General features: G+C 38.9%; 3 protein-coding genes across 11 annotated transcripts in view; 2 read left to right on the top strand and 1 right to left on the bottom strand.

The window, feature by feature from the left end:
• Positions 1-31683: 31683 nt before the first annotated feature.
• Positions 31684-88494, top strand: LOC127438634 (complement factor H-like). Of its 6 annotated transcripts, none has more exons than XM_051694338.1 (8): positions 31698-31871; positions 41878-42057; positions 42880-42985; positions 43082-43158; positions 44342-44533; positions 48245-48436; positions 55750-55935; positions 88208-88494. In XM_051694338.1, exons 1-8 carry the CDS (start codon positions 31802-31804, stop codon positions 88399-88401), a joined length of 1197 nt encoding a protein of 398 aa, XP_051550298.1. In that variant the 5' UTR covers positions 31698-31801; the 3' UTR covers positions 88402-88494. The 6 variants fall into 6 exon arrangements, with proteins under 6 accessions (XP_051550299.1, XP_051550301.1, XP_051550303.1 ...); XM_051694340.1 differs by lacking the exon at positions 88208-88494 and adding an exon at positions 56130-57476 and having other exon boundaries at positions 31704-31871; positions 48359-48436; XM_051694337.1 differs by lacking the exon at positions 88208-88494 and adding an exon at positions 56130-57476 and having other exon boundaries at positions 31706-31871.
• Positions 88495-94073: 5579 nt separating this feature from the next.
• On the bottom strand, positions 94074-123540 carry LOC127439049 (abnormal spindle-like microcephaly-associated protein homolog). 4 transcript variants are annotated; one of them, XM_051695073.1, is made up of 31 exons: positions 123181-123540; positions 122695-122838; positions 118950-120441; positions 118719-118787; positions 118075-118176; positions 117843-117989; positions 117473-117709; positions 116891-116958; positions 116668-116809; positions 116436-116566; positions 115723-115898; positions 114881-115026; positions 114680-114765; positions 113542-113751; positions 113191-113395; positions 112890-113032; positions 112547-112675; positions 112265-112459; positions 110347-111314; positions 105591-108594; positions 105324-105473; positions 104779-104945; positions 104515-104674; positions 103312-103521; positions 101798-101947; positions 98716-98907; positions 97924-98116; positions 96899-97053; positions 96608-96784; positions 96043-96212; positions 94074-94367 (listed from the first exon to the last, which is right to left on the bottom strand). In XM_051695073.1, the coding sequence occupies exons 1-31, from the start codon at positions 123469-123471 to the stop codon at positions 94265-94267; spliced, it is 9912 nt and encodes a 3303-aa protein (XP_051551033.1). In that variant the 5' UTR covers positions 123472-123540; the 3' UTR covers positions 94074-94264. The 4 variants fall into 4 exon arrangements, with proteins under 4 accessions (XP_051551033.1, XP_051551031.1, XP_051551032.1 ...); XM_051695071.1 differs by having other exon boundaries at positions 109471-111314; XM_051695072.1 differs by having other exon boundaries at positions 105591-108333; positions 109210-111314.
• Positions 123541-126781: 3241 nt separating this feature from the next.
• LOC127439322 (protein crumbs homolog 1-like) overlaps positions 126782-144179 on the top strand; it is a gene marked incomplete at its 5' end in the record, with an annotated part of 36529 nt that continues 19131 nt past the window's right edge. The window contains 7 exons of the mRNA XM_051695599.1: positions 126782-126860; positions 133846-134442; positions 137558-137753; positions 138551-138690; positions 138797-138979; positions 142698-143627; positions 143763-144179. The exon at positions 143763-144179 is cut by the window's right edge and continues 134 nt beyond it. Of these exons, the coding sequence (XP_051551559.1) occupies positions 126782-126860; positions 133846-134442; positions 137558-137753; positions 138551-138690; positions 138797-138979; positions 142698-143627; positions 143763-144179 (2542 nt within the window). The remainder of the gene's footprint in view (positions 126861-133845; positions 134443-137557; positions 137754-138550; positions 138691-138796; positions 138980-142697; positions 143628-143762) is intronic.

Genomic DNA, 144179 nt, shown 5'->3' on the forward strand with positions numbered 1-144179 from the left:
GTGACATTCTGTTATAACCTACAGTTGAATATGAATCCCACAAGAAAAAAAATAAATGTGTTTTGTCCTGCTCACTCATGTTTTCTTTAAAAATGGTACATATATTACCAATTCTCCAAGGGTATGCAAAATTTTGAGCACAACTGTGCCCATCTGGCACCAACAATCATCCATGCGATTATATAATCAGCCAATCATGTGGCAGAAGTGCAGTGCATAAAATCATGCAGATATGGATCAGGAGCTTCAGTTAATGTTCACATTGAACATCAGAATGAAGAAAAAATGTGATCTCAGTGATTTGGAGCGTGGCCTGATTGTTGGTGCCAGATGGGCTGGTTTGAGTATTTCTGTAACTGCTGATCTCCTGGGATTTCCACACGCAACTGTCTCTAGAATTTACTCAGAATGGTGCCAAAAATAAAAAACATCCAGTGAGGGGCAGTGTCCCATCCTGTGGATGGAAATGCCTTGTTAATGAGAGAGGTCAACAGAGAATGGTCAGACTGGTTCAAACTCACAAAGTCTACAGTAACTCAGATAACCAATCTGTACAATTGCGGTAAGAAGAATATCATCTCAGAATAGCATTCTGAATAGTGGGTTGGGGCTGTTTTGGCAGCACGAGGGGGACCTACACAATATTAGGCAGGTGGTTTTAATGTTGAGGCTGAGTGGTGTGCTATTGAAGCAATAAAATAAATCTTCTACTTGTGTCAACAATGCTTCAGAATAATGCTTGACGTTCATTGGTGACAAGTTGGTTTTACAGACTTAAAGCGTTTTAAGGGCTGAAAGAATGGATTATTGAGACATGTTCAAAGCCGCTTTAAAGTAACAGTTCACCCAAAAATTATTATTCTCTCATCATTTACTCACCTTCATGCTGTCCCAGATGTGTATGACTTTCTTTGTTCTGCAAAAAACAAATTTTAGATATTTTGATGAGATGAGAGAGTTTTTGTCCATACAATGTAAGTCAATGGAGTCCAACAATTTCACAAAAGCACAAAGCTGATCCATACAACTTGAGTGGTTTAATCCATGTCATCTGAAGTGATATATAATCAGTTTTGTGTGAGAAATGGACCAAAATGTAACTCCTTTTTCACTACAAATTTTGAGATCTGCAGTGTGTTTCACTCACAATCAGAAATAAACCAAAGAGACAAAGAAAGTAACACATTATTAAATATTCTATCATACTCTCTCCACCAGGGCTTCAATTTTAGAGAGAGAAAAAAAAGAAGAAAAACAAAATTAATGGTTGGCTTGGGGTAAAAAATAGACCTTCTGATTTGATGTAGTTGAAAAATTCCTTAAATATTCCTGAAAAAATCTTAAATATTTTAAAATATGTTGTGTGAATTTATCTTTAAATCAGGTTGTGAAATTCAGGTTTTTAATATTGAAGTGGCCTATTTCAGGTCATAAAATAAATTCAGGTTGAAATTGTCACCCGAGACATCTGGAAATAGAAGGAAGAGCAAACAAATATAGATGTAATCCAACAATGGGTGCTTTGCTTTTCTTTGCTTTGCTCTCTGTTTCTGCCATATGATTTAGTAGTATGGTAGTATGCTATTCCGAACATTTTTCATTTTTAAAATTGTGCATCTTTGTTTGCATTCCTTGCATCTTAGCTCCTCCCTGCTAGGACAGGAGGAAAGGGGACAAGGATGAGATGTGGAGATGGAGGAAAATGTGTTGACAAAAATGTAATATTCTTCCTTGCTCAAGTGTCTCTTCAAAGCGATGTCTTTGCACAGCTATATTATCTCACTGAGCTTAAGGGATTTGCCGTTATGTTGTTGGTGCTTGACTAATCAAGACATTGCATTTACATTTAGTCATTTAGCAGATGCTTTTATAAAAGACATTTATAAAAGATCTTAGTAAAGCAAAATGCAGTGGTAAAGTATGCCAAATGTATCTTATTTAAACCACAAAGTTTAACAGTGAGGTAAAACTGTTGTGCAAATGTAAAAGGGGAGCAGAATTAATTTGTGCATTAGTATGTTTTGACGAAAAAGACTTTTGCATAGCATGCAACTGTGTTCGGACCTGTCCCAAATGGCACTTTCAGTCTTTGTGGGCCACCACCTTTTTGACACACAAATCTGAATTGACTATCGGGTAGAGGTCCGCTGTGGCACATCAAAGGCAAATAGCAACTTCAAAGGGCATGCTCATGAGCATCATTCTGAAACCTTCAAAAATAACAAATGGGACACTCTATGATCTCTTGGATTTCATGGAAATGCATATGCGATAGCCATTGCAAGTTTTTGGGACAGGGCCTTTCCTTGCTCCTGGTTCCTCTGGAAGCTTCCTCTGCTCTTGGTCCTCACCTCCTCGCAGCCAATTAAAGAATTGATTTGTTCTTTATAATGGCAGATTGATTTCCAGATAATGGACTGGAGACAGAGGAGTGAGGAAACAAGGAAGTATCAGTTTCTGAGAAACACCCCATCTCTTGGTCAATCACAAGGCAACATATTTGATTTCATCAAACAAGCCCCATGCCATATACAGTAGTTCACACTTTTCACTATTTATCTGAAGCTAACTTGCATATTTGCCATTGTCTCAGCCACTTTAGTTTTCAAATGTGACTCGTTGATGGGTTATTTCTGAAATTCTCAAAAATTTTAAATTTAAGATTACAGTTGCAATCGAAATTATTCAACCCCCCTGACCAGCAATACATTCTGGTGATGTGAATTAAAACACATCAACTAAAACCTCAGTAAACAGTCAAAGTAAGTTTTTAATGCACATTTGAGTGATTTTGAGAACAAAGAGTTTAGTTTACCCAAATTTTAAAATAAAAAATAACTAATCTCCACAAATGTCATGTCAAAAATATCCAACCCCCAAAGTCAGTCATTTGTGGAGCATCCTTTATCCTTAATAACAGCAAATAAATGTTTCATGTAAGTGTTCTCAGGCTTCGAACACCTCTCTATTAGAATTTTTACACATTTCTCATGAGCAAAAGCTTCCAGCTCATTGACATTCTTTGGTTTCTGTGCTGCCACTGCTTCCTTGAAATCCCAACAAAGGTTTGCAATGGGATTTTAACGATGGACTGAAAGGGCTATTTAAGGACATTCCACGACCTATCCCTGAACCAGATTTTGGACAACTTGGATGTATCCTTGGTGTTATTGTCTTGCTGGAAAGTCCAGTGGTCACCGAGCTTCAATTTACACACTGAAGGCATCACATATTTCATGCCAAAATGGAGTGATACCTGAAAGAATCCATGGTGTCAGTCACAGTCAGGTTAGCCGTTTCCTGCAGCCGCAAAAAAAGCCCATAACAGGACTGACCCACCTCCATGCTTGACTGTGGGGATGGTGTCGTTCTTGTCATCAGCTTGTCATCTTACTCCAGACGTACTGCTGACCCATGGGTCTAAAACTCATTTTCAGTTTAGTGTCATACATCAATAAAACTTTCTTCCAGGACTCCACAGGTCTTTCCTACTTCTTTCCTATTACATCTTGAATATTCAAGTCAACATTTCCCTTGGTGAAGTTTTGCTTTCTTCCACAACCCAAGAAGGTTGCTGTTGTACCATATTTAAAAAAATGTTTTTCTATTGCCTATTGGAAATTGAAGTGCCTTGGAAATGTACTTTTAGCCATGACCTTTCTTGTGTAATGAAATAATCTCCTCTATTAGCTTTTGAGACAGATTATTTTTAAATTGCATTTTTTTTTTTTTTGCAAAGAAATACATTTTTGCTTACAACGCTAAACATTTTGAAACTTAAATAAGTGCCATTGCAGATTGATGACTTAATTTTGTTTTAAAACAATTACTTGTGTAGCCTTACATATTTAAGAAACAGCTACATGCAAAAGGGGTTGAATAATTATGACATGGCTGTATTTTTAAAAAATCCTGCTATTTAGAAATCTTAGGTTATATATTCATACTATGACTTTGAATGTGTCACTCAACTGATATAGATGTCAAGTTTAAAAATTCTGGGTAATCAGAAAAGCTTACCTTTGTAAATCCTTACTGTCTTGGGGGGGTTGAATAATTTCGATTGCAACTGTATTAATAGAGTGATATTTGGCATTACACTGAAAAATTTTGTAGTTGTGGCGAAGATTTAGCATCATGCAAGAGCAAAAGTTCTCAGTCACCGATGCCAGTGTAGAAATGCTTTATTCACAGTCAGCCAGTCATGTTTAATTCCACTTTATTTAGCTGCGTAAATCTGGCAAACTTTTTTCTATTTGCAATTTTGTTTTATTATTATTATTTAGTGCAAATTTATAACATTGGACATTGCATTATATATTACACTGGAATTCGTTTTTAAAAAACGAGTTACCACAGCTGCGATGAGGCTTCTAATACATCTGCCGAGAGAGTGACAGAAGATTTGCCATCTGCTCTCTTTGATGGTCGTAATCCATCGCTCTCTGTTTTGTCCTTCATTTGAAAAGTTGTGGAAATGTAATAGTGGTGATTTCTTTTGATTTTGGAGTAAATGGATAAGCAAAAAATATATTTGCCATGGTCTCCCATTCACTGCTATCGAGATTTACTCCGCAATCCTTTACTTTAGTGATGGGAAGATCGGATCATTTTACTGATTTGAATATTTGAGTCTTGTTCAGCAAAATGAACAAATCTTTATTCAAGCCATTTCATTAATTTCGTTCATTTGAGCAGAATTAAATTAAAATATTACATTTTCAATATCCAAATCCCCCCAACACATCTACTTATGCAAACTTTGATTATAGTCCCAATAAGGAAAAATTGATAACAGAAATGATTAGTTCACCTCTGGAATCTTCTTGTCCGAGTCATACGTTCTTTTGTCACGTGACAGCAGTATGTGCATAGCGTATATGGCTGTCACGTGACAAAAGAACGAACGACTCAGACCAGATGACTCGAGAGGTGAACTAATCATTTCTGTTTCCTGTGTGAGCAATGCATAGCGTATACGGCTGTCACGTGACAAAAGAACGAACGACTCGGACCAAAAGAGTTGAAAGGTGAACTAATCATTTCTGTTTCCTGTACAGCGCCTATGCGGTTTTCACGTAACAAACGAACAGAGGTTGTGCAATGCACATGCATCACTGTCTGAGATTTACTTCTGCGTTCCAAAACCCAGAAGTGTGAAAAGGGTCAATTGATTTTGGGAAATATCACAATGTACCACAGCTTAAAATTTTAGCAGTCACAGAAATATAAATACGCACCTTCAAGTATCCTTCAAGTATCTAAAATAAAAAAAGAAACCTTAACATAACATCCTGGGAAACTAAACTAAGCAATTAAAATTTATAAAACACAGTTTTGACTTGAGTGATAAAAAGGAACACGGGCCCTTTAAAAACCGGACACATGCGATTAGCTGAGAGTGCTAGATGAGCAGACATGATGCTGGAATTGAACAGTTGAGTGGAGAAGAAAACTTTGATTATATGTTTGAAAAAGTAACTAAGTTGTTCTGAAGTGCTATAGTTTTGAAATCCTTCCATATACAGTGGCATACAAAAGTTTGGGCACCCCTGATCAAAATTTCTGTTGCTGTGAATAGCCAAGCGAGCAAAATATGGCCTGATTTCCAAAAGGCATAAAGTTAAAGATGACACATTTCTTTAATATTTTAAGCAATTTTACTTTTTTATTCCAATCTTTTACATGGTCAGTATTTATTAACACCCCCTTTGGCAAGTATCACAGCTTGTAAACGCTTTTTGTGGCCAGCTAAGAGACTTTCAGTTCTTGTTTGGAGGATTTTCACCCATTCTTCCTTGCAAAAGGCTTCTAGTTCTGTGATTCTTGGGCCGTCTTGCATGCACTGCTCTTTTGAGGTCTATCCACAGATTTTCGATGTTTAAGTCGGGGGGCTGTGAGGGCCATGGCAAAACCTTCAGCTTGTGCCTCTTGAGGTCATCCATTGTGGATATTGAGGTGTGTTTAGGATCGTTATACTGTAGTAGAAGCCATCCTCTTTTCATCTTCAGCTTTTTTACAGATGGTGTGATGTTTGCTTCCAGAATTTGCTGGTATTTAATTTAATCCATTCTTCCTTCTACCAGTGAAATGTTCCCCACACCGCTAGCTGCAACACAAGCCCAAAGCATGATCGATCCACCCCTGTGCTTAACAGTTGGAGAGGTGTTCTTTTCATGAAATTCTGCACTCTTTTGTCTCCAAACATACCTTTGCTCATTGCGGCCAAAAAGTTAGATTTTAACTTCATTAGTCCACAGGACTTGTTTCCAGAATGCATCAGACTTGTTTAGACATTCATTTGCAAACTTCTGACGCTGAATTTTGTGGCGAGGACGCAGGAAAGGTTTTCTTCTCATGACTCTTCAATGAAGGTCATATTTGTGCAGGTGTCGCTGCACAGTAGAACAGTGCACCACTACTCCAGAGTCTGCTATATCTTCCTTAAGGTCTATTGCAGTCAAACGGGGGTTTTGATTTGCCTTTCTAGCAATCCTATGAGCAGTTATCTCTGAAAGTTTTCTTGGTCTTCCACCATTCCTGTTAACTACCATTTCTTAATTACATTACGAACTGAGGAAACGGCTACCTGAAAATGCTTGGCTATCTTCTTATAGCCTTCTCCTGCTTTGTGGGCATCAATTATTTACATTTTCAGGGTGCTAGGCAGTTGCTTAGAGGAGCCCGTGGCTGCTGATTGTTGGGACAAGGTTTGAGGAGTCAGAGTATTTGTAAAGCTTTGACATTTGAATCACCTGGCCTTTCCAAATGATGATTGTGAACCAGCCATAGCCCTAACAAGCTAATTAAGGTCTGAGACCTTGGTAAAAGTTATCTGAGAGCTAAAATTTCTTGGGGTGCCCAAACTTTTGCATGGTGCTCCTTTCCATTTGTTTCCCTAATAATACACTTATCTTGCTTAAAATGTTGAAAAGAATGTTTCATCTTTAACTTTATGCCTTTTGGAGATCAATTCATCATCTACTCACTTAACTATTCATAGCAACAGAAATTTTGGTCAGGGGTGCCCAAACTTTTGCACACCACTGTACACCAGTGGGATTGACTTGGAATTTATTAATGTTTGTGAATTTGAAAGAAACGGATTTGGTAAGTACATAAAATATTTTTTTCCTTTAAAATATGTATTTTTGTTACTGTTATTGATGAAAAGTGAGTGTTTTGGTTAATTTATGTGAGGATGAGATGTGGATTAGATGTGAATGCTTATCCAGAGCCACATATGCTGTGTTAATCAACATCAACATGCGCAGCCACCATTCTGAAAAAACCCTATAGTTGTTAGAGACTGGGAGAGTATTTTATGTTTCAAGCAAATATTTCATCTGATCAATTGTGGTAAATTGTGTTGTATTGTTAATGTATTTTTGCTCTTGTGTGTATGGTACTGTTTATAAAACAGGACAGATCTTTTGAACATCTGATAATTCATTTCAGTGAGATGGCGAGCCACCCAACTAACCACTAAGGAGGATAGAAACTGTTTCATATCAGCCACCTGCAGAAAAGGCAACTTTACTTTGGTATCTTCCATACTGGTAGGACTGTAAAAAAAAAAGTTTATCCAATCAGAATTTATTACTCGATGCTTACAAGCAAAGTGTGACAGCTGTTTCACAAATCACATGCCCGAAGCCATGCTCCTTATGCCGAGTTTACACTACACGATTTTAGGCCCAATTTTCACTCTCCGACAGTTTTGTGGAGATCGCCGACAAAAGCCCGAAATAATAGGCAAATCAGAGCTCGCTCCCGTGAGCGACGAACGCAATGTATGAATTATCAAAGACGCGATCTGAGAGAAGCGCCGATGCGTTGCCAATGTCAGCGAGATATCTAGCATGTTAAATACCTGGACCTGTCTGCGATTCCAAATCGCGCAATGTGAAATGTGTTTTGACTGAATACAACTGCAGCTTTGACCTACAGCCTATGAGAGAGCGAGAAACGGGGCACGGGAAGTTTCAGTGGAAGGAGTCCTGATGTACCTGCAACAGAACATCAACTAGCATGGCTGCGGTATCAAGAAAGTCTCATTGGACCAAAGAAATGGAGGAAAAATTAGTGGAACATTGGCAGGAGCACCAGTGCCTATTTGATGTTTCCTCTGAATTGTACCACGACCGGGTGGAGAAAGAGAAGAGTTGGAGAGGAATTGCCAATTCTCTTAGACAGTCAAGTAAGCAAATAGTTCGATTTTTCAGTAGGAGGTAATTTTTCATATTGTAACCAATGAAATATATGATGCCTTTACACATTATGTAAAGGCGATTAAAAACATACACATCATATTCTGAAATGCATATGATCATGCATGTGTTTCTTCCTTGTGTAATTCTCGTATCACTTCTCACGTGTACTCAGTTGTGAAACGTAATTTGGAGTCCAGGCAGAGTCGTCGGGGATTCGTCACTAGTGAAATATTTTTTAATGTTCACCCCTGTCGCCGATCCCTCATGTAATTTGAAAACTCTACGACTTCCATGACAAGACAGACTGTTGTGTAATATGAACGGTACCATAATCCGATGTCTTTGAAAGTCATGTAGTGTGTAGGAGGCATTAGCCGAAGCAGCACGTTAGTCTGAGCTCCACCCCATCAGAATTTCTGCAGAATCCCTCAACAGTGCAAATGAATGGGCATCTAAAGTCAGATTGTCAGATTCATGAGCCAATCAGATTGATTTATTTGTTCTTGTGGGTGTGGTCTTTTGCATATGTCCCAGTCCAGGCCTTCTAGCTGGCTTTGAGTGATGCAATCACGCTTTAAGTGAAGTAATTTGAAAGCGAAGAGTGCGAGATCTTGCAGACGAGTCGACTGTCATCACTGCTGTTATTGCCGTTGAGAAAGAGATCCTTATGGATTTAAAAACCTGAGATTAATTATTGAATAATTAAACAGGAAATGAGGGCTCATTTACACTGTAAGCAAATTGATAAGTGCTTTTTGCATTGTTATAGCAACATCAGGAGTTTTATAAGTGTAAATTATGCTGCTTGAGCATTCAGTGTCAGATCAAGTTTTGAAAAGTAACCGTGTACCCTGACGAAACAAAATTTATAGCAAGCTAAATTTAATTAGCAAATATTATTAGAGAGCTTTTTCTTGGTATTAGACCTCCTTGGTTCTGGCTTTCGTGCTTGGACCTGTTTTTAAAATGTCAGTTGGTATTATTAGTTGACTGCCACGAAATGTATGATGGGCATACAGCGTCTTATTCATTGTGAAAATTTGTTTTCTTAATGGCATGAATCGCACTGAAGGCCTAGACTTAAAATGCACTAGCCGCAGCTGGCTTTGATGTGAATATTGCAACTCTTGTGCATTTTTTTTTTATTCTCTTGAATGTTGAGTTTTGGTGCTGTATTTTTTTGTTAGAACAGAAAAGGTACTTTGGAGCATTCTGAATATTACTGTCTAGTGAAAAACACAAAGTAAGGAAAAAAACCAAAGTCATATCAATTAGGCCAAAAAGCGAATAATATATAACTTTATTGCATCTGAACTAAAACAATAAATCAACTAGGCGAACCAAACTAGTTCAATTAGCATACATAGAAGAAAACCTATAGGAGAAAGAAGGGGTAAAAGGTCAAAAGGTCATCCATTTTAATTTTTTGGATTGCAATTAAAAAAAAACTTAATGTGTAATGTGACATTTAAAGTCTCTCACTTTTATCAATATAAGCCAGCAGTTCAAAACATTTGATGGTCTGTGTGTGCTTTTTTTTTTTTTTTCCAAGTTTCATTACTGCTCCTCTGAACCTAGATACTGGTGCAGCGTACCTTAATGCTAAGGTGACAAGTGTTACAACAACTTTGTTTGATGGGAGAAAACAGTATGTATTGCATCAGTGTTGGTTGTTTTTTTGTTTTTGTTTTTCTAGATGTAGATAACTAATTCTAAAAAACTGCTAACTTACTGCATGTATATATGAAAGTAACATTAATATGTTGATGATGCACAAATCAGTTTTGGAATACATGATTCCGAACCAAAGATGTCTTGTTGTTGAGCCAATATATTTGGCTTCTTAAAACACTTTTTGAAAATGGTTACTCTTCGGGCCAGTGTTGTTGAACCCCTTGCAATCTTGTTCTTGTTGACACACCTCTGTAAAAGGTTTTGGGTTGTCATCAATACAAACTAAAGCAATTTGATCCTTTGCTTTCTTACTCAATGTAAAGAGGCTACAGCAGAGCTATTACCTATGAAATGCTTGCACATGTTATAAATGGCTTCATTTTTAATTTATTTATTTATTTTACTTTTTATGCTACAGAAGTGAAATTTAAAAAGAAAACGACTTTTTTTTTTTTTTTTTTTTTTTTACTTCAGGTTGTGCAACACTAAGTTTGTCAGCACACAACCCTGAGCAAAAAATCTTACATTTCAACAAGTTTCCAGTAGCCTGACAGTCTCATCACTTTTGCTCATAAGAGAGTGCAGAAATACATATTTTGAAAAAAAATAAAAACATTTAATCACAGGTTTGTTTTATTGTCAGAATAAAGTTCCCTGAACATTAAAAGTGTATAAATTAAGAATGATAATGAAATAAAATATTCTTTAGATTCTGCAAATTTAGCAGGAGATTTAAACAAAACTTTTCATTAACTTGTTTAAATGATAAACCAAGTAATGTTCTGCTTACAGATTAAAATGAAATTCTGTGAAATATTTTCCTGCTCTTAAACATTAAGGACATGTCGAAAAAACTCTGAAAGTAAGACTGTTACTGTAAATGAACAAGACGATGCATTAAACACCAATCAATTCGGCTAGTGGGAATATTTTTTTTATTTTTTTATTTTTTTTGAATAAACAATGGTTTTTGTTTGTAATGCTTATATGCAGGGCTCGAGTTGAGGGGGGATGCGAGGGGATGGCATCCCCCTTGTTGCAAGAAATATCAAAAAGCATCCCCCTTGTAAAACCACCATCTCCTTTAGAGCAATTGTGTCATGTATTACTTAGAACTAATTATGCAAGTAAAATACTGAATTTTCTACGTTGATAAATAACAGACTTTATATAAGGGCGATTAGCCGGTCAGATTTTATTTCTATTGGTGAAATCCACCAATTAGATCTTGACACTTGTACAGTTTGGATATATTCTGGCAGGGCGACGCTTTAGTCACGCAATCTGGCAACCTTGATCGCGCGAGCTCTCTCTCCAGTGCGAAAAGACGCTGGTTGTCGGAAAACACTGTAAAACGGGTATGTCGGTGTTTAGCGATGGGTTGACTTGCCCTTTCTAGTGTTCACATGAAACTGACGCCACTGAAGGTGATGCAAGTTTGCAAACGTTTCGCACGCTTTCCAAAATGGCTAAGACAGTTCAAGAAAATATTTAGTCTTTCATTAAAAAGAAGAGAACAGAACGAAAGAGATTCCAATGATGAGTTTACAGTTTGTACATGTTTTTAATTAAAAAAGAATTCAGGGATTCGCCCATAAAACGCTTTTATGTGTAGAACAACTTTTTTACACAACTGTTTAAGCATCCTTCATAGAAACAGCCCAGACTTCCTTTACTAGATCGGTTATTGGAGTAGAAAAAATGTGTGTCTGTGACAGTGGGTGAGCAATCTAAAAAAAAACATTATGATCATAACGTGGATTCTTTTCACAAAAATCATCAGAAAATACAGAGGGTAACAGGTGCATATTATGGCCACGTGTTCTAAGGGTTAATGAAGTGATGCTCATTTTTGTCCAGATCTATTCAATTAAAAATACATTAAAAATGCAATTCACACAAACCATTTACTTGAATACACCTCTTCTATGGTGAGCATATTTTCAATTTCTGACTTTAAAGTCATATTGATATTTTTTTCTGGGGCTTAAAATAAAAAAAAAAAGTAATGTGGTGTCCAGAGACAGTAAAAAAAAAGTCAAAGTCTCATTAAAAAGTGAAATTCCTGAAAAAAGAAATGTTGGCATGACTAGTGCAGAATAATCTTTTATTTTTATTTCTTGGAGAAATAAAAACTAATAATAAATAAGCAGTGAAACAATTGTGTTTTAAAATATTTGTTGACCATAAAAAACATAAAACAGAGCGGACACCTTTAGATCCTCAAGACTGAGTGTGAAGTTTTAAAAAACATCTGATATTTATTTTGAAATAAATATTTTTATGAAAAGGCACATTTTGTTCAAGTCATGTGGTGTAACCCTGAGAAGACTTCTTGATATTTTTGACTAAGAAATTCATTTTTTTTTCTTTTTTTTTTTTTTTTTAAATGAATGATTAAATTGTTTATACTCTTATGTATTCAAGGTGCAAATAAATTATTATAATACTTTTTACTTGATAGTTCACCACATTTTAAAGTTTAAATTTGTTTTGTAGAACATGCTTTATAGGTTTATGAAAAATGTATGAAACCAAATTGGAAACAAATATGACATTTCTGAGAACGTGACACAAGAGATTTCTCACCTTAACACCTTGGACAACCATATTTGTCAATGACCCATAAGTATCAGAGGGAAAATTGGGAGGAGGGACCTTCAGAGAATAAGAACGAAATTCAATACATTCTGTACCTGAGAGCAAAACTCCACACATTGGGGCAACTAACACAGGAGAATTTTTACAGGGAGATAAGGTCCTCGTGTTATTACCCACATCGAGCTCTACATTTTTAGCCGAGTGGCAAAGGCCATTTGAGGTCGCACGGCGAGTTGGGGAAGTCGACTATGAGGTCAAACAAATGGATAGAGGCAGAGCATGGCAAATTTATCACCTGAATCTCCTAAAACCATGGAGCGAGGTGGTACCCGTGGCTTTGGCGATGGTCGTCTTAGAGAGGGCAGAGTTATGTCTGGAAGTGGAATCAAAAATCGCCCATCAAACCACCCCAGTTCCCTGTGGAGATCACCTCTCACCATCCCAAGTCAATGAGATTGCCAGGTTGCAAAAGGAGTTTTCCGACGTGTTTTCATCTCTACCCGATTGTTCAAACCTCATAGAGCACCACATTGAGATGACTCCAGGAGTGGTGGCATGTTTCCACCCCTATCGGTTCCCGGAACACAAAAAAAAAGTGGTCCGGGAAGAACTCACAGCCATGCTCGATATGGGTGTGATTGAGGAGTTCCACAGTGACTGGGCCATTTTTTTGGTACCGAAGTCTGACAGGACGGCCCGGTTTTGTGTGGACTACAGAAACGTTAACGCGGCGTCTAAAATCAACGCTTACCCAATGCCTCGCATTGAAGAACTGCTCGATCGGTTAGGTGCGACTTGCTTTTATTCGACACTGGATTTAACAGAGTTATTTGCAGATCCCCTTGACTCTCATGTCCTGAGAAAAAAACTGCGTTTTCCACTCCGTTTGGCATACACCAATTCATTACCCTTCCGTTCGGTTTGTTTGGGGCCCTGGCTACGTTTTAACGACTCATGGACAAAATTCTCCACCTGCATGCTGCATATACCAATGCCTACCTGGATGATATTATTTATAGCAATGATTGGCAGCGGCATATCCAGCATCTGATGACCGTCCTGAGATTGCTGAGATGGGCGGGACTCATAGCAAATCTGAAGAAGTGTATACAGGTGGAAGTACAGTATCTGGGTTTCCACTTGGGTCATGGACAAGTGCATCCCCAAATTGATAAAACGGCAGCTATTGTGGCTTGTCCAAGACCCAAGACCAAAAAAGGAGGTTCCTGGGGCTGGTTGGCTATTATTGTAGGTTTGTACCTAAATATTTGGATGTCACTAGCCCGCTGACTGATCTCACTAAAAAGGGAACACCAGACCCAGTCCACTGGACGGAGCTGTGCCAACAGGCATTTACACAAGTGTAAACCGCACTCTGTGGCGGGCCACTCTTGCCCTGACTTCTCTCTCCCATTATTTTTTTTTTAGATGGCACGTTGGACAGGGGTTGGGGGCTGTATTATCCCAGGTAGTGGAGGGGGAGGAGCACTCTGTGCTGTACATTAGTCGGACGCTCTAGGTGCAAGAGACAAAGTACAGCAAAATAGAAAAAGAGTGCTTGGCCATCAAATGGGCAGTCCTCACCCTTTGGTACTACCTGCTTGGGAGGGCCTTCACCCTCTGTTCGGATCACACCCCGCTCCAATGGTTCCTCCGCATGAAGGATTCTAACGCGCGGATCACTCGTTGGTATCTATCACTCCAGCCCTTTAAATTTGAGGTGGTCCACAGGCTGGGGGCGCATATGGCTGTGGCCCATTATCTCTCTCAGAAGGGGGGGGGGGATTCGGTAGCAGGCCGGATGGAGACGGGGGTGTGATCGAGTGCCGAACTGTGGAGAGTGAGGTCTGGAAAAGCTGAGTGGTTAAGGATTTACACCTGTGCTAACACCTGTTTGTGTTTCCAGTGAGCTGTGGTTGAGATAAAAGGGGAGGAGATGGTGGCAGACGAGAGAGAGAGAGCCGATCTTCAAGCTCTGTGTGTGTGTGATTTTGAGTGTTCCGCTGAAAAGCGAGATTTGTCAAATAAAGACTATTATTTTGGAACGCAGAACACCATCTCCTACTTCCTCATTCCAAGGGATTTGTTACAGTTCCCTTACCGGAAATGTCGTCATGTCTTCAGAAATCTCTCAAGTCTCTCAAAGGTAAAACTTTGAAGTCCAAGCCTTATTTTCTCTTTTAAAGAGATGTTGTTTGTAATGTCTTTCATTCATTCATAATTACCATGAAAGTGAAACAATTTTTTAAATATTTGAGTTGTTAAAAGGTTTAAAATGCACTCCAATATATTTTTATTTCTTTATTTATGCCATTTATCTGTTATAACACTGTGCGTTTGAATACCTTCAACGAAAATGAACAATAGTATCATTTATACAGCAATGGTGCCGATTAATAACAGCTGCACTTCTATGCGCGAGCTCATTAATAGTGGATCAGTACCCTTACCAGTGCCCGAGTTCGTGTTCACGATATACTGATTCACGACATGGGGAGCTGATTGAGACACAGGAAGAATCACTGGCCAGGCAGAGGGAGACAGAGCGCCCATTAGCACCTCTCAGGTTTTGTTTTTTTTCTGCAGAAAAAACATGGCATCTGGAAGGCCAAGCGCTCGTGGAAGGTGCATTTGGAGGAGAAATGTATTGCTCTTTGGAGTATGTTTGTATGACACATCTCATATGTCATACCATAACAGACCATTAAAAGAAAAAAAGTGGTCGGAGATCGCTGCCGAACTCAATGTACATTCTAAGGAACCATTTAAATATACAATAACGATAATGAGTAGCCAGGTTGTAATTAATATGTATTACTATTGCTGCAGTGATAAGGCACAGGACATTGTAAATGTTAATAGACCTGTTTTGTTTTATTGTTAGGGGTGCAAACTTCTCCCCTATCAGCTAAAGACACCTTTTCTGTGTCCAAATTGTCCCTATTGTTTGATAAAATATCTACATGTCCCTTATTAAGCTTAAACACTTTACAGAAGCTTTAAATATAGCAGAAAATCTGTAAATACAGCAAAATGATCAACTAAAATCCGTGGAAAACGTTTTTTTTTTTTTTTTTTTTTGTTGTTGTTGTTTGTTTTTTTGTTTTTTTTAATCATGTTATGTATTTTGTAACTAAAGTTGAACTGCTTAAATTCTTTCAGACTCTCAAACTTAAGTGTTTTTTCAAATGTTCCAAAGTCGATCAAGTAATTTCTGACTCTTATAGTGGGTGGGATAAATTCAAGCCTAAAAGTACTGATAGTTAATTCACCCATCGACACTTATTGTAGACTAGTTGAAAGAAGTGTCAATAGTTTGTTTTTAACAGGCACCTTCACTACAATGTAAGACATCCTATTTGACACATGCTGAAAAAGAGGCTCTTGACAAATTGTGTAAAGATAAAGACATTGTAGTCAAACCTGCAGATAAAGGAGGCAGTTTGGTTATAATGTCTCGTAACCTCTATAATCAGGAGGTCTTCCGTCAACTGGAAAACACCACGTATTATCAATTGTTACAATCTGACCTGACAGCACAATTTCAAAGAGAGGTGGATATTTTTCTTCGAGAAGCACACTCAGATATGTTAATTTCTGATAAAGAATCCGCTCTCCAAGTAGGCCTGTCTTATATATTCTACCCAAAGTGCACAAGAGTCTGGTTAATCCCCCTGGTAGACCCATAGTAGCAGGCAATAATAGTCTTACTGAGCCACTCTCTAATTTTGTCGATTTTATTGTTAGACCTTTAGTTACATCTCTTCCCAGCTATTTGAGAGACACAACAGATTTTCTATAGTGTCTCTCCACTATTAACAATGTAGAACATGATATGATACTAGCCATGATGAATGTAATGTCCTTATATATATATACCAATATTCCTCATAGTGAGGGTCTGTTGGCCCTTAAATAGTTTCTTGACCGACGGATAGATGAGGACTATCTTCCAACCAAGTTCATCATTGATATGGCCAAATTGGTACTCACCAAGAACTATTTATTTGAGAACCAATATTATTTGCAGATTGAGGGTACAGCCATGCGTGTGACCATGGCTCCAGATTATGCTAATTTATATTTGGGTTATTTGGAGGACCATCATATCTTTAAGAACAACCCTTTTGCTGAAAATATTATTTTAAGTGATATATTGACGATTGCTTTGTTATTTACAAAGACTCAGAAAATAATTTTTAAGCATTTGCCTTATACATCAATTAAGATCCTCAATTAAGTTTACACATCAGGTTAGTGCTACCAGTGTCAACTTTTTGGATTGCTGTATCTCAGTTTTGAATGGACAAATTGTATCTTCACATTATAGAAAAGACACAGATAAAAGCCTTTTACATGCTAAGAGTGCTCATCCCACCTCTCTTAATCGTGGTTTACCCTATAGTCAGTTCACTAGACTTTATCGAATCTGTTCGAGAAAAGAAGATTGAGAGTAAAGCTCAGATCTCATATGGAGATTTTAAATCACGAGGATATCCTAATGCAGTTTTTCTTTTTTTCTGCCACGGCACACTTTTTACGATTAAAAAAATTCTACAGCACACCACTATCCCACATAGGCTAACCATCGTCAATATTTTTCCTTTTCAAGAACTTTTTCTGTCCATCTTAGTAGCATGTTTACTTGTAATGTTTGAAATTCGGCTATGCAAAAATAAAAAAAAAATAAAAACAATACACATAGGTAGGCTACGCTGTGTGAGGTCACAGGTGGCAAGAGCGCTAAATGGGTAATGAAAAAACAACAATTTTTCTTCTTTTCGCATTTGTAGATTTGTTCTTGCAATGCCACAACAAATTACAGGGATTCAAACTCATGAGGGGCGAAAAAGGTAAGACAATCACTGGTCCACGAATATTTTTTCTGGGGATAATTTTTTTTAAAGAATAAGCTAAAAGCACCAATTCCAGCTATTTTAGTGATTCAAGTTTATTCAAGTTTACAATTGTGCACAATTAGCTGCAAAATAAAGAGTATTTTGGTGAGGTTTGCTTCTGTTTCACAAATTTGTTCAATTTTATAAACTGATTAGTTCAGTGACCCCTTCTGGAAGTGTCACTAGGTGGCGACAAATGAGCAGCTTATGTGCAATTAGTGAGTCATTGAATCATTCTGAGTCGTTTATGACCGAAATCTACCAAGAGACTTTATAGTGTTTAAGCATTAAAAGAACAAAGCAGATCTATAGTCTTCCTTCAGTCTGAGCATTATTTTCATCCAAAAAGACAATAATAATAGTCTAATAATATTGAGTTTCAATAACATCCTTACCTTCTCCTTTATTAAAACTTACATGGCTACAAATCTACTGACTTCAGTATAAGAATTATAAACACAAAGCAGATCTACGGTATCATTTTCCTACAGTAGCCTATTTAAACTGCTGAGCATGGCTTTCATCAGAAAATACCACAATAATAGACAAATAATAATAATTTTGAGTTTCAATAATGTTCTTTCGTCATTGTAAAGCGCATTTCACATGAGTTGAGTTGAGGCGTCAATGCTCCGTTCAACGCCAGCGTCAAGCACCGCAGAGTTGCAGAAAGCGTCACAGAGGGGCAATTTTACGAGCTTGCCACGTAAAAAAGCGGGAGGTGTGCACAATAAACATTGAAAACATGTATTTGGAAGAGAGAAAAAAAGCTTGCAGTTGTTTTGATAGCAGAAAGTAATAAAAGGACTCGTTTATATTTAGGTCTAAGCGTTTTATTGGTGAATTTAAATTAGTTCAATAACTGGGGTCTCTGATATTTGTAAACGATAAGGTAATATTTAATTAAAAGAAATTATGACACATTCAGTGTCTCTTCACAAATTTGGAGAGTTTTTAAATATTTCTTGTCGCTTAGTACTCTCAAAGACATTATTGGTGAAGCAAAAACGTGTGTGTGAAAAACACTTTGGTGTAAAGTGGTGTCACTTCATAGACTTCAATGTATTCTGCAATGCTGACGCGAGTCATGGATCCGCGAAAACGACTAAAAACGCTGTATTATCCATGCCAGGCCAGTAGTTGGCGATGTCACTTTGTAAAGAAACACTACGTGCCTGCGCACATAAGCATTCTTCCACAGAGCGGTGGATACAAACAATGAAGATAGCGATCGCTGGTCGTAGTAGTGATGCAGTAAATTTACACTTTGCTGGAAAAGCATCAATAAACTCAACACAAACACAATCCTGTAGTTTTGAATGTCTCGCGTGTTGTTTTGAAGTACTCGCACGCATGCCTATAGACTGAACACGTAATACGCGTACGCATGACGTAATTGTTTTCACAAATTCGCGTTTTTGTACGTTTACACAGAGATGATAACGGCATCGTTTTCAAAAACTTGCACTTTGAAACCCGTTTTCAAAAGTTTGCGTTTTCAGGCCCCAAAACACCGTTGTCATGTAAACAAAAATTTGGTCGAAATCGTTGTCATGTAAACGGCCCCTGAGTCTGCTAGTGTGGAGCCAGCTTAAAATGTTTTAAGTCAGAGGTCCAATAACACAAATATGTGTTTTATCAAGCAGTGGTTTTGAATGTTGGTTTCAAAAACCTAGTTCAAAACCCTAAAAAAAAATAATAATAATTTGAGAATTCCGTCCTCCCAGTAAAAAATCCCAATACCATTATATTTTAAAGCTATTCTACAATTTAGACAATTTATTCATTACAATATTTGTTGGTGAAAAGAAAAATTTCACAGACAAAAAGGTTTGTTTGTAACCTTTGCTTTTTTGCTGTTTCGTGAATTGTTTTGTTTGATTATTGTTTTATTGTTTAGTTTTGTTGAGACGTTTTTAATAAAGTTTGCTGCTTAAAGGCAGGTTCTGTTGTGACAACTTACCCCAAAAAAGGTCAATGGGTATTTATTGAAATGTATATTTTTTTCCAATATCAGCAAAATTGTTTCAATAGCTTTTGGTAGCCTAGACTTCAAGGTATGTGCCTTTATAGATAGTGGACAAAAATAAACACTCTGAGAAATATTCACAGGCTAAAAGTGTGAAAATTAGTCTCAGTCTCCACTGTATTAAAATAGATTTATTTCTTGTACACAGAAGTGACCTCTCAGGAGGAAAAACTCAGAAATGTTCAAATTTTAGTTGAAATCCAGGTATCACTCCACCATATAAATCTGGACAAATCATGGATGTGAAAATGAAAATATTTGGCCACTGTAAGACTGACACAGAATTGTTTGCATCACTTCCGGGAAAGTCAAAGAATCCTGCGAGAACCAACGTCATAAAACTCTCACACAGAAGAGCATCTCCACCTGAGAAAACACACCCTACTGATTGGGGACCATAAAACGCAAATCACACTCACATCTGCTCTTTCTCTCTCTCTCTCTCTCTCTCTCTCACCTCAGGTCACTTTAAAGACACAAAAAACTGAGTTATGACGTGTCCTGTTCTATAATGTAAAAGGTTTTCTGATCATACATGTTTGGTATCATTCAAGAGGTCCCAGTGCAACTGGTAAAACAGTTTCATTCACTTTCAGCAAAGTTAAATCACAAGTAAGATTTAAGAACTTAATAAAATACAGTATTCTATCCAGGGCATGCCTCCCAAGTCTCACACAGAGACCAGATGCTGTATGCAGATTAGGTGTATTCTTTGTAAACGTCAAACAACGTACTCAATCAAAGGTCGACTTACAACTCCTTAAATTGTAAACCAAATCCTAAATAACATCAAACACACACATCTGAAATAACAATGGAATTGTTTGGTACTTAAGGAAGGATGGCAGAGAAGCTCTGGGAATCTGTAAATCAGATCTCCCATGCTTTGTCGTTTGCATGTAGTTTTTTCTCTACCAGGTATTTCTTATTATTGATAAATGTTTGAAGGAATCTGTAAATCATATCTCCCATGCTTCGTCGTTTGCATGTAGTTTTTTCACTACCAGGTAATTGCAATTTGTATTTCTTATGTATGGTAAATGTTTGAATGGAATACAACTTTAATTATATTATTATGCTTGGTTCACTGATAGCTTTGAGTTTGATTTATTATTTTAATTGGATTGTTTGAATATATTACTATTACCTGGTAAATAAATTGTTATTATGATTCATTCTGAAGGACTGTTTTCTAGTATTTTTCTTGTTAACTACAAATCTATGGACAGAGTTGGCTTAATTAAGCTACTTCAGAAGTAACCCATTAGTCAAGTATGTAAAAGGATAAACAGTAAACCGAGAATCTATAATAGAACTTAGCCAAGTAGAATTAAAAGGGAATACTAAGGGTAGGACTGAGAATCTGTAAAACAGAACTTAATTGACTGGGGCTAAACGGTAAACCAGGAATCTATAATAGAACTTAGCCAAATAAGACTAAACGGATAAAGCCGAGAACCTATAAGGACTTAGTCTAAAACTTACTAATATCTGAAACTGATGAATTTGTAGTTAAAGGACTTGTGTCCGGCCGGCACAGGACCCAAATAACACTGAAATAACAAATGCAGTCTAGAAGAGAGAATTACTAAAATTCAGAGCATAGATACATCAACAAGGTTTTTCATAATTGGAGTCAGATGAAATAAAGAAAAGAATTAATGATAAGATTAATAAAATATGGAACTCAAGTCAAATAATCAAAGTATTATTTAATGTCGCACACGATAAGACAGAACACACAGGAGACCTTCAGCCACGCCATTGGATACCGTCCTTGGACCAATGGGTGACTTCCCCCTTACGCCACCAAACTATTGAATGCCAGTCAAATGGAACATGGGATAACCCATATCCACAATGTGGAGGTAATGACGTCAAAAAATTACCCAATCAACAAATATGCAAACAATCAGCTAAACAAAAATAGATATAATTAATTTTAGCTTCAAGTGTTTGAGGATTAATACCTTTAGTGACAGACACGTAAAGTTAAAGGGACAGTTCACCCCAAAATTAAAATTCTCTCATCATTTATTCACCCTCATGCCATCCCATTTGTGTGACTTTCTTTATTTTGCAGAACACCATTTTTTATTTTTAGAAAAAATATTTCAGCTCTGTAGGTCCATACAATGCAAACTTTTTACGCTCCAAAAAGCACACAAAGGCATCATAAAAGTAATCCATATGACACTAGTGGTAAAACCCATGTCTTCAGAAATTATATGATAGGTGTGGGTGAGAAACTGATCAATATTTAAGTCCTTTTTCATTGAAATTGTTCTCCCTGCCCAAGAGGGGGAGGTATGCATGAAGAATGTGAATTACCAAAAACACAAGAAGAAGAATGTGAAAGTGGTCTGTTTCTCACCCACACCTATCATATCGCTTCTGAAGATATTGGTTTAACCACTGGAGTCTTATGGGTTACTTTTATATTGACTTATGTGATTTTTTTGAGCTTCATCATTTTGGCACCCATTCACTTGCATTGTATGGACCAGGGGCGTTTCTAGGACTTGAGGCTTAGTGGGAGTGGGAGTGGGGTGGGGTGGGGTCATGTCACATGAACTTCAAACAAAATGTAGCAATATTATTGTGTAGCCTGCATTTAAAATTACATTCGGGGCTACAGTCAAAACATTCAGGGCTGAAGCCCCGGAAAAATGGCCTGGCGACGCCGATGGTACGGACCAAAATAGCTGAGAAATTCTTCTAAAAATCTTCATTTGTGTTCTACTGAAGAAAGAAAGTCACACACATCTGGGATGGCATGAGAGTGAGTAAATGATGAGAGAATTTTGGGGTGAACTATCCCTTTAAGATAATGACAAAAGGAATATGTTTGTCGATTATCAGCTTATAGAAGACATCTAAAACAATTAACCTGTTGTGTATTAAACTGCACAAATAGATCCCATGTATTGTATTAATTTTCATGTATTGTTGCAGATTATTTTGCTGTGCTAACTAAAAACTTTTAAAAAGTCTCTACAGCTTATGAATGAAATATACATTGTGCTCGTTTTCCACAAAAGTGACCTGTCAGGAGGAAGAACTCAATAACGTTCAGATTTTGGTTGGACATCCAGGTATCACTCCACCTTATAAATCTGGACATGTCTTAGTTTTTCAATGCACTATTGAATGCCAGTCAGATAGGATGTGGGATCATTTATATCCACAATGTGAAGGTAAAGACATAATTCACTTTCTAATGTTTTAGGATTACTATATGAATTTATTTTTGGTAGTTGACATGAAATTGACACCAGTTTTTTTAAAGAGAATTGTGCTAATTATTTTATAAGTATTTCACAAGCAGCTTTAGCAGTAGGCATGGGCAACATGTGCAGTTGCCCAGGGTGGCATCTTGCGGGTGGCGGCCTCAGGGTTGGGAGGGTTACTTTTGAAATGTATTCCACTACAGATTACAGAATACATGCTGTAAAATGTCATTTATAACATATTTCGTTAGATTACTCAAGGTCAGTAATGTATTCTAAATACTTTGGATTACTTCTTCAGCACTGGTAGATTTTTTCACTTGTTTTGACTATAAAAACTCTGCCAGTACAGTAAGACAAAATACACGTTAAAAATACATTCTCTGAAAAACCTAAATATCTTATGCAGTGTTGTTTCTAAAACAAGATAAATCAAACTGATCTTGTTTTAAGGATTTTTAGATATTTTTACAGGAAAACAATAAAAAAAAATTATCAAGAATATGATTTTTGCCCTAATATCAAAGGTTTTACTAGAAAAAAGAAATTATGATCCAACGTGAATTTTTGATAAAAAAAAAAAAAATATGATCGTGTCTGGTAACATGTACATGTAAAATGGCAAGAAATGGTATTTTAGCTTAGCGTAAAGCTGACAATTTACACAAGGTTTATTTCTATTTCTGCTGCTCCAAACTTACTTCAAACTTACTTCTCTGTCTGCTCGTATGAATGTAACACATCATAAGAAAGTGTTTCATCGCTGTTCAAATGCACTTTGGATCGCATCATTTATATGTATAAATGTTTTCCATCTGAAAGGACTAAATATTAAATGAAACAAATGACAATAAAATGCAAAGTAATCTCTTCAGTAATCTAAATACTTTTGTATGTAACTGTATTCTAATTACCAATGATTTAAATTGTAACTGTAGTGGAATACAGTTACTTATATTTTGTATTTTAAATACGTGTTACCCATTACATGTATTTCGTTACTCCCCAACATTGGCTAAGTGTGATGCACAAACCTGGATTTACCCAGAATATATAAGTGAGATAAATTTAAAATAACTTTTTATATAAATCTGAGTCGACTTACTCTACTTTTTCTGTAGTTAGGGATGTGTTGGGCATGCTGTTTGTATAATCATTTTATTGCAATATTTTATTTAAATACTATCATCTGAAAATAAATATTTTTTAGTATACAGTAAACTTATACTGAATTTTACAATGTTACATGAAGTTTCTGACACTGTTAAATGTGAAAAATGTGTACAACAACTTGAAAATGTGACATACAAATGCAATCATCCGTATGATGAAATGTCTGAAGAAACTTGAACGTGTAAAGATGAAAAATGGTATGGAACGTTTGTCTTCACAAGTGAGTCCCATTATTTTACAATCTTATATCATATTTGCTTACCCAGTGGGCAAAAGCTGGTTGGATCCAAGATGATTAAAATTCAATGTATTGTATTAAATATACTGTTTACTGAAATAAATATACACCCATCAGCCACAACATTAAAACCACCTGCCTAATATTGTGTAGGTCCCCCCTGTGGCCCCAAAACAGCGGCAACCCTACAACTATTCTTTTCACCACAATTGTACAGAGTGGTTATCTGAGTTACTGTATTCTGAGTTAAGTTCAAAACAGTCTGGCCATTCTCTGTTGACTTCTCTCATCAACAAGGCATTTCCATCCACAGAACTGCCACTCTCTGGATGTTTTTTTGTTTTTGGCACCATTCTGAGTAAATTCTAGAGACTGTTCTCCCTACACAATATTAGACAGGTGGTTTATGTGTATTTAAGCAATATCACATGAGCATGAGTGCAATATGACCCTATATTAGCACTGCTGTGATTCGGCCACAGGCCGAGTGCCATAGGTAATCACAGCAGTGCTGATTTAGGGCCATATAGCACAATTGCGAGTGTGGTATTGCTTATATACAATAGTTCAATGAACAAGTACATTTTTAAAAATGAGGAAAAACTGAGTACAGTCACATAAAAACACATTTGTGCATGGAACTACTTTCTTATGCAATGGATCAGAATCTGCCGTTGCTGGTTCAAACCAAATGATGCATCCAAGCCTCTCAAAAACATAACTTCAGAACTACTAGTATCACAACTTGGGCTATTTCTAACATGTTATTGGAGAAACAAGGATGTGTGTGTGTGAGAGAGAGAGAGAGAGAGAGAGAGAGAGAGATGGAGCATTTGCAATCACCTGTTGATGATGCTGTAGTATAGTCAGCTTTCAGAAGATAATGTCATCTTGGTGAAATTCATCCTATTACAAGGTTATCCTGGAAGAAAACCTGCTTCCTTTTGCTATGACAATGTTCCCCAACTCCGAGGATTGGTTTTTCCAGCAAGACAATGCTGAATGCCACACAGCCAGGTCATTCAAGGTGTGGATGAAGGACCACCGGATCAAGACCCTATCATGGCCAGCCCAATCTCCAGACCTGAACCCCTTTAAAAACCTTTGGAATGTGATCAAGAAGAAGATGGATCCCATGGATTGATGAAGCCATCACACAAAGCTGAGCTGCTTGAATTGTTGCGCCAGGAATCCCACCAAATATTGATTTCTGAACTCTTACTAAGTTAAAACATTAGTATTGTATATGAACTACTTTTCTTTGCATTATTCAAGGTCTGACCAGTTGTCATTTTCTGCAAATAAATGCTCTAACCTTATCTCACCTTTCAGTACTTTATAGAATAAAACAAAAATGCTCATCTTACTCAAACACATACCTATAAATAGTAAATCCAGAGATACTGATAATTTTGCAGTGGTCTCTTAATTTTTTCCAGAGCTTTATGTATGTGTGTGTATATATATATATACACACTGTATATGTAACCAAGTGGAGAAATTTCATGTCATTTAACTCTACTCATAAATTGGACATGGCCCCTTTAAGAACTGCTCATGTTGCGCATGCATGCTGGTTAGAACATGAGAGTATACAGGTACATTGTGAATACCTTGTGCTGGAAAGCTCCTGGTTTTGTTCATGGGTTGAGGATTATGTGGGTAAATATAAAATTGTACACAAAATATTGTTAAAATACATTAAATATGTATTCACAAGAGTCATATTTTAAAATGTAGTGTTTGTTTTGGGTTGTTTTGAAGGATGCATATGGATTGCATGTGTGGTGTTTGACCATGTTTGATGCACATGCAGAAACTGGGAATGTAAATTTAGTATTAATAGTATCTTATTTAATGATTTATAGCCCAGAGTGATTTCAAGTTTAGTGAATAAGTGAAATATGTGTTATATGTGAAAATATCAGTGGTATTGTTGAAAAAGTTGTGCATATCCTTAAAGCCTGGTTAAAAATGTATAAAATGCTTTGAGTGACTTAAGCATGTGTTAAATGCCCAAAATACTGCAAATATTGAAGCAAGTACTTGAATGTATAAAATGCTGAGATTGATGTAAGCATGTATTAAGGTGATGTATGCTGAAGTTAATGTTCTGTTGTATTTTATTTTGACATTAGCCTCTAACATATTTCTTTTGTTGTATTTCATAACTGCCATCATGTAATAACCCCAAAAAAGAGTTTTTGTTTCCAGTGTGGTTATTTGCAGCCCACCAGCTACATTTTTGGTTCCAAGAGAGGGGTATCTGACTGTTGGATGCCAATAGGTCAATTTTTTGTTCTTTTTGAAATATGGTATAGGTGAAGATGTGCCAGTGGGACACAGAGTGGAGGCTGTCTTCCAGTTGTCCAGTGAACAGGCGTCGGCCAGAGGTGACATGGCAAGGTGATGAGATTGTTGGATGAGAGGGAGAGTGCCTGATTCCGTTAAGTTCTGTTTGATGAGACACCTATCCAGTGGCTTTCTACAAGCAAGAAAATAAGTATATTATACAGACATTCAGCAACACATCCTTTGGTTTCAACATTATGGACTGCTAAAGAAACCTTTTGTTTTGCCCACAAGTGAACTGACACTGTTTTTTTACTGAGTTGAACTGAGATAATTTGACCATTTCAAACTGTAACAATCTGATGATGATAGTCCAGTATTACAAAACACTGATGATGAACATGGTGCAGGTAGTAGTATGCATAATGTTCAGAGACAGATTCAAGAACTCAACAGATGGCAGCTATCACCAATTTGAGTAGAGAGCCAACCAGGTCTTATGTGCAAAGAGAACGTCACATTCAACCATTTAATGGTGATTTCAGCAAAGATAGGAGACATGTTTATGAGTTTATTGAAGAAGTAGGGAGGGTGTTGCATGCTAGAAATCAGACCACAGAGGACCAGTTAGATCTTTTACTCTCCCTCCTAAAGGGTGCAGCCTTAGAAGAGGTCAGATTACGAATGGGGAATGGACCATGTGACCTCTGTGTACCTGAGAGAAGCTTTTCGAGAAAAGCTCAGTGTGTCTCAGTTATTACAAACATTCTATAGCCGTAAACAAATGGTAGGCGAGGATGTTCGTACTTACTCTCATGCTTTGTCCCAAATTCTGAGTTCTATCTTGAAACAAACATCAAATGCTATATCAAATGTGAATTTGACAGTCCGAGATCAATTCATTGAGGGAATTAGGGACACAGGCCTTAGAAGGGAGCTTTGTAAGCTTGCGAGAGACAAGCCACAGTCAACACTAATTGAAGTGCAAGACAAAGCCCTTATGTGGTCTCTAGAAGATCCTAAATCTTGTGTCACAAAATTTGTCAGCAACAGAAGTGTTGAGTCTGAGACAGCAGATGCTCAGTGCGCTGCTGTTGGTATACCCAAGAAAAATCCTGCTACTTTTGTAGCATTACAAATTGTAGCAGAACAAGGAAAAGCTATAAGAGAGCTACCACAAGCTGTCAAGAAACTTACTTTGCAGTGCACTATGTCTGAACCTATGGCTCATTGTGAACCCAAGATGCAGCCAAGGTTTACAGATGACGGGCAGCCAATATGTTTCTGGTATAATGGTGAAGGACACATAGCTAAAAGGTGTATGAAGAAAAACAAACAGACTGTCACAGAGAATGTTAAATTGTCAGTGCAGCAGGGAAAACTTGCACCCTCACTTGCTGTGAGCCAGGCAGTGCGAGGGCAGTCCATAGGCTCAGCCAATATCGATACTTGTCGTGACAGACTACTCAAGTGGCTGTGGGAAAATGTCTTGTCACTATTCTAAAGATTAGTGGAGTTATGGCCTCTTGTTTACTTGATACAGGAAGCCAAGTCAATACTATTTCTGAGAGTTTCTTCAGAGAACACCTGTCTGTGGAGGATGAAGATATGCTGTCCACAGCAGGCTGGCTGAAGATTACAACTGCCAATGGTTTAGACATACCTTACCTAGGTTATCTTGAGTTGGAGGTTGAAACCATGGGTATTACCCTACCAGAGTGTGGTTTTCTAGTAGTCAGAGACTTACAAAACTCTTCTGCTGTACCAGCCCTCATTGGCATGAACAACATTAGCAGATGTAGACAACTGGTTTATGCAGAGTTTGATACTACTCTAGGTTGTGAGTTGCAGTCTGATTGGTGGGAGGCATTTCAGCAGATGCAGAAGCAAGGCCTTGTCCGAATAGCTGGAAAAGACATGGCACACATACCTGCTTCATCAGTTACAATGGTAATGGTCAAGGGAGCAAAAAATATGTTACATGATGGTTCATGTGACTTCCTGTTAGAACCAGTGAACCCACCCTTACCTGGAGGTCTGATTATTGTTCCCTCTCTTGTGTCTTCAGAGAATCTGTGAAACTGCGAGCACGGAATGATGAGGCTCCAGCCGTAACAGAAGAGTTGATCACATTTGGTGGGGGGATGGCACCAGCAGGGGAAGGAATGTCATATGTATCACTGAGGGTGATGGGTGGTGGTATCCTTCCTCTAGATACGGGCGTAAGAGTATTATAACCCGGGCCTAATGAACTGTTGGATGTAACTGGGGCATAGGCCTGTAGTCTAGAGAATGTAGGTGTGCTAGTGAGCCTGAGTTTCCTCATTTGACCTTTCCATTTAGCATCTCTCCTCAGAAGACAGTCGATGATGGCCTTCTCCAACTTCTCAAGCAACCCATGGAAGTACTCCTCTAACCCCGCTAAGCTAGCGTCCACAGCCTCCCTGAAACCAGATTCGTGGTTTATTATACTGGCCATGGAATTTTTAAATCCCTCATCTGAGTTTACTTTTTCACTTAGGGCCAATAAATTCACCTTAATTTGCTCAACCTCAGTTTGCATAGATTGTAACACACCCACATTCATAATACAACTCTTATCATCATCAGACGTGTCATCAGTGTTATACAATGTACTAATCATTGAGACGTTATCTCTTCAGCAGGATTCCATCTTGTAAGAAACGGACCTGCAGTAAAATCCAGATTAGTACAACCTGTGTTATTAGTAACAGGAACACAGTAATCAGTATTTACAACATCACCCAGAGTGCTTGTGCCTGCAACCTCCATGTTTTCAAAGCAAAAATAAACAAACAAATACATTCAAACACAGCAACAGAAAAAGTTTGTCCCTGTACGGGCTACCACTATGTAATGATCCGCTTCACTAGCATAGCTACACGAGAAATAAGGGACTTATCTTTCCTACTGTGAATGTTAAAACGTTCAAAGAAGAAGACCAGACACAAGCAGTACAAAAAATCCAAGGTGTATTAAACATAAAATACCATCAAACAAACAGTGATCACAACAATTACCAATACCGTACACAAAGTGAGAGGGTGGGTGTGTTTGTGTGAAGCTTTCCAAAGTCCCAGTGCACAATATATACAAGGTGAGTTAGTTTTGGTTTCACCGTAATGACAGTTTATGTCCCGAGAGCACGAAATCCAACCAGAGCGGTGTTGAATTTTCCTCTCAGGTAAGTAATCCAATATGAAAGAAAACTCCACAAAAAGACGAATCGAGTCCTCTGTCCTTCAACTTGAATGCACCAAACAATAATCCTTTGAACGTAGGTAGAATCAATATCACTCGTGAATGTAAACACCCCTTGCTTCTCGCCGCTTTACCCGGCTTCTTTTATAACCTTGTTTACTTCCGCATACGGGGCTTAGTCAGTCACATGATTGCACGTGACTGAAGTCTCACGGTAAGTAACACAGGAACCAAACACCATATTAGGGCACACAGACAATGACAGGAAAAAAACAGTATAATTATCTTTACCACAAATGGACACATTTATCCGTGGTTATACTAGTTAATCCCCTTATGTGGCTTCGCTGCAGTGTGACGTTCATATTTTTAGATGTGGTGCTTTAGATTTTTTTGTTTAGATTTTTACTTTCAAATCAACCAACTACAAAAGGTACACCTGGCTTACGGCGTCGAAAGAAGATTGAAAATTGTAGTGTGATTTAACTCTGGTCGTAAATTGGACGTGGCCCCTTTAAGAACTTCTTGTGTTGCACATGCATGCTGGTTAGAGACGTGAAAACAGACACTGTGCAAGTGAGCTCCTGGTTTTGTTCATTGGTAAAGAATTCTTTGGGTAAATATCAAAATTCTACACAAAATATTGTTAAATTGCATTAAAAATGTGTTCAGAAGGGTTGTATGTTAAAACTGAGTGTTTGTTATGGTTTATTTTTGAAGGATGCATATGGATTGCATGTGTGGAGTTTAACCACGTTCTAGCACACATGTCAAGAACTGGATATGTAAATTCAGTATTAATCAAATCTTATTTGATGATTTATAGCCCAGAGTGTTTTCCAAATCATATCAGCCACAACATTAAAACCACCTGCCTAATATTGTGTAGGTCCCCCTCGTGCCACCAAAACAGCGCCAACCCGCATCTCAGAATAGCATTCTGAGATGCTATATTTCTCACCACAATTGTACAGAGTGGTTATCTGAGTTACCGTAGACTTTGTCAGTTCGAACTAGTCTGGCCATTCTCTGTTGACCTCTCTCATCAACAAGGCGTTTCCATCTGCAGAACTGCCGCTCACTGGATGTTTTTTTGTTTTTGGCACCATTTGGAGTAAATTCTAGCGACTGTTGTACATGAAAATCCCAGGAGATCAACAGTTACATAAATACTTAAACCAGCCCATCTGGCACCAACAATCATGCCACGGTCCAAATCACTGAGATCAAATAGTTCTCTCCATTCTGATGGTTGATGTGAACATTAACTGAAGCTCCTGACCTGTATCTGGGTAGCTCAGTGAGTAAAGACGCTGACTACCACCCCTAGAGTTCACGAGTTCGAATCCCAGGTCATGCTGTGTGAATCCAGCCAGGTCTCCTAAGCAACCAAATTGGCCCAGTTGTTAGGGAGGGTAGAGCCACATGGGGTAACCTCCTCGTGGTCGCTATAATGTGGTTCGCTCTCAGTGGGGCACGTGGTGAGTTGTGCGTGGATGCCACGGTGGATGGCGTGAAGCCTCCACACGCGCTGTCTCCGCGGTAGCGTGCTGAACAAGCCACGTGATAAGATGCATGGGTTGACGGTCTCTGATGCGGAGGCAATTGAGATTTGTCCTCCGCCACCCGGATTGAGGAGAGTCACTACGCCACCATGAGGACTTAGAGTGCATTGTGAATTGTGCATTCCAAATTGTGGAGAAAAAGGGGAGAAAAAAAAAAAGACCAAACATGAAAGCATGTTTGGTGAAATATCCAGGCATTTAAGGGTTAATTGTCAATGAGCAAGGACAGCCTCCAATATATGTACTATGACCTACACATTATTGAAGCTTATTACACATTTAATAAGTTAATTTGTAAAATGTTTTTGCATTACATGAAATTTAATACATCAGCTTATGTTAAACCAGTTCTTCATAATCGAATTTTGTACATTCAGTTCATTTGTTTTGGATTTTTTTAAATGTTCAAACTGGGGTTGATGACCAGGCTAATATAAGTTAAAACACATTTCAACAGTACAGCCTTTGGTCTCATGAACCACCATGTGATGAAACCTTCTTCGAGCTGTGTCGAAATTATTACCATGTGGTTTCCCCATTTTCATCTTTTACCACACATGTTTACTGTTTATCGGCAAAGAGGCGGCTTTGGTCAACCAATATTTGCAGACAAAGATTTTTCAGTGTCATCCTGTTTGACCTCAGGAAGACACTCAAAGCTTTACAATGGAGATATATGCAAGAATTTTCTTTCTTCTTTTATGTTTTATGACATATGGGTCTTCAAATGCTGCAGGTAAAAAAAAAAATGCTCTTTTAAATATGACAAAAGACATATTTTACAAAAATGTTATTCTTGATAACATCACACTTGTTTAGCAGGTTATGTTGCTGTTAACTTGCTTTACAGAAAGCAAGTATTGGCTGGTTAAACCTTATATGCATTTTAATTAAAAAAAAATAAGAAATAATTCTTTGCCATATGAACATGAAATGAAGTAAATGTGTATCAGTACATGTACAGTTGTAGTGTAAAAGAAATAATGAGTTGAAGCCTGTTACATCTTTAATACATATATAAACAATATCATAAACACTTTAATTATTGTCCTATTCACTTTGCAGAATATTAAAGTAGTATTTAATCAGTATTTTATATAGACAGCAGCTCAGGAGGGCCTGTGTCCTCATTTATAGTAATAAAGTATATTATAATTTTTATATTTTTTTTAAATCCAACTTTTTTGGCTGAAAATCTGGGTGGGATCTGTTGAGCTGCAAAGGTTGAAAAATCCTGTCTGGATCAGTTGCATCAGAGAAGACTGATATGAGGAAATTCATTTCAAAACATTTTCCTTGAGCCTAAAGTATTCATTTATCACCACAATATTTATTGAACTGCCACTGTTCCCATTACACTAATTTTAAACATCCTAAACGTATTACATCTGATGTATAAAGCTATTTATCTATAATATTATTTCACTCTCTTTAATCTCTTTTCTGAAAAGAGGCAGCTTCTAGTAACTTACTAGACTTGACAATCAAGAAAATTTTATCATAAACCATTAATATGATCAGCTCAGATTTGTACAGATGTCATTACATTACGAGGTAGCACAAGGTCCAATCAAATGTGTTTTTTGTGTCTGATCTTCCCATACAAAGACCAGTTTTTGTTTGCACACAGTATTTGCTTATCAGTTGTTCAATTTGCTGATTACATAAAATAGTATTTACATTGATGACAATGGCAACACAACAGTCCAAAGGGCCCTGAGCCCACATTTGTAAATGTTTTGCAGTTGTAGTACATGTGTAACGTAGGAAAGAGGTCACGAGAGCGGAATCTAAGTGTGTTTATTTATTATTAAAGTTTGCCAAAGTACAAAATAACGGGGTAACCTCAAGATGGCGCCGAGTATGGCTGCTGCATTGCGAGCTCCGACACAACATAGTAGTGTTTTGTTTGTTTTGTTCACAATTCATATGTTTTTTGTCTTGGATGTTGTCTGCCTTATTTTCTACGACAGACAAACACTTTTGGACATTGGTTCAGCAATTTCACACCGTAAACCGAACTTCAGATTTCTCAATGCCGACCCGCTGTTTACAAACACGCAAGCAGAGCCCTTTGTCTGGGCAGCACGGCCGTGGAAACGCAGGAGGGAAAGGGGAAAGAGAGCCGGCGTTCTCAGAGAAAGACGCCACGCAAATCGACCCCCGCTACCCACTATTCTACTGGCAAATGTTCAGTCTCTGGATAACAAGCTCTGCGAGCTGAAAGTGCGGATCTCTTTCCAACGAGATACAAGGGACTGCTGCATTATCTGCCTTACGGAAACTTGGATGTCTGCGGAGATTCCAGACTCAGCCATTGAACCCGCGGGGATCTCTGTGCACCGAGCAGACAGAGCGAAAGACCTCTCAGGTAAAAGCAGAGGAGGGGGTGTATGTTTTATGATCAACAAATCCTGGTGTGATCAGAGGAATGTACATTCTATCAAGTCTTTCTGCTCTCCCTATCTGGAATTTCTTATGTTTCTGTGTCGACCATTCTGGCTACCGAGGGAATTCACAGTGGTCATTATTACAGCTGTGTACATTCCCCCACAAGCCGACACAGACCAGGCACTCAAGGATCTGTATGGGATTATAAGTGAGCAGAAAACCGCGCACCCTGAGGCCGCGTTCACTGTGACCAGGGACTTTAATAAAGCCAGTTTAAAATCAGTCGCACCAAAATACCACCAGCACATTAGTTTCAACACACGAGGGGACCAGGTTTTGGACCATTGCTATTCCAGATACCTCCCCTGCCCATCATTCGGCAAATCGGACCACTCTTCCATTCTGCTTCTGCCCACTTACAGGCAGAAATTGAAACAGGAAGCACCCACCCTCAGAACAATCCAGTGCTGGTCGGACCAATCAGATTCCATGCTACAAGACTGTTTTGATCACACGGACTGGGAGATGTTCCGGTCCGCCTCCGATGACTACAGAGCTTTACGCTGATAGCGTAATGCGTTTCATCAAAAAATGTGTGGAGGACGTGGTTCCGACCAGAACAACACGGATCTATCCGAATCAGAAACCATGGATAAATAACAATGTTCGCGCAGCACTTAATGTGCAGACCTCCGCTTTTAATTCCAGGAACGCGGAGGAGCATAAACAAACCAGTTATGCCCTCCGAAAAACTATCAGAACCACAAAACGCCAGTACAGAAGCAAGATTGAAGGACAGTTTAACACCACCAACTCTAGAAGCATGTGGCAGGGAATTAACATCATCACGGACTTTAAAGGGAATAAAAACTCCACCATGAACACCGCTGCCTCTCTCCCGGATGAGCTAAATACTTTTTATGCTCTTTTTGAGGGAAATAACACCGCCCTCGTGGAGAGAGCTCTCACGGCTGAAGCTACAGAGGTTAGTTCACTCTCCGTCTCTGTAGCGGATGTAACCCGATCCTTCCGACGGGTGAATATCCGCAAAGCCGTGGGCCCAGACGGCATTCCGGGCCATGTCATCAGAGCGTGCGCGAACCAGCTGGCTGGTGTTTTTATGGACATTTTCAACCTTTCCCTCTCTTTGTCTGTAGTCCCCACATGCTTTAAAACATCCACCATTGTGTCTGTTCCAAAGCAATAAAAAATAACTTGCTTAAATGACTGGCATCCTGTTGCTCTGACCCCCATCATCAGCAAATGCTTTTAGAGACTAATCAGAGATTACATCTGCTCTGTGCTGCCTCTCTCTCTTGACCCGTTGCAGTTTGCTTACCGCAACAACCGCTCCACTGATGATGCCATTGCATCTACAATACACACTGCTCTCTCCCACCTGGAAACAAAAAGAACACTTATATGAGAATGCTGTTTGTAGACTACAGCTCAGCATTCAACACCATAGTGCCCTCCAAGCTAGATGAGAAACTCCGGGCTCTGGGCTTAAACAGCTCGCTGTGCAGCTGGATCCTGGACTTCCTGTCAAGCAGACGCCAGGTGGTTAGAATAGGCAGCAACATCTCATCACTGACCCTCAACACCGGAGCCCTGCAGGACTGTGTTCTCAGCCCACTACTGTATTCCTTGTACACACATGACTGTGTGGCAACACATAGCTCCAATGCCATCATTAAGTTTGCTGATGACATGACGGTGGTAGGTCTGATCACTGACAATGATGAAACAGCCTACAGAGAGGAGGTGCACACTCTGACACACTGGTGTCAGGAGCACAACCTCTCCCTTAACGTCAGTAAGACAAAGGAGCTTGTGGTGGACTTCAGAAGAAAAGACAGAGAACACAGTCCCATCACCATCAATGCAGCACCAGTGGAGAGAGTCAGCAGCTTCAAGTTCCTGGGTGTCCACATCACTGAGGAACTCACATGGTCCATCCACACTGAAGTCGTCGTGAAGAAGGCTCATCAGCACTTCTTCTTCCTGAGACGGCTGAGGAAGTTTGGAATGAACCGCCACATCCTCACACGGTTCTACACCTGCACTGTAGAGAGCATCCTGACTGGCTGCATCTCCACCTGGTACGGCAATAGCACCGCCCACAACCGCAAAGCACTGCAAAGGGTGGTGCGAACTGCCAGACATCATCGGAGGTGAGCTTCCCTCCCTCCAGGACATATATACCAGGCGGTGTGTGAAAAAAGCTCGGAGGATCAGAGACTCCAGCCACCCGAGCCATGGTCTGTTCTCACTGCTACCATCAGGCAGGCGGTATTGCAGCATCAGGACCCGCACCAGCCGACTCCATGACAGCTTCTTCCCCCCAAGCAATCAGACTTCTGAACTCTTGATCTCCCACGATCAAAATACATCAGCACTGCACTTTATTACCCTTACTCTTATATCTGACACAGGACTGTCATAAATTATATTATATCTCTCTTAGCAACTGACTATCAACCGACAGCCTGAATGTCAGTACAGTACAATACTGTACATTCTATATATACTTTTTTTAATATATTTTTATTGAATAATGTGTATCTATATAGTGCGTATTGTATACTGTACAGTGTATGTTATTATTTGTATATTGTTGAGTGTAATTATGTGTATATCAGATGTTTAAATTGTGCTGTGTTAATTTGATGTTAGTGTCTCATCACTGTCATGACTGCTATGTTGATCGGAACTGCACCCAAGAATTTCACACACCATTGCACTTATGTATATGGCTGTGTGACAGTGATTTGATTTGAACACAGGAACAAAGAAAACATCAATGACTGGAACTGGTCAATAAACAGGAGGTCAAAACTCATATACATATAACAACTGACAAAGGTTATATAGACATCAGGGCAATATATATACAGGGATAAATGAGGTAAATAACACACAGGTGAGAACAATATGGAACAGCTGGAAGTGATCAGGGCAGGGGATTATGGGAAGTGCAGTCCAGGGGGAACAGATGACAGGTCAAAACACAAGGCAAACAACAGTGAATCGTGACGACATGACACATTGTAGCGAATCATTACAGAACTCCCCCAAGTGGTTGTTAATAAACGTCAGGTTTGTCTTTGCTTTAATTTTGTTTCCCTCTGCCTTGGTAATGTCTTATATACATATACAGTATATACTGTATACAGCAGTGGTTCTCAAACCGGTCCTGGAGGCCCCTCAGCACTGCACATTTCGCATGTCGCCCTTTTCTGACACACCCAATTTAAGTCTTGGAGTCTCCACTAACGAGCTGATGAGTTGAATCAGGTGTGTTTGAGGAGACATCCAAAATGTGTACTACTGAGGGGCCTCCAGGACAGGTTTGAAAATCACTGGTATACAGTATATGTACTAGTACTACTATGTACTAGATTCTAGTAGTAATTTTTTTTAAGTAGTACTAAGTACAAGTAGTCTTTTTGTTTTCTCCCCTTTTCACAATTTGGAATGCCCAATTCCCAAAGTCCTCATGGTGGTGTAGTGACTCGCCTCAGTCTGGGTGGCAGAGGATGAATCTCAGTTGCCTCCACGTCTGAGACCGTCAATCCGTGCATCTCATCACGTGGCTTGAGCGCGTTACCGCGATACGTAGCGTGTGTGGAGGCTTCACACTATTCTCCACGGCATCCGCACACACAACTCGCCACATGCTCCACCGAGAGTGAGAACCACATTATAGTGACCAGGAGGAGGTTACCCCATGTGACTACCTTCCCTAGCAACCGGGCCAATTTGGTTGCTTAGGAGACCTGGCTGGAGTCACTCAGCACGCCCTGGATTCGAACTCGCGATTCCAGGGCTGGTAGTCAGCGTCAATACAAGTAGTCTTCTACTCAATTCTCAAATGCAATTAAAATAAAAAATACACTTGCAGAATTATTAAACCACATTTGTTTTTTATTATAAGTTGCAGTATATCATTTGTATTAATGTTATTCTTAAAAGAATAGTTCACCCAAAAATCTAAATTCTATAATTTACTCACCCTTATGCTATCCCAGATGTGTATGACTTACTTTCTTCTGCAGAACACAAATGATTTTTAGAAGAATTTTTCAGCTATTTTGGTCCATACAATGCAAGTGAATGGGTGCCAAAATTTTGAAGCTCCAAAAATTACATAAGTCAGCATTAAACTATCCATAAGACTCCAGTGGTTAAATTAATATCTTCAGAAGCGATATGATAGGTGTGGATGAAAAACAATTTTTTACTATAAATTCTCCTCCCTGCTCAGTCATTCTTCTCGTGTTTTTGGTGATTCACATTCTTCATGCATATCGCCCCCTACTGGGCAAGGAGAAGAATTTCTAGCATAAAAGTAATTAAATAGTGATCTGTTTCTCACCCACACCAATCATATTACTTCAAGATATGGATTAAACAGAGGAGGGCCGTCAGGGCCAGCAAGGCCTTCTCTGCTGGCCTAGAGATTGTCAGAATCAGAAAATTATATTTTTATAAATGTAATATACATTTCATTAATGCTATATGTATTTTACAAAGTTCCTTCCCATCAGTCTATATCTCGGAGTAGCATTGAAAATTGAAATTATGTTAATACTATTAACATCATTTCAATGCTACTCTCTCCCTCAGTTGTGCAGCGTGACTTGCGCTACTTCCAGTGCAGCTCATTTAAATTAGAGCTTTTATCCAATCAGATTTTCCACCTGTGCCATCACTGGGTGAAAAATCTACCCTGAGGGCTTCAGAATTTCAAGTGAATCCCCTCTATTGTTGAAGCAAATGGGGACGATGTCGTTGATTGTCATCTTTAACCAATCAGATTTCGAGTTTGCCATGTTGGGTGTATTCTTTGACCCGCCGGAGCCTTCTAGCTGGCCTACGTCAGCATTTTTCATGTGGCATGATTGGAGGACCATTAGCTAACTAAAACTGAAGTACAACTAGCTAGCACGTAAACTTTCTTTCGTGTGACGTTCATATTTTTAGATGTAGTGCTTTAGATTTTTTTGTTTAGATTTTTTACTTAGCCTTGTTTTTTTAAATGCACAATGGCTGAAGGAGAAGAAATGGATTTGGTGGTGGATTTACTGGCAAAGCCTTTTTCGAGAAGGACCTTTCAAGAAAAGCTGGAAATTGTGAGAAAGGGTCAACTAACCCCGCAGCTAGCAGGCCTGTCTCAGCCAGGGAAAGGATTTGTGAGGCACTTTCAATCGACCAACTACAAAAGGTACACTTGGCTTACAGTGTCGAAGGAAGATTGAAAATTGTATTGCTGGGAATGCTTGTTATTTGCAACTGACCGATATGGTGTTTGGAGCCACGCTAGGATTGCAAACCTGAATTGCCTAACCAAGGCCGCAACGAGACATCAAAAAGCACGGCAGGACACTTGCAAGCAATGGTGCTATTGAAAATGTTTGGAGACACCCAAGTGGATCGACAACTCAACAAATGCGAAGTCAAGAAAAATAGGGAAATACTGAAAAGACTGATCGATTGTGTCATCTTTCTAGGTAAACAAGAGCTCTCATTTATGGGACACGATGAAAGCAATAAGTCCACAAATAGGGGTAACTATTTCGAACTTATTTCCTTTCTGGCCGAGCACGACAAATATTTGCATTACCACCTTTCCACTAACAAAGTGTTTACTGGGACTTCAGGCAAAATACAAAATGACCTGAATAGTGCTATAGCTGAAGTGATGGGAGAGGAAATAAAAAGGGAGATCAATAAGCTCATTTTGTCGCAGTTATGGTGGACGAAACTACAGATGTGAGTACTGCAGCCCAGCTGGCACTGGTGCTCTGTTATGTGACAAACACTGGTATCAAGGAGAGGTTTGTCAGATTTGACGATGTTACGAGTGGCTAGCAGGCTGATGACATTGCTGCTCTCATTATCCGATTCCTGGAGGAACACGAATGCCTAGATAATGATGTGGCACAGTGCTTTGATGGTACTGCCATCATGGCATCTGGACTAAATGGGGTGCAGGCTAAAGTTAAGGTGAGGGCTCCTATGGCTTTATTTATATATTGCTATGCACATTAACTTAACTTAGTACTGACTCGAGGGGCATCGAAGCTTAGAGAATGTAGGATCTTTTTTGCACATCTCAGTGGCCTAGCTGCATTTTTTTTCCAGATCCCCTAAGCGCACGCAACTGCTTGACGATATCTGCCAGCGTCGTCTTCATCGTGTGGCACCAACAAGGTGGCAATATAGTTCTAGATTGGTCAGCACAGTCTTTGGGAAGAGAGTTGCCCTAATGGAACTATTTGAGCACATATTAGAACACCATGATGAGTACAACGAGGATTCTGTGCACTGTGCTGACGATTACAATGCACATCTGGATGATCGAGTTGTGTTTGTGATTTGAGTATTCAGATGTGCTTTTTGGAATACTGCAGAACAAAACACTCGATGTACAAAGCTTTCTAGCAAGAATGGACGAGTTTTGTGACACCATTGAGAGGGAGAGAGGGCAATTTGGTGAGATTTATGAATCTACTGTGCGTGAAACAGGTGCACCAAGCACACGGAGAGGCCCAGTACAGGGGGACATTCGCGCAAGGTACAACAAACTCCAGTGACATTTTGGACAACATCATTGCCCAGATACGGAACCGGTTTAAAGACATGAGAAAGTCACATTTCTCTCTCTCTCCCCCCTCGACCCTCAGCAGTTTCAGACATAATGGAAAAAATTCCCGGATGCGGCCTTATCCAGCTTAATACAGAGCCACGGAGATCTCTTCGACCTGCCCAGTATTAAAACAGAACTGACTGTAGTGTATGTCATGACTGATTTTTGAAGGAAAAAGCCCTGCTGTCCTCCTTGCTTTCCTTCAGCAGAAAGATCAACGCAGGAGCATGCATCAACTTTACGCATTGGCATGTTTGGCGGTGACCATCCCAGTATCTACGGTCTCTGTCGAGCGGACATTTTCAGCCCTAAAATGCATTAAAACGTATTCAAGAAATAAGACTGGGCAGGCTCGACTGTCAGCACTGGCCTCCATGGCAATCGAGAAGGATCTTTTATTGGAACTGAAACACACCAATGTACTGTACAACCGTGTCATTGAACTATGTATCTTTACTAGCTGGGCTGTAAAGTTGTAGGTGTGCTGTCGATAGATAGACAGATTTCATCCTGGCACTGGCCCTGTTACTAGATATTTTTTTTATTTATTTTTTTTATTATTGCTTGTTTTAGATCGTTGCTGCTGGTGTGAATGATGTTCAGATTCAGTGGCCTGTCTGTGACTTTGAGTGTGAGTGTGGCATGTGCGTTTAGGCCCAGCAGCTTGGCTGGAATCTGGGGAAACCTGTTGAATCCTGATTGTGTTATTTGTGTTTTATGGCATTTTTGCTTGCTTGGTGGTTGCATGAGTAAATGTGACTGGTTGTTGGGAGTTTGTTCTTGTTTCTTTGGTAAATTAGTGCATAATAGTGGTACATCCTTGATGGTTTGATGGTATCCTCCCACAATTAAAATTAAAATAGCGGTGGTTACGTCGAATGACAATAGCGGCTATTGAATAGCCTATAGCCCTAGCGTCATGGTGATGTTATTCAAAGGCGGTTTAATTGAGGGAGGATAGCAATGAAGACCTAGGTGTAAAATACATGCCCCGCCACTGGGATTAAAACACTGGAGTCATATGGATTACTTTTATGATCCTTTTATGTGCTTTTTGGAGCATCAGAATTTGGGCACCCATTCACTTGCATTATATGGACCCACATAGCTGAAATGTTTTTCTAAAAATCTTCAGTTGTGTTATGCAGAAGAAAGAAAATCATACACATCTAGGATGGCATGAGGGTGAGAAAATGTGAGAATTTTCATTTTTGGGTGAACTATTCCTTTAAGTATCTAGATACATCAGAAAACATCTTTTCATTAACATAATTATAATAAAAACACATACTGTAAATCATCTGGTCACAACTAAACATCATGTATACACAAAATTCTGCCCAGAGCTGACAAATATTAACTTTAAGACTTTGAGTTTCATCATGTCCCAGTATTAGCCAACTAACAGTATAGGGGGAAATTAGATCAAATCTAGCTATTTTATGTCTATGGAAATGTTGGTACTTCTACACAGAATTGTAAGTTTTTGTTTGTTTTTTTCTCCCCTTTCAACATTTCTTTACAGTTCTTTTTAAATCACACGCACATTTACTAAAAAGTAGCAGTAAATACACATGACTGATACAGAGAATCAAGTTTAGGTGAATTGTTGTGACAAAAGCAACTAAATACAGTATATGGCTTTGATGATGACATTTGCACTGACTATATGATGTACCATTGTCTTATCGTCTCACAGGTTGCACTGAGCTTCCAAAATTAGGTAATGCAGAAGTTTCTCCTGGTTTATTGAAAACCAACTACTCTTCTGGTGATAAACTAGAGTACAGCTGCAAGCATGGCTATGTCTCTCTGCGAAAAATCAGCTACATATGTGATGGTAAAAAATGGATTAAACTGCATGAGGCAGAATGTACGCGTGAGTACACTTTTCAATTATATTTTCCCCCTCACAAAAAATAAATAAATCTACAACTAAGAGCTAATTTTTACGATGGAAAGCTTTAAAAATACATAAAATATTTCAGTTACAGCCTTTTAAAATGTATTTTAATGTAATAATAGTAACTGGAACAGGAAACTCGTGCATATCATGTAATTTAATTCTACTGAATTATATGGGCCCGTTAAGACCAAACGTTTTCTAACTAGACACGGTGCAACAAATATCCTCTGATTGCCGCTGGACTGTTTCCTGGTTCCAGTCTCCATAAGCAGCAGTTCAAACTAATAGTAAAAACTAGTCAATTTTTTTTAAACTACCAAAACAAGCAACCAGATGGAGACCAACAACTATTTTAAGTGTTAGTTGGAGTAAAAATGAGATGAGACTGGAGCAGTTATTGGCTTTCATAACTCATCTTATGTAACTAACCTCAGGCCATCACTTTATGTCATATACCCACTCCTTAAACTTTGACAGGTGAGGCACTGTCAAAAGATGGTCATCACAACTCTTTAAAGAATCAGCACTATGGATCCATGTTGTTTTTGACAAGTTTTACAAGTTTAACATGCTAAACAAACATCGCACTAAAAACATACGCTGATGCGAGTGAAAACACTGGAGACCAGAAAACTAAAAAGGCTTTATGGAAAAACAATGAAAACGCACCATAGTATATGGACGGAAAACCTGTTCGGTGTAAACAGCCCCTAAGACTAACTCTGAGAATTACTAGAATTAAGAACTCTGAAATTTAATTCTAAACTATATCTTTTGTTTCTGCATTAACATTAGTCAAACGCTGTGAGCAGCCTGCAGATATTCCAAATGGCCAATACAGTATTGTGAATGGTAATAACTTTGTTTTCGGAACAACCATCAAGTATACCTGCAAAGAGGGGTAAGCGTGTAGAGTAGATTTGTAGACATTCGACAGAATTTAATGGAATAAGTACTATTACGGTAAAAATATACATTTTTTTTTTTTTTTCCCAAGCTTCCAGATGACGAGTCGGTTTGACAGCAGAACATGTCGCCTTGGCGGTTGGGATAACCATTTACCTGAATGTGAAGGTACTGGAGAGGTCAACTAAACATTTTTATATCTTCCAGCAGCCTGAAATCATCCACTTTCAACCCTTAAGAAAACAGTGACAAAATGGGGGCAGAAAAGTTACTCGAACATTCTGTGATCAGTCGGTGGTCATAGCCAATGAAATCTCAATATCATGTTATAGCTCTATGTTTGCATGTGCGTATCACAGGAACATTTTTCAGAGACATTAGAAGGACAAGACGGGCCACTCATAGGCTATACATATAACTGGGTGAAATTGTAACGCTTAATATGGCGCTGTAGTCTTGCTTAAAAGAGCCTACTCTAGAACATGTATTCTGCAGGGGATTGTTGTTTGATTTGAGCTAAAGAAAAAAAAAGCTACATTTATGACACCATTGATGTCAGATTTTATTGGGGATTTGAAATGTTATTTGAACATTGTATTGACCAACAGTTTTGGAAATGTAGGTCTTTCTACATTAAAGTATAAATGAGTTGGACTTGCAAATAGTATGCAAAGGTGGCCGTTTAAAGAGTTAGTTCGCTCAAGTTAAAACATTTTTACTCACCCTCATACCGTTTCAAACCTGTAATTACTTTCTTTCTTCTGTGGAACACAAAAGAAAACCTGATCGCTTAAAATCACGTTACTATACCTGCATTTTTGCAAAATAATTCATAGTAGTCATTGAACATAAATCACAATTTCCTTTCACTCAAACCCCAGAGTACAACAGCAGATTAACAGTTCACAAACACTTATAGTACACAATTTGTAAGCCGATACCTTTTAAGTTTTGTATAACATAATCAACTACATTTACAAGCTTGCCAAGTGAAGTTAATCACACTTTAAATTGGCTCAACTTCAAAAAGGACTGTGGTACGAATTGTGAAGTGTATGCGAGTTGACATTTGAGCCGAAAATGTCATAGAAGCACTTCAAAATGACGTGGTTGCTTCAGCAATTGTGTTTTTCATGTCACATTTGCTTTAAACCTAAATCTAACCAATAGTGTCATTAATGTTTAGGGTAGGGAGGTAGGTTGTGTTAATTTAAAACTCGATTGAACATTAACCTTGGAAACCTCATCGCACCAGAATTTCATTTTTTGGATGACACAAATTCTGAACCGTTTCAGCTGTTATGCATTTTGCACTTTGTGCACATGAAACCATGCTTTTTCCTTTCTTTAGAGGCAACATGTCTTCCAGACAAAATAGGGGACAACATCAAAGTGGAGGGACTCCCTGGTTATGGGGATTTATTCCGATTTGGACACAGGCTGAAATTTTCATGTGATGAAAAACTGCTAATTTTGAGGGGAGCAAAAGAAATTAAGTGCCAGTCAAATGGAAAATGGAGCAGTCCTTTTCCTAAGTGTGAAGGTAAGGACACATCATGTTTAAGGGGTCATTCCTGTTATGTAGTACTTTTTGAACTCTGTTACTTTTTTTAAAAGGGTATACCAGACATTTATAAATATGCTCTGGTCAAACTCGGGCTCTTAAAACTTTAAGCGATTACCTTTATTATTTATACAATTGGCAGGAGAAAAACAAGATACGCAACAGAACCTAACGTGATTGAAACAAATGTAAAGTTAGCCATTACTCGAGATATTTTTGTAACCATTATTTTTTTATTATTATTAGGTCTATAGCAGTTTCTGTGATTTTATTCAACAGGATGGAATGTTTTAGAGAGAGGCAAACAAACTTGCATCACAAAACATCACAGAATTCATCAAATCTATTGCTAAGACTAAGCTACTCATATTTGAGCTATTATTCAACCATAAATTATGTCAAAAAAAAATTGCAACATCTGCTGAAACCAAAGTATTGAAACCATTTAAAATCTTTGCTCCATGATCACTTAATTGGAATAAATTAAAACTTGTCTTTAAATTATTTATATGGAGTTTAATATTACATACAGTGGCTCCAAAAAGTTGAAAAAAAAAAAAAAAACAAGACACTTTAAGCTAATTGTTTTACTAAGAGAAGTTTGTAAGGTTTAAAATCGTCTTCTTGCACCCAATCTCCCTCTTTCACAAGCACACACACAAAAAGAGTAAAACCATGTTTTCATCTGTCAAAAAGTTGCTGACGCCGTCTTGCCTATGTCTGTACTGCCGCTATCCAAAATAGAGAAGCAATTGTGAAGATCAACCCATATATTATAAAGCAGCCAAAAGGCTATATCTGCGTTTTGACGATGAATTAGAATGACGAACTGACCAGCAGGTTTCTTTTCCTTCTAGGTGGTCTCAGACCATTGTTTTTGTCTGGATCAGAGTGCAATTGCCGTGTTCATTTATGCCTATACGAACCAAACCAAGGGAGAAAACACACAAGGTTAAGAACAAAAATGCCTCAAACGAGCCAGGTGTGAAAACATCCGTAGGAATTGATTCATGAATTAACTTTACCTTGTGAAAGTGCATGATTGTGCATTTATCCCATCAATGTCCATATGCAGCTTTCAGTGAGTAAAGAATTTGTTAAATAAAAACAGACTGTTGTGGCTTTACATTCTGATGTAATTTTATTGAAGGAGATAAATGCAGGAAAAACATTTGGTGACAGAATCTCTTAGGATTACAATCGGTGTTTGTGATTATATGCAGAAAAGCTTGACGTCTTGTTAGTTCTTCAGTAAAACAAGAAGCTAATTGGTCACTTGACAAGAACACAAGACCCCACCTTGGGGACAGAACGATTTTTTCAAGCAAGCCTGATCTGCTTTTTCAGTTTTTGAAGCCATTAACACAGCAGGGAGTCCTGATATGATCTCCTGCTGGCAGATACTAATGCGGGCTTCATCTCTCTCCATCTGGCTGTTGATTATGTAAATGAAGCTCATACCTGAAAAATCACTGGAAAATTGTGTAGCACCAGCTTAACGTCACCCCAAACCATAAACCTGGCTCAACCCCACCCCTAACCCTAATCACTTCTCAACCATATAAAATTCGTAACAGGTAGCTAAATTTACATTCCCATTTATGTATATTGTATAGATACTGAGCCCCTAACCCAACTTGAAGGGAACTGACTTTATACATCCACTAAAATCACCTTGACATCAGTTGGTTAAAAGTAATTAAAGTTCAAAAAAGGCTCAGAAAATTCAGGTTAGTTCTGAGAAAAGCTCTAGTGCAACTTGGTTTGATATTTTGTTATCTAATGTAATCACAGTCAGACTTTTTTTTTATATATATATATATATATATATATATATATATATATATATATATATAACGTTACTTAAGTGTCCAAATATTCATGGGTCCATAAAAATGTACTGCATATACTGGGCTCGAGTTGAGGGGATGCCATGCCCCTTGTTGCAAGAAATACCATCCCCTTTAGATCGATTTTGTCATGTATAACTTAGAACTAATCATGCAAGTAAAATACTTATTTTTAATGCATTTGATAAATAACATACTTTAAATAAGGGCGATTAGCTGGTCAGAATTAGATTTTGACATGTGAGGTTGCCAGATTTTAATAGGTGAAATCCCCCAATCAGATCTGGACACTTGTACAGTTTGGATATATGCTGCCAGGGCGATGCTTTAGTCCCACAATCTGGCAACCTTGAGCGCGCAAGCGCTCTCTCCACTGTGGAAAAAAAAGACACTGGTTTTCTGAAAACACTGTAAAACATGTCAGAGTTTGCGATGGGTTGATTTGTCCTTCCTAGTGTTCACATGAAACTTATGCCACAAGTTATTAAATGTTTCACACACTTTCAAATATGGTCAAGCAGTAGATTGGAGTAGAAGAAAAAAAAATGCGTGCTGCAGTGGGCGAGCGTGGATTTTCACAGAATTCATAATAGGTGCATATTATGGCCACATGTGCCAGCAGCAGAATGGGGAACAAATGTGATCTCAGTGATTTGGGGCGTGGCATGATTGTTGGTGCCAGATGGGCTGATTTGAGTATTTCTGTAACTGCTGATCTCCTGGGATTTTCACAAACAACAGTCTCTAGACTGATGCTCATTTTTGTACTGATCTATTAAATTAAAAATACATAAATGCAATTCACACAAACCATTTACTTGAATACACCTCTTCTATGATGAGTAACATTTTTCAGTTGCTGAGTTTAAAGTCATATTGATATTTATTCTGGGGCTTAAAGTAAAAAATGTGATGTGGTGTCCAGAAACAGTAAAAAAAAAACAAACAAAAAAAAAACAAATTAAGTCTCATTAAAATCTGAAATTCCTGAAAAAAGAAATGTTGGCATGACTAGTGCAGAATAAGTTTATTCTAATTTCTTTAAAAATAAATAAATATGAATTTAAAATATTCATATTTTAAAATGCTTTTGTCCACCAAATCAAAATCTTTGGGTGTAACCAACATGTAGGTAGCAATTTTGTTGTTTATGTTTACCATAAAAACTATAAAACACAGCAAAATAGTGTTGTCAGTATTTAGTTTGTGGAGATAAACATTGGTACTGAGACCATTTAGGATAGGCGGGCCACTTCTATTAAAATGAATGGGAGAAATTGGAATGCCCAGCCGTCAACGGATGTATAAAGGAAGATGCTTAAATCTGATAATTATTTTGACATGTTTATCAAAAGGCACATTTTGTTCATGTTGTGTAACCCTGATAAAAATTGATATTTTTTACTCAAAACAAAATAAGGAAATTTTGTTTGAAAAATTTAGGTAAATTAATGAATAAGTTGTTTACGCTCATGTATTCAAGGTGCAAAGAAAGTATTATAATACTTTTTACTTAATGGTTACACCACATGACAATCTAAAAGTTAGATTTTTTATTTTAGAAAATGCTATAAAAAGGTTTTTCAAAAATGTATGAAACCAAATTGGACAAAGATTACATTTCTGAGAATATGGCATATGTGTTATAAACTAGATTTTTATAAGGTTTCTCATTTTAATTTTGGGTGTAATTTGTCAATGACCCATAAGTAATAACCCCCCCTTTAAAAAAAAAATTAAAAAAAAATTAATAATAATTACAAATTGACCAATGACCCATAAATAAGTGAACTGCCTAGGTGGAGAACAATGAAGTGACCAGCATGTCTTATTTTTCTAGAGGTAACATGTACTAAAAATGCAACTGAGGACAACATCATAGTGCAGCGAATCCCTGATCAAGAGGGTTCTATTAAATATGGACACATGTTAAAATTCTCATGTCTTCATGAAGGGCTGTTTTTAAAAGGAAAGAAAAACATCACCTGCCAGGCAAATGGAGAATGGAGTGACCCATATCCTAAATGTGAAGGTAAGATCACAACAGATTTATTATAGATATATATATATATACACACACACACACTTATTTTCAATTTGTCCATTTCAGTTTAGATTTAGTTTTGTTTAGTTTTAAATTACTTTATAGGGTTTCAGTGTTTTAGTTTTTCACTATATTTGTTTTAGTTTTAATATTTTAGGGCTGTCAAAGATAATGTTTTATATTAACAACATGATCGCATGGAAACTCAATATGTTGCCACCGAATGTTCCAGTACTCAGACATGGACCCTATTCTGCTGAATTACTGACAAGTGCCTTCTCCCATCAGATATTTAAGCATCAGTTCAATGTGTTGAACTTCTCCTCTGTCTTACCAAAGCCATCCAGAAATCACTCTGGACCCCACTCACCCTGCCCACTACCTTTTTGAACTGTTGCCTTCTGGCTGACGCTTCAGAGCTCGGAGAACCAGAACAGTCAGGCACAGGAACAGTTTTTTTCCCCCAGGCTATCCATCTCATGAACAGTTAAAACTGCCCCTTTGAGCAATAATTACATCCTACCTCTTCTGCCATTACATTCCCTTGTAGTGTATATAACCGATTTTTATTTAGATTCACACACACACGCAAAAGTTTGCATACCCTGGCAGAAATTGTGAAATTTTGGCATTGATTTTGAAAATAGGACTGATCATGCAAAAAAACCCTGTCTTTTAAGGATAGTGATCATATGAAGCCATTTATCATCACATAGTTGTTTTGCTCGTTTTTAAATCATAATGGTAACAGAAATCACCCAACTGGCCCTGATCAAAAGTTTACATACCCTTGAATGTTTGGCCTTGATACAGACACACAAGGTGACACAGGTTTAAATGGCAATTAAAAGGTTGATTTCCCACACCTGTAGCTTTTTAAATTGCAATTAGTGTTGGTGTATAAATAGTCAATGTGTTTGTTAGCTCTCACTTTGATGCACTGAGCAGGCTAGATACTGAGCCATGGGGAGTAGAAAAGAACTGTCAAAAGACCTGCGTAATAAGGTAATGGAAATTTATAAAGATGGAAAAGGATCTAAAAAGATATCCAAAGCCTTGAAAATGCCAGTCAGTACTGTTCAATCACTTATTAAGAAGTGGAAAATTTGGGGGATCTCTTGATACCAAGCCAAGGTCAGGTAGACCAAGAAAGATTTCAGCCACAACTGCCAGAAGAATTGTTCAGCATACAAAGAAAAACCCACAGGTAACCTCAGGAGAAATACAGGCTGCTCTGGAAAAAGATGGTGTGGTTGTTTCAAGGAGCACGATATGACGATACTTGAACAAAAATTGGCTGCATGGTCAAGTTGCCAGAAAGAAGCCAATGCCACAAAAAAGCCTGGTTACAATATGCCTGACAACACCTTGACACGCCTCGCAGCTTCTGGCACACTGTAATTTGGAGTGACGAGACCAAAATAGAGCTTTATGGTCACAACCATAAGCACTATGTTTGGAGAGGGGTCAACAAGTATTGTGCTCCTTGAAACAACCACACCGTCTTTTTCCAGTGACAACCACATTTAAATGCAGGAGTGAATCCCCTAAATCATCGTCCCATGTGTACGAAATACAGGACTGACTCCCGCAATTGCGATGACTGACAAGTGTAGCCATAGCAGCGCTGCAGCTTCTCACACCTGTGAAATCTGAATGCCACCAGTTTAACCCGTTTTTAGTTTACTGTTTTTGAACAAAGAGATTATCCACCACAGATGTATTATCCGACAATGTTTAGTTAGCTGCCGTCGTCAGAATCGCTGTGTTTTGTTTATGCACATATACTGTAAACGGCTGTTGTTAAACTGCCTCCCATGGCTCCACCTTCCAAGTCTCCCACAGCTGTGCTCACAGCCGTCCGGAAGTGGAGAAGGGCTCCTACTCCTCTGTCACTGCCCATGCTCACGACCACGGTGGTCGTTCCCCTGGCACTGCCCGTGCTCACGGCAATGGCGACTCCTCCTCCAGCTCCTCCCGAAATGCAAACTTCTGCTCCTCCTGCGGCTCTGCCGCTCCACCTTCGGCTCTGCCTCCTGAGACTCAACTCCCCAAACCAACTGTGGCTCCGCCTCCAGTGGCTCTGCCCCCTGTCCCTGCCTTGTGGCTGCCTCCTGACCCTGTCCCTGCCCTGTGGTCACCCTTACCAATTGTAATGTCCCATGCGAAACAGTCTTGTGTCTAGTAAATTGGCTACATACCTGTCTGTTTTCATCGACCGTCCGCAGGCTCCTCGGCCTCCTAACCACCCGCCCGCTCCTCCATGGTCTCTTGATCATCTGACAGACTTTCCATGGTTCCCTGGCCATCCGCCTGAGATCTCTTCCTCAGTGTCATCCTCTTCATTTTGGGCATCAGGAGCCGCCTCTTTGGGGGGGAATTCTGTCACGAACTGTTCTGTTTCCCCTGTCTTCTAGAGACTCCTATTGAAATCACCTTCACTACATTTCCCAAGATGCACCATTATCCTCACCTGCCTTCCCTCATCATTGTGTTTAGCATCTATGCCCGTTTAGGCCGCCATGTCCTCTTAGTCTCATCGATAATAGCATTGAAGCTAAGTAGTCCCTTTTGTTCTTCAGGCCTGGTGTTATTTGTATATTCATCTTCATTAAATACTGCATTTGGGTTCATTAACTTCTCTCTCTCTCCTGGCTCTTTGTGTGACATCAATATTTTAACCTTAACAACTAAGGGTACATTTACCTGACAACGATGTACTAAAAACGGAAATGCTTTTCCTTTGCGTTTTTGAAAAGTTTCGCGTGCAGACGACAACGTTGTCAAAACAATCCTAGTTCACAAGGATCTGCGAAAACAATTAAAAATGCTGTATTATGCATGCCAGGCCAGTAGTTGGCGAGGTCACTTTGTGGTCGCCACAGAGCGGTGAATACAAACAATGAAGATGGCGAAAGCGGAGCAATTTTGTCTGGACAGGTGAGGAGTTTGCTTTATTACTAGTACTTTGCTGGAGAAACGTCAAAACTCAATCTTGAGCAGCACAAACATGGTCCTGTAGTCTGCCATTGTAGTTTTGAATGTCTCACGTGCATGCATATAGACTGAAGTCTCATGATTTTTCAATAAACTCTGCTCATTTTTTACCTCACTTCATCTCCTGCCGCCTTCTGTATTCCCCCTACTGACTCTTTGGCTGGTAGGAGAGTAAGTTAACAAGTGGTTGATGTTGACTGGTTTTGGATATCAGACAGAACTCTGATATATGGATATCTTCTAACAGAGAGAGAGGTCTTGTGTACACTGGATCTAGCATGCATTTTCACTGCCTTATGTTTTCATATTCTAAGCATATCACTGACTACTCTACATGGCATCATATCTCGGTCTATAGGCTATATACATAAGTGGTGGGTGAATGAATTGCAGGGTAAAAGGTACATCAAATAAAATTAAATAACATTTAAAATACAAATACATTTTTCCCACCTGAATCCATACATTAAGATTTTCAAATTCATATTGATAATTATACATCTCACATTGATACCCATCAATTCATCATTCTTTAGAGCACATGACATTATCATTCACAAATTCATGTTTTTGTTTGTTTACACTGAGACGATAACGGCATAGTTTTCAAAAACTTGCACTTTGAAACCCATTTTCAAAAGCTCACCATTTTGGGGCCCGAAAACGCATTGTCGTGTAAATGAACAGCCAAAATGCATAAAAGGTTTTATGTTTTTAGTTGAAAACATTGTCGTGTAAATGGCCCCTAAGAAAAACAATGTCAATATATAAATGTAACAAAAACAAACAGACTAAAGTAAGTGAAACTTGTGTTAATCATTACAACCTGGGTTGTTTTGAAATTTACTTTAGTTATTTCTACTATTTTTCAATTTTTTTTCTTTCAGTTTAGTTTTATCTAAAATTATCCCTATCTAAAGAAATAATAGTCTATACTGAGATTTCTTTCCAAGTCTCTCTGCTGACTGGTTTGGGAAAACATACAAATGAGTCACAGTAATTAGCACTTGCTGAGAAGTTCTCATGATTTGACTACAAATGATACATCCTAAAATGCTGGATAAGCCCACTAATAATATTAGGGCCATTTAACACATAGTTAATTAGCGGAAAACAGTTCTGCGTGCTGCTCATGCAGCTAAAACCCTGATGTGTCTGTGCATCTAGCAGTAGCTGATGCCAAAGATAAAATATTTGGTATTTGCTTGAGTGGGCTGCCACTTTATAGTCTACAATCATTATGAAATCTTTAAATGCCAAAGAATTTCACTGAAGAATTTCACTTTCACAAAAAGATGAAATGAGTCTTAAATTTAACAGAATTGTCCTTCAAAAGTGTCAGAAATATAGGCTAAAAACAATGTGCAGAAGTTACCAGGTGGTAAAAATAAAAACTTAAAGTGGAACCAACTAAATTCAACTCGTTACATGAAGCAGCTTCATACACAACTCAAATGCCATCAAATAATAAATTTGATAGTGTCTGCTTTGAAAATAGAAAGCAATAAAGGTGCTGTTTCAGTTTAGAGTTGCTGTCTGCTTTAGCAATAACACTTTTCACCTGACTGATTAAAAAGTTAACTTAAAGCTATTATGGACCATTTCAAGCTGAAAACAGACTACAGAAGCCTATATGTGTGGATACATTATGCCCAAAAAGACTTAATAGACTGTCACACCTGGCTCATTAAAGGGAGACGACACAGCAAAATTAACTCAAAGGATAAATGAAACCACATAATCAAATATCCGTAACCAATAATGTTAGTTAGTAATGATTCCAAAACAAATGTTCTCAAACTGGAGCATGGGTCTGGGAAACTGACTAAGCAACAGCTTAGCAGCTGCATCACTTCACAACTGCGCGTTGCTTAAATAAGGTGCCATGAAGAGATTCAGGTGCACTCAATTCACACCCCAATCAGACCTACAAACAACCAAAACCACAACAACTGGGTCATAACATAACCAATATTAAAACTTGTTCTGAAGATTTTATTTCAAAAGGTTTAGTAAACTGTCATGATGGGTGACTCAAAGTTCTTGATTTGAAGTTAATCAAGATGAAACCTTCTTGGCTGCACAAATGGCATATGCAATTTTACCAATTGTAAAGTCCCGTGCCATGCGAAACAGTCTTGTGTCTAGTAAACTGGCTACATACCCGTCTTTGTTTTCATCGTGCCAGCCACCTCGGTAATCAATGTTAAACAGTAGTCTCCATAGTAACATTTAAGCATATTGGTTGATGTAACATAGGTGTCTTGGAGAGTAAGAGAGGAGATGCAGGAGTGGAATCTTTAAATTCTTTACTTATGATCATAGAAGTTAAACAAATGCTGGTGTGGAACAAACAAAAAGGCTCAACAGTGGTAATCACTGGAGTGGAACAAACTATAAATCTAAACATCAAAACTTAGTACAACATAACACTTCAAGGACTGACAAAGAAGTGGATAAAACTAGAGGACATTTATACAAAAGGAACTAATGAGGGAATAGGATACAGGTGAGGATAATAAGAAACAGATGGAAGTGATTAGGGCAGTGAACTATTGGAAATGCAGTCCAGTGGAAAACTTCAAAATAAGAGTCCTTGAAGAAAATAAAGAAAATGTGGGAGACAGACTGTGACAGTTGACTGATGAGTATGCCTGTGCAGGTGCGTATGTGCTTGTGCGTGTTTGCTTAACATGGTGAAATAAACTCTGACTACATCTATGACTTGAGGGGGGTGCTACAGCTGCATGCAGAAAGAGATGTGTTCATTTATTTCTGTTTCATAATTATTTTTCTTCATTGTGTCACATATGCCATGGACTTGGAAAAAAATCCAGAGTCCCAAAGGCTCGAGTCCGAGTCAAGTCCGAATAAAAATGCAGCCAAGTCCGTGACAAGTCCAAACTCGAGTACCTCAACTCTACTTGCTTATGCAAGCATTACTATCACTATTACCCATATATAATGATCAGAGATGTTTCTGTTCTTTAAAAGCAACGTGTTCCAAACGTCCCAGTGGATATTTTCAAAGTGGAGGGACTCCCTCCTCCTAGAGATTTAATTAGATCTGGACAGAGTTTAAAACTTTCCTGTGCTAGACAAGGGCTGATTTCACAAGGAAACACTGAAATCACCTGCCAGTCAAATGAAAAATAGACCCCATTTTCTAAATGTGTAGGTAAGACCACGGAGGGTAAAAGCTTATAAAAGAGTGTTTTTAATTGTGTTGCAATATTTTAGTAGCGTAGTTTGCTTTGACATGCATCACTAATACCCATACTTAGGATTGGGGTTTTGAACAAGCTCCTAACCCTAAGTATTGAAATTAGGCATGTTACTCTTCCTGCACCATTTGTGCTGAGGACATAAATGATACCACAAATTGAGCGGCTAGTTGAGGAGAGCAGTGCTGTCAGCATGATTGCACAGGAAGTCAACATGTTGTTTCCGAAAGATCCATTACACTAGGATCGGGCACATTGTGCCAAAAACTGACAAGCACCATCTCCTATTAGACATTTTTGCATCGGCTCAGGTGTGTTTCAGCATGAAATCAGGAAGCAATCGTATTCACATAATCAGTGATGAGCATGATTCAGAAGTTGCATTTTTTTTCCCCTTAACATTACATTTTTACTCCACTGATGGTTAGGTTTAGGTTTGGGGTTTGGGTTGGGGGGTACAGTCTATAAAATATGCATTCCTCTTCACTGTATTACATCCTGAACAGCTGAAAACAATTGCTCTTTTTATTTGGGCTAGTAACCAACTACCTAGCAACCACCCAGGATACCTTAGCAACTGCATAGCAACACCCTTGCACCTAAAGGCAAGCTTTGCATCTATAAGCACAACTTTATTTTCTTCCTTTTTTCAAAAGAAAGTGTGCAGAACTAATTTATTACTATCTAGAAATGGCAGAAAACATCTTTAAAATCTTTCATCTCCTCTATGATTTAGGCCTATATACAGTGAAAAATCTAGCCCAGAGCAGGCAAAAAAGAAAAAAGACTTTGCTGGCTGACTTTCTTCATCTCCCAGAGTAAACCAACAACTCTAGCTATTTAATGTTTTTGCAAATGTTTCATAATCGATGCTTCAATGAAGAATGTCAAGGGCCTTTTCTTTAAGCATTTTATTAGACTTTCTTGAATTATCTCAATTTCGCATTAAAGTAATAGGTTTATTACAATGATGTATGGTTTAACAATTCAAAAGACATATTGCTAATGGACATAAAAAAGAAAGGAAAAAAAAGAAAGAAAAATCAAGAAAATTCTGAGATGTCTTTGCTTTGCCTTCAGTGAAAATTCAATGTGGGCGACCACCAAGCATGAGCCATGAGAATGCAGATACAAAAGAAATGACAAGGAATGAGTATAATTCAGGAGAGAAGGTTGAATACGTGTGCTTTGATAAATACATAATGGAGGGTGACAACAACTTCACCTGTGTGCAAGGTGAATGGAGAGGACATTTTACATGTTTAAGTAAGTACTGACACTGCTGCATATCTATCAGAGGAAATATGTGAAAGGCTTGTGGCTTTTTCACTATATTTTTTTCTTTGCAAGCTTGATGTAATCTTGTAGTTTTAAGTCATATTTCTGAACAGGTTGGGGTGACGGTCATGTAATGGATTTGCATTGTAACACTGAGAGTCACATGTTGTTTTTTGTTTCAGAGCCCTGTACAGTGACAGTAGATGAAATGGACAAAAGGAATATACAATTGAAGAAGGGTGGAAAGGAAAAAATTTTTGCACCACATGGGGATTTTATCACCTTTGTGTGTCAGTGGTTCAAATATAAAAAAGGCAACACTCCCTTTAGACAAATGTGTCAAAATGGTGTGATGCCTCTTCCTGAGTGTGAATGACAATGTGAATACATTGCTGAAGCATCTGTTGCACCATGACCAAGCAACAACAACTGTAAAGATAATCTGAAAGGAAGGTAGATAACAGATACAGGTACATGAAATATGCTGTATTATTGTGGGTAAAAACATATAAACTTTTGTCTTTTGATTCGACTTGGCTTATAGTCTGTTAATATGAACACACAAAAATGTTATAGTATTGTATGCTTGTTAATAGTGTAAGTTAGGTTATTCCATATGCCTTCCCATGCAGAAATATGTGGCCATGAACTATAATTCAAACATTTTGGAAATGGGCTTTGTACATCAAATACACTCTGATTTGGGAAAATATATGTTGTTGCATACAGTATATGTGCAAGTATGTGACTTCTTTATACATGGTCTGTGATTGATATCTAGCAAACATATTTGTAAACTTATAATGATGATTTTATTTCTGTTAACATAAATATATTTATATATTAATTTATCATATACTGTATCTTCCCATAATAGGGTGGACATGTTAAGCTTGACCACATATGACTGAGACCACAAAATCAAAGAAAACATAAATAAAACAAAATAGTTACAAACTTCAAATAACTCAAAATAATTTAGCAGAATGACTGATGTCCACCTCGAGTGTGTGTGATGTAATTTCATAACAAAACCATAACAGGTTTCTTTATTGCTTTCATAACAGGTTTCTGTATGGGTTTAACCTAAAAAGGATGTAAATGTCAAATGGATCTGAAATATTAATTTACATTGGTGGAGGGGAATCCCTCAAATTCTGAGATGGCCTTCTCATTTCAAATGTCCACCACACACCACTGCTTTGCAGGTTCTCTGCACCTTAAGTGTATGAGAGATTTGAAATGCAACATTAGTTAAAATAGTTCAAATGTGATTCTTCTCTGAAATGGATTACTATTTTATGTACGTCATTGTACAAAAAAAAAAAAAAAAAAATTGAAATTATAATGAGCATTGATTATTTTAGATTATTTATTAGATTATATAAATGTTATTGAATGATTTCTGAAATAATCTCATATTTGACTAACGCATGCAGTACAATAGTATGCCCAGTATGTTGTTGTAAGTCATTTTGCAATGAAGCCTTCTGTAATATTAAAAGTCAGCCATTTCATTGGAACATGAATCGTTTCAGTTTACTGCATTAAATATGAATCTGTAGATGACAACTTGTTGTATCCTATAACATAAGTTCAGACTGCCTATCATTGTTTATATATTGTTGCATGTTCAGAAATAGGTTAAAAATAAATGTATATTTGCTTCTTTCCTATAGAAGTGACCTGTCAGGAGAAAGAACTCAATAATGTTCAGATTTTAGTTGGACATCCAGGTACCACTCCACCGTATAAATCTGGACAAATCTTGGTTTTTCGATGCACCGATGTGAATATGAATATGTACGGTCAATGAACAATTGAATGTCAGTCAAATGGAAAATGGGATAAGCCATATCCACAATGTGAAGTTAAGACATACTACTCTAATGTATTAGTTTTATGTATTATAATACACACAAAAATCCTGAACTGGCAAATATTAACTTTCTTTGACTTGACCTTTGACTGGTTAATGTGTTTACATGCTATGCAAAATCAGCATAATAGGCAAAATTCAACCTAAGCTGTTTGTGACACTGATAAAGGAATGCCATTTAATGCATTTACATGACCACACATGTTGTCGACTTGTTAAGCATTATCGGTGTAAGACGTGCATGTAGCCGCACTCTTTGTTAAAGACCCCATGAAACTGCTTGACAAGTACAGTTTTCTTTCCTGAGCTGAAATAGGAAGGTGGGACATATTAACAACCTGGTCTCACAGAGTCATGTTACTATACCTAAATATTTACAAAATGATTTTTACGTGGCTAGTTGTACCTATCGCAGATGTTTCCTGGTAAAATAAACACTAGAGGTGCTACAACAATGGCTGTTATTCCCTTTAAATCAAATCACAAGTAAAAAGTAGGGATACACCAATGTATCGGTCACCGATATTTATCATCCAATTAATGACCAAATAAAGCCACCACCCTTTCGGTTATAAGCATGAAAATGCTGATATGAAAAACCGATGGTTTATTTACAATTAATTATCAACACACTTTGTTAAAACTCTGTGAATTCAAATGCACAATCCAGAAATAATAATATCCCAAAAATTTAGAAGGGTTGGCACTCCAAAGAACATGTAATATTTAATTTAAGTGAAACCGGACTTCCCTCAATATCACGGTGTGACCCATTTGATTTCTACTGAAAATGTTCTAGTTTTAAGCGTTGTGGAGGAAGTCAAACCTCTTGACCAGACAGCCCCAACATTATAAACAGCCCAGAGGAGGAAAAGAGAGGTTACATTTTTCAAATTACACATCACCGCTAGGCTCACCCGGATGTGTCCTACAGCCAGCGGAGCCAATTGTGGGATTTGATGTAACTCTACCCAAGCTGAGTGAGATCAGGCAAGGGGTAGAAAAAGCCAAGACAACTAAAGCCCCAGGCCTGAAAGGGATACCTTATAGGTTGTATAAGAGGTGCCCAACAGTTCTTACACTGTAATGGAGACTACTGTGAGTTTCCTGCAAGAAGCAGCGCATACCCCCGGAATGGTGAATGGTAGTGGCCATCTTTATACCCAAAGAACAGGAATCCACCAACATAAGTCAGTTTAGGAGTATTGCTCTGTAGCAAATTAGCTTCAAAAGGGAATTATTTATAATTAATTATAACTGGTTATAATTAATAATAAATATTTAGATTAGATCTTAGAATTAACTGTAGCAGAATCGATATTACAATTATCTGATCTGTCCGTCCACCGAGCATACAATATAATTATTCATCAATTCTAGGAAGATTACTTTCCTGGCCAAGGAACAATAGCCTTCCTACTTATACAGTGCTAGCAGTAGTTTAGCATGTAGCAAGGAGCAACATTCAGTGACTTTGAATTGTGAGCGGAACACAGAGACAATCAATTGTGAATATAAGGGATTTAATAAATGAAACTATAACTAACATACAAACAAACTAAGCAAAACATACATATATAGAATGAAGGAAAGTAAGGAAAGGAGAGAGAAGAGCAAAGAATGGCAGTATTTCACATCAATTAACCACAACCTAAATGAGAATCATCAGAGGCACAATTCACCTTAAAAGGGGTTCAAACTTAAACGCGCATCTAATCAGTTGTAAATGGTTACTTGCATTGGTTTGTTGCTGAATAAGAGTCTTGATGCGGTAGACGAGGTTCTCGACGATTTCTTTAGGAGTGAGTTGAAGAAGTCCACAGCAAATCCACAAAGTTATTTGAAGGTAAACACTGCCAGAAGGTTGAACTCAAGAGGAGAGTTTTGGAGTGTGTTGGTCTCAAGAAGAAGAGTTTTGAGCGATGATTAGTCTGCGTTCTGGAGTTTTAATAGTTCATTGCCGCACCCATTTTGTGGGTGGAGTGGCCAATCAGAGGCATGCATTTTGAGCGGGAGAGACATCCTTTGTCTCCGTTTATGGCCCATTCGCATTTTATTGCTGATCTGGACCGCTAGTGCAGCTTTTAATTCAAAACATAGTAAGAATTGTTCGATGCATTTCACGATCACATGGTGTACATTATTGTGTGAGAAATAAAGAGAAGATCATTTTGATACCAAGAAGGTAACCTCCAGACGATATTAAAGCAGAGATACACTCATACACTTGAATATAGGCATTTAACGTCTAACTAATACAAGTAAAGGGTTTTAACTAAGTTAATATAATAGGGGAATATACATACGACACACGCATATAGCAGATACATTTATAACTGCTTACTATGGCCTAAATAGAGAAAATGTCTTTAGGTGTGTGTGTGACGTGTATTGGAATTACTGGAGACAGACAACTGCTCTGGTGCCTGGCATGGGGGTCACCCCCCTTTCTGTGGAATGTGTTTGAAGCTTGATGGAGACACTCCAGAGGCGACCTGTTTTAGCATCCTTTTGATAGTGATAAAGACCATCTGCAATTTAGCACCCATATAAATGTAAACACGGAGGCCAGGTCAGTAATTTATATGCAAATGTCAAAAGGCTAAAAGGGTTTTTTTTAAACAAAGTGTAATTAGCCATCACTGATCTTACACAGACGTTACAGCTCTATTGAATGTGGAGGGAAAGTTTTTCTTTTCGGTGGTAGCAAGGAGGATGTCTGATTACCTCCTGAAGATTAGATACATAGACACAAGCTGCCAGAAGGTAGGCATACCTGGCTTTCCTGGATGTATGGAGCATGTGTCAGTAATATGGGAGCAGATCCAGTCTGCCAAGAGAGACAAGAAAGACCTCCATGTAGTCTGGCTGGACCTGGCAAATGCCTATGGATCGATTACACACCAGCTCGTCAGCTATGCACTGGAGTTTTTACATGTACCTGAGTGTATTAAGAGCTTGGTAGATAGTTACTAGGGGGACCTGAAAATATGTCATGCAATACAGGATTACATAACTGGATGGCAGCAACTGGAAAAAGGAATTGCGATGGGATGTTCAATCTCTCCCATCCTGTTCACAGCTGCATTCGAGATCATCCTAATTGGAGCCAGACAGTTGGCCTGAGGAATCCGTGCACCATTGGGGTGAGATTTCCAGCACTGTGCAGCTATATGGATGATGTCACAAGCATCCTCCAAACTGCTGCATGTACAAACAGGCTCTAAAAAAGTCTGGAAGAGCTTCTGCCATGGGCCAGTATGAAGATCAAGCCAGCCAAGTCATGTATCCTTTCTATTCATAAGGAGATTAGAAGTGACCAGATATATTGTTTGAGGTGGATGGTGAAAGAATCCCGGTGCTGGCAGAACAGCCCATTCAATATTTAGGGAGAGAATACACAGCAGAAACGTCAGATAAACACATGGCAGGGTTGGTTCTGAAGCAGCTGAAAGAAGGCTTGGATAAGATAGATAGTTGTCATCTCCCAGGTAAATACAAGATCTAGTGTTACCAGATTACATTGTATCATCCCCTGATGTGGCCACTAAAATGTGTGAGATCACTGCAGCGGCAGTGGCAAGAATGGACACCAAGGCCAACAGTTACACCAAGAAGTGGCTGGGCTTGCCACGTTGTTTTTCAGACATAGCATTATTTGGAAGAAATGCCTTACAACTACCATTAAAGTTCATCACCCTGGAATACAAGCAGGAGAAGATCAGGCTGTTTTTAGAACTAAGGGAATAGACTGTCCAGTCAGTCAGGGCTTGTCAAGCCCAGGACCGAACAGACCGCGTCTTGAAGACAGAAGAGGCTGTAACAGGGCAGTTTCAAGACAGAAGCAACAAGAGATTTTTAGAAGAACCCAATCAGGAATAGCAGGCCTTGGATGGGGGATGGCTCCCAAACGGTGGTCAGCAGACTCTAAAAAACAGAAGAAAGCGATGGTAGTGACAGAAGTAACTGAGAACTACCTAAGAAGGGTATATGATTCGAGCAGTCAGCCAGAAGCAGCAGCAAGGGCTCTGGACAGTATGGGAAATTGCATCTAATAGAGTTTTAGGATGGGCTGACCTGTGGAAGATACGCCAGGCCAGGCAAAAATTTCTAATAAGATCCACCTATGACACTCTTTCAAGCATTAGATTTCGTAAAATTATTCGGTACAATGGGGCTAAAGGCACCCCTTTAGGAAGTTTGCTTTTTCCATGGTCACAAAATGTATCAAGGTAAAAAAAAAAAATATATTTATTTTTATTGAATATTGATGGAGCAACATAATTTGTCTGAAAAGATATAATAACAGATGGTTTTGCCGAGCTATGTCGGAACTATGCCATGTGGAGAAGTCCCATGGTAGGTCCTACCCTACAGGGGAGGAGTTACTACAAGCATGGAGACTGGGGCAGAGGGGCCTTTGCCCAAGGAAGATGCAGTTTGCCAACAGGGAAATGAATTAGCGGAAGATATACGTCGCATGGGGTTACCTACGGGGAACCGCCACATGCAGAGCACCTACCCCAGTACAGGGCCTTAGTTAGCACATGTACTGGGCCGGCAGCGAGTCTCTCTGAACACTCGTCTGCCACAGGGCTCGGAGGAAATCAACCAGGGAACACAGTTTGTGAACACTACTGGGAGTTAACGGTGCACGTCTTCAGCTCAGGGGAGGTGAAAGGCACTATGCACAAGCGATACACCTGGCCGGCTGTCCTGGACTTAGCTGCTTGTGCGTGCCACTACACAGGATGAAACCGGTTCCACCCGGCGGTTGTAGAACCTCGCAAAGGTGTTGGGTGTTGCCCAGCCCACTGCTCTGCAAATGTCTGTTAAAGAGGTGCCCTGGTCAAGGCCAAGGAGGCTGCTACACCCCTGGTAGAATGGGCTCGTAGCCCTACCAGGGGCGGCACATCCTGGGCGTGATATGCCATAGTTATGGCGTCAATGAGCCAGTGGGCGATACTCTGCTTGGAGACAGCGCTTCCTTTCCGCTGTCCACCAAAGCAGACAAAGAGTTGCTCAGAGACCCTAAAGCTCTGCGTGCGATCCAAATAGATGCGTAAAGCGTGCACCGGACACAGCAACGTTAGGGCTTCCTGAGGCAGCGCTTGCAGGTTCACCACCTGGTCCCTAAAAGGGGTCATGGGAACCTTGGGCACGGTCGGGGTCTCAGGATCACGTGAAAGTAGCCCAGACTGAACTCCAGGCATGTTTTGCTGACAGAGAACGCTTGCAGGTCTCCTACCCTCTTGATGGAAGTGAGCGCAGTCAGGAGGGCAGTCCTCAAGGAGAGTGCCTTAAGCTCAGCTGACTGCAAAGGCTCAAAAGGGGCTCTCTATAGACTCTGAAGAACTACAGAGAGGTCCCATGAGGGAAGGAGGCACGGTCTGAAGGGATTCAGCCTCCTGGCACCTCTCAGGATCTTGATGATCAGGCCATGCTTCCCTAAGGACTTACCATCCACTGTGTCGTGGTGTGCTGCTATAGCGGCTACATACACCTTCAAGGTGGAAGTGGACAGCCGCCCTTCCAACCTCTCCTGCATGAAGGAAAGCACCGATCCAACTGCACATCTCTGGGGGTCTTCCCGTCGGGAAGAACACCACTAAGTGAACAGACACCACTTAAAGGTATACAGGCACCTCGTAGAGGGGGCCCTAGGCTGAGTGATCGTGTCTACCACCACGGGTGGTAGACTGCTTAGGTCTTCCACGTACCATCCAGGGGCCAGACATGGAGATTCCAGAGGTCTGGTCGTGTGTGACAGATGGTGCCCCGTCCCTGAGAAAGAAGGTCCTTCCTCAGGGGAATTCGTTGGGGGGGCTGTCGCAAGGAGTGTGAGTTCCGAGAACCACGTCTGGGTGGGCCAGTAGGGTGCTACTAGGATGACCTGTTCCTTGTCCTCCCTGACCTTGCACAGGGTCTGTGCAAGTAGGCTCACTAGGGGAAATGCATATTTGCGCAGTCCAGGGGGCCAGCTGTGTGCCAGCGCATCTATACCGAGAGGTGCCTCGGTCAGGGCGTACCAGAGCGGGCAGTGGGAGGATTCTTTGGAGGCAAACAGGTCTACCTGTCCGAATCGACTCCAGATCAGCTGGACCACCTGAGGGTGGAGTCTCCACTCTCCCCTGAGGGTAACCTGCCGTGACAGCACATCCGCTGCAGTGTTGAGGTCGCCTGGGATGTGAGTGGCTTGCAGCGACTTGAGGTGCTGCTGACTCCAGAGGAGGAGACAGCGGGCGAGTTGTGACATACAGCGGGAGCGCAGACCGCCTTGAGGGTTGACATATGCTACCATTGCCATGTTGTCTGTCTGAACTAACACGTGCTTGCCCTGGATCAACGGCTTGAACCTCCGCAGGGCGAGCAGAATTGCCAGCAACTCGAGGCAGTTGATGTGCCAACGCAGCCACGGGCCCATCCATAAGCCGGTGGCTGCGTGCCCGTTGCAAACAGTGCCTCAGCCTGTCTTGGAGGCATTTGTCGTGACCACGACACACCTGGAGACCTGCTCTAGGGGAACGCCTGCCTGTAGAAATGTGAGGTCGGTCCAAGGGCTGAAGAGGTGGTGACAGATTGGCGTGATGACCACACGATGTGTCCCACGGTGCCATGCCCATCTCGGGACTCAAGTCTGAAGCCAGTGCTGAAGTGGTCTCATATGCATCAACCCGAGCGGAGTGGCCACCGCTGAGGATGTCATATGCCCCAGGAGCCTCTGAAAGTATTTAAGTGGAACTGCTGTTTTCTGTTTGAATGCCTTTAAACAGGTCAGCACCGACTGTGCACGCTCGTTCGTGAGGCGCGCTGTCAACTAGACTGAGTCCAACTCCAAACCGTGAAAAGAGATGCTCTGAACTGGGAGGAACTTGCCCTTTTCCCAGTTTGCCCGAAGCCCTAGTCGACTGAGGTGCGAGAGCACCAGGTCCCTGTGTGCACACAACATATCCCGAGAGTGAGCAAGGGTTAGCCAATCGTCGAGATAGTTGAGAATGCAAATGTCCACCTCCCTTAACGGGGCAAGAGCTGCCTCTGCGACCTTCGTGAAGAAGCAAGGGGACAAGGACAGACCGAAAGGAAGGACCTTGTACTGATATGCCCGACCCTTGAATGCAAAATGCAGGAAGGGTCTGTGTCGAGGTTGAATCGAGACGTGGAAGTACGCGTCCTTCAGGTCTACCGCCGCGAACCAATCTTGATGCCAGATGCTCACCAGAATGCATTTTTGCGTCAGCATCTTGAACGGGAGTCTGTGTAAAGCCCGGTTCAGTACTCGCAGGTCCAAGATTGGCCAAAACCCACCGCCTTTTTTCGGTACAATGAAGTAGGGGCTGTAAAACCCCTTCTTCATCTCGGCCAGAGGGACAGGTTCTATCGCATCCTTCTGTAGGAGGGTAGTGATCTCATAGGATTTTTATCCTTCACCGAGGTGAAGTGGATGCCGCTGAACCTGGGCGGACACCTGGTGAACTGAATTGCGTAGCCAAGTCGGACGGTCCGGATCAGCCATCCCGACGGATTGGAAAGTGCAAGCCATGCATCCAAGCTCCGAGCGAGAGGGACCAAAGGGACAATCTCTTCGGACGTCCTGGAAGGTGGGGCCTCGCGGCGGGGCAGAGCCCGAGGTGCCACGCCATGTTGTTGCCGTGCTGAGTCTAGGGACATTGAAGCACTTACCTGGCTCCTTGTGACCACCCCCGGAACAGCCTGGGATGAGGGAGGATGAGGCCTGTCCTCGTGACCCGTGGAGACTGTCACATCGGGGGCGGATTTGTGCCACAGCTGGGCATGCAGGGGCGGGGAGACCGCCGATGGAGTGCCAACCCTGCAAGGATGAAAAGGTGGACGGTGGTCGTGATGACGGCTGTGCACACTGGTTATATGGCCCAGGGAATGAGGAAACCGCTCTTTTGCTGAACTGTTGGGTACCGCAGCCACTTGGGCATGTGGCGAAATTAAATGAAAAAGCAACAAAAGATTCTCCTCCCGGCCCTCCACCAGGGGATGGAGTGGTTTGCTTACCAGCTCCAAGGTGGGTTTCGTCGTCCCTGGGTCACCCGTCTCTGGGGCGTTTCGAAGACTTCCGTGGGTTCTAGGCGGCCGGCTGTGAGACGGGTGGCATCTGCTTCCTGCAGGGGGCTCCACGCCGGGGCCGTGCCGATGGGGCGGGCTGCGGTGGAGCCGGTCCAGTCACTGCAGAGGGATGCCCTTGGCCACGAGCAGGCAGGGTGCGGGATCTTGAGCCGCGCCGGGGCAGGATGTGCCGGATAGCCTCCGTCTGCTGCTTCACCGTCGAGAACTGCTGGGCAAAGCGCCTTATCCACCGGGGGAATCGCTGAACAGCCCCTGGCCACCCCGCCATCGAGGGTAGTGAGGGCGGGGGAGCTGAAAGACCGGGACCGGGCAGTAAAAGGTGCCTCCCACGATTTTGTCAGCTCCTCATGCACTTCCGGGAAGAAAGGGACTGGAGCAGGACGTGGCTGCTTTGAGCGGCGCCGCGAGCACAGGAACCAATCATCGAGCCACAAAGGTTCAGGGGAGAGCAGAGGTTTCCACTCTAGCCCGACGCTCGCGGCCGCCCAGGAAAGCATGTCCGTCATTTCTGCATCAGCCTGTGACTGGGCAACCATCCCCGAGGGGGTGAGCCCAGCTGAGGCTTCTGCGTCCGACAGGACGAGCCCGCTCTCCGATGCTGCGCTCGAGAGCTCATCAGCTTCGCGGGCTCCGAACAAGAGGTCGAACTCGCCTTGAGATGAGCCGGCGGACTCATCCGGAAGCCCGATCAGGGCAGACGAGCGTGCTGGGGAATGGGAGGTCCGTGGGGGGATACCCGGCGGAGGTGGTCCCATTTGGGTCCCCAAATCACCCCCAGTGCTAGCCGCACTAGCCTTATACATGTAGGTAGAAGGACCGAGGCGGGGAGCTGCTGGGGATGGCACCGCAACGTTGCCATGGTCATGTTCTCGCAGTGCGTACATGATCCATCCATGCTGTCTCCGCGTGGGTAGCGCCCAGACACGAAAGACAGCGATCGTGACCATCCGAAGTTGAGAGGTAACGACCGCAACCAAGAATAACACACAAACAGAAAAGCATCTTTAAAAAGATGCGTCTTTAAAAAGACGTTCCATGTGTGCCGCTCTTTTGGAGAAATATACTCTTTGCGCCCAGGGGTATTCTCTGCAGTGCACCAGTGCAGAGGAGGGAGAAGCCGCTGAAATGCGCCATCAGATCCAGCAGAGGTGAATGACCATTCAGCTCAGTAAACATCGACCGTTCGGCTCCGAAGAGAAAATCTGAATGAATGGTTGCATACCAGCTCCTTTTATACCCGTATGTCTGGGGGAGTGGTATGCAAATATCACTCGCCAATTTTCATTGGCCTTTTATCAAAGACCAGAGGTGTCTAGGGCTCCAAAGAGTGACCCCTAGTGTCACTACATCGACACAACGTCGAGTGAGTGACAGATAGGGAACCCTTGTATTCTCTTTGTTTATGTTTTACTTTAAAGGTATTGGGGGTCAATTTTGACCCCACACACTGTGTGATTGTACTGAAATTAGGATTTATATATATATATATATATATATATATATATATATACTGTATATATATATATATATATATATATATATATATATATATATATATATATATATATATATAATATCACTTTCTTCAATTATTTAAAAACTGTACATTTGTGCTGTTTCTTTTTTTGTTTTTTGTTTTTTGTTTTTTTTTTATTGTTTTTGTGTTTTGCCTGATTTACCTAAAAAAAATAAAATAAAAAAAACTTTTTAAGTAAAATTAAGTGAAATTACAATATATAACCAGCAGGTGGATGAAGAGGACCATTCAATTAATTTAATTTTATTAATTTTATTTATTTATCACACATTATACATTTGCACATATACAGTGAAATTCTTTTTTTTCACATATCCCAGCTAAGCTGGGGTCAGAGTGCAGGGTCAGAGTGCAAAATTGCTGAAATCCAGTCATATGTCTGGATGTGGCAAACTGATTTTTTAATTTTTTTTAATCTACCTCTTACCTAAGTAATGCATTTGGATGTATATTTAGTTGTATATTTATATGTTTTAATAATGTTTTAATATGTTTTAATAATATATTTATATATTTTTAGTTAGCCGGACAACTTTCATAATTATAGTCATTAGCTCCGCCCAACATGTGACTGGCACCAAAATTGTGCAACATCATGTCAAGACATTGTAGATACTAAATTGCAAACAAATTATTTAAAAAATCTAAATATTTTGAATGGTGTTGCCAAGGCGCTGCATTAGATTTATGGCTAAAACTGTGAAATTAGAAGTTCCTTATATTTTCTGTGTGCATTGTATGATTTTGATGTAAATTCAGCTGTATGTTTGGTAATGGGGGCTGATCACATTGATGTGGCTATTATGGGTCACGGTCATAGTGTCACCAACTGGCAGTAGGAAGTATGGCACTTTTAACAGACTTTGAAATAGCCCTCTTATGTTTACATTAATTGCTTCAAAATTCTTTAGAATAATGTCAAGATGTAAAATTGTAAAGGGATATTTGATATCTTAAACAATGTTGCCATGGCAATTCATTAAATGTTATTATTCCTTTCTTCCTATATTTGGGTGTTCTTTTGAGACAAATTTCATAAAATTTTGCACACACATCAGAGTTATTGGCCATTAGGGCTGGGCAAAAGTTTATGCATGGGCGTGTAGGGGGGACTGTGTAGTGCCCCATTAAAGTGGGCATATAAGACGGCCTCTGTAGCACCCCCATTTTCACCTACAGTCACCAAACTTGGTACATATATAGTTCTCATCAAGCCGGACATAATTATAGTCATTAGGTCTGACCAACAGGACATCACCATTTTGAATTATTTTGAATATTGTAGTCATTGAACTTTTAAATACTCCTAGGTAATTCATGAAACTGTCACCACATTTAGATAAACATTATGCCAAGACATTGAAGATGCTAAATTGCAAACAAATTTTGATATATCAAACGGTGTTGCCATGGCGATGCATTAAATTAATGGTGAAAAATGGGAAACAGGAAGTGTCTCATATCTTCTGTGTGCATTGACAAATTTAGATCAGACTTGAGTAGTATGTTTGGTCATATTGGCTAATCGCATTGATGTGGCTACTGTTGGTCACGTTTGTAGCGCCACCAACTGACAACAGGAAGTGTGACACTTTGTGTGACTTTGAAATACTCCTCTTATATTTACCCTCTCAAATGCATGCACCCACCATGCTTTGTTTTCCTAGATCCACCAGGAGGCGATGGCGCCATAGTGCTTAGGCCCGTCATCACTGCTTGCAGCTATATTTATTATTATTATTCTTTTTAAGGTTTTTGGTACTTTGGGGGTATTTAAAATGCATGAAAATTCTTGAAAGTTTGCACACATATCAGACTCGTCGGCCATTAGGGCTGGGGAAAGTTGCAGGGAGGGCGTGCTCGACTTTTTAAGGTATATCGATATATTTTCAAATGAGATATGCAATAGGATGAGACAATACTGTTTGTATCGATATAGTTTTATGTTAGGTTATATAACCCGTTTCTTCCGTAAAGCCGTGCCATGTTTGCATCTCTCTGACACTCTCTGCGCAACCCTGCCCAATCTCTCTCTGTGTCTCCAAGCCCCCACACACTCACAAGTTATCCTGCAACTTGGAGAGAGCCACAGCGCTGTCACACTGCCAAAAAAGACCTGGTTAGTAAAAAGAAAAACAATGGTTCAATTATTTGGAGGTGGTTTGGATTTAAAAGATCAGATGAGCAGCAAAACAGCTGTGCGCTGTTTGACTGGCAGGTAGCTTGTGTGTGTGTGGTGTGCTTTACATGCACATGTGCTCTGAGAACGCTCACACCTAAACAATCAAATACATTTCAAAATTCTGCCAAAATGCCCATCTTGGTGAGGTGTTCATGTAAACCCAAAGAGTGATGTCTAAAGTGAATGTAAACATTGGGTGAAAAGCTGATTTGTATCGAAATGTATGACTTGTAAGTTTAAATGTAACCTAATAGACCTGTCGCTATCTAGTGTATCCTTATTATTAATCAAACAACAATAACAAGAAAACTACTGTAATTATGAGTCAACGGAGTTGAGATCCATGTGCAGCTTTAATAATAATAAACGTAGTAATACAGACAGGCATGGGTTCAATCACCATTAACAGTAATATCCAAGGTCATCCAGAGAGGTGGTCAATAAACAGGCAAGAGGTCAGGGCAGGCGGCAGATAATCACAGGTTATATCCAGGAAATCAAGGCAGTAATAGTAGGCAGGCAGCAACGGGTAAAATCAGGGTAAACACAGGAAATGCAATAAACTCAGGGAATGCTCAGAAATGTCAGCCAGGGCAAAACAAGACTTCGCAATGAAAGAGAGTGAGTGTGAGACATAAATAGCTGAATAGACTGGAAACAGTTGAACAGGTAATCTTTGCCAGGTATGGGGATTATGGGAAATGGAGTCCAGAGGGTTAAAGTCAATCCCCAGGTGATGGAGCCCTCTGGTGGTGAGTGGGAGAAAAGGCGGGATTCATGACAAAACCACTCACTGCTCTTAGCTGGATAACAGTACTTGTATAACTCTAGTATAAAAAGTATTAAAGTATTATTCATTCAAGGAAGACCAGTAGTAGTTTGATGTCAAATTCATTCTGAATGTTTAATTGAATACTTGATACCGTTAAATGCTTTAAAAACTGTTAAAAAGCACTGTTTTCTTAATTTGTATTTTTTGTTCAATAGTGTTTTATTTATTCTTTTCTTTTGTTATTACTGACTGTTTAATACTCTTGAATAATAACTTGAGAACTTATTTTTTATAATTAACAAATTAGTTAGTGTTAGGCTATTATTTGTTGTGGTATTGAAGCTGGTATCACAAATCATCATTGAAATTTTAGTATTGTGATAAATGTATATATTGTGTATGGTAGATCTTGCTGCAATAACATGATGAAAAAGTAGATCTTATTCCATAGAAGTGTGAGCAACCCTGCTGTAAATGATGGTGATGGATGCTTTCCTTTATTTGACTACCGTGCATACATGTAACATAAAATAACCTCCCCTACACAGCGCAGTTTACATTTCTGTCCCAGAGAATCTAGTTGATTTTAGAAAACATACAACAGAAACTCTGACATGTTACTTGAGCATAACTAATACATTTTCACCTACAGTCACCAAAATTGGTACATATATAGTTCTCGTCAAGCCAGACAACTTTCATAATTATAGTCATTAGGTCCACCCAATAGAAAGTCGGCCATTTTGGATTTTTTGAATATTGCAGTCTCTGAACTTTTAAATACTCCTCCAAGGGGATTCATGTGACTGTCACCAAATTTAGGCAACCTTATGCCAAGACACTGAAGATGCTAAATTGTGACTGATTTTTGATATATCGAATGGTGTTGCCATGGCGAAGCAATAAATTAAAGGAAAAAGTGGGAAACGGAAAGTGTCCCATATTTTCTGTGTGTATTGTGTGATTTAAATCATTTTGGTGCTGTCTGATTGTTCATGGGGGCTGATCGCATTGATGTGGCTATTGTGGGTCATGGTCGTAGCTCCACCAACTGACAACAGGAAGTGTAATCCCCATCCATTAACTGGATCTATAACTCTACTCTCTCCTCTTCACCAATAGCTGGTGTGTGGTGAGCGTAGCGCACTATGGCTGCCGTCGCATAATCCAGATGGATGCTGCATACTGGTGGTGGTTGAGGAGAGTCCCCTGTTCACTGTGTAAAGTGCTTTGAGTGTAGTGTCAAAAAAGCGCTATATAAATTCATTCAAGTATGACTAACATTTTGCAGAGATGAGAGGCAATGGATCAAATCACATGCTTTGTTTAATGGAAATGAAGAAGGCAATACAATAAACATAGAGGAATACAAAGAACTAAATATACACATTTAAACATTACATTTTAACATAAGATCAAGAACCGGCCATGAGTGCATGAAACAAGAGGGTATATATATATATATATATATATATATATATATATATATATATATATATATATATATATATATATACACACACGGATGACTGGTGAGGGAACAGGGAACAGCTGAAGAAGATGGGGAACAGATGGATGTAATGAGGGCAGTGCATCATGGGAATTGTAGTATAGGGCAAACTACAGAAGACAATAACTGTGTCAAAATAAGAGTCCTTATGAACAGAGTGGTGATGATGAAGACAAAGTGGCAGCAGTGAATAAAATGATGACATGACAGATCCCCCCGCCCAAAGGGCAACTCCTGGTGCCCAAAGCAGGATGAGGAGGGCAGGATGAAGCAGATGATGAGGAAGGATCCAGGAGATGATTATGAGGCCAAGAAGGAATTGGCAGATGATCAGGTGGCCAAGGAGGAGTCTGCAGATGATCAGGAGGCCTGGGAGGTGACCACAGGGCAGGAACTCGGTCAGGAGGCCTGGGAGGCAGCCACAGAGCAGGGACAGGGTCAGGATTCCTGGGAGGTGGCTCCAGGAAGGAAATAGGATCTGGTAATTTGGTCGCTGGAGTTGGAGACTTAGGGGTCGGAGCCATAGGTGGATCCGCAGGCGGAGCAGCAGGACTTGGGATTTGGGATCCAGAGGTGGAGACAGGGGTGACTATGGAGATGGATCTGGAGACAGAGAGGGCAGAGCCGTTGGAGGCGGAGTCTCAGGATGAAGAGTGAGCGAAGTCGCAGGAAGAGCAGGAGTTTGAGAGTCAGGAGGTGGAGCTGCTGGAGGATCCAAGACTGGACACTCAGGAGGAGGAACCGGAATGGGGTCAGGCGGAGCCACAGGAGGATGGAGGATTGGGACTCAGGAGGAGGAACCAGAGGTGGAGCAGGAGGAGCCACAGAAGGATTGGGGATTTGAGATTTAGGAGGTGGAGACAGCAGCAGAGCAGGCTAAGCCGTAGGAGGTGGAGTTTCAGGAGAGGATGGAGTGTCAGGAGGCGTAGCAGATAGAACCGCTGGAGGTGGAGTTTCTGGGGATGAGGGAGGAGCTGTGGAAGACTCTGAGGGCGGAGCCGAGGGAGGCTCGATGAAGGCAGGCAGAGCCGAGGGAGGGTCAAGGGGCAGAGCCATGGAAGGCGGAGCCGTGAGAGGCGAAGCCATGGAAGGCGGAGCCGTGAGAGGTGAAGCCATGGAAGGCGGAGCCGTGAGAGACTCGAGGGGTGAAGCCATGGAAGGCTCGAAGAGAGCTGGCAGTGACTGGAAACTGACCTCCATGGTTGAGAGCACTGGCAGTGACTGGGGAGTAACCTCCGTGGTTGTGAGCATGGGCAGTGATAGGGGAACGATCTCCATGGTCATGGGTACTGGCAGTGACTGGGGAGTAACCTCTGTGGTCGTGAGCATGGGTAGTGATAGGGGAATGATCTCCGTGGTCATGGGCACTGGCAGTAACTGGGGAGTAGGAGCCCTTCTTCTCCTCTTCCGCTCCCAGACAGCCATGAGCACAGCTGTGGGAGGCTCGAAGGGCGGAGCCACAGAAGGCAGGACCGTGATAGGCTCGAGGGGTGGAGCCACGGAAGGCAGGGCCGTGATAGGCTCGAGGGGTGGAGCCACGGAAGGCAGGGCCGTGATAGGCTCGAGGGGTGGAGCCACGGAAGGCGGAGCCGTGAGAGGCTTGATGAGGGAAGGCTCCAGGGCTACTGAGGCAGGACGACCGACAAACTGGTCTCCGCTGATGGGGCTCAGAGATCACTGGAACCATAGTGGCCAAGAAGAAGAAGTGAGTGGTGGTGGTGTAGTGGGCTAAAGCACATAACTGGTAATCAGAAGGTTGCTGGTTCAATTCCCACAGCCATCACCATTGTGTCCTTGAGCAAGGCACTTAACTCCAGGTTGCTCCAGGGGGATTGTCCCTGTAATAAGTGCACTGTAAGTCGCTTTGGATAAAAGCATCTGCCAAATGCGTAAATGTAAATGTATAAATGTAGAAACAAGAGGGTATATATACACACAGATGACTGATGAGGGAACAGGGAACAGCTGAGGAAGATGGGGAACAGATGGATGTGATGAGGGCAGTGCATCATGGGAATTGTAGTATGGGGGCAAACAACAGAAAACAACAACCGTGTCAAAATAAGAGTCCTTATGAACAGAGTGGTGATGATGAAGAAGATGATGAACACAGCTTCCACAGCTATCATGATATACATCATGATGGCGCCGCGGATGGCCGCCTCGGTGTGGAGCGCTTCTATTGTTTTGTTATTTTTGTTTGTTTGTCCTGTGTTTGGTAATCTTTTTTCAGTCAGTTTTACCAGAGACGAACTGCTGAACATTCGACAGCATACACCAGTCAATATTTTGCCGGATTTTGAATATTCGGACATTTTGTTTGACATTCTAGTCGGAGGTGCGGCTGTGTTGTTTAAATGTGCTAGGAGACGCAGGCGAGGGAGACGAGCAGGCGCGCTGGTCAGGCTCTGTCGGCGCGGCTTTCGAACAATGCTACCGAGCATTCATCTAGCAAATCTCTGCTCTCTCCCTAACAAAACTGATGAACTACATCTCCTCACCCGCACAAACAAGGACTTTTCAAACTCTGCTGCCTTGTGCTTCACAGAAACTTGCCTGAGTGAAGCCATTCCGGACAGCACGTTACATATGCATCGCGGAGTTAACGGGGAAAACGAGAGGCGGTGGAACATGCTTTTATATCAATGAAAGTTGGTGTACAGATGTAACAACGTTAAAGAGGATGTGCTGTCCTAATTTGGAAACGCTCTTTATTAACTGTAAGCCTTTCTACTCGCCGCGGGAGTTTTCCTCGTTTATTCTGGTGAGTGTGTATATCGTGCCAAACACGTGTTTGAACACAGCACTGCAACAGCTGGATGATCAAATCACAGACATGGAACAACAATACCTTGACTCAGTTGTTATTATTCTCGGTGATTTTAACAAAGCAAACCTCACACGTGAACTGCCCAAATACAAACAGCACATTATATGCCCAACCAGAGACAGAAATATACTGGATCATTACTACATAACAATAAAGGATGCATATCGCTCTGTTCCTAGAGCAGCTTTGGGACTATCTGATCATTGTCTGGTTCATCTTCTTCCAACCTACAGACAGAAATTAAAATCTGCTAAGCCTATATTAAGGACTGTAAAGAGATGGACCAACAAAGCAGAGCTGGAACTACAAGCCTGCTTTGACAGCACTGATTGGAGTGTTTTTGAAGCTGCAGACACCAATCTGGATGAGCTCACAGATACTTTTACATCATATATCAGTTTTTGTGAGGATATGTGCATTCCTACTAAGACTTATTTCACATTTAACAAAGACAAACCAAGGTTTACAGCGGAATTCAGGCAGCTTCGTCAGGCCAAAGAGGATGCTTACAGAGTTGGGGATAAAGTCTTGTACAATCAGGCCAGGAACACACTGAATAAGGGAATCAGAGTGGCTAAAAGAAGATACTCTGAGAATCTGAAAAACAAGTTTTCAGCTAACGACCCTGCATCAGTGTGGAGTGGCATGAAACAACTTACGAATTACAGGACTCCTACCCTGTGGTGGACCAACAACTGGCTGACGACCTGAATGTGTTCTACTGCAGATTTGAAAGGCCCAATCTCACACCCCACACCCACTCTGACCTCCACTTCACACAAACACCATTACCTCCTGCAACCCCCCTCCTGCTACTCAACCTGCACTTAAGATCTGTGAAGATGATGTGAGCCACGTCTTTTGACAACAAAGGATAAGGAAAGCACAGGGCCCAGATGGCGTTTCACCTGCATCTCTTAGATCCTGTGCTAACCAGCTGGCCCCCATCTTCACACAGATCTTCAATAGATCACTGGAGCAGTGTGAAGTCCCATGCTGCTTCAAACGTTCCACTATCATCCCCATCCCAAAGAAACCAAAAATCACAGGACTTAATGACTACAGACCTGTCGCCCTGACGTCTGTGGTCATGAAATCATTTGAGAGACTGGTGTTGGCCCACCTGAAGAACATCACTGGACCCTTTCTAGATCCCCTTCAATTTGCTTATCGAGCAAACAGGTCTGTGGATGATGCAGTCAACATGGGATTGCATAATATCCTGCAACATATGGGCAGACCAGGGACATATGCAAGGATCCTTTTTGTGGACTTCAGTTCGGCTTTCAACACCATCGTCCCAGCTATACTCCAGAATAAATTACACCAACTCTCTGTTCCCTTGTCTATCTGTCAGTGGATTACTAGTTTTCTGACGGACAGGCAGCAGCTTGTGAGACAAGGGAAACTCACTTCCAGCACCTGTACAATCAGCATTGGTGCCCCCCAGGGATGTGTGCTCTCCCCACTACTCTTCTCCCTCTACACCAATGACTGCATCGCCAAGGACCCCTCTGTCAAGCTCCTGAAGTTTGCAGATGACACCACTGTCATCGGCCTCATCCGAGATGATGATGAGTCTGCTTACAGAAGGGAGGTTAAACAGCTGGCTGTCTGGTGCAGTCAAAACAACCTTGAGCTGAACACGCTCAAAACGGTGGAGATGATTGTGGACTTTAGGAGGAACACCCCAACACTGACCCCCTCACCATTCTGAACAGCACTGTAGCAGCAGTGGAGTCATTCAGGTTCCTGGGCACTACCATCTCACAGGACCTGAAGTGGGAGACACACATTGACTCCATTGTGAAAAAGGCCCAGCAGAGGTTGTACTTCCTTCACCAGCTGAGAAAATTCAACCTGCCACAGACGCTGCCGATACAGTTCTACTCAGCAGTCATTGAGTCTGTCCTCTGCACTTCAATAACTGTCTGGTTTGGTTCAGCTACGAAATCAGACATCAGAAGACTACAAAGGACAGTTCAGACTGCTGAGAGGATTATTGGTTGCCCCCTTCCCCCCTTCAAGAACTATACACTTCCAGAGTGAGGAAAAAGGCTGGAAAAATCACTCTGGAGCCCACTCACCCTGCCCACTACCTTTTTGAACTGTTGCCTTCTGGCCGACGCTTCAGAGCTCTGAGCACCAGAACCGTCAGGCACAGGAACAGTTTTTTCCCTCAGGCTATCCATTTCATGAACAGTTAAATTGCTCCATTGAGCAATAACGATGTGCAATACACAGTTTAGTCTTTCTTATATTTATCCAACACATCCAACCTCTTCTGCCATTTCATTCCTCTGGGAAAAAACAAAACAAAAACAACATTTGCACTGTACATAACAGATTTGTATTTACACTGTACATAACAGATTGTATTAGATTTGCACTACCCATGTGTATGTGTGTATGTGTGTATGTACTGTATGTATGTATGTGTGTGTCTGTATGTATGTGTATAATTATTTTTTATTTTTTATTATTATCTATGTCTTGCTGCTATTTTTGTATTGTTTTTGTATGGTTGTACACTGGAAGCTCCTGTCACCAAGACAAATTCCTTGTATGTGTAAGCATACTTGGCAATAAAAGCTCATTCTGAAGTGGCAGAAGTGAAGACAATGACGACATGACAGTGACACTTTGTGTGACTTTGAAATAGTGCTCTTATATTTACTCTCTCAAATTTTGTTTTCCTAGAGCCACCAGGTGGCGATGGCGGCGTAGTACTTGGGCCCGTCATCGCTGCTTGCAGTTATATTTTTTTTTTCGTAATTCTGACTTAGCTTTGAATTACGTATTCTTTGAATGGAGCCAAGAGGTCAGCGTGTGACATTGAGATCTTCTATTGGTAACACGTCCTCTTGTCATATGGATTCGCAGGACAGATTTCATCAAACTTGAACTTTCGCACACATCCAAATTCGAAATTTCTTTGTATGAGCTTGCAATTCCACTCTCCCTCATTTGGATGCGTTTGAATGGAAGTGAACGGAGTGCGAAGTGAAGTGGGACTGCCCCTTAACACCGTCCAACACCAGTTTCAGAGGGAGGCAGCATCTCATTAGTTCTAAAGCGTGTCAAGACTTGTGAGTTTGATCGGGGGTAAAGGCAAAATAGATGAAAAGTCTGGAGGAAATGCTTACATTGCACTCTGACTGGCTCCAATGCGACCATACCCAACTCTCATGCTCTCGCAGTGGGTCTTCGCAGATCCTTTTGAATGGATCAAACTGGAAGTAGATGGACTAATGGACAATTTGATGGCACATGGCAGGGCTTCTATAGTGGTGAATGGGAGAACACAGTTCATTTTATTTTTAATTATCCATTTACTCCAACAGCAAAAGAAAAAAATCCACTATTACGTTTCCACAACTTTCCACGAGAGGAAAAAAATAGAGCGTGGTGGATTACGACAGTCGGTTGAGAGAAGATGCTAAATTTATTGTCACTCCCTCAGTAGCTGTATAGAAACCCCACCACAGCTGTGGTAACTAGTATTTTTAAACTAATTCCAGGGTAATATAACATAAAGCATAATGTTATAAATTTGCACACACACACACACACAAAATACACAGCTAAATGAGTTGGAAACATGTCATCAAAGTTTGTGAAAAGGGTCCATTACAGAGTAAACAACAAACAGACTTGGTTTAAATCTGTTAAAATTAACATAAAAAAAACACACAAAAAACATAGTATTGTATGCTTGGTAATAGTGAAAGTTTAAAGGTATTTCAAATACTTTCCTAAACAGAAATCTGACATATGGCCATGATCTTATAAACTTTTATATATTTAGACATATGGGCTATGTACATATTCAAATCATATTTCTGATTTGGGAAAATACATGTTACAAATGTTTACTTTTTTATATCAGTGAAAACCATACATATTTCTGTACAGTATTTCTGTATGGGTTTAACTTGAAAAGTATGTAAACATCAAATGGACCCGAAATATGAATTTACATTAAAAAAAAAGAAAAAAGGAAGAGTCACATAGTGCCATATGGGGGTCGGATTGTGAACGGCGAGCTCTGTGCACTTTGCTAGTTTTTAATTCTTTTTGTATCATAAACCGGTGAGATTCGATACACCCTGCTACATAACTGTTCTAAGAAGTCAACATGTCAAAGAATTCAAAATCCTCAGGCTCTGGAGATATTAAAAGACACTTATGTGCTCAAGCTGATATCTCAGATAGGCCCGCAGACCAGGGACTCGGTTTGGATGGTGCAACGGGAGAAATTCAGCGGCAAATGGTGAGCATGTCTGTTATGCTGGCGAAAGTCGTAGCAGACATGGAGGATCTTGCTGTAATACGTCAATCGATTACGGCAATGGAGGCGAAATTCTCTGAGTTGGTTACAAGAATCAGGGATGTCAAGAAACAAATAGATTATCTGGAGTCATCGGAGAGGGAATTAGCTGCAAATCCACTAGCGACCAAGATAGACTTGGAACGCTTTTGGGAAAAACTGGAGGATTTGGAGAATCGTAATTGGTGAAACAATGTCTGAATTGTTGTAATTCCTGAGCATGAGGAAGGCAGAGATATGGTGAAATTCCTTCCCGAGTCTGCTCGACATAACAGGCCATAAGCTGGAAATCGAGTGAGCTCACAGATTCCCGGCTCAGAGATCGGATGAGGGAGACAGGCCCCGAACAATTCTGGCCAAATTTCTGAGATCATCCGATAAAGATCTTGTGTTACGTGAGTCGAGGCATAAAGGAAGGCTTTGTTGGAAAAACCACAGCATTTTCTTGTTTCCAGACTTTGCAAATTCGACAAGTGAGAAACGTTATCGATTCAAGGAATGCAAGAATCTCTTACATCAACGGAAGACCGTTTTTGCACTGATGTTTCTGGACACACTGAGAATAGATACTAAGGATGGCCGCAAAATATTTACATGCCCACATCAAGTGATGTCTTTCATAAAATCAATGGAATGAGGAAGTCATGATGTGTTTCTCACGTTGCCCCCAAGTGAGCTTGTCTCGCTGAACATACACCTGACTGTCTGAGGAAGCTGTGCGCCTTTCTAGTTTCTTTTTGTGCTGGTTCCGCCTAGCGGCTGGAGTTTGTTTTGTGGAATAACACTCCTTCGGGACAGTTGTGGATGAATCTGCTCGTTCTTTGTGCTTATGCCTCCTATTGGCTGGAGTTTGGTTTGTGGAGTATTTTTTGCAGGACATTGGAAGGATTAAGTCATCTGCTGCACTCATGAACAGCCGGCTCACTAAACATTTATTTGACTGTCCGAGGAAATTGAACAGCTTTTTTTTTTTGCTGGTTCTGCAAGTGGCTGGAGCTTGTTTTGTGGAGGAACACGCCTTCGATACAGTTTTGTGAGTGAATTTACACGTTCTTTGTGTTTATTTTGCCTATTGGCTGGAGTTTGTTTTATAGATTATCTTCTGTTATATAATTCTGTCTCACAAAATTTGTATAGAAGCACTGGACTTGAGAAATCCGATGGCAAAGTTGTCACGGGGGCTCTCGTACATGAACTGTTTGAGTTTAGAGGGATGGATGCTGTCGTGTGTGCACATGTTTTTTCTTTTTTCTGTTTGTTTGGTTCGGGGGGAGGTTCAGGGTTTGATTGTTGCACTAATGGAGTATGTGATCTTTATCATTTTATTTTTGACACACAATCTATTATTTCTAATGTCAAAATGTCAAATGTTAATATGAGTGGATTATTTCTTTCCACATGGAATGTGAATGGGTTGGGGCACCCCATAAAAAGAAGGAAGGTTATTTCTTTTCTTTAACATAAGAAATATGATATAGTGTTTTATTCAAGAAATGCATCTTTCCCCACAGGAAGCTGAAAAATTTGGGAAGATATGGGGTGGACATGTTTTCTTTAGTGCTGGCTCATGTAAGAGCAGGGGAGTCATTACATTGATAAGTGAACATCTACAATTCAAATGTCTCAAACAGATTAAAGATAAATTAGGAAGAGTCATTATTGTTTTAGCATAAATTCAGGGGCAAAGGTTGATTTTGGCTAATATTTACGCACATAACGCTGATGATCAGGGCTTTTTATAGATCTTGAAGGGATGTTGCAAGCCGCTGGCACTCCTCATGGTATAATTTTGGGAGGAGACTTTAATCTTTTGATGGAATCAGTCCTTGATCATAGTGAAGCAAAAGTGTGTAAGCCCCTTAAAGCAACACTGATGCTTTACAGCATGTGTAAAATTATTGGTCTTACAGATATTTGGAGACTATTGAACCCATCTGGTAGGGATTATAATTTTTTTTCATCAGTCCATAAGATTTATTCTAGAATAGTTTTTTTTTTTTAATATCTAAGTCCCTCATTTCGTGTGTTGTGGATTGCTCAATTGGAAACATCTTAGTCTCAGATCATGCCCTGGTGAGTTTAGAGGAGTTGCCATATACGGAGAAAAAGAAATCATATAGTTGGTGCTTTAATGTATCCCTTTTGCAAAATCCTGATTTCCAACAAATGTTAAAGGCTGAAATCAATGTTTATATGGAGACCAACTGGTCCTCAGTATTCTCTATGGGAGTGGCTTGGGAGGCACTTAAGGTGGTTCTTAGGGGACAAATCATACAGTATGCCTCATTCATCAAAAAATCCAAAGCACGAGAACTTGTGGAGCTGGAAGGGACTATTAAAAGTGCCAAGACAGATTGGTATTAATAATGCTTTTAAAGAATTCTATATTCATCTCTATAGTTCCACATCTTCGTTTACTGATGAGGATATTAGAAATTTTGTGGACCATTAGAACTCCCTAAACTGACGACGGAGCAAAAAAATTCCCTTGATTCTGAGATAACCTTGGAGGAGCTTAGCGAGGTAATTAAGGCCTGCTCCGGGGCCTGACGGCTTTGCTGCTGAGTTTTTTAGATCTTATGCTACAGAACTGGCTCCACATTTGTTAGAAGTTTATACGGAATCATTAAAGAATGGAAAGCTTCTGCCAACCATGACACAAGCCCAGATCAGTCTGATTCTTAAAAAAGACAAAGATCCAAGTGAGTGCAAGAGTTACCGTCCAATTTCCCTGATCCAGCTATACGTTAAAATATTGTCAAACATTCTGGCTAACCAATTAAGTAAAGTTATGACATCTCTTATATATATATAGATCAGGTGGGGTTTATTTGGGGTTGTAGCTCTTCTGATAATATTAGGTGTTTCATCAATATCATGTGGTCAATGGCGAATGATCAGACTCCGGTCACTGCCATCTCACTTGACGCCGTAAAAGGCATTTGATATGGTAAAATGGGATTATTTTTTTAAGATTATGGAAATATACGGGTTCGGGAAAACTATTATTGGATGGATTAAGTTACTTATAGACAGCCGGTAGCAGTGGTACAAACGAATGGATTAATTACTCTGGATAGGGGCACCCGGCAGGGTTGCCCTCTTTCCCAATTATTGCTCTGTCCTGCCCTGGAACCATTAGCAGCCGCGATAAGAAAGGAGAATGATTTTACAGGGGTGGTGGTGGGAGGTATGCCACATAAGTTTGTGCTTTATGCAGATGATATTTTGTTATTTGTCTCCGACCCTACTAGATCTATGCCTTGCCTCCACAGAATTATTCATTCCTTTTCTAAGTTCTCAGGATACAGAGTCAGTTGGTCTAAATCAGAAGCTTTGGCTCTGACAGCGTACTGCCTAGTAATGGCTTTCCAGCTGGGTGCCTTCCAGTGGCCCAAACAGGGAATTAAGTATATGGGCATTTTATTCCCAGCAAATTTGTCTGATTTAGTTAGAGTTAATTTTGACCCCTTAATTAAAAGGTTTTCGAGCGATGTGGGCAGGTGGGCTTCATTACATTTATCTATGATTGGGAAGGTTAATATTATTAAAATGAATTGTATTCCAAAATTTAACTACTTGTTACAATCTCTCCCTGTAGATGTCCCCCTCTCTTATTTCAAGCAATTTGATAGTATAGCAAAGTCCTTCATTTGGAATGGTAAACGTCCCAGATTACATTTTAATAAGTTACATAGGCTGACTGACAAAGGTGGGCTAGGCCTACCCAAGATTTTGTTTTATTATTATGCATTCGGTCTCAGACATTGGTCGCTTCCACCAGAGAGAGCCCCTCCCTGGTTTTGTATTGAACAGGAAGTTCTTGCTCCTATTTTGCCATTACAAAGACTTTCTATTAAACTAACCGGAGTAGTTAAATCACACCCTCGCATTTGCACGCAATATGGACAAAAGTGTCCAGAGTGTTTAATTCGGACATTTATTTAAATATTGCCTCAAGCATATGGCTGAACCCTAAATGATGTATTGAAAGGTCCCCTTTCTGCTGGTCAGAGTGGATTGTGAGGGGGGTTACTACACTCGGTGACCTATATGAGAGCGGAGTGTTTAGATCTTTTGAAAATTTGGTTCAACACTTTGAGATTCCCAGATCTCAGTTCTATAGGTATTTACAGCTGTGCCATCTGCTCTGTAATATTTTTGGGACTAGCTCACACCCCCCTAAAGCAGCAGATCTTCTGGGAGAGGTGATTACTGCTTTTGGAAAAAGTCATGAGGCATCAGTGTATTACTCCCTGATAATTCAGAGTCTGGGGGATGGAGCTTTATCTTCTATCAAGAGATTATGGGAGAAAGATTTAAACTTGGTATTGGAGGAGGACGTGTGGGCTAGGATTAAAAAAAAACATCAAGTCTGCATCTAGAGATGCAAGGGTGCGCCTTATTCATGTTAAGATATTACATAGATTCTATTGGACCCCCTCTAGGTTATATAGGCTTGGTCTTAAAGACACACCCATCTGCTGGCGATGCCAATCAGAAGAAGGAGACACAATCCATGTTTTTGGGGGTGTGCTAAGATTCAAGAATTTTGGTTGAAAGTTCAGAGTTGTATGTGTGACATTTTGAGCGCTCAAATTTGATTTTGTCCCAGACTCTGTGTTTTGGGTGATGGGGCGGTCATACATTTGGGGGATAATCACATTAAAAATCGGGTTTTGATCAGTCTTATGATCGGCAGGCAAATCATTTTAAGGGAATGGAAGTCGGATGGAGCGCCCTCTTTTTTGGAGTGGTGTGTGGAAATGGGGAGGGTAGCTGCTTTCGAGGAAGTGGTAAGTAGAAGGCTGGGGTTTGGGGATTTATTTGTTAAGAAATGGGGCAATTATTTAGTTTTTTGGGGGAACTCTCGGGGAGTGATGTGGAGAGTGTAGTTTAGTTTAATTATGTATGTTTATTATATTTTATTTTTTGTTTTCTGTTAATATATGAATCAATAAAAAATGTTGATTAAAAAAAAAAAAAGAAAACTCGAACTCTGAGATGGCCTTCACTGCTTTCCAGTTTTTTTTATTTTTCTATTAATACTGTTGTGTTGTTCTATAATGCTGTTGAATAGTTAAATGTGATTGTTTTTTAAAGTGCATATTTTCAACTATTTTATGTACATTACATAAAGTAAAATAGTCTATTTTTATGATTTAAACATTTCATCATCAAATTGAATTATTATTATATGTGATTAACAAAAGTAAATTAATAAAAAATGTAAATATTTAGTTTTTTATTTATTTTCTTAAAGATTATTACATTAAATTTGATGGAATTTTGTTATGAAATTGAAATGTGTAGATCTTAAAATTATTTTTTGTGTATTTTTATGGATAAAATTTGTTATGAGCATGTATAATTTTAGATGATTTTTTGAATGTATACATTTTATTAAATTATTTCTCTAATAATTTAAAATTTGACTTCCATCTGAAATGCATGCAGCAATACAGTAATTATGCTCATATGTTGTTGTAAGCCATTTTGCATTAAAATTTGCTGTAATATTCAAATTCAGTCATTTCATGAAATGTTGCAAGTTACTGCATTAACTATTACTCATCACAAAACTCTAACTGATTAAATTCATTTGATTGGGAATATGATGTTTACTTCAAGAAATGCAACATTGGTTTGCTTTTCAGATGTAAGTAAAATGATGCACAACTATTATTTTTATTATTGTATTGTTGAGTAATGAGTACTGTTTGGACATAAGTTATTGAACCCTTCACAAATTGTGAACCAACTGAAATTTTAACTTTTGGGTCCTGTCTTGCTTGTTGCATTTAATTTAAACATAAAAATATGTCTTCTTTGAGATTTTTACATATTTGTAAAAATGTGCACCTGTCTCTTCATTTTTAGAGACAAGACAAGCACAGAGCCCTGTTTAGTGGGGTGGAGGAAGGGGTGGGTACAGCATTATTTTAAATTCAGCTACATGGAGGCTTGAAAGACTCATGACAGTTTTTCTGAATGCTTCTTTTGGACAACAGGTAATCTTGGCCTTTTTGTTTTTTCAGGGTGCACCACAATAGTTTAATTACACTAATTGAGATTAAAACTATTGCATCAGTACATTATGTTTGAGATTTAGTGGGGAATTCAACTGATACTATTTATTAGCTTTATAAACTGTAAGTCAAAATGTTTTACAGCTAAAATGAAATACTAATTTCTAATCATTTTAAATCTTTAAGGATTGATAATCAATGTTTTTAATGTTTTATGGTATTTTGTTGGGTACAGATTACATGTAATCTGGATTACTTAATCATATTACATTAGATTACATTAAAGTTTTAAATGTGTAATTAGACTACAGTTACTTTTTATGGAGTACATGATTCATCTACTAGTGTGTAATTACCTGATTAGTTTCCTAAATTTCTGCATCTGAAAAATGTGTGATACTGTCCTACTGTCTATCACACAGAAAACAGTGAGGTCTCATTCATCATTTAACCAAATACAAATATAATTTGACTTTCAAATAGACATGGGGGGAAATAACTGAGCCATGCAATCTTTGCCTTACAAAATGTGCATTGAAAAAGACTCCGCATCAGATCTTAAGAAGCACTTGGAGGTTCTGTGTATGTTCTCTATATTTATATTAAATAAAAATTACAATCAATGCATCATGAAAACAAAATATTTGAATAATAATTATATGTGTCATCTATCCATGTGTGCACATACCAAAATCAATACTGAATATTGAAAGCTCATAATACAATTCTCAAATGCACACGACATTTGTTTTCTGTTTCTAAATTAATGAACAAATTATTCATTTAGTCTTCTATAAAAATAAAAAAAAGGAAAAACATTTAGCAAAAAAGCATTGCAGAGGTGCAGGCATTTTCAGCTTTGTTCTTTTGCAGGCCTACCATACAAACTGACTTCTGTCCATGCTTCAGGATGGCAAAGAAATCTCCTGTCATAGTTTCAAGGAATAGTTCATCCAAAAATTAAAATTCCATCATCATTTACTCACCCTTATGCCATCCCAGATGTGTATGACGTACTTTCATCTGCTGAACTCAAATTAAGATTTTTAGAAGAATATTTCAGCTCTTTTGATCCATACAATGCAAGTGAATGGGTACCAAAATTTAGAAGCTCCAAAAATCACACAAGTCAGCATAAAACTATCCATAAGACTCCAGTGGTTAAATCAATATCTTCAGAAGCGATATGATGGGTGTGGGTGAGAAACAGATCAATATTTAAGTCATTTTTCTTACTATAAATTCTCCTCGCTGCTCAGTCAATCTCCACTTTAACGTTCACTTTCACTTTGTTTTTGGTGACCCATATTCTTCATATTGCCCCCTACTGGGCAATGAGGAGAATTTCTAGCAAAACAAATATTAGACTCAAATATTGATGTTTCTCACCCACGCCTATCATATCACTTCCGAAGATATGGATTAAAACACTGGAGTCATATGGATTACTTTTATGATGCTTTTTTGTGCTTTTTGGAGCGTCAAAATTCTGGCACCCATTCACTTGCATTGTATGAACCCACAGAGCTGAAATATTCTTCTAAAAATCTTAATTTGTGTTTTGCAGAAGAAAGAAAGTCATACACAGTTGGGATGGCATGAGGGTAAGTAAATGAAGAGAGAATTTTCATTTTTGGGTGAACTATCCCTTTAAGGCCACACCTTCTCATGAAGGTATAAATGGTACATCTCGACAACATATCTAGAGACTAAATAACAACAGTTATCTTAAAAATACATGCATATTATAATTGTCTTCCTAACTTGGGTAACATAGTGTTTCCATGACCCTTTAAGCATCGTTGTTTTACTCAGTGACTGACAAAGAGAGTTGCTCTTTAATTTTACATTTACTAATGTTTAATGAAAGGAGTGTTAATTGGTGCTTAATTTTTAAAACTAATCATTGGATTTTCATTAAAACATGCAATAAGTAAACCAAAAGTAGTCAGATTAGATTACCGAAAAAACTTAAATCATAAAGATTATGTTACTGATTACAATTTGTGTCGCAAAAGAGATAAGAATCAAATAACCCATACCAGAGGAAATGATAACCTTTATATCTATGTTTTTTTTGTTTTGGTTTTTTTTTCTTAAAATACATCCACCATTCATACATAAAACATTAACACTAAAATCCTGCCCAGGACTGGCAAATATTAACTTTTAAGAACTTTGTTCGATGAGTTTCAGAGTCAGCCTTCTAGCTTGTGGAAAATGTTTCTTTTTGTATGCTTTTGGAAAAAGAGTACAACAGAGTGCAGTGGAAAAACTTGTTTAAAGCATTTCTTTAAAGTTCATTCGAATGAATTACACACAATTGCCAAAGGTAATTCTCTTTTCTTGCTGCTAATAATCATTCTGCATGAAAGCATTTGTTTCTAGACTGCAGCAGTGCAAATTGCACCATACCAGACTTTACCAAGAATCAACAAGTGCTCACTAGTGAGAGCAGTGTAAGGATTTAGTAAACCTTAAACCTAAGTATTAACTTGTCCTGCATCATTTGTGCCAAGGGCATTAATGATACCTCAAATTGTGAGGCTGGTTGAGGAGAGGTGTTCTGTGACTTATCTAGCAAATTTTTATGATGATACATGCAAAAATCTCAAGCTATATCTCAGGAACAATATATCATAGGAGACATAATAATAATAGCCTAATAATACAAAGAATTAAACAAATATAAGAGATTGGATGTCCTTGTTTTGTCTTCAGGAAAATTTCAATGTGGGCGACCACCAAGCATGAGCCATGAGAATGCAGATACAAAAGAAATGACAAAGAATGAATACAATTCAGGAGAGAATGTTGAATACATGTGCTTTGATAAATACATAATGGATGGTTACCGCTACTTCACCTGTGTGCAAGGTGAATGGAGAGGACATTTTACATGTTTAAGTAAGTACTTACATGCCGCACAATGTATAAAGATGTGTGAGGCTTTTAGACTTTTACTACATTTTATTTTTCTTTGCAATCTTGATATGATCTTGTAGTATTAAGTCATAATTTTGCACAGGTTGGGGTGACGGTCATGTAATGGATTTGCATTGTAACACTGAGAGTCACATGTTTTTTGTTTCAGAGCCCTGTACAGTGACAGTAGATGAAATGGACAAAAGGAATATACAATTGAAGAAGGGTGGAAGGGAAAGAATCTTTGTGCCACACGGGGATTATATCACCTTTGTGTGTCAGTGGTTCAAATATAAAAAAGGCAACACTCCCTTTAGACAAATGTGTCAAAATGGTGTGATGCCTCTTCCTGAGTGTGAATGACAGTGTAAATAATAAACCACTGAAGCTTCAGTTGCACTGACACCAAGCAAAACTAATGGAGCAAGTCAAAATAAAGCATTTTTCCCCAATTGACTTTGGTCTCTTTTTGGATTTCTTACTCGTAAAACTAAAGCAATGCTAAAAGAAAAATGTTAAGACAATTTAGAAGGAAGGAAAGAAAGACAGTGATCAAGACTTGATTTAGTAAATTCACATTCATAAATATTTTATGAGAGATGCAATTTTAATGTATGAAAATTATTAGCATGGTAACATGGGAAATTGACATGTTAATTCTGAATGTTTTTCCACCCAAATTCAGCCTCAATGTGCCGAATTTAGGACAAGCACATCCATTCAGTGAATTTCCATGCCTGTAAATTTCCAGCACTGTGCCTTTTATCTCCTGCTATCGTGATACCACATTTGCAAAGAAGTGAAAGAATGCTCTTTTGATCTCAGCACTGTTAGGGTTAGTATTAGGTTCTTAACTTTTTTCTGTGTTAAAAGACAGTATTCCATTAGATACTCCATAATCAGTAGGAGATTTAACAATATTTATTACCTTTGTTGACTGTCCTAAGCCATGGACTGTTATAAAGTTTTACAGCTTAAAATGAAATATTGCGAAATGCTTCTCTTCCGTTAAAGATCGTGGACCTCTGTGTCAGAAATAAGCATTTCCATTAAGGAACAATATTTGCACACCGGATTTGAATTTCAGGGGCATTTTATGCTTTTATTATCATTAAAGAGATACAACCTTTTATGTCAAACATTTACATTTAAACAGTCTGCTGACATACATTCTCAATCTGAATAATTATATGTAATAGGCTATTTTATGTCATAATTTGTAAACCTAGGCCTATAGAATTTGAAGAAATATGTCAGATATTGCAAATAAAACACAGAGGAATTCAATACGGCTGCATTATTTTTGCCCCCATAATTTGAATTACAGGGGCATTTTTGTCTCTTTTGGGGGTATTTTTGCCCCCAAACCCCCATTAATTACAGACACTAGTGAACATCTCATCAATGCTGAAGATAAGACAATTAGCCACTTTTCCACCAACTGGTCAAATAGTTTTTAGGACTGCTTTTTTCCCTGGTTTTACTCTTCTGACAAACAGCAAAGACCATGTCGCAAAAAGGAAAGTAAAGAGAAAAAGGCGAGAGGTTTACCATAATTTGCTGAGGGCTTGTATTTATCACCGGACATGAACATGCAGAAAGGTAAAAGTTTTCAGACTAGCTAAAAAGGATATTTATTGACAAAGAATTATATGAAAATAGTATATGAGAATATATTGATGTATTTTGAGTTTAAATGAGCTAGCAATCTACTTTCCTGATGAAAAAGGCATGTAGAAAAATAAATGTCGGCTACAATTAAACCATCATAATAAAATCATGAAGATACACTTAAGTCACCACATACTAAAGCCATTCTACCAGCACAGTTGAGCACGGTTGAGCACGGTTATAGCTAACCATGCTGAGAATCCCGGACTGAGAACGATTTAAAATCATACCGTTCTGAACCGTGCTCCAGTGGAAATGCTACTGTAACCGTATCATGCTCAGAACCATTCGGCCCAATGGTGGAAAAGCGGCTGATGTTGTTGTCCATTTTCCATAAAAGCCATAACATATGGGTCTAATCTAATATTTTATTCATGATGATGTGAATCTGTAGATAACAGCAGCTTATATGTTTCCCACAACACATGATAGACCCCCTATCACTGTAAAAAGTAATTATTGAAAAAAGCTAATAATAATAAAATAAAGGCAACATGACCCATTCAGATTTTTGAGTTCTCTCAATAGCTTTCCTCAGCTAACTTGAAATTGTTTGTTCACATAACGCAAAATTCTGCCATTAAACTCTTGTCAGACTACTCTCATGTTCAAGTTTTCATATATCATTTCAAGAAACTTTAATTTGTCACCATTTAATTCTTGGCTTAATCTGATCTTTAAATTGCCTCTGAATAAGAGAATATCTTGCAGACAATACATGCAATAGACGGAGATGCACCTCGGCATCAACACTTAACACACAAACTTTAATGAAATTGCATTTTATCCAGCTCATGGGGTTTTTGGAGTCACAGATACTACGAAATGTGAATTACTTTGCATCCACATGAAAACATGTTAGACCAAGAATATTTCCTCAAATGTTGTCCCAACTAGCCTAACAGAGTTGTCTGAACGAACAATTTTATAAGGAACAATGTTGCTGATTTGCAAGTTCCCAGCATGCATTGCAACATGAATAATGAATGTGGTTTGTGTTATAGGCTTATTTTTTTGCTGTTTGCTGACTTTATTTATGCTGTTATTGTTGTTTTTTGTTGCCACCGTTAGTCAAATGTTGCGTGGTGATGTAAGGAGCTAGTCTTCTTAATTAATGAGGTTTGTTGATTGTCACCATTATAGTGGTCTGTGTGTTAAAGGGTTGAGGTCTATGTCGAACAACTGTATGAACTGTCTTGCCTTGCAAGAAATACCTCTATTCAGAGGCAAAGTTTGTGGTTCTGAAATGGGGACAAAATGAAAACTCTTGCATTGTGAATTGATAGATGTCTGAACAAGAATTTAGGAGTTCTCTCAACAAGAATTTTTCCTTTTAGTGAACAAACAAATTCACATTGATCAAACAATGTTAATAAGGACAATTATTAAAACAGTTGTTGAGAGAACTCAAAAATCTTACTGCATTATTTTGCCTTAATTTTTTAAGTTTGCTCAGCAAATATTTATTTACAGTGAAAAAAGAAAATTAAAAAAATATCAGCTAAAACGTGAATACATGTTTTGAATGTCATGAATTGTCTGTATTGTTGCATGTTCTACAAAAGTGGCATATCAGGAGGAAAGACTCCTATAGTTGGATATCCAGGTATCATTCCACCTTACAAATCTGGACAAGTCTTATTTTTTCAATGCAATGATGTGAACATGAAGATGTACCGCCAATGAGCAATTGAATGCCAGTCAATTGGAAAACGAGATAGCCCATATCCACAATGTGAAGGTATAAATACATACTGCACTGCACATTCATCTGACCCATATGTACATTGATGTGTCCTTAGAAATGCCCTTATAATAAATATATCTCTGACAGATTGACTAATTAAATTGCTAAATGGATTGCTGTGGACTGTAGGCCAATGTTAGGATTATGTTCAATAATATGGAAATATATTGCCTTCTAAAGCCACTTTTTGTCTTATCATAGCTTTACTTGTCTGACACAATAATGTAATGCATTTCAATTATTTGGATTATTTATATAATATAGATTATTTTTATAATTATTTAAATATAGGCTAACTATTTATAATTATTTGATAATTATATATTATTGTTATTTGTGGGGCTTTCTCAGCAAATATTTATATATATGATCAGTTGTGGTTAAAAAAAAAAAAAAAAAAATCAATTGACAGCCCTAGTTTCGACCCATGTGTGAAAAATTTAATTCAGCGTTGTGTATAGCTATAACAGTCAAAACATATACCTTACATGTAACAGAAGCCAGCTGGTAGATAGTTGTGCAGTATGTGTAAACTTCACTCCCCTGGCCTCAAGAGGCGCACTAGCGACTGACGCTAGAGGCCGTAGCCTTTATCCTCCTCGTTAGCGCGCCGCCTCCCATGCCGGAGATATTGGTTCGAACCCAAGCAGGACTGGTTGCAGTGGAACCATGACCCAGATTGGATATCTCTAAAGCAATGACGCACAGAATTTGCTTTGTAATATCTCACAAAAGTTGTATTTATATTTATTTTATTATTATTTTATTTCTTTATTGCTGTTGACACAATGTTTTTGCCTTGTCTTTTTCTCTCACCTCATCTTTTGGATCTCTCACTGTCAGGTTTTTAATGCCCACTTCGATTTTAACAAGCCACTTTTCACTATTCAAACAAAGATGAAAATATACCGATATATCTAGGCTATACATGTACAGTAAAATGTTAACCATTGGATTTAACTTTAATTCAACTCCGAGCACCTCCTGAGATGGTCTGAGATTATTTGCAGTGCTCACAATTAAGACATTCTTGCAAACTATTTTCAGAGAGAGAACTATTTCTCACAGAGAGAGAAATTCTTCATATGCACATTCTGTGAGAAGCGCTCAACAAACACTGAATCAGACATATGCACTGATGGCTTTTCTTTCATCTGTTCTTCAAAATATAAATTGTCACATAGTATAATACAGAATCGATCAGTACTAAAGGAAACAGAATTGCATTTAATATTAAATCAATACAGGACGCAGTCTGTAATGTATTTTAGCCAGCACCTCACATCCAAACAGCTGAGAACATTTCGAAATTTAAAGCTATACACTATATACACAGTACTGTGCAAACGTTTTAAGCACTTAAGATGTTTCACAAAAACATTTGTCTAAAGATGGTTATTTATATCTTCAGCTTTAGTGTGTCAACAGGAAAAATAAATGTTAGATTCACAAACATTCCTTTTGCAAATAGAAAAGATTAGAATAGAAGAACAGGGAGCCCTGCAACAGATGTCATGGCCCCCACAAAGCCCCCCACTGAACATCGTGTCAGTCTGAGATTACATAAAGAGACAGAAGCATCTGAGACAGCCTAAATAGATAGAAGAACTGTGGTGAATTCTCCAAGAAGCTTTGAACATCCTATCTGCCAACAACCAAGAAAAACTGTGTCCAGGTGTACCTAGGAGAATTGGTGCTGTTTTAAAGGCAAAGGTGGCCACACCAAATATTGATTTAGATTTATGTTTACTGGACTTTGTATGACGTTAATTAATTAAAACTATTTATGGCATTGTTTTTTTAAGAAATCCTCACTGCAACATTTTTCACAGGTGCCCAGAACTTTTGCACAGTACTATATGCATCAGTTTCACATTTGTCAATGTTAATTACGTATGTGAGAGCCCTTAATCTGCTTTTTCTCCAGTAGACGGATGTAACTCTTGACAAGCGACCAGGGGAAAGATCAAGGCAGGGGTGGTTCTAGAGGAGGGGCCATTTCAATTTGGAAATAACAAACCTAATTTTGTTGGAGGGGTGTGAAATGTTCATTGTGAAAAATAAGAAATGTCATTGCCTCGCCTTCAGGTTAAACTGAATGTGGAAGGCCACTGAGCAGGAGCCATTAGAATGCAGATACAACAGAAATGATTAAGAGGAATGAATACAAGTCAGGGGAGAGAGTTGAATACAGTTGTTATAGTAAATTCAGAATGGAGGGTGACCACTACTTGACCAGCATGCATGCAAGACGAATAGAGAGGACATTTTACGTGTTTAAGTACGTATTGACACACTGCCCCATATTCAGAGGAAAATTAAAAGGTCTTTGATGTAAACTTAGGGGTGAAGCGTGTAATTTTTAAATGTAACAATACTTTTTTTCCTACCTCAGATTAATACGCAGAAACAACTATTCTAAAATGTAGTCAAAAACAGCACCAGGATATTTGGTTTGGCATTATTTTTAATGTTCAGTAAGAGCACATTAAAATACATGAAATTCCAAACTGCACTACTTGTATTTACAGTAGCAAAGGTAACAATGCGCCATCTTAGAGCATATATATATATATATATATATATATATATATATATATATATATATATATATATATATATATATATATATATATAAATGCACCAATAAAACCCTCCCCAACAAAAAAAAGGAGATAAAATTTTACACATTATAAAAATGTTACATATGTACAAGGCAAACTGGCTACACAAAATTGGAGCTAAAATCCAACACTTTTTTACACTTTGAAGCACACAGGTTCATTATTTTATTTGCTGCAAATATTTTCAAGGCACTAGAGCAAGAGCGTTAGCAAGCATCTGAATAGCACGAAGAGGGTCCACGATGTCCTTCATTTTGTCACGCCGCAGAACCCAGTCTGGAGCAAATCTGAAGGAAATCAAAAGGTTGTGGGGATCAGCGTATATCTCATAGACCACAAACTATGCAACATTGCTTTTCTCCTCTTAAAGTCCAACTCAGGGAAAACACATATTTTGTACCTAATATACTATGAGGAAGGCTTCTTCACTGAACTCAGTAGAAGTCACTGACATTAACATCTACAGAAATCTGGATCAATTTACACTAACAGGCCACTTTATTCGGTACACCTGTACATCTGCTTATTTAAATGGATTATCTAATCAGTCAATCGTGTGGCAGCAGTGTAATGTATAAAATCATGCATATATGGGTCAGGAGCTTCAGTTAATGTTCACATCAACCATCAGAATGGAGAAAAAATTTGATCTCTGATTTAAACCGTGGCAGAAGGGCTGGTTTGAGCGTTTCTGTAACTGCTGATCTCCTGGGATTTTCATGCACAACAGTCTCTAGAGTGTATAGAGAAATGTGCGAAAAACAAAAAACAACCAGTGAGTGGCAGTTCTGTGTGTGAAAACGGCTTGTTAATGACAGAGGTCAGAGGAGAATGGCCAGACTAGTCCAAGCTGACAGTAACCCAAATAACCACATTACAACAGTTCTATGCAGAAAAGCATTTCTGAACATACAACACGTCAAACATTGAGGCGGATGGGCTATGGCAGCAGAAGACCCCTCCGGGTACCACTGCTGTCAGCTAACAACAGGGACTGAGGCTGCAGTTCGCACAGACTTACCAAAACTGGACAGTAGATGATTGGAAAAACATTGCCTGGTCAGCAAATCTGGATTTCTGCTGAGGTACACAAATGGTAGGCCCACTGCAGCCTCAGTTTTCTGTTCTTGGCTGACAAAAGTGGAACTCGACATGGTCTTCTGCTGTTGTACCCCATCCACCTCAAGGTTTGTCATGTTGTGCATTCTGAGATGCTATTCTGCTCACTACAATTGTTAGGGGTTATCTGAGTTACCATAGCCTTTCTGTCAGCTCAAACCAGTCTGGCCATTCTCCGTTGACCTCTCTCATCAACAAGGCATTTTCGTCCACAGAACTTCCGCTAATAGGTTGTTTTTAGCACCATTCTGAGTAAACTCTATAGACTATTGTGCGTGAAAATCCCAGGAGATCAGCAGTTACAGAAATACTCAAACCAGCCCGTCTGGCCCCACAATCATGCCACGGTCTAAATCACTGAGATCAAATTTTTTCCCCATTCCGATGATTGATGTGAACATTAACTGAAGCTCCTGACCCATATATGCATGATTTTATACATTACACTGCTGCCATACGATTGGCTGATTAGATAATCCCATGAATAAGTAGATGTGCAGGTGTACCTAATAAAGTGGTCGGTGAGTGTATTATTCATAAATGTGCTTGCATTAAAAAATAAGAACCTCTTGGGAAATAATATTTGCTCTGATCAAATCAAAATGAAAACTATGCAATTAAGAATACAGGATTAAGACCACGAACGTTCCCATATCAAAACTTTTACAGTAAAAAGTCTCGCGAGAGTCGCATGCATAGACAATCAGTGTTTATAACATTCATGGAGTCCCACAAAAATCTTACCCCTAACCTAAACAGAAGCAAATGCACTTCTCGCGAGACTTTCGCATTAGAAGCGTTTGTTACAATCTATCAAGCACATTAGCAAATATAATTCCTTACCTGGCCATTGGTTTTGATTTGCGAGGGGTGGCTTGAAGGAAACTTCCATTGAGAGTGGCATTCATTTTCTGCTTGACCCTGGACCTCTCTGCGTCCATCTTGCATTTTCGAAGCGTGAGCCGATAGATGCTGCGAATGCGATCTGAAGTCTTGGGCTGCTTTCGCACCTCCTACAGAACAAATAATGACTCAGTCCGATTTTCACGCAAAGCTACCGTACGGCTTCAGAAGACTTGAAATACAGCCCAGTAGTCAAATTGACTACTTTAATTGTGTTTTTTTGTTATGGTTGTACGACAAACTGCGTAACAATTCATCAACAATTACAAAAAGACTTTTGTGTTCCAAAGAGAAAATAACAGCATATGGGTTCAATTGCTTTTCCAGCAATGTTACACCTTATGGTGGCAAACAGCCAGAGCTGATAAGCCGGCATTTCAACAACAGGTCCTATTCTCATATGACTTCTAAACAGAAAACTGTCAAACATTTACAGAGAAGATGTGAAAGTGCCAAATGACAGAATTTGAATTATTAGGTGAAATATTGCTTTGAGAAAACCCACCATTGCTCTCCTTTCATCCTGGACCAACAGAACCAAGAGAAAACAAGCCTTGGTAAAGATGCTGCCCCCTTTATCTGCAACTTTATCGCCAGCCTTCTCCCTGTAGATCTGCAGGAGATCCAGTAGAGTTTCTACAGAGCCGTTCACATCATAGACGGCATCAATGGTTCTGTTGTACTGCAAGAGTAACAAAAAGAAAGAAGTTTATACACCTCGCTATTATAAATCTAAATTAGAGCTCAAGAGCTCCTAATATCACTTTACATGTCTGTATATTATGAGACAATATACTTTTGACAAGTTGAGAAGGATTTGGATGGATAAGGTGATGATCTCCATTGAAGGCACACTTCGGTTGCAGCTCCTTATCAAAGTGAAGACCGTGTGCGTGGCTCCACTTTCAACAAGTCGTTCACAGCATTCTGGTGAAAGTCTGGTGGCTGTTTCTTTAACCATGACAAAAGATGACATCAGTTAGCTTTTGATTAATATATATTAAATCTCTTAATCATTTGATATTTGTTTTATTTTCCTCTTCTTTTAAAAAAAATAAAGTATGCAACTTTTTTTTGTTTGTATACTTTTTATAAACTTTTTTCTATACTCCGATCCATGAAGCACTTTGAGCATTTTATGTATGAAAGGTGCTATACAAATTATTATTATTAGTAGTAGTAAAAATAAATAAAATAAAAATATTATTCACTTAATTATTAGTATTTACTACTACTACTACTACAAATAATAATAATAATAAGTTAGATTGTACCATTTTTATAAAATAACATTTATTTTATAATAATACAATACATTTTTATTATAATAATAAACAACTAAAACAACAACAACAACAACTGTAACAATGATAATAATAATAATAATAATGTTTGTCATTTATTTACTACAACTAATAAAAATATTATTTTGTATTTCTATAAATTTAAAAACATGAATATTTATTTTATAATAAGAAAAATAAATAAGTAACAACATTAAATAAAATGCTAAACATTATTACTAGTACTAACACTAATAATATAATAATTTCTAATATTTAATATTATTATTATTGTAATAACAAATATTTTTATAATAGTAATAATCATAAACATCAACATTGTTTATAATTAATAACAATGTTTAGTATTTTATTTACTACAAGTAATAATAATAGTATTTGTTTTATTGTATAATAGTAAGAACATTAATATTTATTTTCATAATACTACTAAAGAAATATTATATTATTATTATTATAACAACAACAATTATGATGATGAAACTGCCAACCACCCAAATGTAAAAAATCATCTTACCTAAATGTTTTAAGGCTGCAAGAATGTATGCATAATTTTGGTATCCAAGCAGGTAACTCAGTGCAGTTGTGGTCTTGTTACACAGCTTGTCTTCTTCCTTAACCATCCGATTTACTTCCCTGAAACGTTGCCTGATAGAGGCGACTTTGCTTGAGTCATTAAGCTTTCTTGAACAGTGTCCCCGCCAGAGTGCCTTAAAACAGTTATAGCCAACATTAGACAGTTTGAAATCAACAAATTTATCCAGAACTTTTGTTAAATATCAAATGTGTGGTTCACTTATTTTTAGCTTAAAATACATCCACGTTTCCACATACCAACCTATCCAGTCATGCATGCTTATTGGATAGGATTCTTTTTTTCTTTTTTTTTTTAATCATTTCAAATTCAAGCCAATTCTGTAACAAATCACTCCAATTGATTTGTGAACTGGCTCGACTTAATCACTGAAAATAGCAAACTCAAAAAAAGGCTCACAAACCAAACATCAGTATGGCTTGTAAACACATTTTACTCAACACAAGAGCAATATCAAGCAGGAAGTATTTTAGAGTGGAGCATAACTAGTAAAATGTATAATCATAAAAGAAATCCACCATCCACCTTTCCATCATTTTCATGATTTCATTACATTTCATGACATTTTCAGGCCTGAAAAAAAAATTCTCTGACTGTGGGAATCTTGAACATATTTTAAGTTCTATCAAACAGAATTTTAAGACACAGTTAGACACAACATACTGCAGAAGTGAATAGTTTTACACCAATATATTTTTACTTTATACACCATACCTGCGCCTTTATTATTCCTTGCTGCAGCCTCTCCATGCGACATCTCAGAAGAAACCTCTTGACTGCATGTTGGATAGTAGTGGCAGCTTGGTTGCGACAATGTAACCAAGTTCTCACTTTTCTCTGGACTGTGATGATATCCTGTCTGTCTTTAAGATATCTCTGTCTCTGCAGCTTTGCTCTAAAACATTGCTAGAAAGGTGGAGGAGAGGGAGGTACAGTTGAAGTCAGAAGTTTACATACACTTAGGTTGAAGTTATTAAAACTCATTTTTTTTAACCACTCCACAGATTTCACATTAGCAAACAACAGTTTTGGCAAGTCTTTTAGAACATCTACTTTGCGCATGACAAGTAATTTTTCCAACAAATGTTTACAGACAGATTGTTTCACATTTAATTGACTATATCACAATTCCAGTGGGTCAGAAGTTAACTGCCTTTAAGCAGTTTAGAAAATGATGTCAAGCCTTTAGACAGTTAGCTTCTGATAGGAGGTGTACTGAATTGGAGGTGTACCTGTGGATGTGTTTTAAGGCCTACTTTCAAACTCAGTGCCTCTTTGCTTGACATCACTGGAAAATCAAAAGAAATCAGCCAAGACCTCAGAAAAAAAAAAAAAAAAATTGTGGACCTCCACAAGTCTGGTTCATCCTTGTGAGCAATTTCCAAATGCCTGAAGGTACCACGTTACAAACAATAATACGCAAGTATAAACACCATGGGACCACACAGCCATCATACCTCTCAGGAAGGAGACTCATTCTGTCTCCTAGAGAGGAACGTATTTGGTGCGAAATGTGAAAATCAATCCCAGAACAGTAAAGGACCTTGTGAAGATGCTGGAGGAAACAGGTAGACAAGTATCTACACTGGTGGCCAAAAGTTTGGAATAATGTACAGATTTTGCTCTTCTGGAAAGAAACTGGTACATTTATTCACCAAAGTGGCATTCAACTGATCACAAAGTATAGTCAGGACATTACTGATGTAAAAAACAGCACCATCACTATTTGAAAAAAAGTAATTTCTGATCAAATCTAGACAGGCCCCATTTCCATCAGCCATCACTCCAACACCTTATCCTTGAGTAATCATGCTAAATTGCTAATTTGGTACTAGAAAATCACTTGTCATTATATCAAACACTACTGAAAGCTATCTGGTTCATTAAATGAAGCTTAACATTGTCTTTGAGTTGCCACAGTATGCAAAAGACTGGCATGTCTTAAGGTCAATATTAGGTCAAAAATGGCAAAAAAGAAACAGTTTTCTCTAGAAATTCAGTCTATCATTGTTTTGAGGAATGAAGACTATACAATGCTTGAAATTGCCATACAAAGATTTCATACAAAGGTGTACACTACAGCCTTCAAAGACAAAGGGCAACTGGCTCTAACAAGGACAGAAAGAGATGTGGAAGGCCAGATGTACAACTAAACAAGAGGATAAGTACATCAGAGTCTCTAGTTTGAGAAATAGACGACTCACATGTCCTCAGCTGACAGCTTCATTGAATTCTACCTGCTCAACACCAGTTTCATGTACAACAGTAAAGAGAAGACTCAGGGGTGCAGGCCTTATGGGAAGAATTACAAAGAAAAAGCCACTTTTGAAACAGAAAAACAAAAAGAAAAGGTTAGAGTGGGCAAAGAAACAGACATTGGACAACAGATAATTGGAAAAGAGTGTTATGGATCTTAACCCCATTGAGCTTTTGTGGGATCAGCTAGACTGTAAGGTGTGTGAGAAGGGCCCGACAAGACAGCCACATCTATGGCAAGTGCTACAGGAAGTGTGGGGTGAAATGTCACCTAAGTATCTGGACAAACTGACAGCTAGAATGCCAAGGATCTGCAAAGCTGTCATTGCTGCACGTGGAGGATTTTATTGATGAGAACTCTTTGAAGTAGTTTAACAAGTTCTGAACACTTTTTTCAAATTGTAATAGTAATTTTTCACATAATTAATGTCCTGACTATACATTATGATCAGTTGAATGCCACTTTGGTGAGTAAAAATACCAATTTCTTTCCACAAGAGCAAAATCTGTACATTATTCCACACTTTTGGCCACCAGTGTATATCCACAGTAAAACAAGTGCTATATCGACATAACCTGAAAGGCTGCTCAGCAAGAAAGAAGCCACTGCTCCAAAACTGCCATAAAAAATAAAAAAAAGCCAGACTACAGTTTGCAAGTGCACGAGGACAAAGATCTTACTTTCTGGAGAAATTTCCTCTGGTCTGATGAAACAAAAATTGAACTTTTTTTGGCCATAATGACCATCGTAATATTTGGAGGAAAAAGGGTGAGGCTTGCAAGACGAAGAACACCATCCCAACCGTGAAGCATGGGGGTGGCAGCATCATGTTGTGGGGGTGCTTTGCTGCAGAGGGACTGGTGCACTTCACAAAATAGATGGCATCATGAGGAAGGAAAATGATGTGGATATATTGAAGCAACATCTCAAGACATCAGCCAGGAAGTTAAAGATCTGTTGCAAATGGGTCTTCCAAATGGACAATGACCCCAAGCATACCTCCAAAGTTGTGGCAAAATGGCTTAAGGACATCAAAGTCAAGGTATTAGAGTGGTCATCACAAAGCCCTGAACTCAATCCGATAGAAAATTTGTGGGCAAAACAGAAAAAGCATGTGCGAACAAGGAGGCCTACAAACCTGACTCAGCAACTTATTGTGAGAAGCTTGTGGAAGGCTACCAAAAACGTTTGACCCAAGTTAAACAATTTAAAGGCAATGCTACCAAATACTAACAAAGTGTATGTAAACTTCTGACCCACTGGGAATGTGATGAAAGAAATAAAGCTGAAACAAATAATTCTCTCTTTTATTATTCTGACATTTCACATTCTTAAAATAAAGTAGTGATCCTAACTGACCTAAGACAGGGAATGTTTTCTACGATTAAATGTCAGGAATTGTGAAAAATTGAGTTTAAATGTGTTTGGCTAAGGTGTATGTAAACTTCTGACTTCAACTGTACATTTAAATTGAGAGTATTTACATTAGCCAATTTTATTTAGCAAACTTAAATAACGTAAGCCGGTGGTTAAATGTACCTGGATGTAAAGGACCAAAGAGATCTGCCTCTTGGCTGATTTAAGAGCCCAGTGTGCACGAACGGCTCTCTGAATCTTTATTGCGCAGAGATGATGGTAAACAGCAGCAGTGAAATGATGACGTCTTGCAGCACAAACCGTTTCTTTTATCTAGAAGGGGGAAGATTCCAAAATTAACACTCACCAAGCGCCAAGTTAGAACTAAATATTGTTATTTTCAAATGATTGAACATATGCCTGGCCTACAGTGCAGGGCAAACCATCTTGCAAAAGTTTTTAAAGCTGAGGTAGACTTAGGGGCTGTTCACAAAAAGACACATTCTTTGGCACCATCTGTGCTATTTTTTTATTTTTATTTTTGGTCTACGTAAACATGTGCTAGACGGACGTCTTTGACTGTTGCGTGAAAGATTTTTCAGTTCTGCACACCATAATTGGCACATTAGGATGCCGTTCAAGTTAAAAACAGTTCAACACCTTTCAAGACACCATTTAATTGCACGCCGCGTAGTTGCTTTTAACTGTGTGAAAGGACTAACATTCATTCTGGGCCACCTTCTCTTCTAATGTTATTATGGTTTTGCAGGGTGCATTGCCTGTAGTTGTGTACAGTTCTTGGTCAAAGTAAACATCAGTTGTCCGTGTTGCTGATCGCTCCACGCACAGTATGTGTGATCAAATTTCATAATTAGCACGGTCCGTGTGGACTGTCCACATGTGGCCCAGATTTTATCGACTTTTGATTTACTGTGATTTACTTTTGCATTACCTGTTTGTTTTTTTTTTTTTACATTACATTTTGCTTGAATTGTAAGAATGATATACTGACACTCGCTGATGTAAGTTACATGCAGTTCAAACCAAAGACATAAAAATGGTCTACAAAAAAGAAAATCTGTTGGGACCCGTGCATATTGTCACAAATTTAATTAAGTGATTATGATGAACTTCCTTTCAATGTTATGCTATTATGATGAAATTCAAACAAATGCATTTATAAATGTATGCTTCTATGTTCAATGCATTGTTATTTGTATGAAGAATGTTTTGTATTTGTATTAATTTTGGTTTTTGATAGATATTATACTTGTTTTCTACCGATGCCTACTCAACATAGTATATTTGAACGTATTGTTTTTTGAATGTCCACTAGGAGGTTTATCCCTCTCTGTCTTTCTATGGTAAAATGGTTAGGTTGTCCCCTTTCTTCTGATTGTCATTGGCCATGACTGTTTGTAACTATTAATTAGCCACTCTATATTTTAAATTTGCAATTTATTCATGGCTTTTAGATACCTGACAAATGTTGCATGACTGAAACATTGTATTAATAAATTGTATACTAGTCACAAGCAGCAGTATTGTGTCGAGCTTTTTTCTTATTTCTTCTTAATAAAAAATCATTTTAACATCATGAGTTATCGCCATTACATTTTCTAAATTCGACAGTAATTGGATGGTTTGGTATATACAGTATACATAAAAAAATAAAATAAAATAAAAATATTACTTACCCGTTTCCTTGTGAGCCAACCACGACATAAAGACTGCAGATAAACAGCAGCATTCCATCGTCGTCTTAGATTCTCTTTCTCGACTCTGGCTAGCTGCAAGGCTCGGAAATGCCGCTGTAGAATTATGGCAGAGGCTCTCTGCTGTTTATAGTGTAGTCTTTGGGTTAAACCTCTGAAGGCTGATTGTATCTTCACAGCAGCTTTTATTTGCTATAAAAAAAGTTTTAAAAAAAAGTCGACTGTAGGCTTAGAGTGGTGGTCTCAAAAACTAAGTAAAAAAAAAAAAAAACTTGTCTATACAGTATCTACTTATACAAAACATATTAATGGCATATTTCAATGCTAAAGTGCATTAATAATGGGGCAAATGAACTAGTTGTTTTAAAACTCGATCAAGGACTGGTTACAGGGTTCCCACATCTTTTGACCAATTAATTTCCTTGAATTTTCCATGACTGAGTCATCTGTGATTTAAAAAAAATAATTTAATTGTGATTGCACTTACAAAAGAGTCATTTCTTTTCTAACTCATGAAAATATTTTAGAGGTGGAAATATTTTATAACTAGGAAAAGATTGTCACAAAATACATTTCCAATACTTTTCCAAGTCTTCCTTTTTTTTTTTAAATTAATTTCCCTGTGGTAAAAAAACCCTGTAGTTAGCAGACTCAAAACAAATACTTGGCAATGCAATCAAGCCACACACCATAATGAATAAACAGAGGTTATCAAGCATCGGACAATAACCCCTGAATGAACTAATGGACTTATCTACAAAAGTTATAGGCATATCAGAACACCATGTGGCTCAGCAAACTTTAGTTAGACTTTAGTTAGTGTTTATTTAACATCATTGCACAAGCCCATGATGTTATTCAGACTGGAGAAAACAATTGCGGGACATTTCTGGGCACAATGCACAATTGCCCTACATCCAATTTTAAGCTAAAGTGTGTAATATTTTTAATGTTAAAATACTTTCTTAGAGTAATATACAGAGACTAATTTAGACCTTAGTCAGGGTAGATGCCATATGTAATATTTTGTGAATTAAAACAAGGCTGAGGGACACAGTCTGGTATAGGAAGGACTATCTGTTAGTCCAAACAATAGAAGTTGGGGGACAATTTGGAAATATACTGCAGAAATATACTGCAAATTCCTGTATGATACATGTTTATTATCACAAAGAGGAAAATTACCTTTTGAATGGAATATCTAACCCTTGAGCCTCTCCATAATGCCTGGATACATATAACAGACTTTCTATACGTCATGAAGTCAGCTCGCAGTTTCCTGGCGATCAGAGTTTCCCTCCATCTTTGTTGAATGATCCGGACACTGTGCTGAATGGCTTGAAATCTTGGATTGGAGGACAAATAGTCATACTGTGACTACAATCAGTTAATGAGTGGCAAACAAAACTTAAAACAAAAAGGAAACCACAAAAATATACTTTTGTTTACCTTGAACGTTGGTGTCTTGTTTGAATACATCGTCTAATGGTTGCAATAGCAGCCTGTTTTAATATGTACCTTTGCCTAGCTTGGCGTCCTCTGAACCAGGCCTGAATTTTCCAGGCAGCTTGTGTTTGCACAGCATGTTGTCTTGTTTGATAAGCACGAAATGCTGTCTAAAGTTAACCAGAGATAAACCAAACATGAAATTCAAATATACACACTTAAATTAAAAAATAAATCTAAAACAGGAATAGAAAAATAGAGTGCATGTGGGGGGGGAAAGCAGACACTTAAGACTAGGTTTTAAAAACTCTGTTCCAGAAAAAAAAAAAAAAAAGTCACCATATTTTAGGAATTTTAGCAAAGGAATCATCATTGTTGGGGGTCCTTGGTATTAAACTGTTTGAAAACTCCTGCTTTAAAAGTATTCCTTGTAGGTTAATCCTATAAGATTAGTTTAGAAATAAGGGATAATTCGATCTTTATAAAGCCCTGTACTGCGAATATCATTAAAAAAAAATATTCAGATGCCTGAAAAGTTGTGGCCTTACTTGTATCAAAACAGAAGACCTTCGCAGTTGTAGGAACTGTGCACGCTCTCTCTGACAGATTTGGAAAGCTCTATAATGCTTCTGTATAACGCAAACAGATTCCTTCAGTTGCTGAAACTTGCGTCTCTCAATCACTCCTCGATACTGTGCCTGTTTGAGGGGAAGAGAAGAACAGTTTGACCTAGCCAGTTTACCTAGAGAAAGCAGAAGGCATTACGTAGAATTTCCAGAGCTAACGACAAGGCAATACAAATGCATGGTGATCACCTGAATTATGATGGCACTTGTCCTCAATCTTTGAAATCTTCTGTACTCAATGCTTCCACGCACTCTGGCCTGTAGGATCTTTATGCTTTGGATTTTCTTCAGGTAACGGCATCTCTGCTCTATTGTTGCCCTATGAGCTCTGTAATGCTTCTGCAGAGTAACAGCTGCAGCCTGCCATCTGTGGTATCTTTTTTGGGCCGCAAACATTCTGTAATGTGCTTGCAGCTTCACAACACTTGAGCGAAGTGTCATGTAGTGCTTGCGGTGTACATGCATGCACAACACAGACTGAATCTTGATTGCAGCGCGCCTCCGTTTTGCAAGCCTCCTCGCCAGCATTCCACGCAAGGCAGATTGCAAGGTGAGCGTAGCTTGCCGAAGAGCTACAAATCCATTCCGTTCTTTCAGGATGAGTTTAAGCGATCTATACCAATTCTGGATAAGCACTGCACTTTCTTGCATCTTAGCATGCGAAACTCTGGTGCGGTGACCTCTGTACACAGACTGAATCACAATTGCTGCAGCCTTTTCTTTCAGGAAACGCTGTCGTTGGACAGACATCCTCAGGTAGGACTGGATGGTTCTTACAGCTTTTGTTCGTCTGGCACATTCTCTTCCTTTCATGCCTCTGAAAGACTTCTGTAGGCATATTACGGCATTCCTCACCTGTTGGTATCTCTGCACTTGCTCGTCTCGGAGTTTCAAAGCTCTGAACCTCTGCTGGAGAACCCTGGCCGCCCAGGACTGTCTGTTGAATGCAGACCTTTGCTGGTGCATTCGGAATGCAGCTTGTATGATAATGGACGCTTTGTGCATTTCCTCTAATCGTCTCCTGGCAGAGAGTCCTCTAAAAGCTGCCTGAATGACTATGATAGACCTTCTCAACCGTAGATAGTTCTCCCGATCTGCTCTAGCCTGGATGTATGACCTGTAATGGATCTGGATAATGATAGCGGACAATCTCATGGCCTGGTACTTAACCATCACTTTGTGTTTTCTAAAATAAGACTGAATCAAGACAGCTGCCTGATGCTGAAGTAGTAGAGTCCTCCTAACATTATAACCTCTATACCATGCTTGCATAAGAAGTGCACCATGGCGCATTTCCAGAAAGTGCTTTCTTTGCTGTCTGGCACGATATCTTTGCTGAATAGCAATGGCAGCATTTTTCAGGGCTAAATAACGCTTACGAGCACTACAACCCCTAAAAGTTGTCTGGATGACGGTGGCACTATGATGCAATTGCTTCAAAGTCTGTCGGAACTTCATGCCACGATATGCTGCTTGTAGAACCACAGCAGCATTCTTCTTTTCTTTCAATGCTGCCATCTCTTGCCTCATTATTTTGTTAGCTCTGAAACGCAGTTGAACAACTTTAACTGCCCACCAAAGTCTCTTGAAGCGCACCTTGAGGATGTGCTTTCTAACATGGGACTGAATGATTGTTGCAGCCTCACGTTCTTTGCAGACCTGTTGGTGGACCTTCATTCCTTTGAAAGCTGCCTGGATTACAACAATAGCGTGCCGTTTAGCAACATAATCTCTCCGATCTTGTTTTGCTACCAAAATGGATCGATAGCGCCTTTGACAGAATTCAACAGCGGCTCGGATGGACAAAAAGCACTTCCTTTCTTTGTAGGCAAGGTACTTCCTTTGAATGACTGTGGCAGCAAAATGCATTTTAGCAATATCACGCCGTGTACGATTTCCTCTGTAAACAGCCTGAATTACTGTTGCACTACGCCGCAGCTGCAAAAAGTTCTCCCTTGCCTCTCTTCTGAGTAGATAGCACCTGTATTGTCTCTGTATGACCATTGCAGCTAGTCTCATGGCTTGGAATGTCACTCTAGTTCTATACATTTGGTATTGTGCCTGAATCACAGTGGCCGCTTTATGTCTTTTATTGATCTCATTTCTTATCTTCTTTCCTCGATACACAGACTGCAAAGTGATGGCAGCTGCTCGCAAGCAGCAATACCTTTTACGTTGTTGCCTTGCACTTAAAGCTGCTCTGTACCGTTCCTGAATACGGATGGTGGCACTTCTGAGAGAAAGGAAATCACGGCGTTGTTTATACACTCTGTAGGTCTTCTGGATAATTATTGCAGATTTGTGCTTTTCTGCAATCTGCTTCCTAACCATCATTCCACGGAAAGCTGACTGGATACACAGTGAAGAAGTTTTCATAGCTGCATATTGTTTCATGGCAGCATTTTTTGTCGCGATTGCCCTGAATCGCTGTTGTAAAACCAGTGTGGCCCACTGCTGTCTTCTGTACTTTTTGAGTTGGGAACGCCCTCTGAAATTTGCCTGAATCACTGTTGCAGCTTGGTGCGTTTTTCGCAAATGATTTCGAACTTCCATTCCCCTGAATGCTGACTGAATTACTACAGCAGCATTTTTCATCCGCGAGTATGTAGCTTGCATGCATTTTCCAATTCTGTATGCTCTGTATCTTTGCTGTATAACAATAGCTGCAAACTTTGCTGCAAGAAAGGCAATGCGTACTTTATGCATTCTGAACTGAGCTTGAATGTTAGTAGCAGCACGTTTTTGAGCTAAGAACCTCTGTCGGTTACTATAAGCTCTCAACACTGACTGAATCAAAGTGGCTGCTTTGTGCTTCTTCTGCAGCTCTTGCCGCACTCTCATGCCACGATAAGCACTCTGAAGCACAACAGCTGCATTTTTCATCTGCAAGTATGTAGCTTGCACGTATTTTCCAATTCTGTATGCTCTGTATCTTTGCTGTATAACGATAGCTGCAAACTTTGCCGCAAGAAAGGCAATGCGTACTTTATGCATTCGGAACTGAGCTTGAATGTTAGTAGCAGCTTGATGCTCACGTCTTAGATTTCGTCTGACTTTGGAGCCACGGTATATGGCCTGGAGCCTTACAGTGGCCTGCCTCAAGTGAATGAAATGGTCTCTTTGACACTGTCCAAGTGCAAAAGCCCGATAGCTTCGTTGAATGGTAATAGCAGCACTTTTTTGAGCAAAGTACCTCCGCCTGCAACTATACGCTCTCACCACTGACTGAATCAAAGTGGCTGCTTTGTTCTTCTTCTGCAGCTCTTGTCGTAATCTCTTGCCACGATAAGCACTCTGAAGCACAACAGCTGCATTTTTCATCCGCGAGTATGTAGCTTGCATGCATTTTCCAATTCTGTATGCTCTGTATTGTTGCTGTATAATGATAGCTGCACACTTTGCCGCAAGAAAGGCCACGCGTACTTTATGCATTCGGAACTGAGCTTGAACGATAGTAGCAGCTTGATGCTCACGTCTTAGATTTCGTCTCACTTTGGAGCCACGGTATATGGCCTGGAGCATTACAGTGGCCTGCCTCAAGTGAATGAAATGGTCTCTTTGACATTGTCCAAGTGCAAAAGACCGATAGCTTCGTTGAATGACAATAGCAGCACGTTTTTGAGCTAAGAACCTCTGTCGGTTACTATAAGCTCTCAGCACTGACTGAATCAAAGTGGCTGCTTTGTTCTTCTTCTGCAGCTCTTGCCGTAATCTCTTGCCACGATAAGCACTCTGAAGCACAACGGCTGCATTTTTCATCTGCATGTATGTAGCTTGCGTGCATTTTCCAATTCTGTATGCTCTGTACCTTTGCTGTATAACGATAGCTGCAAACTTTGCTGCAAGAAAGGCAATGCGTACTTTATGCATTCGGAACTGAGCTTGAATGTTAGTAGCAGCTTGATGCTCACGTCTTAGATTTCGTCTCACTTTGGAGCCACGGTATATGGCCTGGAGCGTTACAGTGGCCTGCCTCAAGTGAATGAAATGGTCTCTTTGACACTGTCCAAGCGCAAAAGCCCGATAGCTTCGTTGAATGGTAATAGCAGCACTTTTTTGAGCAAAGTACCTCTGCCTGCAACTATACGCTCTCACCGCTGACTGAATCAAAGTGGCTGCTTTGTTCTTCTTCTGCAGCTCTTGTCGTAATCTCTTGCCACGATAAGCACTCTGAAGCACAACGGTTGCATTTTTCATCCGCAAGTATGTAGCTTGCATGCATTTTCCAATTCTGTATGCTCTGTATTGTTGCTGTATAACGATAGCTGCAAACTTTGCCGCAAGAAAGGCCACGCGTACTTTATGCATTCGGAACTGAGCTTGAATGATAGTAGCAGCTTGATGCTCACGTCTTAGATTTCGTCTCACTTTGGAGCCACGGTATATGGCCTGGAGCATTACAGTGGCCTGCCTCAAGTGAATGAAATGGTCTCTTTGACACTGTCCAAGTGCAAAAGACCGATAACTTTGTTGAATGACAATAGCAGCACGTTTTTGAGCTAAGAACCTCTGTCGGTTACTATAAGCTCTCAGCACTGACTGAATCAAAGTGGCTGCTTTGTTCTTCTTCTGCAGCTCTTGTCGTGATCTCTTACCACGATAAGCACTCTGAAGCACAACGGCTGCATTTTTCATCTGCATGTATGTAGCTTGCGTGCATTTTCCAATTCTGTATGCTCTGTATTGTTGCTGTATAACGATAGCTGCACACTTTGCAGCAAGAAAGGCCACGCGTACTTTATGCATTCGGAACTGAGCTTGAATGATAGTAGCAGCTTGATGCTCACGTCTTAGATTTCGTCTCACTTTGGAGCCACGGTATATGGCCTGGAGTGTTACAGTGGCCTGCCTCAAGTGGATGAAATGGTCTCTTTGACACTGTCCAAGCGCAAAAGCCCGATAGTTTCGTTGAATGGTAATAGCAGCACTTTTTTGAGCAAAGTACCTCTGCCTGCAACTATACGCTCTCACCGCTGACTGAATCAAAGTGGCTGCTTTGTTCTTCTTCTGCAGCTCTTGTCGTAATCTCTTGCCACGATAAGCACTCTGAAGCACAATGGCCACTCTTTTAATTTCAGTGTATTCTGCGTACACTTTCTGTCCTTCTTTGAGAGCTCTGTATTGTCTTTGAATGGCTATGGCAGCCTGTTTCATTTCCAAAAACTGTGTCTGAGCCACATATCTACGATAGTGTGACTGAATGATCTTGGCGCATGTGTGGAGCTGATCGATCTTCCTCCTCTCAGCTCGTCCTCGCCACATTGCTTGGATTGTTACTGAGGCGAGTTTAAGAGCAATATACTCCTGTCTTATCTTGACTCCAAGTAATTTAGCTTTGTATCTCTGTTGTAGAATGATGGCCGATCTTTTCAAAGACATAAAGTGCCTTTGAGCCAAAAGCCTCTTGAAAGCACTTTGAATCAGAAGTGCAGCTTGCTGGCGTTGAGCAACTGTTCTGCGGACCTTCCATCCACGGACAGCTGATTGCAGAGTGGTAACTGCAGATTTAAGCTCCAGATACCTCTTTTGCTCTGATTTCCTAAGCATGCAGGCATGAAACCACCTCTGAATCAAGACTGTACTTTGCTTCATTTTAGATATCTGTTGCCTCACAAGGTAGGACCTGTATGCACTCTGAATGACTACTGAAGCATGATGCCTTTTCTTTAATGTCTCAAACTTGCGTTTTTGACAGTGACCTCTAAACCATGCTTGAATACAGATTGCTTTGCTTTTCATCTCAAGGTAATGTTTTTTACCACACTGCATTCGGTACCATGATTGAATCCGCAAGGCCGCAGTGTTTCTTTCCATCACTTTTTTTGCATGCCACTTCCGGAATGCCACTTGGATCAGAGAAGCAGCATGATTTTTCTTCAGGAGAGTTTGAATATTCCAAGCTTTGTATTTTTTCTGTTAGAGGCAAAGAAAAAAAAAAAACATGGCAAATTACATTAGCATCTTGAGGTGTATCCATAAATTCTACTTATTTTTTTTAAGTGTAGGGAAATAAGTAACCAAAGAAGTAATGCTACCAATAAATTTTTTTCCAGAGACACACGATCTGTAGTGTATTCGTTTTTATTGTAGCTTTACAAGAAACAGGCTACTTTAATTTATTTTGTGAAAATGCTGCATCGCTGTCTTTTGTCAGATTGCATTGTGCGCACAGCTTCACAGCCAAGCAACTTAAGGCAATAATCAAATGCTTTCTCTCACATGTGAGGCGCTGGAAAGTCTGATTCATTTTAGTCATTTGGTTCATTCAGACAGTTCATGTTAATTAACTGGTTAAAAAAAAAAATAATAATTTTAATAGCAAAAATAATAATAATAATAATAATAATAATAATTTTGTATCAAGATGTTTTATTGTATTTTGTGTAAATTTATCTGTTCAGGTTTAATGCTGTCACCCTCTTTGCGACTTTTGCTGTTTATTGCCAAAAAATATTAATCTGAAATAAATTATATCATCTCACTTAAAAAGATATTGTAAACTTACATAGCTTTATGAATGATTGAACATTACACTTTATACAGTATAGCTCTTTTCTAGAGTGTTAGAGCCAATCCATGGATGGGGATTATGAGGAGGCCATAATTGATAAGGCCCTAATGTGGTGAATACAGCTTTAATGTACTTAGGTACTTTCTATTAATAGATTGTAGCATAGCTAAATACTTCTTTAAGACCAACTTCATTACAGTTTAACTACTAATAAGTAGCATGCAAAGCAACAGTTTCAAAGCATCATCCCCACCACTGGTTATTTTTCAGTTTTGCTAATTTATAAATTATTCAATTTGTTTTCCATTAATAAGCAAGTTGAAGTTGTCACCTAACAAAACCTTGAATGTACCTGAATTACAGTTGCAGCTGCATTTTGAATGGCAAAATGTCTCTCTTGTTTTAGCACTCTCAACTTCTCTCGTGCAGCGTATCCTCTCCAGAAGACCTGGATCATGACAGCTGCCTTTTTCTGTCGGATCAGCCTTTTTCTCACAATGAACGTCCGCACAAGTGCCTGGATTTTACTGGCAGCCAGGTTCTTTTGCTGGGCATACAGAACATATCCAAAATAAGAAAATAATTTAACAAAGTTCTAAAAAAGCCTTAAATTATAGAACAATAGTACACTTACCTGAATAAGCTCAATGTCTTTCTGTAGCTTGTATCGTCTCCATGCGCCCTGGATGACACGGGCTGCTCTAGTATCATTGCGGAGATCCAGGAGACGAGCACAAAGGAAGGAGAGGTAACATGTGACCACCTGAAAAAAGCAACCACAATATTCATTAAAATGGTCTTATTTTTTGTATTTGGCTATTAAATTGACACAAGACAATATGTTAATATCCACAATGTCACACACATCGCCTTAAAAAAAGACAAGCCTTGGTAGTTTTAAACAACCACAAAAGTTTGATCTACACGCATGTCCTGTTCCTAATCCAACACATGAAAGGGGATAAAAATTATTTGACCTTTTCATTTGGGATTGTGTTGGACATATCCTCTGGATTTATCATGGCAGGGACTCCTCCAAGAAAAGAAACAGCACTGTTCACTAAATGAAAATTATTTCTTTCATTCTCAAGAAGCTCTCTGAAGTCCACTGACAGGGATTCTGAACCAAACACAAAAAGCACACAGTTCTAAGATATTTACAGTATTAAAATGAACAAAATACCACAATATAAATAAATAATAATAAAATAAATTGTAGGATGTAACAGGCATTTAAAAAAAAAAAAAAAAAAAAAAATCTTTTTAAAAAACCATTACCAGCTTGCATCGTGTGCAAGATATCAAAGGAGCTGTCAGAGTCGCTAGAGGAGTAATTAAGCTCCACTCTGCCGCGATGACCACATTCTATGGTCTGTGTCGTTCTCTGTTGAATTTCCGCAGCAGGGAGGTGACCGGGGTGGTAATGATGAATGAGGTAGCAAAGAATACGACCATCTGAGAATGACACTGTAAAGTTTTCAGCCTGCAGAAGAATGGGGCAAGAAGATAAGGTACTGATGAGAATTATAGAATAATCATGCATGTCACACCAAGAAAATTTATTATATCACTGTTGCAATGTGTCAAATGTGGCATTTTTGAGAAAACTGTTTTTGTAATGTGCCTCACCTTTAAATCGTAGAACTCACAAACAGCATTGACCCAGTCCAACAGCAGTGTTACTTTCTGGCTGGGATGTTCAAAAGGTTGTCTGGCCTTCATTCTCGACACAACACATTTGTTAGCCATTAGTGAGGCCAACTTCTGTTTTGTTCTCCAGGTTTTCCGAAGGAAACTGATTTCCTCTTTGAGCTTATTCTCATCAAGAAGCACTTCCACCTATGAAATTAGAAGTAGACTAAAATTTAACATCAACACATACAATTACACATGGAGTTTCAAAACAACCATACTGATATAAAATGTCAGAATGTAAAAAAAAAAAAAAAAAGGATCTGTATGCATGATTTTCTTTCTTCTGCAGAACACAAATGAAGATTTTTAGAAGAATATTTCAGCTCTGTAGGTCCACTCAATGCAAGTGAATGGTGGCCAGAATTTTGAAGCTCCAAAATCCACTTGAAAGCAGCATAAAAGTAATCCATACGACTCCAGTGGTTAAATCCATGTCTTCAGAAGTAATATGATAGGATGACAGAACATACTCAAGTCCTTTTTTTACTATAAATGTCCACTTTCACATTCTTTTGTTTTTTAGCAATTCACATTCTTCATGCATGTCACCACCTACTGGGTAGGGAGCAGAATTTATAGTAAAAAAAAGGCTTAAAAATGTATCCACTTCTGAAGACGTGGATTTTGCCACTGAAGTCTTGTGGATTACTATTAAGCTGCCTTTATGTGCATTTTGAGCTTCAACATTTTGGTCACCATTCACTTGCATTGTATGGACCAACATAGCTAGTTTGTGTTCAGCAGAAGAAAGAAAGTCATACACATCTGGGATGGCATGAGGGCGAGTAAATGATGAGAGAAGTTTGAGATTTTTTGGGTGAACTATTCCTTTAAATAAATACACCATACATAATTCTAAATTTCACTGCTTGGAGTAACTAAAAGTCTCTTTTGTAATTTAGGCTTCATTCAACAGTGGTTACATCAGTTTATGGTCCATATTTTCCATATAGAATGGCAGACACAGCTCTGGTCAATTCTAGGGATAGGTATTAAGGGGAACTATAATAAAAAGAGGGAGCTCACACCGTAGCCTCTCATCCCACCTCGAGAAGTTGAGGTGTGAACATACCTGGAAGGTGAAGATGATTTTCCACAGAAGGTTCAGGGTCTTTTCCCTGTGTCCATCCACAATGTCTCTGGAGTCAATGGTCGTTCCTTGAAGGCATTGAAGAAAAATATAATACTCATTTTGGAGTTCATTATTGATGAAGAATTCTAGCCATTTATTTTGCCATCAGGAAACAGTGTGTGTGAAAGATGCATCTCTCACCATGCTCATCTTTAAGGTCTACACCTTTGCTTTTCAGCACCTGCAGTGCAACTTCAACATTGTGCACCTTCTGCAGGCGGCTAATAGCAGGTATCCGGAGCTTTCTAGACAAAGTCCAGTCCAGTGTGAAGAGCTCCATGACACGCCTGAAAATAATTTAGCAACATTTAGTGAAGAAGTCATAAATGATGTCATTCCAAACCTCACTGCTTTTGGGTCCATGGAACACAAAATGAGAATTTAAGTATTTAATAGCCCTTTACCATTTAACAGTCAAGCTCCAAAAAGGGCAAACAAATAAATAAAATAAATTCACCATAAAAGTAGTCAATGCGACTTACGCACTATATTTTAAGTCTTCTGAAGCCATATAATTGCTTTGTATGAAGAACGGACTGAAAATTATGCTAATATACACTTTTCTTTTCTGCTGTAGTAAATGATGAGAGAATTTTCATTTTTGGGTGAACTATTTCTTTAAACTTTGGTCTTAATATATCGCTTCAGAAGGTCCTATGGTGTGTTTTTTTTTTTTGTCCTATTTGGAGCTTTATAGATGTTGTCGTTATGAACTATATCATACAACTATGTAGACAGATTCTTCAAAATCTCCCTTTGTGATCCACTGAATACAGCATACAGAATTGGAATGACATGAGGGCCGGTAAATAAATATTGGCCATTTCCATTTTGTATTCCCTTTCAGCCAAAATGTTTTCACTTTCAGTGAGCTTTTCAAAGGGCAAATATAAATACTGGCCTGGACAGCAACAGCCATGATATATGAACAACAAACATGTAATGAAATGAAAAAGTGAGAACTTTTTTCAAATCCAACATACACCAAACGAATGCCACATCTCAAGTCAACAGCAAGATTCTTCACTGCAAAGTTGAACTCATCCAAAGGTGTCTGAACGTGGGACACCGCTAAGCCCAGGTGGCTGACGTGACGTGACAAAATCCCTTCACCACTGAGGAAGTTTCGTGAGAAAGCCAGGAGCAGATCTTTACTTGACTAATAGGAAGAAAATAGAATAATTATTCCTCCATTTGCACTTTAGAATAGTGGATCTCAACGAGTGGGTCATGACCAAAAATGGGTTGCAGATCTGTTCTGATAAATAATAAAATGCAACTAACCAGGACAGCAAAATAAAGGAGGCTTATAAACTTTTAAAAGGGAGGAGAAAATACTTCCAATATCTACATAAATTCATCTGTCACTTGGTAGAAGCAAGCCAAAATTAGGCAGATGCCAACATGAACAGTTTGCGTGACATTCCTTCATCCTCAAAGTATGAACAAATGACTAAAGTAAAAAGAAAATGTCACAAAATCCATTTAATACGAGTTACTTTTGGTAGTGATGCTGGGTCCCACTTTATTTCCAACGCAAAATGTGTCATTAAGCAAAACCAGTTAAGAACCACTAGATTAGATAAACCCCACAGTAGATGGTTACTTCATTTGCGTTCCCAGAAGTTTTAAACTGCCTTTATTCAACATGGTTTAAATTACAAACATGCATGCACTGCAAAGAATAAAACCGCACCTTAAATTCAGCATCCATGCAGAACAAACAAGGATCATGCTCAATCAGTCTGGACTCTTTGGCTTTATCCAGAAAGCAGACCAGCAGAATAAGTTTCTTTAGAGTGAAGCGAGAAAGCGCCTCCTCATGGCCTAAAGAGGAGAAAAAGCATCTTGTGATTTTGGTGTGTCTGTTATTATAACCTAAAAAAAAACGTAGGACAACAAAAAAATTAATAAAAATTTAATTGTACCATCTCTGTACAAATGGGGAACTTTAGGGTGTCTGAACTCTGCGGCTATGTCTGGATTCCAGAGCAGACGTCCAAGAATGAACATGGCCAGTCCCATAACATCACTGTTGCTTTCAAGTGATATCAGCTCTCCATAGATTGTCTGAAACAAGCGGGTTTGGATCAGATGAGGCGAACATCACATCTGAAATCTCCATGTAGGAGTGCATCAAAAAATAAATACCTCAAGTCCGATTCGTAACCAAAGTGGATTGTATGATACAAGCCAATTGAGAACTTTTTGACGCTCACCTAAAAAATGAGAATGAAGTAAATGGAAGAAAAAGAAGGTTAGCCAGTAAGAGTTGGAAATATGGGCGAATCGCTCGTGTAACCTGTCAAGAATATGTCCAGGTCACATTTCACCATATAATCAAAATAAGAAACAAATATTTTGCTTAAAAATTAAGCCTGTTTTAGAACATTTAGGATTTTGTTTTTGCACTGTAACACTATTTTAATCGGTGCGAGTGCCAGTAGTTTCTTTTTGCAAGTTGTTTATAATTGGAGGACAGCAGCCTCTAAAGGTGAAGTAAAAACAATGCCTGACAACTCGTGGGGATTGACAATCATTGACAATATTCATCCATAACTGTATCCTCACTTCAATGCATATTTTGTTGTTTTGATTAGACATGCCCACCCCCACCTTACAAAATGGAAATTTTGACTTTCAGTCTAACAATATGATGTTCAAAGAGATTCTATATTCATCCTAAAAGCAAGTAATTGCACCACAAAGCTTGTTGAAAATCAGCTCTTATACCTATGTCCTTCCAGAGATGCCGGTCCTTCCGCACAAGAAGCCTCTTGGCTTCGACCTCAAGTTCCAGTCTCTGGATGGCCTTCACCATGGTGTCTGATGTGAAAAGCTTGCAAGCTGCTCTCCGTAGACGGTTTAGTCTCTGACGGGCTGTGTATGTTCTAAAAGACATCTCCTCCTTTGTTGGTGCCTTGGGGATGTTGAATTTTTCATTTCCCATAGTTAAGGACAAAGCATTAACTAAGAAAAACAAAACATTTGTTATAATACAGTACTAATAATTCCATCTATAAGTTATAGCTAAAAAATACAATTAAATAAACTTAAAAGGAATCGTTCACAAACAGGCAAATCTGAACTAAAAAGTGCTCACCTTTGGTAACTTCAGTAGCAACTTTGAAGTCATCAGGAGTGAGAACATAATTCATCCACCAGGTGAAGCCCGTTTCCTGCTTCTCAATCCATCGTTCATCATAAAACATGTTCTTTGCAGCAAATGGCATTGGATGCCTTGGTATGGCTGTCAGTATGGTATAAGTTAGGTAACTTGGCTATTTGAAATGTATCTGATACAAAAATATACAAACGCTACTATAAAAATATACCTGTCTGGGTTGGTTTCATAAAGGTCAGTTTGGCCTGCGCCACAGCCACTATCTTTGCAGGCTTTCGGGTCGAGTTACTGAGTGACTTCACAGATGGACCGTCTACATCAGACAAATACATAGATTAAAACATACAGTACATGAACTATACTGTATCGCATTATAGAATGTCATGACATTCATACATTTTAATCGTGGCTAAAGCATCCAAAAGCGACCGAATACTTTATGGCAGTGGTTCTTAACCTTTTTGACTCCAAGGCCCCCCCATTGTCAGAAAATATTCGAAGGCCCACCATTTAGGTTATTAGATATTTATATTATAAGATATTTTCTTAAAACTTGTGATTCCAGAACTGTATATTCTTCATAAAAAGCAAGCTGTTGAAGGGAGTAATTACATTGACCATTTTCAGTAAGTTCAATTATAATAACTATATAAACATTATAATAATCTATCATATTTTAAATAATTTTAAGAGATCTTGAGGCCCCCTAGGAAGTGTGCTGAGGCCCCTTGGTGGGTCCCGACCCCCTGGTTGAGAACCACTGCACTATCTAGACATGCAATTCAAAAATTTTATTCAAATACATGCAATGCTATTCTGAAAAATGTAAAATGGAAGAATGCAATGTTTTCTTACCATTTGGAATGGTATTTGGACATGATGTCTTAGGTGGAGGTTTTGTGAACTTTCTTGAGCTTGGTGGAGCTTGAAAATAAAAATAAGGGAATATATTAGAACTTTACTTTCTGTACAGGTCATTCTCAACATGGAGAACATCCAAAGGATATATTTAATGATATGCACTGAACATATGCAATAGGTCATCTAAACACTTTGTGATACGCACAATGAGTATACTGTACTTACCTATAGGTTTTCGATGTTGCTGTCCAGACGTAGACTTTGAAGTGAACGTTTTCTTTCGGCTCGCCTTCTTAGGCTCTGTTGCATGTGCCTGGGCACGGCACTTTTTTGCTTGGAAAGTTGATGTGTCTTCGGAGTGATCTCTCAAAAATTCATCACTTTTTCTTTTTTTACTCGGCACTAATGTCTTGCAATGCACAGGAAACTGATCCAAACAAAGACCTGAAGGCACTTTGTCAGAGACTTTATCCATTGCCAATTCCAGACTTGTTGTTGGAGTCTGACTAAAGCAAGGCAAAACTTCAGGCTGAGAACGTATGGGTGAAATGGATGACAAAATGTGTTCAGAACAAGGAGATAAATACAAGGTTGGCTTCTCTGTTGTAACCTGCATTAAAGTTACAGGGGTTTTGGATTCAGTGGCTACATCTGAACTCGAATCAGAGTGAATGATGGGTAGAGCAGAGATGCTCTCCGGAGAGCTTGTGTTGGATTCTGCATTACTAGGTTCCGAGAGCTCCACAGTCTTCTCTAGGAGTCTTCGCCTGGAGGTCTTCTTTTTACGCAAGGCCGGACTCTCAGAGACTTCTGCCTTGCTTTTGGTCACTGTGGTAGAATTAATAGGAACCTTCGTGGGCCTCAAATCTTCAGGCTCAATGGCATAATCCACTTTATTCAACTTGGTCACTGTAGAGGTGTTTAAAGGTAACGTCTTGAGCCAAAATTGGTCATGATTTGATTCTGTTCCTATGGCTTTGTTGGGTTTCACACAGTAAGTCAATCTCGGGTGAGGAGCTTTAACTGGTGGGGAAATGTCCACAGTGGCTCTAAATGATGTTTCACGAACAGATTCTGGATCCAGCTTTTCAAACTCAAGAGAATCAGAAAAGTCAAAGCTTGAGCATGCATTTGGAGGGCTCACTGCATGCGAAAGATTTGATCCTATAACATCGAGAGCATCTTTCACAGACAGAGATGGTTTCTCTGGTTCTTGCCGTTCATCTTGTGTACATTTTTCAATCACAGGAAGTGGACTCTGAATGCGCAATGCCAATGCATTTCTAAACCTCTCTGGGGTGCTAATAGGAGAAAGTGTTTTATTCAAAACCCTTGTGATCTCTTTGCACTCTGCTTTACGTGAACAAGGCGCATCCTTTTTATCAGGTGTACCAAGCAATTTGTCAGCTGATACTAAAACGACAACAGGCGAGTTCTTTTGTAAATGCAGATCATCAAAAGCCTCTGTTACAAAGGCCGGTTTTGAAATGTATGGAGAGGACAATGGCGTGTTCACAACGACAACATTACCGCCATTGGCAGACATTTCCTGGTTTAATGGTGACAATGGGTTTGATGTTCTACCCTTGCTGTATTGCGACTGGCGAGACACGTGAAATGTCTTGTTCGCTGCCTTTATTGACATCGAAGCCACTTTTTTTTCTTTTGAGGGTGCAGGAAACCCCCTCTTGGATTTAATTGAATCCCATAGGGTTTTCTGAAACACAGACAGATTTGTTAGCAAGCGAGAGCAGGGTCAATTGCAACACTCAAATGTATTATTGGTAATAATGTAATGCACAATACAATCAATGTGACCATATCAGGTATATGCATGTGTAATTCAATTCTCTACTGCCTCTGAAAGTAATGGACTGTTTCATTGAAAAAAACAAAACAAAAAAAACACAGAAAATAATAAAAAAAAAATACAAAAATTAGCTAGTTCAAATGACGTGTAAGTTTTTGGGTTTAGGGTTGTAATTTTATTTACAATACACAAAATCATGCATTTTAGACAGTTATCGCTTCTTCAAAAGTGGCATGCGTTTTTGGACCTGATTTGGTAGCCATTATTACAAAAACATCTGTTATGATCATGCCTGTATAACTATCAGCAGTGCTGGGCGGATTACTTGTGAATTGAAACCCAGTACGGATTACAAATTACATGACAAAAAAAATGCAATCAGTAACAATCTCATATATTACATTTTTGGGGTAATCTAATCCAATTACTTTTGGATTACTTTCAACCTAACTCTATTTTATTTTATGTCACATGCATTTGAGTAGGATAATCATTTTAACATAAAAGTACAAAGAGGAAGAAAATGTTTTACATTCTTTATTTCTAACAAAAAGAGCCTCACAAAAATAGCTCCTTGTGATATTTTTAAAAAGTGCATTAAACATTACATGAATGAAATAAACATTAAATCTAACAGCAATGACAGTGCATGGCCAAAGTATATAATTCAAAACACTGAGACTTCAAGTTCATTTTATGACCATAAAATCAACAGCAACATTGCTAGGTCAAAGCTTTCATCTAAAAACAATGTTACACATTTAACCCTTACTGCTTACTGATAGTCCATCACCTTTCCAAAGATGAAGTGCAAGATATTATCTTTTGAACAGCAATAATATTCTAAAAGAGCAGAATATTTAAAAATGGCAGAGTTCCACCGAGTCACACAAGGAACATTTGTGTCAAGTTTTATGTCAAGTTTCATGCAGTGGACTCCACCACATCAGCAGCAACAGTAGAGCAATGGGCTTTGCTGCATATTGCTGCACATTTTGCAGTTGAATTATCGTGTACCCTGCGGGCAAGATCCTTAGAGGTGGCATCCAATAGATCCTTCAAACCAGTCATTCTTAAAAATTAATTTCTCTCTATAGATCCAGTAGTTAAATGCTGAGGTTGTCCACTCCATCTTCACCTGGCTGGCTAGTAGCGAGTATCAGTTCTGAGTGCAATACACACAACCCTCCTCCCCCACCCCCGTCTTTTACGAAAACACTTGAAGACTTACCGAACATATATCAGTGGTGTGCTGATTTAGAATGACCAATGTATAAGATTAAAAAGAAAATGTAAAAAATAAAAAAAGAGAATAATTAGGATGATCAATAAATTATCAACAATTTACTGCCATTGCCTTGTTGATATGTAATCATATAATCTATGATCTAGTAACTGTAGTCCAATTAAGAGTATTTTAAAATGTAGTGTAATCCAATTACAAGTACTTGATTTTTGTAATCTGATTACATAATCAAGACTACATTTAATCCATTACTACCCAGCACTGAATGTCAGAAATGACAGTTCAGCACAAGAAGAAAATACAGAAGACATCAGTGCCAGAAATTGAGTTTTACTTTTATACGTTTTTATATTTATTATCTAAAATAATAAGAACTAGTTTAGATGTTACTTACAAGTAAAAACCGAGGGAATCATTACGGGGAACTTTTTCTTCTTGACCCCCACATTTTTAATATTGGGGGCATTTTTATCACTTATTGGAGGCATTTTTGGGTATCCAAACATACTTAACTTTTAATGTTGAAGTGAGGATGAAGGATAAAACTTAAACTACTGTTGTATTTCACTTGTGTTTTTATCCATGTAAGTGTATCAATAGGGTTTACAGTTGTAATTTCCTTTAAAAAAAAAAGTATTTTAAATCTGTATGTTCCATTGCGGCGTTTTTACATGTAGTCTGACATCATAAAGGCTTTCCTTTGAAATTGTAAGACATGTCTAGTATTTGAGGATGTGTTTTGTATAGAAAAATATTTTCATTTTAACGTTCACATTATACCTAGCGCTTCTTCATTTACTGGAACATGTATCATACCACCATTTCAATTATTCAACAAAATTTCAAATGTTAAGGCTAAACATGTTTTTTTTAATAATTGAGCAAAGAAAAAAAAAACAACAAATCTCCTTTACCTTTTTCTTTTTTGTCACCTCTGCTTTTCCAAGCAGTATTGCTTGATGTTTGACAATGCCATTTGCAACAAAGGTGAGGAGTTCTCGAACCCCACCTTCTTCAACTGGTGTCCAAGTGACAGTTAAAATAACACTGTCCTCAGGCTGAAAAACAAAGAATGCATTTTAAATACTGACGACACAAAATAGATTAGCAGTTTTGCACTTGATTATGGGCAACTTGGAATATAAATATACACTGACAAGGATTGTAACATTTTCAATACATTGTGCATGTGCAAATACAGCATAAATAAACTTTACCCACTGTATGCTCTCATAAACACTCCTTCCCTGCTATTTTACTACTTTAATGTCAATTTAACATGAATGTGTTGAAACTGTAAGGGATCCCAGTGCATTTCTTAGCCCAGTTGCAGTCTTTCGTGCCCCCCAAAAAGGCTTTTTATGTACCCTTAATTGAGACAGCTGCACATACACTCTTACCTGTATTGTAAAATAAGTCTGATCAATTGAAAAGCCTTTGGATGCTGAGATTTTATCCACTCTGACTGTCGTTGTTGCATCCTCGGTGGGATTTTCGATTCGTAAGGGCAGAGATTTTGACGATCCTAACTTGATCGTCCCAAATGACACGAAAGGAGCTCTTGAAAACTGTACCAAACTCAGGACGGGTATTGAAGAGTTGTTTTCTTTGTCGGTTTTAGCGCGACTACTATGAGAATTAAATGTTGGACTGAAATCCGAACACTCCGCTTTCACTGCTTTAAACGACATGTTTATAACAAATACAAATCAACGGCGATTTAGTAAATCCATGTGTCAACGCTGCTGAGCTGCACAGAAATGCCGTTTGAAAACAAGAGTGCGCAGTCACACATTTTGAATTTGAGTGCAGAGCAGGCAACCAATCAGCGCGTCGAATCTGATGCCGTTGTCCAATAGTTGCAAAGCAGAGCAACCTCGGACCAATCACAGTTCTAGACTTTCTTTAAAAACATGTAAACACGCCCACAATGCAGGAAGCTGTTACACTTTTTTCGAAATACTGGCCATGTTGCATGATAGTTCACAAATTGAGATCTTTAGAATGAGAAGAATTTCACGAGAATAGAATACTGGTCATTTCACAATTACAATGTTACAATGTATGTTTTGTATTTTACATATTTCTGCATGTTACTTATAAAGTGGTCGGTTTAGTCCTTGAAAATGAGGAAAGAAAGCAATTTACCTTTGCTTTGAGTGGTGCTATTCCTATATATCCTATATATAAAATGTATATATTTAATTAATTTATATAATATGTATTTGTATTTATTACGTTAGTATTTATTCAGTCTGGAGTGACTACAGAAGCCCTGAAGGGCAAGGCACAAAAAACAAAACAAAAAAATCGAAGCCCCTTTGAGGACAGGGTGGACATTTTTCTCTGAAATAGTTTTACGTGCCCTCACAATAAAGTTACCATGGTTTTACTACAGTAACCATATTTTAACCATGATATTTGTAGTGAAACCATAGTAATATTACAGGACAACAAAAACTATGGTAATAAAAATAATAATTTTGTGGATATTATGGTTTCACTATACAAATATCATGGTTTAAGTGTGGTTAAGGTATCCTTCGGGTGTCTGCCTTGTGGACTGCTCTGTGCACAATATGCCTGACACAAGTTTCATCATCAGCACAGTCCGCGTGCGGCCCAGATTTTCTCAACCCATGAGACGAGGTCCTCATCTGTGCGAATCGTCTGTGCATGCACCTGCCATTGACTGTACTAAAAGAGTATCACAAAGCAGTTGTTTTGGGCAAGCATCAAATGCGTTCGTACTCACAGCTAGAAGAGTATACTTTGAAAGGCAGCTTGATCGAACTTGAGCCGAACATACAAAAATGAAGTATACCCAGGCCTGTAATGTAGTAAACTATAGGCAGGGTTGGGAGGATTACTTCTGAAATGTATTCCACTACAGATTACAGAATACATGCTGTAAAATGTCATTTATAACATATTTCATTAGATTACTCAAGATCAGTAACGTATTCTAAATACTTTGGATTACTTCTTCAGCACTGGTAGATTTTTTCACTTGTTTTGACTATAAAAACTCTGCCAGTACAGTAAGACAAAATACACATGTTAAAAATACATTCTCTGAAAAACCTAAATATCTTATGCAGTGTTGTTTCTAAAACAAGATAAATCAAACTGATCTTGTTTTAAGGATTTTTAGATATTTTTACAGGAAAACAATTAAAAAATTATTATCAAGAATATGATTTTTGCCCTAATATCAAAGGTTTTACTAGAAAAAAAGAAATTATGATCCAACATGAATTTTCTTGATAAAAAAAATATGATCGTGTCTGGTAACATGTGCATGTCAAATGGCTAGAAATAGCATTTTAGTTTAGCGTAAAGCTGACAATTTACACAAGGTTTATTTCTATTTCTGCTGCTCCAAACTTACTTCAAACTGACTTCTCTGTCTGCTCGTATGAATGTAACACATCATAAGAAAGTGTTTCACCGCTGTTCAAATGCACTTTGGATCGCATCATTTATATGTATAAATGTTTTCCATCTGAAAGGACTAAATATTAAATTAAGTAAATGACAATAAAATGCAAAGTAATCTCTTCAGTAATCAAAATACTTTTTGAATGTAATTGTATTCTAATTACCAATGATTTAAATTGTAACTGTAGTGGAATACAGTTACTTATATTTTGTATTTTAAATACGTAATCCCGTTACATGTATTCCATTACTCCCCAACCCTGACTATAGGGCACGCAAAACGAATTCTTTCAGAAAAAAGTGCCCGCCCTGTCCTCTAAGAGGCTCTGTATTTTTCACAATTTATTTTATATATTCAGTTTATAACAAATCAAATTCTGTATTTTTGGGTTAATATATTTACACATTTATGTGTAATAATTTTATTATTATTTTATTATTTATTTTAAGTCTAAATCAATGTACTTTTTACATGTAAAATATAAAATAAAAGGTTGCAGAAAACATTTTGGATAATTTTATGCTTATTTTTTGCTGTTCACCAGAAAAACAAACAAACAATGAAAATAGACTCATGAATATGGTCCCTTTATCCCACCTCAGACTAATAAAAAAGGTAAATCTGACTGTATATCTCACTATTGCAACTTTAATACTCGTAATTGCATGTTTATAAAGTTTCAATTGCTCGTAATTATGATATACAAACTTGAAATTGCGACTTGTAATTATGAGGTATAAACTCGCATTTGCAGCTTAATTTCTCATAATTACGAGATATACTGTAAACTCGCAACTGCAACTTTATTTTTCATAAATGCGAGATATAAACTTGACTTTATTTTATGTAATTATGATATATAAACTTGCAACTGTGATTACAAGATATGAACTTGGAATTGCGAGTTTATATCTTGAAAGTGCAACAATTTCTCACAGTTTCAAGTTTATATCACCCAATTGCCACTTTATATCACACAAATCCGGCAATATATATTGCGGTTGTGAAAAATAAAGTCAGAATCACCTCTTTTGTTTTTTAATTCTGTGGCGGGATCCGGCTTTCATGGAATTCAAACATGAAGGCACTTAAAAAAAAAAAAAACTTTTAAAGAAGTAGACGAAAAAGCTTTGTATTTAAGCTCCAACCAGAAGGCAAAAGGCATGGTCTGTTTTGCATGAAATCAACCGTAAGAGGTTTTTGAGAGAAGTCATTACACTGGAGTGGATGTAAGGCCATGATTACAAGAGGGGAAAAGGACCTCACAGCAGTATTTTGCCTGCCATTCCTTATTTAATATCCAGTGTAATCATCACCTGCTAATTATAATTCAGGCAGCTTGCCTGATCGCCCATCTCTCTCTCTCTTTTCAAGTCTTCACCAATCCCAAGAGGCCTCTTTGTATTAAGCATGCAGGTTTGCGCCTCATTGGTGCATGTGTGAAGGAGAGCGTACTAAGTCTCAGAGAGGAATACACACAGACAGACAGTCACAGAAGGATGCTTGAGTAACACACCGTGATCATGTCAGCTAGCCTATTATCACAATGACATCTAAATATGGATCCTACTCTTTTGGATTCAGTGAGGGTCAGATTAGTTGCCTGTGTCTTGTTCCTTCTTCTGCAGTGGACAGAGAGTAAGTAGTCCAGCCTGTTGCTTCAATGCAGTCATGACGTAATGGTTAGTCCACTTGTTGAATATTCTTGTTTACAAATGTCAAACAGAAAATATTTACTAGACAATGCACACGTTAGCTTAAAATACTGATCTAAGTGAGGTATAAAGTTTTACTATTTCTTGGTTATTTGTTTGTTTGTAATTTTATCTCTTCTTTCGTTGTTGCAGTAGTATCTAGAATGTAGATTCATTTTCACAAGCAACTAATGACAATCTTTTTCTTTTTTTTTTTACTAAATGAAGAAACAGCATTTAAGTAAACCTGGTTTGCATTTTGTCTATGATTTTTCTGATCATATACTTCAGTTATTTATATACTTGAGTTACTGTATATAGTAACTCAAGTAGATATGACTGAAGTATATGATCAGAAAATCATAGACAAAATGCAAAGAATAAACCCTAATGGATATCTATCTATCTATCTATATATATATATATATATATATATATATATATATATATATATATATATATGTATATATATATATACACACACACACATTATGGTTTATTCTTTGTATTTTTGTGTACATACAGTATTTACTATATGCTAAAAGTTACCATTTTATATTTTATATTTTATATAAAATGTTATATTATATTACATACAGTATATTTTATATTTTTTCATATTCTAAAAAATATTTTGAAAAATATAAAAGAGATGAAAAAGGCAAATCAGTCTACCCAGATAGCTTCAAATGATTCCTTTTTTCTTCAATATGGCTTCACATGAGTGTGGTCAGGGGTATCATAAACCTGGACACATCAGCCGCAGTGGCACTTAAGAACAGAAAAGGCTTTGCATCAAAGACAGTCAAAAAAGAAAGATATGCTTTTCATTTTCTATGCCAGATTTAAAAGGATTGTTGCTTGCTTTCATCCTGTGCATTTAAATGTGAGCATCTCGCCTTTTTGGCGTAGAATATTGAGTTTGATAGTTTTTGTTTTGCATTGTAAGATCTTTAGAGGATTTCAAAAACCTGTTTATATGAACATATGGTTTGGCATCTTCATGGCTTTGGGATAACCCAATCGTATGCGTGGGGTCATGCTGAGCATTGGTCTAGACATATAAGCTGATCTTGCCGAAATCCCCCCCTAAAACTGATCAGTTTGATTGAGTGCTGTCCTGATACCAACTGGTCAACAAGTTGAGGCAATTGTTTGATTTGATAGCTCTCAAATATGTTACGTATTATCTTCTTTTACAAGACTTTTTGGGTCACATTTTCTTAACAAATATCCTCATCTAGAATTATTTACTCTCAATGTACTCAGAATATAAATGAGGGGCAATCCAGATCTCCATTGCGAAATTAAACTGAAACAAAGCCATCATGATTGCTTGCACAATTAGCCTTTGTCTCACTGCATAGTCTGTTATAAAAAGACATTTTACACTGCAGGGTCTGAATAGGGTTTTTAGACACCCCCTAAATGACTGACTTATGTCTATTGCTGATCACCATGGCAACCCCTGCAAACGGAAAGCTGGAAGCGTGGAATTGGTTGCCATGGGGACATAATTTGATGCTTTGTTGAGACTCCAAAGTTTCCAAACGTCCTTGCTCTGTTAGCAGGAAGTGAATAGGGCTGTCACAGGGGTTAAACCGTTTCTTGGATAGATAACGGAGCATTGTTGCTACTGGCATTTCCCGACTGAATGCAGGTTGGAGGCTTTTATATATGTTGTTTATCTAATGCTGTGCAGGCCGTGGGTGTGTAGATGTGACCAGTCAGGAATATGCATAAACTTACGCTTATCAAAGACTTTCTAGCAAGGCATTGTTGGCCATCTTTGGAACGCTCTCAGGAGGTTATTTCCAGTCATGCCAGTGCAGCTCCTATCTACTTGAATGGAGAAAGACCAAAATCTAAAAAACAGTTGGTCAAGATTATGATCAAAGAACATATTTCAAATCAGCAATCAAATCTGACAATAATGGTATCATAAAGTGTGATTCTTCACCTCATATTATGCCAATATATATATATATATATATATATATATATATATATATATATATATATATATATATATATAAAAAATTCTGGCTTGTATAGCTAATGCACATTCACATTCTAAAGTTGATTGACAGGTGATGTCTGTATCTAAAAGGTGATTGGCTCTTTTAACTGTAAGGCGGGACTTCCTTTCTATATCCGTTGACCATTGGGTGCTCAGAGCTCCTTGGCTGAGCATTCCAATTTCTCCCATTCATTTTAATAGAAGTGGCCCATCTCTGCTAAATAATCTCTGCCCTTATTACATGGCTCTCTGGCATTCTTAATTTGTGTCCCAAATGATGCACCCCACTTTGCACTTACAATATACTCTATGCACACAGCCATGTAGTGTATGAATTTTCAAAGCAGCCCCAGTGACTAACTAACATTTGTACTACACGGAAGGATTTGCAGTGTTAGCATGTTAGCCAAATCTAGGTCAACACTTATATCAAGACTTAATCTCAACCCGTACAAAAAATCTAAAGTTCTGACAAACTTACTGCAAATTTTCCACATCATTATTTTCACATGCAAACGAGCTTGCAATTCACTGCAAATGTTTGCCAGAAGTTTTCAGATATTTAACGGTTGTGGTGAACCTGCTACAAACCTTTGGTGACAATTAAGAGTTTGCTGCAAAGCTCATTTGCATGTGAAAATTATAAGTGGTGAATTTACAGCAAATTTGAAGCAAGTTTGCAAGGTGCTGTCTTCATAGAGATTTCGCCAATTGCCACATTTACCACTAATTACCATTGTTTTGTCAGGCTAGCATCGTGGAAAACTAACTCCGCCTCTTCCACTATGTTGGGCAAGCCGCAAACGCTGAGTGCATAAAGTGTCCAACATTCCACACTCCGTTTTCTCGTACATCATCTGGGTACTCATAGTACACTTCATTTTATGGCAATATTAGTGTAAACATACTACTCGCACTACATAGGCTACAAAACTAAATTGGAAACTACATTACTTGCACACCGAAACTACAGTTGTACACTACATTGCTGAAGTGAGCAGTTTGGGATACACTTAGTGTTCTGCGGTCAAATATTTTGTATAATGATCTCTTCTGTCCCAGGCAACTGATTTCTTACACGGCTGTGTCACTTTTATGTCATTCAGACTACTGTCTTTTTTTTAACTGTTTAAAGCAATGTTCCTGGTTCAATACAAGATCAAGCTCAATCGACAGCGTTTGTGGCATAATATTGATAACCACACAAAAAAAAAAAAATTGACAGGTCATTTGTTACTTTAAAAAAAATCTGCAGAGGGCCTGGGTAGCTCAGCGAGTAAAGACGCTGACTACCACCCCTGGAGTCGCGAGTTCGAAGTGCTGAGTGACTCCAGCCAGGTCTCCTAAGCAACCAAATTGTCCCGGTTGCTAGGGAGGGTAGAGTCACATGGGGTAACCTCCTCGTGGTCGCTATTATGTGGTTCGCTCTCGGTGGGGCATGTGATGAGTTGTGCGTGGATGCCACAGAGAATAGCGTGGGCCTCCACACGCGCTAGGTCTCCACGGTAACGTGCTCAACAAGCCACATGATAAGATGCGTGGATTGACGGTCTCAGACGTGTAGGCAACTGAGATTCGTCCTCCGCCACCCCGATTGAGGCAAGTCACTACGCCTCAATCTTAGAGCGCATTGAGAATTGGGCATTCCAAATTGCGGAGAAAAAGTGGAGAAAATAAAAATAAAATAAAAATTCTGCAATTGTCATAGTTACAATGGAAGTGAATGGGGCCAGTCAAAAAAACGTCAAAATATACACTGTTTTGAAAGTAAAGCCATAAGACCCAAACATTAAACGTATTAACATGATTTTAGTGCGATAAAATCACTTACTAACCTTATCAGTGTAAAGTTATATCCAATTTTACAACTTTGTTGACGACACGATGGCAGTAAATGCTGTAATCTCATTAAATCATGTTAACACACTCATATTGTTCATGTATTGTGGCTGTATTTGTGATATAGTGAGTATTTTAATGTTTCTGGACTGGCCCCATTCACTTCCATTGTAAGTGACTTTCTGTAACCTTGATTATTTGTTTATTTTAAATGAGAGACGAGTTTATTTTTTTATTTTTATTTTTTTGGTAATCAACATTATGCAGTTGCTTTTGATTGAGCTTTACTGAACCTGGAATATTCCTTTATTGAAGAGTTAAACTCTGAGATCTAGACCATTTCCTCAAATGCGTTGGGTGAATCCGCTTCCAGCAGATATTCAGGTTATTATTATTGCTTCCCAATAATAAGTGAAAAGAAGAACATTTAGCATTGCATGTAATTCTAATACAGATGCATCGCATGCATCACCCTTGTTATGGAATGTAACAGACAGATCTAAACAAGGTTAAAGAGCTTTGGCTTCTGTTCTCATACATCTTTGAACAGGTTGATGGCTTCAAGTAATGTCTGAGAAAGATTTTGCCTGCTTTCATTAAAAGGGTTTGGCAAGCACAGCTATCCTTAGTAGGTAGGACTAACAGGTTAATCCAGTGAGGTCAAATAAACCCCATGATCTGATTAGTGGTGCTCAAAGCTCACATGCACAATCACAGAAGTATACATACTGTAACAGCACAAGATCATCAGTATGATCCGAACATACTGTAACTGCACAGACAGAGAAGTTGTTTTCGTTTACAAAAGATACAGTATGAATTTTTTTTTTAAAGTATAAGAATTAAATTTTCATCTACAACAGTCCAGTATGGCAATTAGCGATCATGTGGTACAGTGCACAAACTGGACATGGGACCTAACCCTAGATTATCGAATCTCTGCACAAATCCATCACCATAGTGGTTCTTAGATCCTATTTTAGGATGGGTCAACAACAATGCAGATCCAGGCTCCGGATGTTTGATTGGCTCAGCATAAGGATCACTGATTCATTGTTTCATTGGCCGTTTCATCTCATGCTGATTGGCTAGTTGTTCTAAAGCTTGTTGGCCTTATGTTCTTTGTTTGAGGGGCATTATATAAGTCCTTCGAACAAGGACGGTGGGGCACAAGACATACAACTAGCTTAGTACAAACATCCTGAAATCTTGTTTCCGTTTTGTTATGCTCTGTGATTTAATGAGACATACAGTAATCGAAAGCAACAGCTAAAAGTAATTTCGAAAGAATCGATTAATCTAATAGCTAATGATCTTGCAGTTTTTTTCCTTGTGTGAACCACCCAAAACAGAGCATTATGAGCATTATGCTGTGTCGTCAGCAAGTCATTTAGCATTGTGCTTGCAGCTGGGAGAAAGCAACTGCGCTGTCTGACTCTAAAAATGGCTGCCTCGCTCGCACGAGAGTATTTTTGACCGACTTCGCCATGACATCACAACAAGTTGGACAGATTTCCAACCAGCATGCACTTGTCGGTGATAACAGGTGATAGGTTCTGTGCAGAACTTGCTTGCCACAAATGAGCCCATTGACTGAAAAAGGGAGGGGCACCCCTTACTCATTTTTCCCTTGTCACGTTTACATGCACTTTAAAAGTTTGATTTCAGTCATACTAAAAGTGTGGTCACACAATTCAAATATTCAAAATAGCTATCTGGGTTACCTTCAAGGTCTATTGATGAAATAAAAGATCAGTGTTAGGGATTTACTAACTAAAATTAGCAATGCAACTAATATACGTTTTTCAGTGGCTTGACAGTATAGCTCAGCTACGTTTCCAACAGTGTCGATTTTCCAGTAACAAGCTACATTTTCCAGTGAGTAGCGGCGTAGTGTTACAAAACGCAACATTTGTTCCATTATATTGTACACGCAGCAACGGTGCCGTGAGAGTAATCAAACGTGCTCACCTTAACTGTCCTCTTTTTGTCATTTAAGTGAATCAGTTTGTTCAGTCAGTTCATATGAAAGAACTGATTAAAATAAATGATTGAATTATATTTAGTGTTGGCAAACCAATTCATTTTACTGAGTCGGTTCATTCAGAGGGTTCATGTAAATGAACTTGTTCACATAAATGATTCATTTTTTGAAGCTAAATATTTATTTAATTGCTCCAGTTTATCACTATATTTGTCTCAATTATTTATAAGAAGGGGTGTTTTCTAGTTGTATTAGTTTATATTTAGTTTCAATTTATATATGTTTAATTTAATGTTGCCGAATGGGAGTTGAATGTTGTTTAAAAAGTGTTGCTTTTTTTCTTGCACTTCCATATATCATATTTGTAGGAGTAATTCATATCTATATAAGTTTACTATCACAGGCTATCTCTTTCTTTGTTTATTCAGGACAAATGAGTACTATGTCAGGTTGATTTTCTGTGTGACAATGGTGAATTATCAGTACATTATGTGCATGTACACATGCATATTATACATGCTATTTCTTACTCAAGGTGGCACTGATGTTTGATTTGCATTAGATATTGCTATTTGATGAAGAAACAACATGGAAGTAAACTATAGCAAGTGTAACACATGAACAGAATGATTTGGCTAAGTTGTGCATCTCTTTAGACTCAATAAGTGCCTGAGAAAATAATTATATCATGTAGCTTAGGTGTATCTTATGTGTTATGTGTTGCTCAATATGTGTTTGACATCCAGTTGCGTCTCATGAAATTTCAGCGTGGAAGTAACGAATTCTGTTCTATATTTATACATATCTCTTTGATGTGAAAAATAAAAAATAAAACTATATCAGAATATATAATATTATATTATTTTCTAATTGTCTTGAAAAGGTTTTAAAAATGTGATCCTATCTGCACATTTTGTAGAGTAATTTGTAATAGATATACATGTTGGGTCGCTAAAGACCCGAGGTATGTAATATTGTTTGGTGAAACACCCATGCATTTAAAGGTTAAATGTTATGTTGCATTTGTTCTCCTGTACATTAAGGAGAACTTTCAACTGATGTGTACATTTTTGTGAATCCTTGTAGGTTTAACACCTCTCAAGACCTCCGCCCTCTGCCTCGACAAGCCTTGCCAAAACAGGGCAGAGTGCAGGGAAGGCCCATCTGACTTCCTGTGCCAGTGTCCGTCTTCCGTGCCAGCCCTGCCCAGCCACCAATGCCATTCTTCCAGTGCGCTCTGCCAACTGCCCATCTGCCAGGGCAATGTGACATGCCAATCCACCGGCACCCGCCCAGGGGAACTAGTATGCCAGTGTGAGCCAGGCTTGTTGGGCCATGACTGTCACTCTAGTGCCCAACTGTGCACTCAGGGGCTGTGTGGAGATGGTGCCCACTGCCTGGCATTGCAAGACAGGAGCCCAGGGTATGCTTGCATCTGTCAAGAGGAGTACACTGGGACATTCTGCGAGAAAAAGGTGGATTATTGCTCCCCCAACCCCTGCCGCAACCGCGCCATCTGTCGGAGCAGAGGGGGCGGCCCCACCTGCTTCTGTGTGCCGGGATTCCAGGGCGAGCGCTGCGAGATCGAGGTGAATGAATGCGTGTCGTGGCCCTGTAGGAATGGAGCCACTTGTGTAGACAAGATTGGTCACTACATCTGCCTCTGCAGGCCTGGATACACGGGTGAGTGGAGGGTTTGATGCATGCATGCCAGCTTGTGCCAAAGGTAGCCAGTGCCATCTTGTGGATGAATGTGAAATATTGCAGCCTGAAATGTTCCCTTTGTTCAATTGAACAGTAAGCAAAAGCATGCATATCCAATGGCAAAAAGGCTCAGTGTTGGTGCCAGATCAAAAAGAGGGGAAAAAAGATTCAAAAGAAAAAAAATGGCACATCACGGCTTCAAAAATAGACAATTTATTATATTCGGGATTACAGTAAATTGTCTATGAGTCAAAATGTGTCATACATTGCAAATAAAATTTTTTATGACACTTTACGATAAGGTGGTATATATTAACATTAGTTAAAACAATATTGTTCAACTAACAATGATCAGTACTTTTACAGTATTTTAATTTTGGTCAATTTTAGATTTGATACATATACTTAAAGGTTTTAACATTACAAGATGTATACATTAACATTAGTTAATGCATCATGAACTAATATGAACTAAGAATTTTTTTTATTAATAAATCAACTTTAATCTGAATAAATGCTGCCTTTTTTATTTATTGCTTATTGTTATTTTTATATTACATTTTATTTTGTATTAATTATTAGTTTTACTTTTTTCTTTTTCATTTCATTATTATTTTATTAGATACATAAGAATAATGGCATGACGAATAGGGGCAATTGGGGCTTATTGTCTCACTTTTACTCCAGTTAATTAGTTTTGTTTTATTTTTATTTTATGTCCATTTTGGTAAAGGTACATATCATAACATTTTGACTACAAAAAAAGCTATTGAACATTTCCACTGATATTGATCAGGTAAAAATACATAGTTAAAGGAAAAGTTCACCCAAAAAAGAAAATTCTCTCATCATTTACTCACCCTCATGACATCCCAGATGTGTATGACTTTCATTCTTCAGCAGAACACAAATGAAGATTTTTAGAAGAATATCTCAGCTCTGCAGGTTCTTACAATGCAAGTGAATGGTGACCAAAATTTTGAAGCTCCAAAAGCACATGAAGGCAGCATAAAAGTAATCCATATGACTCCAGTGGTTAAATCCATGTCTTCAATAGAGTTCTGCACGGACCTTAAAATGAAACCCGACCTGTACCCGAGACTGCGTCGCCCGTCCCTACCCGGCCCGCACGATACGTCAGATTTTAAGCCCGAACCCGACTTGAAATCGCTTACTATCTAATTTCTTCTCCTAGCAAGTGCTGTTGCAGTTGGCTATATTTTATGTAAGCATATAGGCAAAATTCGTAACAGTACTGAAACAGTAAATATACACAGTTTTATCAAGGCACGGCAGCCCCTCAGTACACTAGAGTAGAAGGGAAAAAAGCATTGCCTTACAGTTTATTTGCTGAAACTTCACTTGGTGCAGAACAATCTGGAATAATATGAAACACTGCAACAGTCCCCTCTATGCAGCCTGAACTTGTTCAGAACGTTGAATCTTTGTGACAACTGCGCTGAAAACACTCTAGATGCAGTGTAAAGAATGAAACAGAGTGCAGGTGCCTCAACATGCGTTTTTTTTATCCCCTTTTCTCCCAATTTGGAATGCCCAATTCCCATTACTTAGTAGGTCCTCGTGGTGGCACGGTTACTCACCTCAATCCAGGTGGTGGACAAGTCTCAGTTGCCCCCGCTTCTGAGACAGTCAATCTGCACATCTTATCACATGGTTCGTTGCGCATGACACCGCAGAGACTCTGCATGTGGAGGCTTATGCTACCCTCCATGATCCACGCACAACTTACCACACACCCCATTGAGAGCGAGAACCACTAATCACGACCACGAGGAGGTTACCCCATGTGACTCTACCCTCCCTAGCAAACGGGCCAATTTGGTTGCTTAGGAGACCTGGCTGGAGTCACTCAACATGCATTTTTGACAATCTGAAGTTCTTTTTAACTTGACATGGTGTTTAAAACATGCCAGTTCTGCACGAGACGCAGAAGAAAAAGCGAGACATGGTGCAAATGTCAAAGACATTCGTCCAGCATGTGTTTAAAGAATGGGAAAACAGAACAGACATGCGCAAAAACAAATTCGGTAGAACAGCCACTAACTCGTCCGTTCACGTGTCCATGAGTGAGAGCGCGTGCGTGAAACAAGTTCGGTAAGCCTGTTTATTTAATTAATTATTCATAAATTACAAACCCGACCCAAACCCGAAGTCCTACTTGAAAAACTGAACCCAGCTAGAATACCCGTCAGGTTCTCTGGCCCCATTGGGCCCGGTTCGGGTTGCTGATCTCTAGTCTTCAGAAGCGATATGATAGGTGTGGGTGAGAAACAGATCAATATTTAAGTCATTTTAACTATAAATCTGCACTTTCACATTCTTCTTCTTTTGTTTTTGGCAATTTGCATTCTCCATGCATATCGCCACCTACTGGGCAGGATGGAGAATTTATAGTAAAAAAAGGACTTAAATATTGAACATTAACATTTTTGGGTGAACTATCCCTTAATTTAACCCATGTCCTGCCCCTATGGGGCATATTGTCAAAATGTGAACCTTCTGTCTTTTTCTCTTAATTATACAGTTGCAATTAAAATGTATTATTGGGTTTTTAATCACTTTTCTGTAAAAAATAAATAAATAAATAAATAAATAAATAATTCTTACATAGAATTACAAAATATAAAACACACGTGACAACTTGCACCAACTATTACATAAATGTCCCAATTTAAGGGTATTAAACATAAATAATCACTGCTAGAGCAAACAAGCATTTATGTAATTGCAATTTTGACTCAAATCTTTAAAGTTACTGAGATATAGCCTTTTGTGACAACTAGCCCTGGTCTCCCCCACAGTAAAACACACATGTGTGCGCAATAACATTAGACAGTTGCAAATTTGGCTTTTTTTTTAACAAAAGCAGGAAAATCTGTGCGCCGCATATCAATAACCCTAAAGACTGATGGAAGTGTCTAGTTACAGTCTGTTTAATCCACAATGTTTTTCCCTCTCTGGCTGAGGCCTATCCAGATGGCATGTGTAATAAGCCATACAGACATCTCGACAAAGAGCGGACTGGCATCTTTACACTCGACACCATTGAGCACCATTGTCTCTGATGTTCCAGGTAGCAGCTGTGAGGTTCAGATTGACGAGTGTCAATCACAGCCCTGTCTCCATGGTGGCAGTTGCTATGACCACATCAATGGCTTCTCCTGTACCTGCCTGGCAGGCTTCCAGGGGCAGAGCTGTGAAACCAACATAGATGAATGCAGTGACCAGCCATGCCAAAATGGGGCAAAGTGTGTGGATGAAATAAATAGGTAAGATAGATTTTCATGGTGGTTATTTATTTCTACTTTTGTCTCCTAACTTTAAAAAAAAATATTTTTATAGTAGGCTTTGATTATACTTTTTAAGCTATGTGTCTACCACTTTTTAAATCATTCATATATATAATTTTAAAAATAAATAAATTATTAAAAAAAAACTCAAAATGAACAAAGCAATAAATATAGAACATAGATTATCTTTCATTGTAAAATATATAAATTAAAATTAATATGGCAAATAAAGTTCAGTATTGTACTTCAATAGTTTGCAATGATAATGAAAGTGTGGGAAAAGTAGAAATACTCGTATTTGTGGTAACCACACAGAACAAATTCTTTGTTAATTTATAGGTTTAACTGAATTAGCTTAGCAGTCTTTTTATTTATTTTTTTTTAAATTTCGTCTTTCTACATACAGAATAGGTGGGTTACTCTCAAAATATGGTGACAAACATGTCCCTTGAGTTTTTTGTCATGAAAAAGACTTCAAGAGTCAAGAAACCCATTTAAAATGCATCAATCTATAATCTAACCTTTTACTAAATCATATAAAAAAGGTTAGGCTCTATATGTTCTTACCTACACATTTTTGAATTTCTCAAATGCCTGAAAAAAACAAACAAACAAACAAACAAACATGAAAACAACATTTTAACTGTAAATTTTCACATGGTTCATTTAAATGTCATTTGTGTTACATTGTTTAATGTTCATGTGAAAGATTTATATTGAAATAAATCAATAATTAAACCATATAATATCTTATTAGTACCAATTTATTTTAATAGGTACAGTTGTGATTGCTCGCAAACTGGCTTTACTGGCGTTCACTGTGAAATCCCACTTCCACCATGCTGGTCTCAACCCTGCCTCAACGGCGCCCTCTGTGAGGATGAAGATGGGAACTACACCTGCAATTGCTGGCCTGGTAAGTTACATGGAGCTTTTTTTGTGTAAACTTGAATATAATGATAGATTTTCACTTCATATCAGCTGATCGATCTGTCTGTCTGTATATTTGTGCTTTGTCTCAGGGTTCGAGGGTCGAAACTGTGAGACAGACTTGAGTGAGTGTGAAAGCAGTCCCTGTGTGAATGAAGGCACTTGCATTGAGCTCTCTTGGAAGACTCTTTATGGCACTGAGTTTCTGCTGCCTACTCGATACGACCCCAGGCATGCTGCTGGCTTCATCTGCAAGTGTTCACCAGGATTCTCAGGTAACTTCAAACTCACAGGCCAAGAAATAGTTGTCAAATTTGCACATTCACTTACTATGCAGGACAGAAATTCAAGGGTGTTGGTTTATCTCCGTAAGATAACTTTTCAGGAGGTGGTGCTACTTTTAATTATGTAGCTCAAGACATATCATTCACATATAAACCTTTCCTTTCCTTTGTTTTTTTTCTTTTTCTTTTGTGGAAATACAATGGGGTCACATATTGAAAATCTGGATTTTCTCCCCTTTAAACCTTGAATGTAATTGAAAGTTTGGAGATTTTTTTTTTAAATGTAAAACTTGATATTGAATATTTAAGAGTTGGCACTATTTCTAGGTCACTAAGCAAAATGCACATTGACCAAGTTAACTGTGTACAAAAGGTCAGATTTCCTTGCTACCATTGAAGCACACAAGATGCTCTTTGGAAAATTCTCAGTACTCAGATCATGCTGGATAACATGCAACAGATGAAAAGAGTTTGTGCTCGATTGCATGCTGTCATTAAAGCAAAGGGGTGATATACCAAAGTACACTGTCAGGAAAAATGTGTACCTTTAGGGGTACAATAGCTTGTCACTGTTTTTACCCCTTAAGTTAATAATATTGACCTTTTAGGGACAGATAATGATAGATAAAGAGCATTAGGTTTAAAACAAATTTGGACACATGAAAAGGGTATAAAATGCAGGACTGTCCGAGGAAGTACAAATATCTGGTTAGCATAGATGCCACCAAGTTCTGGTGGACAACTGATCTTTTGGAGTCATTGAGCCAAGAAATCCTGCATTTAATTGCTTAATTTCATGTATTTAATTGCTTTCAATATTCAGCTGAATTTTTTGATATATCGGGCCCTATTATAAGAGCGCTAGCGTTAAGCGCAGCACTATGCCATAAGTCATAAGTGCAAAGTCAGTGGGCATGGCCATGGCCATGAAGTTTTGGTATTTTCGTGCAAGCATGCGCTAAGTCTAGGTGCAAGTAGGTTGGGCGAAATCGCACTCGCAGCGTGTATTAAGTGCAATTTAATTCTGAGGTTTTCTCCGGTTATTATTCCAAAATCTGCATCCTATTATATAGTCCATTCCCTCAAGCGCCAGTGATATAAACCAAGACAGCACATTCATAAAAATGTGGACTGTATGCAATGAATTAGAAGAATTGAAAATTACGTTCTTTTGTGCATTAACTGCAACCTTGATGATTGTCGGGCATATTTCTATGACAGTGACACGCTCTTTTATACCATGGAAAATGTGATTCTTGTCAGAATTTGGATGAAGGCTCCTTAAATTACAGAGAATGAAAGTATTATTAATCATTATAATTTCATCATCAACTGGCTAGTATTAACAGTGATCATATCGGCACGCACTTCAGTTCCACCGGTCGATTTTGATTATTAAAAATTAAATTAATGTATTGAATTAAACCAAAAATATTTTTAAATTGAAATTACACTTCAAACGAAATGAAAGTATAATCAAAATAATGAAATAGTCAAAAAAAATCATAGTCTACTAATTTCAAATATTTTACTCTCTCCAACTTCCTCCTCCCCATTTTGCAGTGACTTAAAAATCACTATATGACAACAGGTGGAAAAATACCTTTAGACCTACAAATTAGACCATGAATACAATTGTATATTTCAACATAATAATAATAATAATAATAATTGAAAAATAAACCATGACCTATAGATAGTTTAAAACAAATCTCATACATTTTTGTTTCGAATAAGATGACTACAACTCTGATTGTCAGGGACATAATTTGATGTTCCACCTTTCAGAATTTGGACATTAACTTTATTACCACCTGCTGGTGGAATCTTAAAAACTGCAAATGCAGGAACTGAATTTGAACTTTGCGCTAAGTTAAGACATGGTTTTCAAACGTCTTAGCGCAACTACCTATTTCTCAGAAAAATAGTAAATTGCGCTTTGCGCCACTTCATTAACATACAATACACCCACAGTTTGCGTGCATACACCCACAAATAGCACAAACACTCCCACCCACGCCAACTTGCGCTTTGCGCTGGCACGTAAATTGCATTTAGGCCAAAGTATACTTTGGGTGTGTGCATTGCGGAATGCTCTGCGCACAGTATGTGTGGCGCAAATTACGCAATTTGTCATCAGCACAGCCGGCTTGACCGCCCACCGCCTAGATTTTGACTCGTGCATGCGATCCTCGGCTGTGCGTATCATCTTCACATGTGCAGTAAGTCGGTCACTCTATCTCAATGGGAACTCAATGGTGAACTCAGTAAGGCCTAGTGAAAAGTATATCTACAGTATTTCAACGCGATACTGTGTTTAGTTCATGGTTTTCATGGGTTGTGTTTTTCAGAGCTTAAAGGTATAGTTTACCCCAAAATATAATGCTATTATCATTATGTCATCATCAGTCATTCAAAAAAGACACAATGAAAGTAAACTCTTACTGAGGCTGTCAGGCACTAACATTCAAGTCTTTGGGGCTGTTTACACCGAACGCTTTTCTCCATTTGTCTGTGCTGTTTTTTTAATTGTTTTTCAATGTAAACATGCGCTTTGACCATTACGGCATATCTAATTTTTTCAGTGTTTCGCACTGGAGTGCCACATTTTTTTAAACGCTGTGTCAAGTTAAAAATAACTCTTAAAAAGAACTTTAAAAAGGGGGCCTGGGTAGCTCAGCAAGTAAAGACGCTGACTACCACCCCTGGAGTCGCGAGTTCAAATCCAGGGCATGCTGAGTGACTCCAGCCAGGTCTCCTAAGCAACCAAATTGGCCCAGATGCTAGGGAGGGTAGAGTCACATGGGGTAACCTCCTCGTGGTCGCTATAACGTGGTTTGCTCTCGGTGGGGTGTGTGGTGAGTTGTGCGTGGATGCCGCGGAGAATAGCGTGAAGCCTCCACATGCGCTAGGTCTCCGTGGTAATGCACTCAACAAGCCATGTGATAAGATGCGCGGGTTGACAGTCTTAGACGCGGAGACAACTGAGATTCGTCCTCTGCCACCTGGACTGAGGCGAGTCACTACGCCACCATGAGGACTTGGAACATATTGGGAATTGGGCATTCCAAATTGGGGAGAAAAAGGGGAGAAAAATTAAAAAAACATGTCTCGAGATGCCTGCATTCTATTCCATTGGATGCGCTGCATCTAGCTTTTTTAGACACAAGGATGTGGTCCATGTGAATGGCCCCTTACTGGTTTTGGAACAACATGGAGGGTATGCAAATGATTTAAAACTGATTTTTAGTTGAACTCTCCCTTTAATGTGTCATCCTGATGTTTTAAAATCATTAAGTAAAATGTTTTCGACCATTAGAATATTTTTCATTTTTGAGGATGACACTTGTTATTTTTGAAAGTAAAGTTCAGTTGCCACTTATAATGAGGTTTGCTCTCATGAAGTTGCATGAGTGTTATGCATTTAGCTTTGCATGTTTGTTTGCCAGGAGGATTATTGACTAAAACGTGTCCACAATATTCCTGGCATCAGCTGTAAGAGTAGATACTGCCCATATTGTTACATCAGCACAAATTCCTCAGATAGTTTTGTGGATAAAGTTTAATAATGGGGAAAACAATTATAGCTTGTTAAACAATTGCAGTGAGAACAGTTCATTCTTGGACAATAATCCTTGTTAAATGTTTATTTGCAAGAAACTTGACTAAACTTGTGCTATTCCACATTGGCTCTCCCATTTCCATTCAGGTGCCTTGTGTGAACAGAACATTACCGACTGTACCGCCAACCCGTGTCATAATGGAGCCACATGTGAATACTTCCTGGGCAGCTACAAGTGCATCTGCCCTTCGGAGAGCCAAGACGGTGTCCTGTATGGGGGCCGCAACTGCAGCGAGCCCCTGGTGGGTTGCCAGGGCCATGAGTGCCAGAACGGGGCTGCCTGTGTGCCCTTCCTGAGCAAGGGTGTACATGGCTACAGTTGCACTTGCCAGTCAGGTTACACCGGCTCTTACTGCCAGACGCCCACCGCATTCTCCTTCCAGACAACTGGAAGCTACTTGCACTTGCGTACACCGCTTCTGGGTGTAGAAGCATATTTTAATATTACGCTAGGATTTCGAACAGTTCTGGAGAACACAGTGCTGTTTCAGAGAGGCAGTGGAGGAGCTACTATCAGCCTGGAACTGCAAGAGGGGTGCCTGCTTCTTGACTTTAGGAGTGACCATCAGCCAGATGCCACCAGCTGGACATTGACCCTGCCTCAGGAGGTATCTGATGGCGAGTGGCACACAGTAGAGGCCGTGCTTGTTGAAGGTACCCTGGTGTTGAAACTTCTGGACCCCTGCCAGGACGGAGGTAACTGTGGTACAGCGACCCAAGTTGATATAGTCCCCCTTGAGCTGGAGTCGGCTCTACAAAACACCATTGTTGGAGGATTGGAGGAGAAAGGGGGATCTGGATCATTCATCGGGTGCATGAGGGACTTGTTGGTGGACTCACAGCTGATGGTGCCGGAGGACTGGTTGAGCAGCTCGGCGGTAAATGTCACACAAGGCTGCAGCCATTATGACCAATGTCTTTCTGGACCTTGTGAGAACCAGGGAGAGTGTGTTAACCTTTGGCAAGGTTACAGGTGCAAGTGTCTGCGACCGTATAAGGGGCGAAACTGTGATGAGGGTAAGGGCACTAGGAATAGACCTGCCATAACCTTACAAGATCTTAGGATGAGCCCTGGCAAGTTTCATCTCAGAATGTTTATTTTTGGGTGAACTATCCCTTTTAAATCCTGTATGTTTTCTCTTTCTCGAACAGAGTATGTAACAGCAAGATTTGGGCAGGGCAACTCTGCAAGCTATGCTGTTTTCACCATCAACGACACATCAGAATCAAATGCACTCTATCTCTCCATGTTCTTCCGCACACGGAAGGAGTCTGGTCTGTTGGTGCTGCTCACCAACAGCACGTGTAGATTCTTGCATCTATGGCTTGAAAAGGGTCAACTAAATGTTCAAGTCAACAACATGAAGATCATAACTGGTGAAAGTTTGGTTAATGATGGTGAGATCCATTTTGTCGGAATTAACATCGTGGAAGGTGTACTGATGCTGGAGTCGGATCGGGAGTTTAAATCAATGAATGTTCAACCTGTTTCCGTTCAGCTTGGGGATGAGGTCTATGTTGGTGGGCTGGGTGATGGACAAGATGCATCTGCCTTCGGTGGTTATTTTA

This window comes from Myxocyprinus asiaticus, chromosome 50 (genome assembly GCF_019703515.2).
Source record: "Myxocyprinus asiaticus isolate MX2 ecotype Aquarium Trade chromosome 50, UBuf_Myxa_2, whole genome shotgun sequence".
In the NCBI taxonomy this organism is placed as follows: domain Eukaryota; kingdom Metazoa; phylum Chordata; class Actinopteri; order Cypriniformes; family Catostomidae; genus Myxocyprinus; species Myxocyprinus asiaticus.

Coding starts and splice junctions, on each gene's coding strand:
- LOC127438634 (XM_051694338.1), top strand. CDS start 31,802: ATGGAGATATATGCAAGAATTTTCTTTCTTCTTTTATGTTTTATGACA. Junction 48,437..55,749: donor CCCATATCCTAAATGTGAAG/GTAAGATCACAA, acceptor CTTTGCCTTCAG/TGAAAATTCAATGTGGGCGA. Junction 55,936..88,207: donor AGGACATTTTACATGTTTAA/GTAAGTACTGAC, acceptor TTTTTGTTTCAG/AGCCCTGTACAGTGACAGTA.
- LOC127439049 (XM_051695070.1), bottom strand. CDS start 123,471: ATGTCGTTTAAAGCAGTGAAAGCGGAGTGTTCGGATTTCAGTCCAACA. Junction 115,027..115,722: donor AGATGTGGCATTCGTTTGGT/GTATGTTGGATT, acceptor AATTATTTTCAG/GCGTGTCATGGAGCTCTTCA. Junction 105,474..105,590: donor CAAGTGCCATCATAATTCAG/GTGATCACCATG, acceptor CCCCTCAAACAG/GCACAGTATCGAGGAGTGAT.